Source organism: Pongo pygmaeus, chromosome 16 (genome assembly GCF_028885625.2).
Source record: "Pongo pygmaeus isolate AG05252 chromosome 16, NHGRI_mPonPyg2-v2.0_pri, whole genome shotgun sequence".
Taxonomy (NCBI): domain Eukaryota; kingdom Metazoa; phylum Chordata; class Mammalia; order Primates; family Hominidae; genus Pongo; species Pongo pygmaeus.
Window position 1 is genome coordinate 45,327,366 of NC_072389.2, and position 142,204 is coordinate 45,469,569.

At 45.8% G+C, this 142,204-nt stretch overlaps 4 protein-coding genes across 13 annotated transcripts in view; 2 read left to right on the forward strand and 2 right to left on the reverse strand.

Annotated features, from left to right (window-relative positions):
- Positions 1–15,286: 15,286 nt before the first annotated feature.
- On the forward strand, positions 15,287–74,496 carry BUB1B (BUB1 mitotic checkpoint serine/threonine kinase B). 5 transcript variants are annotated; one of them, XM_054450695.2, is made up of 23 exons: positions 15,287–15,572; positions 19,416–19,559; positions 24,396–24,455; positions 24,866–25,010; positions 29,603–29,799; positions 36,860–37,029; positions 38,305–38,519; positions 38,691–38,782; positions 49,662–49,891; positions 52,731–52,843; positions 53,361–53,476; positions 54,048–54,097; positions 55,507–55,582; positions 55,702–55,807; positions 59,439–59,713; positions 61,893–62,026; positions 62,914–63,054; positions 63,389–63,489; positions 65,880–66,029; positions 66,713–66,855; positions 70,874–71,045; positions 71,836–71,942; positions 73,953–74,496. In XM_054450695.2, the coding sequence occupies exons 1-23, from the start codon at positions 15,538–15,540 to the stop codon at positions 74,146–74,148; spliced, it is 3,168 nt and encodes a 1,055-aa protein (XP_054306670.1). In that variant the 5' UTR covers positions 15,287–15,537; the 3' UTR covers positions 74,149–74,496. The 5 variants fall into 5 exon arrangements, with proteins under 5 accessions (XP_054306670.1, XP_054306671.1, XP_063508652.1 ...); XM_054450696.2 differs by having other exon boundaries at positions 15,301–15,572; positions 55,522–55,582; XM_063652582.1 differs by lacking the exon at positions 15,287–15,572 and adding an exon at positions 15,711–15,899.
- Positions 74,497–98,063: 23,567 nt separating this feature from the next.
- On the forward strand, positions 98,064–136,939 carry PAK6 (p21 (RAC1) activated kinase 6). Of its 6 annotated transcripts, none has more exons than XM_054450699.1 (11): positions 98,064–98,803; positions 99,588–99,670; positions 112,171–112,282; positions 124,268–124,476; positions 125,313–125,966; positions 131,703–132,200; positions 132,345–132,478; positions 132,823–132,949; positions 133,028–133,153; positions 133,619–133,753; positions 135,375–136,939. In XM_054450699.1, the coding sequence occupies exons 4-11, from the start codon at positions 124,273–124,275 to the stop codon at positions 135,540–135,542; spliced, it is 2,046 nt and encodes a 681-aa protein (XP_054306674.1). In that variant the 5' UTR covers positions 98,064–98,803; positions 99,588–99,670; positions 112,171–112,282; positions 124,268–124,272; the 3' UTR covers positions 135,543–136,939. The 6 variants fall into 6 exon arrangements, with proteins under 6 accessions (XP_054306674.1, XP_054306675.1, XP_054306679.1 ...); XM_054450700.1 differs by having other exon boundaries at positions 98,084–98,136; XM_054450704.2 differs by lacking the exon at positions 98,064–98,803 and adding an exon at positions 98,863–99,096.
- On the reverse strand, positions 109,660–112,160 carry LOC129013939 (putative uncharacterized protein PAK6-AS1). The gene is made up of 2 exons (XM_054450706.1): positions 111,651–112,160; positions 109,660–111,532 (listed from the first exon to the last, which is right to left on the reverse strand). Exons 1-2 carry the CDS (start codon positions 112,140–112,142, stop codon positions 111,332–111,334), a joined length of 693 nt encoding a protein of 230 aa, XP_054306681.1. The 5' UTR covers positions 112,143–112,160; the 3' UTR covers positions 109,660–111,331.
- An 878-nt stretch (positions 136,940–137,817) lies between the features above and the next one.
- The window catches only part of ANKRD63 (ankyrin repeat domain 63), a 4,713-nt gene continuing 326 nt past the window's right edge, over positions 137,818–142,204 (reverse strand). Inside the window, exon 1 of the mRNA XM_054451348.1 lies at positions 137,818–142,204. This exon is cut by the window's right edge and continues 326 nt beyond it. Within this exon, the coding sequence (XP_054307323.1) occupies positions 140,904–142,052 (1,149 nt within the window). The 5' untranslated portion in view covers positions 142,053–142,204 and the 3' untranslated portion in view covers positions 137,818–140,903.

Genomic DNA, 142,204 nt, shown 5'->3' on the forward strand with positions numbered 1-142,204 from the left:
CCTAGCTACTCGGGAGGCTGAGGCAGGAGCATCACCTGAGTTTGGGAGGTAGAGGTTGCAGTGAGCCATGATCATGCCACTGCACTCCAGCCTGGGCAAAAGAGCAAGACCCTGTCTCCAACAAAACAAAACAAAAACAAAAAACCCCACAAATGCTCAATAAGGATTTGTTGACTGAGCAACTGATTGACTAAATAAAGGAATAGGAGTTGGGTTGTGCTGCCTATCCTAATACGCTGGGTGACCTTGGGCAAATAACTTTTCTGAACCTGGGTACTTCATCTGTCAATTGGGAGAGTTGCACTAGAACATCTCCAAGACCCCTTCTCGCTCTGACATTTGGTGATTTTTAACTCCCACCGTGAACCACAGAACTCCCATTTCTGGAGTTATTTCGTTTGAGGCGTTAGCTATCCAGATATTCTCTGTTAAATTGTATATGCACCATATGAGGAAGTTATCCAAATAAGAATTCCATCAGCATCACTGAGGAAAAATCTCTGGTGTTATGATTAGCAGGTCTTAGAGTGAAGTGTCTTGAGGGAGCGAAGCGTCGAGAGAGAAGCTTTCATGTGGATAGGAAAGTCTGAAGTGAGATATACCGTCCAGTTATTTTGGGACTCGTTGAGATTCTGCAAGAGGAGACAGGGAGCCTGAGTAACTGGAATGTAGGTGACATAAGGACAGTGGGGAGTTATGGGGGCACAGAAAGGTGCCAAAGAAAGTGCCATTCATTTGTTCATGCCTGTCTAGCAGAATAGCTGAACATGAACGAGCCACGCTGTGTGTTGCAGAGGGGCATTGGGGCAGGGATGGAGCAAAAAATGATGCTTTGCTCCAATCAGGGTGGCCAGAGGACCTGATGGGAGACTCCTCTGGCCAGGTTGTCAGTGTGTGGCCTGCGGCCATCTGTCTTCCACACTGATACCCCACGGGACAGACCTTATGGTCCCTGCATGGCTGAAATGGAACGAAAGAGGGAAGAGCCTGTCACTTTTTCATTCAGCCTGTACCTTCCAGACCCTCCCTCCGCCACGGCATGCACGGGACACAGTCACACACAAGGTGAGTGGCATTCTTCCCAAGGTGCATATTTTGCCTTTTTGCATAACCTGTCATGTGCTCTCCCGTCATTGATATTTCTGCCATGAATAGAATGGTATTAATTCATTACTGGTCATCATCATGAGTAATTCACTTTTTTGTAAAGCTCAGGTATGTTGGATGAACCACAGTCTTTGTTCTATAATCCTCTCTTTTTACTGATCCAGGCCTGGCCCATCTTTCTGCTTCTTTGTGTTTAATTATTTATTTATTTCAAAATAATATAAGAAACACTCACAATCTACCACCCAGGGCTAGAACTAAAATATGAAGCAGACCCACATGTACCTATGTGCTCCTCATCCATTCTATCCCTCTATCTGTTATCCTGATGCCCCACATAGATTATTATTATTTTATTTATTTGTTTATTTTGAGACAAGGTCTCACTCTGTCGCCCAGGCTGGAGTGCAGTGGTGTGATCTCAGCTCACTGCAGCCTCGACCTCCCGGGTTCCAGTGGTCCTCCCACCTCAGTCTCCTGGGCAGCTGGGACTACAGGTGCACGCCATCATCTCCAGATATTTTTTTAGTTTTTGTAAAGATGGGATTTCGCCATATTGCCCAGGCTGGTCTTGACCTCCTGGACACAAGCCATCCACCTGCCTCAACTTCCCAAAGTGCTGGAATTACAGGCATGAGCCACCACACCCAGCCTAGATTTTTTTTTTTTTTTTTTTTTTTTGAGGCAGAGTCTTGCTCTGTTGACGAAGCAGGAGTGCACTGGCCTGATTTCTGCTCACTGCAACCTCTGCTGAATCCTCCACCTCCTGGCTGGGTTCAAGTGATTCTCCTGCCTCAGCCTCCCAAGTAACTGGGACTACAGGCACGTGCCACCATGCCTGGCTAATTGTTGTTGTTGTGTTTTGTTTTTGGTTTTTTCTTTAGACGGAGTTTCGCTCTTGTTGCCCAGGCTGGAGTGCAATGGTGTGACCTGGGCTCAGCGCAACCTCCACCTCCCAGGTTCAAGTGATTTTCCTGCCTCAGCCTCCCTGGTAGCTGGGATTACAGGCATGAGCTGCCACCACACCCAACTAATTTTGTATTTTTTTGTAGAGACAGGGTTTCTCCATGTTGGTCAGGCTGGTCTTGAACTCCCAACATCAGGTGATCCACCTGCCTCAGCCTCCCAAAGTGCTGGGATTGCAGGCCTGAGCCACCGCGCCATGCCAATTTTTGTATTTTTTGTATTTTTTTTTTTTTTTTTAGAGGGAGTCTCACTCTGTCGCCCGGGCTGGAGTGTAGTGGCGCCATCTCAGCTCACTGCAAGCTCTGCCTCCTGGGTTCTCGCCATTCTCCTCCCTCAGCCTCCCGAGTTGCTGGGACCACAGGCGCCCGCCACCATGCCTGGCTAATTTTTTGTATTTTTAGTAGAGACGGGGTTTCACCATGTTAGCCAGGATGGTCTCGATCTCCTGACCTCATGATCCGCCTGCCTTGGCCTCCTAAAGTGCTGGGATTACAGGCGTGAGCCCCCGCGCCTGGCCCAATTTTTGTATTTTTAATAGAGATGGGGTTTCACCATGTTGACCAGCCTGGTCTCAAACTCCGGAGCTCAAGTGATCCACCTGCCTCGGCATCCCATCCCGTGCTGGGATTACAGGCGTGAGCCACTGAGCCTGACCATCAGCCTAGATTATTTAAAAATTTTGATCTCTTAAACTGTGTGAGCTATGAGACCATGAGCCGGTGTGAGGCTTGTGAAGGATCACACCTACTACCACAGTTTATTCACCAGGACCTGAGCCAGTGCTTCTAAGTCCTAACTGGCTGAATTTGTTTATGCCTAGAGGGACCAGAACCTCAGTCAATGACACATGTTCACAGCCTTGTGGCTGGAGTCTCCAACTTGCAGTGAAGTAAGATTGTCCACAAATATATTTCACATTGTTTTGAAATTTCACCTAAGCTAGGGTGTCTCAATTTCGGCATTACTGACACATTGGGCTGGGGAATTCTTTGTTGTGAGGGGCTGCCCTGACCCTTGTAGAATGTTTAACAGAATAACTGGCCTCTACCCAGTAGATGCCAGTAGCACTCCCAGTTCAACCAATTCTACAGATAAAGTTTCCCCAAAATACAATGCCCCTCCATAAAAGAAAATACAAGCACATTTGTATTGTGGGGCCTAGCTACATAACCTCTGGGCCCCAAACTAGCAGCCTGAAGGATGCCTGGAAGCTCATGAGAAATGGAGACTCTCAGGCCCCACTCAGACCTAGAAATCAGGATCTGCCTTTCAACAAGATCCCCAGGTGATTCATCTACACAATCAAGTTTGAGACATTCCTACAGTTTATACAAACTGCACATCTGTGTGTGACTAAAGTGGGCCCAGCTGTGTTTCTCAAGGGTTGGCGAGGGATTACTGCCATTTTGGGTGGGACAATGTGTTGTTGTGTGGCATTGTCCCATGCTTTGTAGGACAGACTATCCCAACCCCATTAAATGTTCACAATGCTCCCCAGTGCCCAAGACAACTAGACATTCCCTCTAAGACTCTTGATGGAGTACAGTTGCCCTGGGGTGTGAACTCCAGAAGAGGAGAGTCCCTCCACTCTTAAGACCTTGGATGAATGCAATTTGCCTGACAATAGGCCTGCCTGTCCGCAGATAGGTCTGGGAGGAAAGGAGAGATGCAGAAGTTAAAACATCACAGTGCTCTTCATCACGGCTTCAAGGGGTTAGGGGCTTGCTAGGAAGTGCCAGGTGATAAGTACTGGCCAAAGGGGAGCCAGGGCCATGAGCCTGGCATATCCCAGGCAATGTCCAAGCTAGCAGCATTGAGGAGTGGAACAGAGGAGATATAGGAGCCCTCCGGGAGAAGCAGGAATTACAAAGTGCTGCCCAACCAGTCAGACCAGCTGGGCCGGTTCCCCCTGAGTCCTGGCAGCCTTAACGGGCTCGTTGGAGTAAAGCAAATGATTGAAAACACTTTGGCATCCCAGAGCTGTGCCCGGGCTGAGGAAGGAAATGCATACAGGTGGGTGAGGTGTCCATTTGGTAGGAGTAACATCACAGCTGGGGTGTACACCCCCTGTGATATTGGGAGTAATATCATCCTCTCCCAAGGTGGATATTGGGAACAATATCACAGGGGCCTGTACACTTCCTCGATATTGGTAGTAATATCATCCTCTCCCCCTTGCATATAAGAAACAGTATGCCAGGAGGGGTGGCCCCCCCCCCCACGATATGGGGAGTAATATCACCCCCCTCTCCCTCCCTGGATACTATGATCCACAGTGGACACACAGTGTGTTTACGATATTGTGAGTAATATCATCTCCACCTCTAGAAATTATGAACAATATCACAGACGGGTGTACAGCCTCTCCAACATCAGGAGTAATATCATCCTCTCCCCCCGGGATATTAGAAACAATATCAGAGGAGTGTTTCCATCAGAGGAGTGTCTACCCCCTGGATATTAGGATCAATATCACAGGGTGGGTGTACACCTACTGCCATATTGAAAGTAATATCATGCTCTCCCTCCCTGGATATTAGGAACTCTATCACAGGTGGCTGTACACCCACTGTGGTATTAGGAGGAATATGATTACTAATCACTAATAATTTATAATCAATATTAATTACTAAGAACATTAACATTAATATTAATTTCTAATATTATATGAACAAATAATTGTTAGCATTATTAGACTATTAATATTAATAATTATTATTAGTAACTAATAATCTTATTTTATACATATTTGTGTGTATATAAGATCGGTATTATTAACATCAGTCATTATTAATAATTAATATCAATAAATTTTGTTATTAATATAAATGGTTAATTTTAATCGTCATTATTGTCATTATTGATTTTAATAATTATATTAATTATCGTTTATTAATAATTATTAATATTATTCCTGCTATCTAGGGGGTCGAGGATGACATCGCTTCCTAGCTTCCTATATCGCAGAACATGTAAACTCCCCTGTGATGTTGTTCCTAATAACCAGGGGGTAGAGGATGACGTTCCTCCAAATATCACAGTGGGTGTACATCCCTTCTGCGATCTTGTTGCTAATATCCAGGCGGGGAGAGGACGATATTAATCCCAATACTGCAGAAGGTGTAGGCCTCCCCTGTGATATTGTTCCTAATATCCAAAGGTGGAGAGGATGATATATCTCCCAATTTCGCAGGGTGTGGACACCAACCCTGTGATATTGTTCTTAATGTCCAGGGGTAGAGAACATGATGTGACTCACAATATCGCAGGTGGTATGCACCCCACGCCCGTGATATTCTTTCTAATATCCAGGTGGGGGGAGGATGATATTACTCAGAATATCGCAAGTGCTGTCCACCCTTTCTGTGATATTTTTCCCACTATTTCTTGGGGGGAAAGGATGACCTTATTCCCAGTATCGAAAAGAGCGACCACGCCCCTGTAATATTCATCCCAATGCCCTGGTTAAAAGCGGATGACATAACACACAATATCGCAGGGTGGGGTGTACACTCCGTCTGTGATATTATTTCTAATACGCAGGAAAAGAGAAAATAATATTGCATCCAAGAGCGCAGAGGGTGTACACACACTAATATTTTTCCTAATATCCAGGGAAGGAGAGGATGACATTACTGGGCATAAGGCAGGAGGTGTGCGCCCTTCTGTGATATAGCTCCTAATAATCAACGGAAAGAGGATAATATTAATTCCAATATCGCAGGGGATGTACAGCTCCCCTATGACATAGGTCCCAAAATAAGGTAAAAGACAACAGAATTACTGCCAATATCGCAAAGCGTGTAAACACCCCTTGTAAATTGTTCCAAACATGCAGCGGGGTACGCATTAATAATACCCCCAATATGGAAAGCAGACCCCCCCCGCGATGCGGGGAGTAATGTCCCCCGCCTCTCCCCGCCGGACATTACGATCCACATCGCAGGGGGAAGTGCCAGGTGATAAGTACTGGCCAAAGGGGAGCCAGGGCCATGAGGCTGGCATATCCCAGCCAATGTCCAAGCTAGGAGCATCGAGGAGTGGAACAGAGGAGATATAGGAGCCCTCCGGGAGAAGCAGGAATTTTAAAGTGCTGCCCAACCAGTCAGACCAGCTGGGCCGGTTCTCCCTGAGTCCTGGCAGCCTTAATGGGCTAGTTAGAATAAAGCCAATGATTGAAAACAGTTTGGCATCCTAGAGCGGTGTCTGGGGAGAGGAAGGAAATGCATACAGGTGGGTGAGGTGCCCATTCTGTACCCCACCCCCTTCTCACCTGCAGGCCCTTCCCAGAAGTGGGAGGAATAGGTGGCGCCACAGCTGGGAAACTTGAGAGCTCAGTGGGATAAGCCCCTGCTTTGAGAATGCAGCTGGACACCCGCCCTGGGCTCAAAACTGAAGGGGCTGGGTTTGCTCCCCACCTGCTGCTTGTCAGGCACAGCGAGCCAGGGTCTCCTTTCAGGTCCTCACAACTCCCCTAGGCTCCTGCCATTGTAACCACCTGCACTTCCCCAGATGCCGAATGCATTCTCACTCTCCTGCCTCCCAGTCCCTCCTGTGCTATTCTCTCCACCTGGAAAGCCCCTTCTCTCCTTTTAGTAACTCCTACTCATTTTTTAAGACCCCTCTTGGCAGCACTCCCAACCTCCCTTTCTCTTGTTCTCTTAGCCCCCATGCTTGGGTGTGGAAGGGCCCCCATCCTCTTTCAAGTTCCCCTAACTCCAGGCTCCAGCTGGGGCTACAGCTCATAAGCTGTTATATCATAGATTGTTTTGTTTTTCTTGAGCATAGCACTGGTGCTTTTTTCATATTTATATCCCTGGTGTCTGGCACAGCACCCGACACAAAATATTCAAGAAATGTTTGTCAAATGAATGGTGGACATCCTAGAGTGCTTGGTCTAACAAGGTCATGTGCTAGCTATTCTCTTTTGTTCATTACTGTCAATCAGTCAGTTAACCAGTATTGATTGAGTACCTGCCTCATGCCAGGTCCTAGGGATGAAGAGTTAGAACCCATATTCTCATAGCTTTTCTACACCAGTGAAGAAAACAAGGCTAACTGGAGCCTTTGACTGCTAGAAAGAGGTCAACTTGTCCAATATCTTTGTTTACCACTGAGGAGGAAGGTGCAGCCTGTGGGTAGAGGGATGGGCCTCTCTCATGCTTGCGTGTGGTCTGTGTAGTGGGGTCTTCCTCATGTCAGCTGCCATAGGTAACTCATATTCATTGTTGGGAGTCTGTTCGAGGCACACATCCCACAGCTGGCAGTAGTCAGCCTCTCAAATGCCACATCTTCCTCACTGACAACAAAGGGAACCAGAGCTAGCAAAAAAAAAAAAAAAAAAAGGCCTTTTCTCTTGGAATGCCTACTGCCTTCTATAGCTGTGTTAGGCCGTTTTTGCATTGCTCTCAAGAAATACCTGAGGCTGGGTAATTTATAAAGAAAAGAGGTTTAATTGGCTAGAGATGCCGCAGGCTGCACAGGAAGCATGGCCTCCTGGTGAGGCCACAAGGAGCTTTTACTTCTGATGAAAGATGAAGAAGGAGCAAGAGAGAGGGGGCGTGCCACGTGCTTTTAACGACCAGATCTCAGGTGAACTCAGAATGAGAACTTACCCATCAACAAGGGGATGGTGCTAAGACATTCATAAGGGATCTGTCCCATGATCCAAACACCTTCCACCAGGCCCCATCTCCAACAATGGAGAAGCCTCTTTCTACATGAGATCTGGAGAGGACAAACACCCAAACCATATCAATAGCTCCTTACAAAGGGGTTGGATGGAAAACTAGAAATAGGCTCAGATAGATCCAGAGAGGTTTGCAGCCCTCCATGCCATCTTTGGCTGTTGGGAGATGATGTTTCTAACTCTGCTTGTCTGGATTCTGTTCTCCCTGCTTTAGCTTGGGAGCCCGTGTTGGAAGAAAGGCACTGAAATGCCTCAGAGCAGCAAGTGTCGAAGACCTACATGGAGAAGGGAAGCTTGTGGTTCTGTCTTGGCTCAAGAGGCTAGGGTTGGCCAGGCACGATAGCTCACGCCTGTAATCCCTGCACTTTGGGAGGCTGAGGCAGGCAGATCACCTGAGGTCAGGAGTTCAAGTCCAGCCTGGCCAACATGGTGAAACCCAGTCTCTACTAAAAATACAAAAATTAGCCAGGCACCTATAGTCCTAGCTACATGGGAGGCTGAGGCAGGAAGATCGCTTGAACCTGGGAGGTGGAGGTTGCAGTGAGCAGAGGTTGCGCCACTGCACTTCAGCCTAGGTGAGAGAGTGAGACTCCATCTCAAAAAAGAGGGTGGGGTTCTCATCTTTGGTATGTTCAATCATCCCAGAGGTGAGACTGAAATTCTGAAACATAAAGAGTTCCTCCAAAGTTGCTCTTGGTGGGTCCCAAATTCAAGTTTCCCACTGGCCCTCAGTCTCCTAAGGTTGTTTTAAAGGGAGAATGTTGGCCAATTCTGACTGGGACCCACACCTCCAGGTAAAACTTTAAAAGGACAGCCTTTAGAGAAGAAGGCAGAGATGGGAAAGAGGCAAAACAGCTGTCACCTCTCTTAATTCTAACAATCTTCTTGCACCTAGCTGTAGCCAACTTAGTTCGCACGTGGATTCAGCCAAATTAAGTTGTTTACAATCATTTGGCCCCTCCCAGCCTGGGGGCCTCTGACCTCTGGCCTTTCTTTGGAAAAGCAATGCAGAGCCCAGATCTGCAGGAGTAGCTCCCAGCTGGGCCCCCGAGAAGGGAAGAAGCAAACTTTCCACAGTTTGCACCAAGCCCCAGGAGGCAATGTCAGAGAGGAAGTGAGGAAGCCTGCCTGGCAGAAAAGCAATGGAGGCTCAGACATATCCACCCACAGACACTCTATTCTCCTGCAAGTGTCCCCACAATGGATTGGCTCTGCCAGGAGCCATCCCTACCCCCATTCAGCTATCTTAGAATTGTCACCTCCTCAAATAAGGACAGAACATTATGTAACCCATTCCTCAGGCCTCAGAGCTATGGAGTCACATGCACTAGTCAGGAGAATCCCACTGGCTCTTCCATAGGCCCCTAGGGCCGCTGCACACAGGGCTTTGTGTGAATTAGAGAGAGGAGGCCCCTCTGGGCACTTTTGAAGGTGCCTTCTCTGAGTAGACAAAGCAGAAAAATGTCCCCATTTGCGTGACAGGCACTCTTGGATGCAGCAATATTTATGCAACTGTATGTGTGGCCCTGAATGAGTCCCTCCTTTTGAAGCCTTCCCTAGGTGGTCTGGGTGTTTTCAGAGCATCTGCCATGTTCTTCCTGTCCTGCTCAAGCTCTCTCTGGTTGATCGCCTCTGTCTCCAAGGCTACTGGAGGACATCTTGCTTCTGCTGGTGTCCACTGTGGGGTGCTGATGTCTGGCTCCAGGGAGGGCCTCCCTGTGCTCTCAGAATGGCCAAGTGAGGCTGTGCCCTCGGCGCCTGGGCATGAAGGCAGTGCTGTTGGAGGCTGGCATCACACAGAACCAGGTTTTTTTTTTTTCCTTTTTTGAGACAGTCTCACTCTGTTGCCCAGGCTGGAGTGCAGTGGCATGATCTCAGCTCACTGCAACCCCCGCCTCCCGGGTTCAAGCGATTCTCCTGCCTCAGCCTCCAGAGTAGCTGGGATTACAGGCATGCACCACCACACCCAGCTACTTTTTGTATTTTTAGTAGGATGAGGTTTCGCCATGTTGGCCAGGCTAGTCTTGAACTCCTGACCTTAAGTGATCCGCCCACCTCAGCCTTCCAAAGTACATAAAACCAGCTCTTATGGCCACTGCCTCAGGCCCGCACTCCACAAAACCATAAGTCCTTGGGACCAGGCCAAGAAAGGGTCACGATCCAAGGTGGATATCCTGTGCCCCACTCACTCCAGTTCCCCCCAAGCCCACAGACAAACCCTGCTGCTTTCAGCATTCCTCTTCCTCAAAGGCAAAACTTGCCTGCTGGGAGGTCCACCCATCAGTTCATGGGACATCCCTTATATATGGGAGTGAGTGGAAGCCCCCACTACCTATGGTACTGAGAGACCCTGAATTCGCTTCTCCCTCAGAATGTGGTGCCCAGAAGGTGAAGTTTATTAAATGTCAGAACTGGTCAAATCTCTTAAATTAGAGTTGAGGTTTCTGGCACCCAGAGTTTGAAGTAAGAAGCTGGCAGCATTTAGATCCTACTCTGCTCTTCCTCCATGGGCAACTCAACTCCTCTTTGCTTCTTAGAGTTTGGATCACCTCGTGTATAAAATGAGCGCAATCACGAATACTTGGGAACTCTAAGATTCTCCAAGACCTTCCTGGAACAGAAAATTCCTGTCAGAATAATGCCAGGGCAAAACAGCCTAATATTGCACTTCCTATTAGCTACATAGCTTATTTACTCCACATCTTTCCTTGTTTCTTTTTTCTTTTTTTTTTAGATGGAGTTTCACTCTTGTCACCCAGCTGGCGTGCAATGGTGCGATCTCGGCTCACTACAACCTCCACCTCTCAGGTTCAAGTGATTCTCCTGCCTCAGCCTCCTGAGTAGCTGCGATTACAGGCGCCCGCCATCACGCCCAGCTAACTTTTATATTTTTAATAGAGATGGTGTTTCACCATGTTGGCCAGGCTGGTCTCAAACTTCTGACCTCAGGTGATCCACCTGCCTCGGCCTCCCTAAGTGCTGGGATTACAGACGCGAGCCACCGTGTCTGGCCCTTTCCTTGTTTCTTAACAGCCCTACCATATGACTGCTTCTATTCTGAGTTTGTGGTCCCTTCTGACCTTTTGCTTCTTTTTTGCCAGATGCAGAACAGTTGATACCTGGTATCTCTCCATTCATTGCATATATCAGTGTGGAAATTCTCGGTTAGGCAATTTCCAATGTTTTGAGAAGACCATGCAAAGTAGGGTACTTCTACCTAAAAGCAGAAGCATAGCCCAGAAAGGAGTTTTCATGGAACTGAAGAGAGAAACTCTGCTCCTTGGAGAGTTCCCTAGAACCCCGTTAGCAACAGCTACTGTGAGATGCAACTGAGCAGCAGCTGGCAGCCGCCAGCCTTGGGCCGATGCATCTTTTCACCTTTCGTCTCCCTTCCTCCTGGCAACACAAATTGGTTTGGCTTATTGTGCCCCCTTCTCATTGGTTCTTCTACCTCAAGTCACCTAATCACTGGTAAATTGAAGATGCAGTTGCTGTTGATTGGCAGATCTGTTAACCACTAGGGTAAAAGACCAGCATGGTGACGTTGCTTTCCCAGATGTGGCATATTTCTGTCCCTGAACACCACCCTTCTCCTTCAATTCTGTCCCCTATGACCCTCCTCCCACCCCAGATAGTCCCTCCTTCCTTCTGTGGTTGCACAGTAAACAAGCAGTCAGCCCAAGGGTTCCCTGGAGACCCAGAGATTTTCATCTTTGGAGTGTTTGGCCCGCTAAAGCTGTATTTTGTATTATCTATGAAGGCAAGGCAAAGTTGAGGAAATCAGCCTTCACACAATTAAGAACACTCATATATCCACAAGCCCAGGCAAGAGATCATAGACTTTTGGACAACTAAATCCATCTAGAAACCACTGATGAAGGTAGGGTTGGTTTTGATGTAAAGTAAATACATAAATTGAGGAGCTTCCTAGAACAGTCCCATAGTGCTACCAGCTGCCAGTGTGCCTGAAATTCCACCATTAAGATTTATTCCTGGCCGGGAGTGATGACTCACTCTTGTAGTCCCAGCACTTTGGGAGGCCGAGGAAGGCAGATCACTTGAGCCCACAAGTTCAAGACAAGCCTGTGCAACATGGTGAAACCCCATCTCTACAAAAGATACAAAAATTAGCTGGGCATGGTGGCACGCACCTGTAGTCCCAGCCACTCAAGAGGCTGAGGTGGGAGGATCTCTTCAGCCTGGAAGGCAGAGGCTGCAGAGCTGAGATTGCACCACTGCACTCCAGCCTGAGTGGTAGAGTGAGACCTTGTCTTGGAAAAAAAGAAAAAAGAAAAAGAAAAAAAAAAAGATTTATTCCTTCATAAATTTTCTTCTCCTGGAGCCTCCTGTTAAAATACAAGGAGCCCTGGAGGGGCAACATATTGAGTAGCATGTCCCAAAAATCTGTTCTGAAAGAAGGAGTGTGGAAAGGAAAGGTTTCTTTATGGTCAAGTAAGTTTAGAGATGCAAATATATTTTAGTACCCCCTGTGGTAGGCAGAATAACGGCCCTCAAAGATGTCTGTGTCCTAATGCACAGAACCTGTGAAGATGTTACTTTATGTGGCAAAAGGTATCCAGCAGATGTGATTAAGGTTCAAGACCTTAAGATGGAAAGCGTAGCTTGGATCATCCAGGTGAGCCCAATTTCATCACACGAGCAGAGAAATGTTCCTAATGGTTCTCAGAGAGAGATGTGGCAATGGAAACCAGGTGAGAGAGATGCTGTATTTCTAGCTTTGAAGATGGATGAAAGCAACCATGAGTTAAGGAGTGCCAGTATATGCCTCTAGAAACTGGAAAAAACGAAACAAATTCTCCCAAAGAGACTCCTGATAGAAACTTGGCCCTGCCAATATTTTATTTAGCCCAGTGAGACCCATGTCAAATTTCTGACCTATCAAACTGTAAGATAATAATAAATGTGTATTGTTTTAAGCTATTAAGTTTGTGGTAATACATTACAATATCATTAGGAAACAAACACACCCCCATCCTTGGAGATTCAGGTGCACTTTGGCATATTAAGGGCTCCAAGAAGCTTTTCATTTAACCCAGCACTTTAGAAACTTAATTGAACACCAAACTCTTAATCCCCTGTAACATATATTAGCATCTGAGAACATGATGTGAAAAATACTGCATCTCAGCATTAACTATTTTTAACATCTGAGTGTGATTTAGTTCCTATGTTTGTAATGTGATAAGTGAAAGAATGGGACACAGGACAGGTAAGTTTTGATGGCCCAGGATGGAGGTCTAAAGAGGCGAGGCCAGGGTTGGAAAACTCATGGGAGAGCAGTGAATAGATAGGTGGGCACACGCTATAGATAAACTTTGGCTGCTACACAACTTGTGTTGTTGTGCTCAATAGTTTGTGCCAAGGCCTCCTTGCCCTTCAGGTTGACCATCATCTCCAGGATATTTCCCCTGACCTCTTCTCCCCAGGACTAGGTTGAAAGCCTCTCTCATATGCTTCCATAGCCTCCTGAGTTTATTTATCTCTGGCTGTGGCAACAATGTACTGAAATTGCCTGTTTGTTTGTCTCTCCTACTGGCCTGAAGTTCCTACAGGGCAAGTTCACTGTTCTCATCTTCTGTGTCCCATCCTGGTTCAGCACATTGGGGTGAGCCTTTGTCTCATCCTCATTAGACCATAAATGTGTACGAGCTTAATCCTGGCTTTCTTAGAATTGGCAGGTGCAGTTAAAGCCTATCTCCACCCAGGCCCTATGTTGGCTGCCCACATACAGTCCAGCCTAAAAACTCATTTTCCAAATTAAACCACAGAGCACCTTCTGTCATACATTTTGGAGTTTTGTTTTACCTACCTCCTTCTTTTCCCGTAGTGAAACAAGCAAGGGGTTTAGCCTGAATGCGTTCTACATCGTACCAGAGTTTATGGGGAATCCTACTAGGTTATAGGAAAGACTGAGATCAAAAGACCAAACGCTATGTTTCCAAGATCGTTTGTAGGAAATGGTCAAAATTGAGAAGCTGTAGATATGAACAGGACACCCTGTTGAAAGAAAATGAAGTGCTAGGCCAGTACTGGCATAAGGTAAGAGATAAAATGAGCCAGTGAGAGAATCCCATGCACCACAACTCATATGATCCAGGAAAGCTTCCTGGATGTGGAGGACTTCAATGTAAAGAGTAACCAAAATTTCCTGTGAGGAATCACCCCTTCCCCTCTCTCAGTCCCAAGGTGAAACACATGACTTGGTTCTGAACAATCAAAGCCCTGAATCCACTATCCCCAGTGACTGTTTGGGAGGAAGAGGTTAAGCAGGGTGACTCGTAAGTCTGAATTTGAACCTGTAAGGATAAAGTCGTGAATCTGTTACCCAATGGAGAATGACAATAAGCCAACAAGAGTAGAGGCAAGAAATGGAGAGAGGCCCAGTCCACATGAGTCCTGGGTTAAGCTTTCTCTGAAGTCTTTTATATATAAAAGACAGTAAATTCCCTTTTCCGAATAGGCCGATTTAAGTTGGATTTCTATTTCTTTGGAATCAAGAGTCCTGATGATTCAGAGGAAAGAAGGACTTATATAACATGAACAAAGACAGAAAGCTGGAAACTAAGAACCAGAGGGTAGTGGACAGTATCCTCAGCACCTGCCTCTGGGAAGTGCCACCTCTCTGACCATCCCCACAGTCGTAAAGGAGAAATCCCCTGTACCTGGGCTTTCTTAAATGACCCTGTTCCTGCCTCAAGGTGGCTAATGCCTGTAATCGCAGCTACTGGGGAGGCTGAGGTGGGAGGATCACTTGACCCCGGGAGTTGGAGGCTGGAGTGAGCCATGATGGGGCTACTGCACTCCAGCCTGGGCAACAGAGCAAGAAGAAGACCCTGTCTCTAAAACAAAACCAACCAACCAACCAACCAAAAAGACTCTACTCCCCTGGTCACATCTGAGCTATCACAATTTCTTCCTCAGAAAATTGAAATTGCGACGAACAGTTTAATGTCAGTCAAGGCTAGTCTCCTGAAGGGGAAAAGAGGTAACACCTTGGGAACCATAGCACGGCTGTGTTTACTGCTTGTGGACTGAGCAGAAGAGAAAGCAAGACAGTATCATCACTTTATAGATGAGGAAAACTGACGGTCAGAAAGATTATGTAGCTTGCCTAAGGTTGCACATTTGGTATGATTTTACAGAACTAGAATCCAGCTTTTTGAATTCAAGAGTGGGGCAGGAAACAGCTAGGTCAGTGGCCTAAGAATTCTGGATGGGTGAGATTTGGGGCAGACAGCAGGGGTAGTCACCCTACAAGAGTCAGCCAAGTGCAAGCACTCAGAGACATCTCCCAACACTCAAAACAGCAAAGAAGTTCTGGTGCTTTAAGTGTTCCTCGTTCGGCTCAGAGACTCGCCTTCGAGCCGCGACTCAAGACAGCACCTGCAGGGAATTCGTTTTGCCTAAGCCTGCTGCACTTCCACGGCCATTGAATCCCGGAAACTACAATTCCCATTATGCACCGCGAGGTCGCGGACTAAACCGGCCTAAACTACAAGCCCCAGAATGCCTTGGGCGAGACGCGAGAACAAGGAGGAGAGGAGGGGCGTGGCCACGTCGACCGCGCGGGACCGTTAAATTTGAAACTTGGCGGCTAGGTGTGTGGGCTTGAGGCGGCGGGTTTGTAAGGGAGTCGAGTGCGTTCCTTGGTCGCTTCTGTAGTTCCGAGGGCAGGTTGCGGAAGAAAGCCCAGGCGGTCTGTGGCCCAGAGGAAAGGCCTGCAGCAGGACGAGGACCTGAGCCAGGAATGCAGGATGGCGGCGGTGAAGAAGGAAGGGGGTGCTCTGAGGTAGGTACGGGAGAAAGCTGCTGGGGGCTGGGCCTGAGAGGACACGAAGGTGCCTGGTAGGTAATAGAAGGCTCCGCTCGGAGCAGTCGAGGGGGAGATCGGCACGGTCAGAACAGGCCCCACCGGAGCCTCCTTCCTTTTGGAGTAGAATGCCAGAGGTGGAGGTGAAAACGCAGTGGACTGAGGGCACGTGCGAATCCTGCCGCATCCAGCTTCAAAGCGAAGAAGGCTGCGGGACCCCAGCGGAACAAAGAGTTTGGAAGTTGTAATGTGGTCTGTTTGTAACTCAGCTCAGCCACCTGCTAGTTGTTTGACCTTGGGCAAATCGTATGTATGGAAAATGCTGATGTTAGTGCTGCCTTACGTGGTTCTGGGGGAATTCAAAGTATTTGTTAAGTAACTGCTTCCAAATAAGCGCTCAACAAATGGCAGGTGCTATGCCAATAGCACAGAGATCTAAAAGCCTTTAGCTAGTATCATGGAGATCTGAATTATGCCAATAACATAGACATCTAAAAAGCCTTTCTCTGCATGTTTGCGGCTTTTCCTTGTATTAAAAAAAAAATTATATTGCAGTTCTAGGTTGGAAATCTGTATGTATTTTCGCTATGGTGCCCACAATACCTAGATAAGTGCTATGTCATGGGCTCTTTCATTCATGTAACAAGTATTTTTTTGGCTAAGCTCTGAGTGCAGCAAATATACAGACAGAAAAATCTCAACCCTCATGAAGCTTAAGTTCTGGGATGGGATGAAGGTGGGGGAGTCAGACAATAAAGACAAACTTAGGTGGAGATGGTGGTCAGTACTGAAAAAAAATAAAGCAAGTGGGTGTAGGGAATATTGGGGGTGGGGATTGGTGCCATTTTAGCATGAACACTGGAGCCTCACTGAGGAGATGTCATTTTGGTCAAGACTTGAGGGAATCTCAAAAGCTAGAGGTTCTATATCTGAGAGGAGTACAAAGGCTGAGGGTGAGAGCTGGGGGAGGAAGTTGCACCTGGCATGTCCAAGGCCATTGTCACTGGACCAGAATTAACTAGAAGAGTAAAAGGATATTATGTAAAAATGGTGAAGATGCAGATTGTAAGGACTTAGCTTTTACTCTAGTTGTAATCAAAAGTCATTGGAAGGTTTTGAGCATAGGAAAGACATAATCTGACTTGGGTTTAAATCGGGTCACTTTGGCTGTAGTGTTGAATACACTAAAGGCAGCAAAGGATGGAAGCAAGGGACACCAGTTAAGAGGTTATTGAAATAATTCAGCCTGAAATAATTCAGCTCAAAAGTGAGTTGAGCCAGGTGGAAAACAGTGGAGATGATGAGAAGTGGTTGATTTATGTATATATTTTGAAGGTAGAACCAGTAGGACTTGCTGACTGAGGGGTATGAGAAGGGCATCAAAGTTGGCACTAAGATTTTTGGCTTGGGTAACTGAAGAATGGGATTGCCATTTATTTGAGAAAGAGGAAGACTGTGGGAGGAGCAGGTCTGGGAGGAAGTGGGGGCAGTCTTAGCTCAATTTGGGATATTTAACTGAGATAGTGTAATTCACTATTTTTAAGAGCAAGAGAAGAAAGTTCAGATGAATTCAACAAACAGGGCATAATAGTGTTATATCTTGTATTGGATCGTGGGCATGCAAAAATAAATGGCATAGCCCTTACCTTTACAGAGTTCACACAATATAGAGCAGGTCCTGGTATAACGTCGTTTCGTTATAATGTTGATGAGAAAAAAAATCAATTCATTGCAGGGCTGCTGTGTATGTGGAGTTTGCATGTTTTCTGCATGTGTGCATGGGTTTCCTTAGGTACTCCAGTTTCCTTCTACATCCCAAAGATGTGCCTGTTAATTGGCATGTCTAAATGATCCCAGTCTGAATGGGTGTGAATGTGAGTGCTCCCTGTGATGGAATGGTGTCCTGTCCAGGGTTGGTTCCTCTCTGAGTTGCTGAGATGGGCTCTGGCCACTCTCAACCCCGAACTAGAATAAGTGAGTTGGAAAATGAATGAAGGAATGAATACAAATTACTGTAAAATAAAAATCTGTAAAGGCTGGGAGCAGTGGCTCACACCTGTAATCCCAGCACTTCAGGAGGCTGAGGCAACAGGATTGCTTGAGCTCAGCGGTTCAAGACCAGCCTGGGCAACGTAGTAAGACCTGTCTCTATTTAAAAAGTTTATATAAAGTGTGTATGATAATCATACAAATGCATGACAATAAACAATGCCTTATGAAAGTGCCCAGCATGCCCACTATAATGTTACTATTTGTTTTTTGAACTTTGTGGTGGGAGGTACTTCTTGAAATTTTCACTCTCAAACATTTATTCCTTGAGTTAACCCACCAACACTATGACTGCAGTCACTCACTGATTCACCAAAAATTGGGCAAATGATTATTTTTTGTTTTCATTAATTGTTCTTAAGTGTATGGATAGCTCACATTTATTTCAATGTTTAATATTAAAAACGTTTGTTTTGAGTCTTTATTCAGAAGTTTGGTGATGTTTTTGTGACCAGAAATACGCCATAGGAACTTAACTCTTGTTTATGTTGATCAGCCTGTGGCAAAATTGGTTTTGTTACATGTCATTTTCATTAAAGTCATAGTTTCCAAGAAGCTGTCTCCAACGAGTTTTCAGCGCTCATCTAGACTGAAGTCCCATATAACTTTCACTCTATTTCAAAGATTAGTGCCAATGTGCCTCTCTTTTTGTTTTAAGTCCAGAGGTAATGTCTCTTAGAAGTAGTCTTCTATCTAACCATTGCAGGGCTCTGAGTTGCAGAATACGTAATGGTAATTACCTCCAAAATGTTTCGGGGATTTTCTCAGTAGGCTTGATAGAATTGGGTGTGAGGATGCAGGGAATTGTGACTAGTAAACTGTGTTTGTTTGCTTCTGCTTTTGGCTACCTATATGTACAAACTTCAGTTTTGAGTCATCATTGAAACATGGGACATTAGTCTCACCCACACTTTGCTAATTTTAATGTTTTTTTTTTGAGACACGGTCTTGCTCTGTTGCCCAGGCTGCAGTGCAGTGGTGTGATTATGGCTCACTGCATCTTCAACCTCCTGAACCCAAGCAATGCTCCCACCTCAGTCTTCTAAGTAGCCATGACCACAGGCATGTACCGCCACGACCACAGGCGTGTACCACCACGCCTGGCTAATTTTTCACTTTTTGTAGAGATGGGGGTCTTCCTATGTTGCCCAGGGTGGTGTTGAACTCCTGGGCTCAAGCAATCCTCCTGTCTCAGCCTCCCAAAGTGGTAGGATTATAGGCATGAGCTACCACGTCTGGCACTTATTTTAAATTAAACTAGATGATGCATTCAATGGTAAGCATAGAATTACTTGTTGCCTTTTTGTCTACTTTGCCAAATGTATAACACTTTGGTTCCCTTCTTTTCTTTCTGCCCTAAGCCCTATTCATTTTTCTTTTCTTTTCTTTTTTTTTTTTTTAAAGAAAGAGGCGGGGTCTTGCTATGTTGCCCAGGCTGGTATCAAACTCCTGGCTCAAGAAATCCTCCCACTTCGGCCTCACAAAGTGGTGGGATTACAGGTGTGAGCCACCGCACATGGCCATGCCCTATTCTTATAGTACTGTCTACAATATCCTTGCCAAGTTGTCTTCCATCAGGCAATACTGTAGCCATAAACTTGAAAAACAGCTAACAAAGCAGCTTAGGCATATAATAATAATAATAATTCTGTGTCAGTCCACTATATTCAACCCAAGACCATGAATAATCACCTATCGGAAGACATTTACAATAATCTAGTGCTGTAATAGTCAATGTTGGTATGAGATTTACATTTGTTTCCTTCTTCACAGTGAAGCCATGTCCCTGGAGGGAGATGAATGGGAACTGAGTAAAGAAAATGTACAACCTTTAAGGCAAGGGCGGATCATGTCCACACTTCAGGGAGCACTGGCACAAGAATCTGCCTGTAACAATACTCTTCAGCAGCAGAAACGGTGTGTAGAATGGCTGAGTCTCAACGTGTCATCATTCATCCCAAATGTTGTAGATAACGTGGGTGTGGATCCATGAGGGATGGCATAATGAGTACTTTTCAAAAATTGGTAGTATGAGAATCTGTTCTCTACCTGCTTTCGTATCACATGACAGCTATCTGAAGATGTCCTCAGGTATAATTAAGAACAAGGGCTACAGGATTTCATTTCACTGTGGTGCAGCCAAACTCTTTTTATCAATAGAAATACATTTTATACAGGGGGCAGTGATAAGCATAGTAAAGCAAGTATTACATTGCAATGCTTCCCAAAAGTATTATGTTAGGAAGTTATTTTTGAGAGTATGACAAAAAAAGAAGTGGTCTCCAAAGACATGTAAACCTCAGAACAATTGAATTTATACCAGAAAGTTCTCAATAATGATTTAACAAACTCTGGATAAATAAAAGCTGAAAAATACTCTTAATGTTATTCAAATGGATCTGTGGATCTCCTTTAACTAATACATGTTTTGATAAATATGCTTTTTAAAAAAAAAGGTAAATCAGAATATCAGCTTCTACCTTCAATCTCCGACAAAAGGAAATACTGCCATTACAGGCAAAATATCATAATTTGGGATTATAATGTAATGACTATTCTTATTCATCTGTTTGGATTTTTTTTTTTTTTAAATATGACAGGGTCTCCCTATATCACCCAGGTTGGAGTACAGTGGCCTGATCTCAGCTCACTGCAACCTCTGCCTCCCAGTTTCAAGTGATTCTCCCACCTCAGCCTCCCAAATAGCTGGGATTACAGGTGTGTGCCACCACGCCCGGGTAATTTTTATATTTTTACTAGAGATGGGTCCTTGCCATGTTGGCTGTGCTGGTCTTGAACTCCTGAGCGCAAGTGATCCGCCCACCTTGGCATCCCAAAGTGCTGGGATTACAGGCGTGAGCTATCGCAGCCAGCTTCATTCATCATATTTTTTCATGTTACATGCATCAGTAGATTGCTCTTTTTATTGCTGAATAGCATTTCATTTATTTATTCACCAATTGATGAATATTTAGATTCTTCCAGTTTTGTGCTTTATGAATAATGTTGCTATGGACATTCTTGAACAAGGCTTTTTGTAGACATAATTTTCTCTCTCTCTCTGTTTTTTTTTTTTTTAAGAGACGGAGTGTCGCTCTTTTGGCCAGGCTGGAGTGCAGTGGCACGATCTTGGGTAACTGGAAGCTCTGCCTCCTGGGTTCATGCCAATCTCCTGCCTCAGCCTCCTGAGTAGCTGGGACTACAGGCGCCTGCCACCACGCCCGGCTAATTTTTTGTATTTTTAGTAGAGATGGGGTTTCACCATGTTAGCCAGGATGGTCTCGATCTCCTGACCTTGTGATCCACCCGCCTCAGCCTCCCAAAGTGCTGGGATTACAGGCCTGAGCCACTGCGCCCGGCAGTAGACATAATTTTCATTTCCCTTGGAATGGAATTGTTGGACCATAGAATAGATGTATGTTTAACTGTTGAAGAAACTGGTTTACCAAAGAGGTTGTAACATTTTACATTTCTACCAGCAACTCATGAGAGTTCATTTGTACCAAATCCACTCCAGTATTTGGCGTGGTCGGTCTTTTTCATTTTAGCCATTCTAGTTTTGTGGAGTTGTGTCTCATTACTTTGCATTTCCCTGGTGACTAATAATGGTGAACGTTTTTTCACATGCTTTTTGGCCTTTTGTATGTCTTCTTTTGTGGTGTATCTTTTTAGATATTTTGCCCAGTTTTCAAATTGTGTTGTAGGGGTTCTTTATTTACTTTTCCCAGGAGTATAGATTCAAGTTTCCCTGATTCAAGTTTCAGGAGCATAGATTCAAGATTCCCTGAATCTATGCTCCCCAGTAGGGGTTCTTTATATAGTCTCTATACTAGTCTTTTATCAAATATATATGTTGCAAATTTTTTTTCCCTCACCCATGGCTGTTTATTTTCTGGGTTTTTTTTTTTTTTTTTAACTGCTAAGTTTTAAATTTTGATGAAGTTCAATTAATTAGTGTTTTTCTTTTATGGTTAGTACTTTTTGTGTCCTCTTCAGGAGACTTTTGCCTATCCCAAGTCACAAAGATACTCTCTTATGTTTTCTTTTACTAGCTTCATTATTTTAGCTTTTTTTTGAGACGGAGTTTTGCTCTTGTTGCCCAGGCTGGAGTGCAATCTCGGCTCACTGCAACCTCTGCCTCCCGGGTTCAAGTGATTCTCCTGCCTCAGCCTCCCGAGTAGCTGGGATTACAGGCGCGCACCACCACGCCCGGCTAATTTTTTGTATTTTTAGTAGAGACGGGGTTTCACCATGGCCAGGCTGGTCTTGAATTTCTGACCTCAGGTGATCCGCCTGCCTCGGCCTCCTAGAGTGCTGGGATTACAGGCATGAGCCACTGTGCCCAGCCAAGCATTATTTTAGCTTTTATGTTTAGGTGTATGATTTTTCTTAAATTTATCCTTGTATATGGTGTGGGGTTGGAGTAAACAAGTTTTTTTCCTCCCGTATGGATTGTCTTTCTAGTTGTTCTGCCTCCATTTGTTAGATTTTTTTTTTCCTTTCTTCAATGAATTGTGTTGGGGCCCTTTTCAAAATCATTTGACCACGTATGTGTGGGTTATTTCTGGACTCTATATTCTGTTCCATTGATCAAATTGTCTATCCTTTCACCAATAAAATACACTGTCTTGATTAGTTTTACATAGCAAGTCCAGCAGAGTGAGTTCTACAGCTTTTGTTCTTTTCAAAATTGCTTTAGTTATTCTTGGTCCTTTGCCTTTGCAAACACATTTTGAAATCATCTTGTCAATTTCTAGAAAAGAGCCTACTGAAAAGGAAAAAAAAAAGGCTGGGCACGGTGGCTCAAGCCTGTAATCCCAGCACTTTAGGAGGCCGAGGCGGGCGGATCACCTGAGGTGAGGAGTTTGAGACCAGCCTGACCAACATGGAGAAACCCTGTCTCAACTAAAAATACAAAATTAGCCGGGCGTGGTGACGCATGCCTGTAATCCCAGCTATTCGGGAGGCTGAGGCAGGAGAATCACTTGAACCTAAGAGGTGGAGGTTGCAGTGAGCCGAGATTGCGCCATTGCACTCTAGCCTGGGCAGCAAGAGCAAAATTCCGTCTCAAAAGAAAAAAGAAAAGAGCCTACTGGGATTTTGATTACATTGGTTTGAATCTATAGATCAATTGGTAGGATTGCTGATTTTTATCAGTAGTGCCTTAGATTTTATTGTTTCACCATTTTTGCAGATAATCTCATTATTTCACACATTAATTGCCATATTAGCCTCATAACTGTGGTCCCTTCTTCTAATGCCTGGCTATCCTTATAAAGTTGCTTGATTAATCTTTCTGAAATCTTATATTTAAGATGCCCTCCAATTAAAGAACCAGTAGTGGCTGGAGTAGATGGAATCCAAAGTCTTTAAATTTACATTTAAAGCATGTGCTTCTTGCTTCTCCAGGGGTCTCCGTTTGCTCTCGGTACTGACTTTATGTTATAGCTTAGGGTCCACTCACCTTCCTTTGGATGAGCTCTTCCACCTTCGTAATTTTATTCAATATTAGTTTCCCTCTGTCTTGAAAAAACTGTTTTTCTTTCAAATTCCATGGTTCCTTCAGAGTCTCACCTTCTGAGGCTGCTTCTGTGATACCTCCGTTTGACTTCTTAAAGCCTTTACTATCCATTCTTGGCAACTGTAATTTAGTATCTTGCTTTGTATCACTAGTTCATTTTTCATTTGTGTACTTTGTTTTTCTTATTAGAATAAATTCCCATGTGTCAGGGACTAATTTATTATTTTTAGATCAAACATAACTGCTTATCCAATTTTTATTAATCATTTATCCAAATTCTGGCTTATTACCTGCTTCTTCCCCTCTATTCTAACTGGTCAGTCTTAATTTGGTCTTAACCCTCTGCCTTTCTCAGCTTTTTATAGTCATATTTTACCCTTTTTTTGAGGTATTCTCCAAATTATTTATGGTATTATTCTTCTCTGACCAATGTTACCCATGGAAGTTTTTTTTGAACTTTAAAATTCTTATTGATAAATTTGTTCATGTGTGTAAACCCTTTACATTTAAGACTAGTCAACCTAATAAGAAAGTACTATTATTATCCCCATTTTACAAATGAGGAAACTGAAAACAGTTTTAAGGAGCTTGTCCATGTTACTCAGCTTGTAATTGGTGGAGCTGAATTTGAATGTAGGTTGTCTTGTTCCAGAGTTCTTAACTGCTGTGTAATAATAATACTACTCTTCTGTATGTTGTCTTGAAATTTGTTTCTCTAATTTCTGTATATTTTCTCTCTCTTCTTATGTTAAGTAGAATCTTAATTATTTCTATTCTTTTTTTTTTTTTTTTTTTTTTTTTTGAGATAGAGTCTCGCTCTGTTGTCCAGGCTGGAGTGCAGTGCTGCAATCTCTGCTCACTGCAGCCTCTACTTCTGGGTTCAAGTGCTCCTCCCACCTCAGCCTCCCGAGTAGCTGGGATTACAGGTGCTTGGCACCACACCCAGCTAATTTTTGTGTTTTTAGTAGAGTTGGGGTTTCACCATGTTACCCAGGCTGGTCTCAAACTCCTGACCTCAAGTGATCCACCCCACTTGGCCTCCCAAAGTGTTGGGATTACAGGCATCAGCCACCACGCCTGGCCTTTTTCTATTCTTTAACAAACCCATAAACTCTAGTGCAGTAATTTAGATCAATATTACCTACTTATTACGTGAATAAAAATGGAAGTGATACTTGTTCATTGGCTGTTGTCACTATCGCATACGCTAACTTTGTCTGTTTAAATTTCAGGGCATTTGAATATGAAATTCGATTTTACACTGGAAATGACCCTCTGGATGTTTGGGATAGGTGGGTCTTTTTATTTCACAAGGACAATAGAAACATTAACAGATAAGTCCTTATGGCCATGTTTCTCAAATTGGGGTATATGGAGTGTGTGTCAGAGTAGACAGTGGTGTCCTGGGGGCACAGAGATCCAGAATAATCATAATGTATCTTCCTGAGGTGTTTAAGATTCAAGAAATTTTGAGTTTATGATGTACGACTTTGAACTACATCCTTCTATCCCTATCCTCAGTTTTCCCCAGAAGCATGTACTAGAGATACTTTGGAGAAGTTTGAGGGATACAGGCTTAGGGTATGTCATTGAGGACCTCAAAAGAAACATACTTCTGCTAAAATCCAGAATGGGTCTTGGAGCAAGAACAAAAGTACATGTTCAATTTAAAATGTGTTCTTATCTTTTTCTTCTCATTTAGGTATATCAGCTGGACAGAGCAGAACTATCCTCAAGGTGGGAAGGAGAGTAATATGTCAACGTTATTAGAAAGAGCTGTAGAAGCACTACAAGGAGAAAAACGATATTATAGTGATCCTCGATTTCTCAATCTCTGGCTTAAATTAGTAAGTGTTTCTCAAGTGCCATCTGAGTTTTAAATATTAAACTAAGAGATTTTCTCTAGAGGTATCTGGTATACCAAAAAAAAGTAAAACAGCCATTTTGAACCATTTAGTAGATTGGAAACATTTAATAAATATGCAATACTTCTTAAATTGGTTCTACTTAAAGATGGACTTAAATATAGTATAATAAGGTATTTTCGCCCTTTTAAGATTGATCGCAAAGTCTGTAGATCTCTCAATGAGTATGGATTAATAATTTATTTTATGTTTTGAAACAAGGTCTCACTCTGTCACCCAGGCTGGAGTGCAGTGGCTCCATCATGGCTCACTGCAGTCTAAACCTCCTGGGCTCAAGCAATCCTCTTGCCTCAGCCTCGTGAGTAGCTGGGACTACAGGTGCTGTGCCATTACATTCAGCTAATTTTTTAATTTTTAATAGAGATGACATCTCTCTCTGTTGTCCAGGCTGGTCTTGAACTCCTGAGCTCAAGCCATCCTCCCACCTTGACCTCCCAAAGTGCTGGGATTATAGGCGTGAGCCAACACCCCTAGTCCGGATTACTTATTTATTTATTCTAAAGATAACTAAAGTCTGTAGTCCCAACACTTTGGGAGGCTGAGGTGGGCTGATCGCTTCAGCCCAGGAGTTCAAGACTAGTCAGGGCAAAATTGGTGAAACCCCATCTCTACAAAAAGTACAGAAATTAACCAGGTGTGGTGGCACAGCACCTGTAGTCCCAGCTACTCAGGAGGCTGAGGTGGGAGGGTCGCTTGAGCCCGGGAAGTCCAGACTACAGTGAGCCGAGATTGCACCACTGTACGCCAGCCCAAGTGACAGAGCAAGATCCCGTCTCAAAAAAACAACCAAAACAGAAAAACATAATTGGGCCATTCAACTGTACTGGAAGAGGAGGTGCAGGAGCTAACATTTGGCAGCAGTGTGGTTGTTTGGGGAAAATCTTCCCTCTGTGATTCTGGTATCCCTTTCACCCCTTTATGAAAGTCATCAACATAAAGAAGTGATATTTTAGTTTTTTATTGGTCTTTGGACTTTTTTCACCTAGTATATTGCTACAGCCAAAAATGTCTGCCTCAGCTGGGCATGGTGGCTCATGCCTGTAATCCCAGTACTACTTTGTACTCACTTGACATGTAGGAAAAACATATTTTTTATTAAAAAAATGACCACCGTTTCTTAGACATTAATATTACTGCTTTTGTTCTAAAATAAATTTAAAAAATAAACAATAAATATTTGGAATTATTTACAACCACTGCAATATGATGAAATATTGACATTAAAACTGATAAGGTTTCTTACTAAAATAAATCTCTTGACATTAAAACTGATAAGATTTCTTACTGAAATAAAGTAAGAAATAAATTTCTTACTAAAATAAAGTAATAAAATAAGAAATAAATTTCTTACTAAAATAAAGTAATAAAGTAAGAAAGAAATTTCTTACTAAAGTCAGTCTTGGGGAGGACTGATTTTAAACTTCCAATACAGTTGACCCTTGAACAACACAGGGCTTAGGTGTGCCCACCCCTTACCCAGTTGAAAGTCTGCATGTAACTTTTGGCCCCCAAAATTATTAATAGCCTACTGTTGACCAGACGCCTTACCAATAACATAAAGTTGATGAACACATAGTTTGTATGCTATATGTATTATATCTTTTTTTTTTTTTACAACAATGTTAGCTAGAGAAAAGAAAATGTTATTAAGAAAATTATAAGGAAGAGAACGTATATTTAATAGTCATTAAGTGGATCATTATAAAGATCTTCATCCTCGTCTTCACATTGAGTAGGCTGAGGAGGAAGAAAATGGGTTCGTCTTGCTGTCTCACGGGTGGCAGAGATGGAAGAAAATCTGTGCATATGTGAACCTATGCAGTTCAGACCTGTGTTGTTCAAGGGTCAACTGTAGTTACAAGTATAGAAAATTAGGTAAATCCTGAAGGCATAAGGTATCTTGATTTCCTCAGGACATTCGACAAATATTTTTACATCCTTAGTGAAAGGTTGGAGAAATTACCTTATGGATATTAGTTACAGAAACTTATAATGAAGAATGACACCCAAAGAATGCTAAACAGATTTGTTAGCCTGGAGTCTGTGGACCCTGGTGGTGTAACAATGGATTTTGTCCTTCATTTGTCACTAGCCTAAATAATATCTTTACATGTAATTTATTAAAAGATTGGAGACTGGGTGCGGTGGCTCTCACCTGTAATCCCAGCACTTTGGGAGGCCAAGGTAGGTGTATCATCTGAGGATAGGAGTTCGAGACCAACCTGGCCAACATGGTGAAACCTCATCTCTACTAAAAATACAAAAAATACAAAAATTAGCCACACGTGGTGGTGCGCACATGTAATCCCAGTTACTCAGGAGGCTGAGGCAGGAGAATCGCTTGAACCCGGGAGACAGAGGTTGCATGAACTGAGATCATGCCACTGCACTCCAGCCTGGGCGACAGAGCGAGACTCAGTCTCAGAAAAAAAGATAATAATTAAAAAAAAAAAAATTGGACTAGCTGCACCTCTAAAGTGACTTTTAATCCCAGGATTCTATGATTATATTTCATTGGAGTTGTTAAAAGTAACAACTAATTAGAATAATTTATCTGTTTATTTTTGATAACCTGGTGCTTGTACTGAAGAAGAATAATATCATGAAGTAAAAAGCATAATCTAGATCAGTGCTACTGAAAGAAGGGTTTGCATAGTGTTTGAGATAAGTACAAAAATTGAAAGTACAAAAATTGAAACTTTGGTAACAATTTGATATTGCCAGGACATCCAAGTACATCATCATTCTTCGAGTAACTTCTGTTTTTATTTTACTTTATATCAGTCCAAATGGAACACACACATACACACAATAAAACTGGCCCCTTTGCCACAGATTATTTGAGAAGCACTGGTATAAACAACCATCAAATTCAAATGATCAGCACTAGAATGATCAGCAATAATCTGAACTTTGTATGTGGCTAATGAGGTACATATTAAACTATTGCTTTTTCTTTGTGGGTCTGGTCAAGAGGAGTAACAGATGAATTCTTCACACTACTTTCTTTTGCTTTGCAGAAGGATTTCTCCAGTCAGTTATTTTATGTGACTCCTACAGTCTAGCTAAGGAAAAAATTGTTTCTGGAAAACATCTGGTATTTTTATTTAAAGGTATAAAATTATTTTAGTTTGGCAATTTAAGGGTTACCAAAAAAAAAAAAGGTTTATTTAACTTTTAGATCTATTAATCTAACCATATAGTCCTTTTATTTATGTTATTTCTTAAGTGATCTTATTCAGCACTCTGAATAACCTGATCTTTATTGGCTGTCCCATGCACAAGAACACCAGAACCATTCAGAAAGCTCTCAAAGTAGTGAAATCAATGTTAATCTATATTTATGTAGTGACAGATATCAAAAGACTGGATCTTGTGCTGGTAGCACATTCAGAGTTATAACTTTTGAAACACCACCACATATGAGAAAACATCACTAATTTAAATAAGCAAGAAAAATCCATTTACTGAATTACTGCAAAATTAAACTATAAAATACTAATTATTTTTGTTAAAGATATAAATAAAACATTTCATTTATTTAGCATTTGTTGTACTAGACCATGATTAAGGGCCGGCATATAATAGCAATGTCTTCTGAGCTTGTAGAGCTTAGTTAATCTGAAAGACAAATGTGAAGCCATTAATTGTAACTGTAACAAAGAGAAAATTACGAGTTCTATAGGAACACATACAAGAAGGACTTAACCTGGGCTAGACAATTAGGAACAGATAAATAGCAGATATTTGGTAAAGTAACAATGGTAGCTTGATAATCACAATTGATTAGCTTGATATTCAAGACCTATCACAGCCTTTTTCTCCAGACTACTATCTTGCCTGGACCCCTACATAACTTTTAATTTTCTGTATCTTTGCCTATGATATTTTCTCTGGCTGAAATACCCTTCCCTTCCCATTTTCCACCTGATGAAAGTCCTTTTCTCCTTCAGGGCTAAGCTCAAATGTTAACCCCTTCCTCCCCCTTTTTTTTCCTTTTCTTTAGAGACAGGGTGTCTCTCTGTCACCCAGGCTAGAATGCAGTGGCACCATCATAGTTCACTGCAGCCTCAAACTCTTGGGCTCAAGTGATTCTCCTGCCCCAGCCTCCTGGGTAGCTAGGACTACAGGCGCCTTCCACCATGCCCAGCTAAATTTTTAAATTTTGTTGTAGAGACAAGGTCTTGTTATGTTGCCCAGGCTTGTCTCAAACTCCTAACCTCAAGCGATCCTCCTCCTCCTACCTCGGCCTCCCAAAGTGCTGTAATTACAGGCATAAGCGACTGCACCTGGCTTATTACTCCTTCTTGAAGCCTTTACTCTCCAACTCTTCGTACAAATCGCTCAATTTTGTCTCTTTTTTAGGTCCTCCCAGTATGGTCCTTATCACATTGTAATAATAGATTTTTTTTCAATACAGGAATTGCATGTAGTATCTCCAGTGATTGTTTGGCAACTAATAGGCATTCAATACGTGAGTAGAAATTGGTTAACTGTTAACACTTCTGTTACAGGGGCGTTTATGCAATGAGCCTTTGGATATGTACAGTTACTTGCACAACCAAGGGATTGGTGTTTCACTTGCTCAGTTCTATATCTCATGGGCAGAAGAATATGAAGCTAGAGAAAACTTTAGGAAAGCAGATGCGATATTTCAGGAAGGGATTCAACAGAAGGCTGAACCACTAGAAAGACTACAGTCCCAACACCGGTAAACTTTCTTTAGAGCTTGTCTTAACTCTAAAAATAATAAAAATAAATTATCTCTTTTTTGCATCTGAATAAAGTGCTTTCTGGTGGATTGGCATGTTAAGTTTACTTAGTTACTATTCAATTTTTTTAAAGATATATTTAAAAAATTTTATTTATCATAGAGTAAAATCCACTCTTTGGTATATAGTACTATGAGTAAAAAGACTTGTGATCATCATCATTACCAAGATACAGAATAATTTCACACCCCCTAAAAGAATTCCCTTTGTAATTAGTACCTATGCTGAACCCAAACCCCTGGCAAACACTGGTTTATTCTCCATCCTATGGTTTTGCCTTTTCCAGGGTGCCATATAAATGGAATCGTATAATATATAGCCTTTTGAGTCTGGCCTGTTTGATTTAGCATAATGCATTTGAGTTGTAAAAGTTCTTTATAGATTGTAAATATAAGCCTTTGTCAGATATGTGATTTGAAAATATTTTCTCTCAGCTTAAGCCTGGTCTGTTCGTTTTCTTAACTGTCTTTTTTAGAACAGAAGTTTTTAATTTTAAAGTCTAATTTACAAGTTTTTCTTGTATGGATCGTGCTTTTGATGTTGTGTCTGAGAATTTTTTGTCTAGCCAAAGGTGGTTACAGAGATTTTCATCTTCAAGTTTTCATCTTCAAGTTTTATAATTTCACTTTTTACATCTAGATCTCTGATCCATTTTGAGTTAATTTTTGTAAAGGATAGAGGTTAAGGTTCTTTTTTAGCATATTAATGTTCATTTGTTCCAGTGCCAATTGTTGAAAAGACTAACCTTTCTCCATTGAATTGCCTTTATACCTTGATTTTAAAAAAATCAGTTGATCATATTTATGTAGGTTTATTTCTGTTATTCTATTTTTTCTACCGATGTATGTGTCTATCCATTAGTGTTTACCATGCTATCTAGATTACTGTACCTTTTATAGTAAGTCTAGAAATCAGATAAAATGAGTCCTCTAACTTTGTTCTTATATTTAACTCTGGTAGTTCATTTGACTTTCTATATAAGTTTTAGAATCAGCTTTCTGGGATTTTGATTAGGATTATACAGGAATATGGTACAATTCTCCATTTATTTAGGGTTGTTTTTTTTAAGTAAACTTTGGTAGATTTTTGTCTTTCAAGGAATTGATCCATTCATCCAAGTTAATGAGTTTGTGGGCATAGAGTTGTTCATAATATTCCCTTATTATGCTTTTAATGTCTGTAGGTTATGTAGTGATTCTCCCTCTTTCTCCTGATACTGGTAATTTGTGTCTTCTCAGTCTGGCTAGGATATCAATTTTACTGATTGTTTTAGAAAACCAGCTTTTGGGTTCATTTCATTGATTTTTTTTTTCTCTTAATGATTTTCTGTTCTTAATTTTATTTCTGCACTTTATTTCTTCCCACTTGCTTTGGATATAACTTGCTCTTCTTTTTGTAGTTTAAGGTGAAAGCCTAGATCACTGATTCTAGACCTTTCTCTTTTTCTAATAGAAGCATTTAATGATCTAAACTCCCTTCTAAGCACTGCTTTAGTTGTATCCCACAAGTTGTGATATACTGTATTTTCATTTTAATTTAGTTCAGAATATTTTCTAACTTACCCCATGTCTTCCTTTTGACCCATGAGTTACTTAGAAGTGTATTACTTCAGTTAGGAAGTGTTTTTGGATTTTTCAGATATCTCTGTTATTGATATCTAGTTTAATTCCATAGTGGTCAGAGAACATAAGGTATATGGTTTCAAGTCTTAAATTTGTTAAGGTTTGTTTTATCACCCAGATTATGGTTTATCCTGGTGAATGTTTCATGTACACTTGAAAAATATGTATATTCTGTTTTTTAGAGTGTAATACTCTGTAAATATAATTTAGGGCAAGTTGACTGGTAGTCTGTTCTGCTCTTCTGTATCATTGATGACTTTCTGTCTACTTGTTATATCAATTACTAAGAAGGGCTTTGAAGCCTCTTTGTGATTTTGTCTATTTCTTTTAGTCCCATCAGTTTTGCCTAATATATTTTGGAGTTCTTTTAGATGCATAAACATTTAGAATTGACCCCTGTATCATTATATAATGTCTCCCTTTATCCCTGATAATACTCCTTATTCAGAAGTCTACCTGGTCTGATATTAGTACAGCTATTCCAGATTCCTTTTTGTTTGCATGATACATCTTTTCCCTTTCTTTACTTTTTAAAAACCACATTAAAAAAAAAAAAAAACACTCTTAGAGTTGTATAATCATCATTACAATCTAATTTTAGAACATTTTTAACACCCTAAAATGAACCCCATGCCCACTAGCAGTCACTCCCCATTCCTACTTACCTCGTTCCTAGGCAACCACTACTCTGCTTTTTGTCTCTATGGATTTGCTTATTCTGGACATTTCAGTTAAATGGAATCCTACAATACACGGTCTTTTGTGATTGGCTTCTTTCACTTAGCATACTATTTCTTTTTTTTTTTTTCCAGGGAGGGGAGGGTGGAACAGGGATTTTCAGCATACTATTTTCAAGGTTCATTATAAATGAACATAGTTGTGACATGTATCAGTACTTTATTCCTGTTTATTGCCGAATGATATTCCATCATATGAATATTATTTATCCATTCATCAGTTAGTGAACATTTAGGTTGTTTGCACCTTTTGGCTATTACAAAATAATATTGTTATGAATATTTGTGTAACAGGTTTTTGTGTCATTTTCTTTTTACCTTTTTGTTAAGCTAGTCGAATTTAGCAGTGGAGGATTATATACCAACTTTAGTGACACTTATGTTAATTAGCTTCTTTAACTTTTAACCTATGTCTTTATATTTTTTAAGTGGGTTTCTTATACACAGCAAATAGTTGGGTCTTGTTTTTTCCGTGAACTCTAACAATATCTTTTTTGTTATGTTGAGACCATTTAATAGAATTTTTAATATTGTTGGGTTTAGGTCTACTATTTTATTATTTGTTCCATGCCTTTTGTTCCTCTTCGGCCTCTTTCTTACCTTCTTTTGGATTATCTGAGTGTTTTTTAGTATTTCATTTTAATTTGTGTTATTGGCTTTTTGCCTGTTAAAACTTTTTAAGTGGTTGCTATAAGGTATATAATATACCTAAACTTTCACATTCTACTTAGAGTTAATGTTTTACCATTTAAAGTAAAATACAGAAGCTTTATAACCATAAAGGTTCCTTTATATTCCCTACCCTTTTGGTATAGTTGCCGTATGTATTACATCTATATGCATTGAAAACCCCACCAGATAATATTTTGTTTTGCTTTCAAAAGCCATATATATATCTCTCTCTTAAATAACTTAGGAAAATAGTCTCTTGTGTTTACCCTGTTTTTTGTTGTTCTTTCTTCATTCCTGAAGCTCCAAGTTCCCTTCTAGTATCATTTCCCTTCAGTCTGAAGAACTTCTTTTAGCCATTTTCTTTTAGAGCAGGTCTGTTGTCAATTAATTCTCCTAGTTTTTCTTCATCTGAGAATGTCTTCATTTCATCTTCTTTCCTGACAAATATTTTTACTGGATATAGAATTCTGGGTCAACGTTTCATTTCTTTTTTTTTTTTTTTTTCTTTTTTTTGAGGTGGAGTCTCGCTCTGTCACCCAGGCTGGAGTGCAACGGATGGCACGATTTCAGCTCACTGCAACCTCCACCTCCCAGGCTCAAGTGATTCTCTTGCCTCAGCCTCCCGAGTAGCTGAGTAGCTGGGACTATAGGCATGCGCCACCACACCAGGCTAATTTTTGTATTTTTAGAAGAGATGGGGTTTCATCACATTGGCCAGGCTGGTCTCAAACTCCTGACCTCAAATGATCTGCCCACCTTGGCCTCCCAAAGTGCTGGGATTACAGGCATGAGCCACCGTGCCCAGCCAACATTTCTTTTCTTTCACCACTTTAATGATGTTATCCCACTGTCTTCTGGCCTCCGTGGTTTCTTTTTTCTTTTTCTTTTTTTTTTTTTTTTTAGACGGAGTCTCGCTCTGTCGTCCAGGCTAGAGTGCAGTGGCGCAATCTCGGCTCACTGCAAGCTCTGCCTCCTGGGATCACGCCATTCTCCTGCCTCAGCCTCCTGAGTAGCTGGGACTACAGGTACCTGCCACCATGCCTGGCTAATTTTTGTATTTTTAGTAGAGACGGGGTTTCACCGTGTTAGCCAGGATAGTCTCGATCTCCTGATCTCGTGATCCACCTGCCTCGGCCTCCCAAAGTGCTGGGATTACAGGCATGAGCCTCTGCGCCTGGCCCTCCGTGGTTTCTAATAAGAAATCTGTAGTCATTTAATAGTTCCTGACCTATACATAATGTGTTGATTTTCCTCTGGCCTTGTCCAGGATTTTTTCTTGTTTAGCTTTGGTTTTCAGAAGTTTGATTGTGATATGTCTAGATGTGATTTTTTGGGTTTTTTTTTTTGTTTTTTTTGTTTTTTTTGTTTTTTGAGACAGAGTCTAGCTCTGTTGTCCAGGCTGGAGTGCAGTGGCACGATCTCATCTCACAGCAACCTCCACCTCCCGGGTTCAAGCGATTCTCCTGCCTCAGCCTCCTGAGTAGCTGGGATTACAGGCATGTGCCACCACGCCCAGCTAATTTTCTGTTTTTAGTAGAGCTGGGGTTTCTCCATGTTGGTCAGGCTGGTCTCGAACTCCCGATCTCAGGTGATCCACCCGCCTCAGCCTCCCAAAGTGCTGGGATTACAGGCGTGAGCCACCACGCCTGGCCTAGATGTGATTTTCTTTACATTTAATCTGGGCTTCACTGGGCCTTTTGAATTTGTAAATGTATGCCTTTCACAAAATTTGACAAGTTTTCAGCCATTATTTTTAAAATGATTTTTTATACCTATATTTCTTCTTTCTCTCTCTGAGACTTCAGTTGCACAAATTTTAGACCATTTCTTCCGACTCTGCTACCAATAATCTGTCCAAATTAAACCTTTTGATATCATTCCATAGGTCCCTGAAGCTCTGTTTAACCATTTTTCTTTTTGTTTTTCAGAATGGCCCATTTTTATTGCTCTGTCTTCAGGTTCACTTATTCTTTTCTCTTCCGTCTCCATCCTGCTATTGAAACCATTCAACATAAATTTTTTGTTTCAGATACTGTATTTTTCAATTCTAAAATTTGTTTCATTCTTTTTTATAATTTCTGTTTCTCTGTTGAGAATTTCTGTCTTTCCATTCATTTCAAATGTTTTTACCTTTATCTCATGGAACATAGTTATATTAGGTATTTTAAAATCTCCAGGCTGGGCACAGTGGCTCACACCTGTAATCCCAACACGCTGGGAGGCTGAGGCGGGTGAATCACTTGAGGGTCAGGAGTTTGAGACCAGCCTGGCCAATATGGTGAAACCCTGTCTCTACTAAAAATACAAAAATTAGCTGGGTGTGGTTGTGGGTGCCTGTAATCTCAGCTACTCAGGAGGCTGAAGCAGGAGAATCGCTTGAACCTGGGAGGCAGAGTTTGTAGTGAGCCGAGATTACACCACTGTACTCCAGCTTGGGTGACAGAATGAGACTCTGTCTCAAAAAAATAAAATCTCCATCTGAAAACTATACCATCTGGGTCATTTTATGTTTGCATTTGCTTACTGTTTTTTCCTTTGAAAGTTGGTCACATTTTTCTAGTTCTTTGTGTGTCAAGTAATTCTTGTACCCTGGACATTTATCCTGACCCTATGTTATAGGACTCTGATCCTGTTGGCTAGTATTCTCTGGAGAATATCTATGTTTTTGTCTTAGTAGACAACCACACTTCAGATATTACAAGTTCTTTGTCGTCTTGTGTGGCTGTTGGTTCCACTGTCAATTCAGTTTTCAAGACCTTTGTTGTGTTGCTTTGGGTCTGTCCCATGCACGTCCTGCTTAAGGGTTAATATGGGGCTTGGGCAGTGGTTTATATCATAGTTCAGTTCTCAAAGCCTTTTCTGTGCTGCTTTGAATCTACCCTGTGCATGCATAGCTCAAGAGGGTACCTAAGATGTGTGCCAATTCACATACAGAATTAGGAGATCCTCTCATTCAGCTCATTCCTTTGCAGTTCTCCTCCCATATATTCTTTGGCCTTCAGAGTCCTCTCTTCCCAGTCCTCAGGCCAGAAAGATGGGGTTTCTCTAGGAGTTTTACATTCACACACCACCACTGCAACAGTTCAAAACCACAAGAGAAAATAGAAGAATAAAAAAACAGGAAACAATCCTGCATGGGTTGTTTCTTCAAGTTTTGACCCCTCTCCACAGTCTGCTTGCTTTTGTTGACTTTTCAGAGCCCTCAGTTAGTTGCTTTTTCTGTATATTGTCTACAGTTTTTAATTCCTATCAGTGAGAGAGAGAGAAAAGGTATAGTGGGCATACTCCATCTTGGCCAACACCTGCAATTTATTCTGGGTTTTTTGGGGTTTTTTTTACCCTTATGATAATACTTTTTAAGGCTAGTTAAATGAAGCAGTGGTAGGAATGGAGAATCTCTTCTGATAATACTTAAAACTGTGGCAGCAGCACAGGAAGTTTACTTTTCAAACTTCTGCCAGCTTTGCTAAAGTACAATGTCATGTCATATGCAACTTCATTTCATATAGGTCAGGAGAAACTGTATATGTGTGTGTGCGTGCATGTGCGCGCATGCATGTGTATAGAAAAAGAGACCCACAGTGATAAAATAGATGTGGCACAGTGTTAACAATCGGTGGGTCAAGTTTTCTAATAAAAAGTTAGTGGGGAAACTCTAATCTTAATAAATTCTGACCTTAGTCTTAATAACCCTAACCTGATCCTCAGATCAACTTAATGGTGATTTTCAGAATAATTTAAATTGGTCAAACTTGGGCATTTAAAGGGAGAGTTAAATAATTCTAGCCAAAACTTTTCATGCTCTTAAGGTGACTGTCTTTACTTCTGAGAGAATAAACATGTTCTTTGGTATATTTCTGCATTCTTCCCCCAGCCTGTTCTTCTAATTTGTTTACTTTAACAAATTGGAAATTTTGAGTCTGATAAAGTGGTCACCTCACTAAAAGTTGTGCATTCTGCTACTTTAGACAATTCCAAGCTCGAGTGTCTCGACAAACTCTGTTGGCACTTGAGAAAGAAGAAGAGGAGGAAGTTTTTGAGTCTTCTGTACCACAACGAAGCACACTAGCTGAACTAAAGAGCAAAGGGAAAAAGACAGCAAGAGCTCCAATCATCCGTGTAGGAGGTGCTCTCAAGGGTAAGTTTGTTAAACGTTGTTTTGGAAAACTGTTAGTTTCTAGTGGTAAAATCATGTAAGAAGATAATACATAAATATACCTGTGGACACTGTTCTGGTTTGCTGAATACTGAGTAGCACAAAGAAGGAAGTCAAAAGACAGCTAATATTACAGTGTGCAGTAAAATCAAAATGCATCAGTAATTTTGTGTCTTAATTAAGAAAGACATTTAGGAAGCATCAAGATTTTCTGAGTTTGAGTTGTTAGTTGAAAGAAGATATGTAGTAACATAGCAGGTGTTGTTAAAGTGAAGCTTACATACACCAAAGCCTCAGAGAATGATACTAATATGGTTAAGAACCCTGCCTTCAGAGCCCTTTGGGACCAGAAATTAGACTCTCTATATACCCAAAGATCAGCAATAATTTTTTTTTAATTAACACGGACTTTTTTTTTAAGAGATAGGTTCTTGCTCTGTTGCTTGAAACGTGGTGGTGCAATCATAGCTCACCGCAGCTTCAAACTCCTAGGCGCAAGCAGTCCTCTTGCCTCAGCCTCCCAAGTAGCTAGGATTATAGGTGTGGGCCACTGCATCTGGACAACACTGACTATTTTTTAGAGCAGTTTTAGGTTCATAGCAAAATTGAGCAGAAGGTACAGAGAATAATAAGCTTTTATTTACTAAATTTATAGCAGTTAGACATGTAAACCAGACTGTTTTTTTAATCTCTTATTTCTTTCCTGGTATCAATTTATCAATAATCAGAATGTTGCTTGGTGGTTCTAGAATTAGGATATAGGGAGTGTATGGTCCCAAAGGCTATTTCATCCAGATCATGATGAAGCTTGGTTAATAACCAGCCCCACAACAGAAAAAACCCCTAATAAATGGGTTAATTTTGTATTCTCTAGTTCCAGTATATCCCTGCTGATTTCCATTGAGAGAAAATTTAAAACTGAAGAATAAAACTTAGGTTAGTTTCTGATAAAACTACATAATGTTTTAATGATGACTGAAGGAAGATGCAGAATGTCTTTTTTGGAAATCTGTGAATAAAAGATGTGGAGTGACTGGAGGAGGGAAAAGAAGGCAGAATATAAGTAACAAAGAATGGATAAAATGATTCTATTTTTGATTTATTAATTTTTTTTAACGATTATTTTTAAAATTTCTTTTTTTTTTCTGTTGTAGTGGAAATACTGTCCTTGAGTTGAGGAAGAATAGGTATACTTTATCTGGCGTCTAAGTTAATAATGAAACATTTTACACGAGGTTTTAATATTTTTGCTCCTAGCTCCAAGCCAGAACAGAGGACTCCAAAATCCATTTCCTCAACAGATGCAAAGTAATAGCAGAATTACTGTTTTTGATGAAAATGCTGATGAGGCTTCTACAGCAGAGTTGTCTAAGCCTACAGTCCAGCCATGGATAGCACCCCCCGTGCCCAGGGCCAAAGAGAATGAGCTGCAAGCAGGCCCTTGGAACACAGGCAGGTCCTTGGAACACAGGGTAAGGACTCTTAGATCCAGTGCTTTGCTGACACAACAAAGACTTCACATTTAGAGTAGAGAAGTATTTTTACCATCTCTTTTAATTCCTCTTGAATATTTAGCCATGGTCTATATATGCTGTCTGAGAACATAAAACTATGGTAATTTTAGTTTTCTTCTTCATCTCCAGCCTCGTGGCAATACAGCTTCACTGATAGCTGTACCCGCTGTGCTTCCCAGTTTTACTCCATATGTGGAAGAGACTGCACAACAGCCAGTTATGTGAGTGTGGTTTTTGGATATTTTGAAGTGGGAATTATTAAGGGTGGGCAGAGGCACCTATTCTACTTCCCAAAGGCAGTTTCTTCTTTATGAAGATGAAAGTAACCAGGCCAGGTGCAGTAGCTCACACCTGTAATCCCAGCACAGGCTGAGGCAGGAGGATCCCTTGAGCCTAGGTGTTCAAGACCAGCCTGGGCAGCCTAGTGAGATGCTGTCTCTATTTATTAAAAAAAAAAGTAACCAGACAAAGTTTTGTATATCCTTTATGTTTGTATTCCTTTGAGTATGTTAGGGTTAAAAGACCATTTGTTAATATTTAAGGAATAAACATTAATTAGGTTTATCTTTTCATTACTGAACATTGCTTTAGGAAAATTAATGGTGGCTATTCTGGAAGATGGATTGAACATAGATAAATAAGCTATTGGAGTAGTTCAGGCAAGGATATGAAGGGGCGGTATTTGGGCAGGGTAGTGGTAACGAAAGGAGAAGGGAGCATGGATGGGAGAGGCTTCAGCAGTAAAGTTAGAAGATTTGTCTGATGGGATAATGGGGATGTAGGGAAAAGATAATGTGATTTAAATGAGACGTTCTTATTTTGTCATTGATAGTAATGAGAAATTATGGTAGTTTTCCCTCTTATCCTGCTTTTTCCTTCTGGACATATTTTTTGTCTTTCTTCCTAATCCTTAGCATTTCTGTTTTTAAGAAAAAGTATAGTAGCTGGTGGTTAAATAAACAAGCCAGCCTGAGATTTAGTCTAACGCTTAACATTGCCTAGTTCTTTTTTTTTTTTTTTTTGAGATGGAGTCTCGCTCTGTCGCCCAGGCTGGAGTGCAGTGGTGCGATCTGGGCTCACTGCAAGCTCTGCCTCCCAGGTTCACGCCATTCTCCTACTTCAGCCTCCCAAGTAGCTGGGACTAGAGGCGTCCGCCACCACGCCCGGCTAATTTTTTTTTTTTTCAGTAGACGCGGGGTTTCACCGTGTTAGTCAGGATGTTCTCGATCTCCTGACCTAGTGATCCGCACTCCTTGGCCTCCCAAAGTGCTGGAATTACAGGCGTGAGCCACCGCGCCCAGCCCTAGTCCTAATACTAGGTTGAATTCTGTCCCAGTGCAAGAGTTACCTCATAACTAATTTTTAACTCCCACTACATGCTAGGAATGCAAAAATAATAATTAAGATTTTGAGCAAAAATTCTGCCTAAGTGCGCAGGACAAGGGAAAGGCTATTTTTTTTTCTTTTTAAACAGAGTCTTGCTCTGTTGCCCAGCAGGCTGAAGTGCAGTGGCACCATCTCAGCTCACTGCAACCTCGACCTCCTGGTTCAATGGGCATGGCAGCCCACGTTTGCCATCCCAGCACTTTGGGAGGCCAAAGTAGGAGAATCACTCCAGGCCAGGAGTTCGAGACCAGCCTGGGCAACATAGCAAAAACCTGACCCTACAAAACAATTTTTTTTTTTTTTTTTTTTTTTTGGGAGACGGAGTCTTGCTCTGTTGCCCAGGCTGGAGTGCAGTGGCGTGATCTCAGCTCACTGCAAGCTCTGCCTCCCAGGTTTACGCCATTCTCCTGCCTCAGCCTCCCGAGTAGCTGGGACTACAGGCGCCTGCCACCACGCCTGGCTAATTTTTTCTATTTTTTGGTAGAGACGGGATTTCACCGTGTTAGCCAGGATGGTCTCGATCTCCTGACCTCGTGATCTGCCCACCTCAGCCTCCCAAAGTGCTGGGATTACAGGTGTGAGCCACTGCACCCGGCCAACAATTTTTTTTTTAATTAGGTGGGTATGGTGGTGGGTGCCTGTAGTCCTAACTACTCGAGTGGCTGAAGCAGGAGGATCACTTGAGCCCAAGAGTTTGAAGCTACAGTGAGCTATGATCATGCCACAGCACTCCAGCCTGGGCAACAGGGCGAGAACCTATCTCTAAAAAATAAATCAATTATAATAATAAAGAAAAATCAGCCTGGCATCATGGCTCATGCCTGTAATTTCAGCACTTTGGGAGGCTGAGGTGCAAGGATCGCTTGAGCCCAGGAGTTCAAGACCAGCCTGGGTAACACAGGGAGACCCTGTCTCCACAAAAAATTTAAAAATTTGCCAAGTGCGGTGGCTTGCACCTATGGTCCCAGCTACTTGGGAGGCTAGGGATCACTTGAGCCCAGGAGTTTGAGGCCACGGTGAGCTGTGACTGCACCACTGCACTCCAGCCTGAGTACAGAGTGAGACCTTGTCTCAAAAATAAATAACGAAAATAAAAAAGAAAATCCTATGAGCCTTTATAGAAATCGATAACATACATTTGTAGATGTCTGGTTTTTCTAATGTTTCAAGTCATTTTGTAGAAACATGACTTATGTTAAAATTAATATGGTACAGGAAATATTAAACTTATTATTTTTGAGACGGAGTCTCACTCTGTTGCCCAGGCTGGAGTGCAGTGGTGCAATCTTGGCTCACTGCAACCTCCACCTCCTGAGTTCAAGCAATTCTCCTGCCTCAGCCTCCTGAGTAGCTGGGATTACAGGTTCAGGCCACCACACCTGGCTGATTTTTATATTTTTAGTAGAGACAGGGTTTCACCATGTTGGTCAGGCTGGTCTCGAACTGACTTCGTGATCTGCCTGCCTTGGCCTCCCAAAGTGCTGGGATTACAGGCATAAGCCACCGTGCCCGACCTAAACTTATTTTTATTTTAAATTATTTTCCATGGATGTTTTATTTGACCTCTCCACACATTTTTCTTTAGGTTGCATTTTGCTTAATGATGTGTAGAAGCTCTTCATAGATGAAGAAAATCAGCTAAAAATCTATAATACGAGTTGCAAATATTTTCCCCCTACTTTGTCCTTGTCTTTTGGCTTCATGTAGCAGTAACCATTATGCTTTTAATTATCATACAGTCAAATTTAAGTTTTCTTTTTTTTTTCCCGAGACAGAGTCTTGCTCTGTCACCCAGGCTGGAGTACAGTGGCACCATCTTAGCTCACTGTAACCTCCGCCTCCCGGGTTCAAGCAATTCTCCTGCCTCAGCCACCTGAGTAGCTGGCATTATAGACGCCCGCCACCACACCCAGCTAATTTTTGTATTTTTAGCAGAGCCATAGTTTCACCATGTTGGCCAGGCTGGTCTCGAACTCCTGACCGCGAGATCTGCCCGCCTTAGCCTCCCAAAGTGCCGGGATTACAGGCATGAGCCACTGCACCCAGCCTTTTAAAGCTTTTTTTTTTTTTTTTTAAACTTCATGGAAATATAATTCCGTGGCTTTTAGTATGTTCACAGAGTTGTACAACCCTTACCACAATCAATTTTAGAGCATTTTCATCACTCCAGAAAGAACCTTGTACCCATACCTATAAGACTCAATTCCCCACCATTACCCCAATCCCCACCCTAGCAACCAAACTGTTTTTGTCTCTATAGATAATTTACCAATTCTAGACACCTCATGTAAATAATATAATATGTGTTCTTTGTTTTTTTTTTGTTTGTTTTTTGTTTTTTAGACAGAGTCTTGCTCTGTCGCCCAGGCTGGAGTACATTGGTGCAATCTCTGCTCACTGCAATCTTCACCTCTCCAGTTCAAGCATTTCTCCTGTCTCAGCCTCCTGAGTATCTGGGACTACAGGCATGTGCCACCACTCCAGGCTAACTTTTGTATTTTCAGTAAAGACAGGCTTTCACCATGTTGGCCAGGCTGGTCTCAAACTCCTGACCTCAAGTGGTCTGTCCACCTTGGCTTCCCAGACTGCTGGGATTATAGGCGTGAGCCACTGCGTCCAGGCAGTGTATGGTCTTTTCTAACTGGTTTCTTTCACTTAGGGTAATGTTTTCAAGGTTCATCCACGTTGTTACATGTATCAGTACTTCATTATTTTTTATTGCCAAGTAATATTCCATCCTGTGGCTCCACAACATTTTATTTAACCATTCATCAGTTGATACAAATTTTAATTGTTTTCATTTTTTGGCTATTATGGATAATGCTGCTGTGAATACCATGTATACATTTTTGTGTGGACATGTGTTTTCATTTTTCTTGGCTGTATACCTAGGAGAGGAATTGTTGGATCATGTGATAACTCCATGTTTAATATTTTGAGGAACTGTCAAATTGTTTTCCAAAGAAGCTGCACCATTTTACCTTCTCACATTCCTCTAATGTACGAGTACTCCAATTCCTTCCCAACACTTGTTATTATGCTTTTTTGGTTATTGTCATTCTAACAGAGATGTGAAGTGGTATTTCCCTGGTTTTGATTTGCATTTTCCTAGTGACTAATGATGTTGAGCCTATTTTCATAGGTTTATTCGCCTTTTGTATATCTTCTTTGGAGAAATGACTGTTTAAATCCTTGGCCTGTTTTTCCTTTGGATTACAGTAGTCCCTCCTTATCTGTAGGGGATATGTTCCAAGACTCCAGTGGATGCCCGAAACTTGATAGTACCAAACCATTTATATACTATGTTTTATCTTATACATGCACTGTGGCCATAACTTTGGCAGTTTGAGGTATGACAGCAAAACTAACTTTTTTTTCCTTCTTCACAATTTCACCGATAGAAGATTCATTCTTACTGTAAATCTTATCAACTTCAGCATGTGATTTTTTTTTTTTTTTTTTTTTTTTTTTTTTTTAGTGAAAGTTGAGGCTGGGCGTGGTGGCTGATGCCTGTAATCTCAGCAGTTTGGCTTTGGGAGGCTGGGGCAGGAAGATTGCTTGAGACCAGGAGTTCAAGACCAGCCTGAGCAATATAGTGAGACCCCATCTCTACTAAAAATAAAAATAAACTGGCTGGGCATAGTGGCACATGCCTATGGTTTCCATTACTATGGAGGCTGAGGTGGGAGGATTGTTTGTGCCCAGGAGTCTACGGCTGCAGTGAGCCAGGGTTACGCCATTATACTCCAGCCTAGGTAACAGATTCAGATCCTGTCTCTAAAAATAAAATAAAATAATAAAATAAAAGTTAAGAACTTTTACTTTTGGCATATCCAAATCACCAGCATCACTACTCTTGTGCTTTGGGGCCATTATTAAGTATAATAAGGGTTACTTGAACACAAGAACTGCAATGCTGGGACAGCTGATCTGATAAGAGTCAGCTGCTAAGTGACTAATATGTGGATGCTGAACAAAAGGATGATTCACATCCTAGGTGGAACAAAATGGGAATATATGGGATTTCATCAGGATAGTCAGAACGCCTTGGAATTTTTTTTTTTTTTTTTTTTTTTTTTGAGACCGAGTCTCACTCTGTTGCCCAGGCTGGGGTGCAGTGGTGCCATCGTGGCTCACTGCAACCTCAGCCTCCTGGGTTCAACCGATTCTTGTACCTCAGCCTCCCAAGTAGCTGAGATTACAGGCTTGTGCCATCATACCCAGGTAATTTTTGTGTTTTTAGTAGAGACGGGGTTTCGCCATATTGCCCAGGCTGGTCTCGAACTCTTAGGCTCAAGTGATCCACCTGACTCAGCATCCCAAAATGCTGGGATTACAGGCATGAGCCACTGCGCCTGGCCAGAATGACTTGTAATTTAAAGCTGATGAATTATTTCTGGAATTTTTCACTTAATATTTTTGGACCACCATTGACCATAGATAACTGAAACTGCTGAAAGTGAAACCATGAGTAAGGGGAAACTACTCTATTTGGTTTTTTATTGTTGAGTTTAAGAGTCCTTTATGTATTCTAGATACAACTTCTTATCAGATATATGATTTGCAAATATTTTCTCCCATTCTGGGTTGTCATTTTATTTTCTCAATTATCTCTTTTGAAGACCAAAAGTTATTTAAAATTTTGATGAAATGCAATTTATCTGTTTTTTAAAATTTTGTCCCTGAGCTTTCAGTGTCATATCTAAGAAGGCTCTGACTAATCCAAAGTCATGAAGATTTGCTTCTATACATTTTCTTCTAGGAGTTTTATAGTTTTAGCTCTTATATTTAGGTCTGTGATCCATTCTTAGCTAATTTTTGTGTATGGTGTAAGGAAGGAGTCCAAATTCATTTTTCTTCATGTGGATATCCAGTGGTCCCAGCACCACTTGTTGAAGACTACTCTTTTGCCATTGAATGGTCTTGGCACTCTTGTTGAAATATCAGTTGACCAAAATGTATGAATTTATTTCTAGACTCTTAATGATCTATTTGTCTATCCTTATGTCAATACCACACAATCTTTTTTTTTTCCCCTACACAATCTCAATTACTGCAGATTTGTAGTAACTTTTGAAATTGAGAAGGATGAATCCAACTTTGTTCCTCTTTTTAAAGATTGTTTTGACTATTCTGATTCCCTTGTAATTCCTTATACATTTTAAGATTAGCCTGTCAATTTCTGCAGAAAAGCCAGCTGGAATTTTTATAGGGATTCTGTTGAATCTGTAGGTTACTTTAATGAATATTGACATCTTAAAAATATTAAGTCTTCTGGTCCATGAACATGGGATGTCTTTCCAGTTATGTATATCTTTAAATTCTTTCAGTGTATTGTAGGTTTCAGCATACAAGTTTTGCACTTCTTTTTCTTTAATTAATAGACTTTATTTTTTAGGGCAGTGTTAGGTTTGCAGAAAAATGGAGTAGAAAGTACAGAGAGTTCCCACATACTCCCTCCCCCACCCCTCAACCCTGTGCACAGTTTTTCCTGTTACTAACATCATGCATGAGTATGGTACATTTGTTATAATTGATGAACCAATATTGATACATTATTATTGGTTAAAGTTCTTTGTTTACATTAAGATTCACTCTAATGTGTTTTACAGTTCTGTGGGTTTTAACAAATACATAATATTATATATCCGTCTTTACGGTGTCATTCAGAATAGTTTCATTGTCCCAGAAATCCCCTGTGCTCCATTTGTTCATCCCTTTCTCTCTCTCCCAAAATCCCCTGTAACTGTTGATCTTTTCATTGTCTTTATAGTTCTGCCCTTTCCAGAAAATCATGTAGCTGGAATCATAGTATATGTAGCCTTCTCAATCTGTCGTCTTCCACTTAACAATAAGGTTCCTCTGCATCTTCTTCTGGCACAATACCTCATTTATAGTGCTGAATGATATCCCGTTGTATAGATGTGCCACGATTTGTTTATCCATCCGCCCACAGGAGGTCATTTTGGTGACTTACAAGTTTTAACAATTATGAATAAGGTTGCTGTAGACATTCATGTGCAGGTTTGTTTGTTTGTTTGTTTGTTTTAAATAGTCTTGTTCTTTCACCTACGCTGGAGTACAGTAGCATGATCCTGGCTCACTGCAGTCCTGACTCCTGGACTCAAGTGATCCTCCCACCTCATCCTCCCTAGTAGCTGGGACTACAGGTGCATGCCACCATGGCTGGCTTATTTTTTTTTTTTTTTTAAGATGGGGTCTCACTGTGTTGCCCAGCCTGGTCTTGAACTCCTGGGATCAAGTGATCTTCCTGCCTCAGCCTCCGAAAGCACTGGGATTACAGGCATGAGTCACCACACCCAGCCAGGTTTTGGTGCAGACATAAGTTTTCAACTCATTTGGCTGGATTGTATAATAAGACTAATTTTAGCTTTGTAGGAAAGTGCCAAGTTATTTTTCAAAGTAGCTATACTGTTTTGCATTCCTACCACCAATCAATGAGAGCTTCTATTCCACATCTTTGGCAGCATTCAGTGTTGTCAATATTTTAGATTTTAACCATTCTAATAGGTGTGCAGCAGTATCTTATTGTTTTAATTTACAATTCCTTAATGACATCTGGGAAGCATCTTTTCATATGCTTATTACCATCTTTTTTTTTATATGCTTATTACTTTTTTTTTTTTTTTTTTTTCCCCTTAGAGACAGTATCTCACTCTATTGCCCAGGCTGGGCTCAAGCAATCCTCCTGCCTTATCCACCCTGGTAGTTGGGACTACAGGTGCATGCCTCCACGCCTGGCTAATTTTTTTTTTTTTTTTTTTAAAGACAGTGTCTCAGCTGGGCATGGTGGCTCATGCCTGTAATTCCAGTACTTTGGAAGGTGAGGCAGGTGGATCATGAGGTCAGGAGTTCGCCAACGTGGCAAAACCCCATCTCTACTAAAAATACAAAAATTAGCTGGGCATGGTGGCAGGTGCCTGTAATCCCAGCTACTCAGGAGGCAGAGGCAGGAGAATCACTTGAACCTGAGAGGTGGAGGTTGCAGTGAGCTGTGATCGTGCCATTGCACTCCAGCCTGGGTGACAAGAGCAAGATTCTGTCTAAAAAAAAAAAAAAAAACAAAACAGGGCCTCACTGTATTGCCCAGGCTGGTCTTGAACTCCTGGCCTCACGTGATCCTCCTGCCTCAGCCTCCCGAAGTGCTGGAATTACAGGCCACTGTGTCCAACTTCCATCTATATGTTTTCTCTCATTTCCTTATTTTAAATTTATTGTGAAGTATTTTACTATTTTTGAAGCTATAGTAAATAGAATTGTTTTCTTAATTTCATTTTTTCCCTTTTTTTACATGCTGCCTTGAGATGAGATTAATTTTATTTTCAGATTGTTCATTGCAAATGGATAAAATACATTGATTTTGTATACTGATCTTGTATTCTTTGACTTTAATGAACTCATTTGTTATCTAAGACCATATCTTCTGCAAAAAGAGATAGTTTTGCTTCTTCCTTTCCCATCTGGACTCCTTTTATTTGTTTCTCTTGCCTAATAGCCTTGGCTAGAATTTCTAGTACAATGTTGTATAGAAGTGACGAGAATGGACATCCTTGTCTTCTTCCTGATCTTAGAGGGAAAGCATCTAGCCTTTTACCATGAAGTATGATGTTAGTGTGGGTTTTTCACAGATGTCCTCTAGCAGGTTGAACAAGTTGGGGAACTTTTTAAGCATGTAAATGCTTGGACCCTACCATTGCAGTTTTTGATTCACTAAGTCTGGGAAGGACTGGTATCTTTAGTTGTACAAAGGTATATAAGAAAATAAAAGGTATATAAGTTATTCTGATCCACAGGGTTGAAAATATCTGCTGTATCATTGTTGAAGTATCTTATACTTCATTCTTTGAAAATCTATGCTGCCACTCTGATTCTTCCCCCTCAACTGAGCACCTTGGACTTAATATTATTAGGTTCCTAATGTTACATTCTTAACTCTAATTCTTTTGGATATTAAACCATGAAAAATGGATTGTATTGCATAGGTTAACTTCTTTTTATATACTGGTTATGATTAGGATATGGTATTAAGATTTGTTTTCACCTATAAGTAATATAAGCTACTTGATTATCCCACTTATGGCTAATTTCCTTCCTTATCATAGTAGAGGTGGTACTCAGAACATAATTTTATTTTCCTTTTTTTTAAATGTCAATAGGTTTTGGGGAACAGGTGGTGTTTGGTTACACAAATAAGTTACTTAGCGGTAATTTCTGAAATTTTGGTGCACCCGTCACCCGAGCAGTGTACACTGTACCCGATGTGTAGTCTTTTAACCCTTACTCCCCCCATCCTTTCCCCCAAATCCCCAAAGTCCATTGTATCATTTTTATGCCTTTGTGTCCTTATAGCTTAGCTCCCACTTATAAGTGAGAACATACGATGTTTGGTTTTCCATTCCTCAGTTATGTTACTTAGAATAATGGCCTCCAATTCCATCCAGGTTGCTTCAAATGCCATTATTTTGTTCCTTTTTGTGGCTGAGTAGTATTTCATGGTAGATATATACCACATTTTCTTTATCCACGCATTGATTGATGGGCATTTGGGCTGGTTCCATATTTTTGCAGTTGTGAATTATGCTGCTAAAACATGCATGTGCAAGTATCTTTTTCATATAATGACTTTTTTTCCTCTGGGTAGATACCCGGGAGTGGGATTGCTGGATCAAATGGTGGATCTACTTTTAGTTCCTTAAGGAATCTCCACACTGTTTTCCATAGTGGTTGTACGAGTTTACATTCCCCCTAACAGTGTAAACATGTTCCCGTTTCACCGCATCCATGCCAGTATCTATTATTTTTTGATTTTTTTATTATGGCCATTCTCACAGGAGTAAGGGGGTATCGCATTGTGGTTTTGATTTGCATTTCCCTGATAATTAGTGATGCTGAACATTTTTTCATATGCTTGTTGGCCATTTGTATATCTTTTGAAAATTGTCTATTCATGTCCTTAGCCCACTTTTTGATGGGATTGTTTGTTTTTTTCTTGCTGATTTGTTTGAGTTCCTTGTAGATTCTGGATATTAGTCCTTTGTTGGATGCATAGATTGTGAAGATTTTCTCCCACTCTGTGGGTTGTCTGTTTACTCTGCTGATTATTCCTTTTGCTGTGCAGAAGCTTTTTAGTTTAGTTTAGTCCCATCTAATTATCTTTGTTTTTGTTGCGTTTGCTTTTGGGTTCTTGGTCATGAAATCTTTACCTAAGCCAGTGTCTAGGAGGGTTTTTCCAATGTTATCGTCTAGAATTTTTATGGTTTCAGATCTTAGATTTAATTAAGTCTTTGATCCACCTTGAGTTGATTTTTTGTATAGGTGAGAGAGGAGGATCTAGTTTCATTCTCCTATATGTGACTTTCCAATTATCCCAGCACCATTTGTTAAATAGAGTATCTTTCCCCACTTTATGCTTTTGTTTGCTTTGTCAAAGATCAGTTGACTGTGAGTATTTGGCTTTATTTCTGGGCTCTCTATTCTGTTCCATTGGTCTATATGCCTGTTTTCATACCAGTATTATGCTGTTTTGGTGACTATGGCCTTACAGTATAGTTTGAAGTCAGGTAATGTAAGACCTCCCGATTTGCAGAACATAATTATTGATGGTCTTTGTAAATTATTTTTAGCTTCTTTTATCAATCTTATTGATTTTTTTTATTTTGACCCATATGAATAATAGTAATTTTGCTTCTTTAGGACACCATGTAAAATTGAACCTAGTATAAACCACATCCTAAGCACCAGAAAGCCTGGAAAGGAAGAAGGAGATCCTCTACAAAGGGTTCAGAGCCATCAGCAAGCATCTGAGGAGAAGAAAGAGAAGATGATGTATTGTAAGGAGAAGATTTATGCAGGAGTAGGGGAATTCTCCTTTGAAGAAATTCGGGCTGAAGTTTTCCGGAAGAAATTAAAAGAACAAAGGGAAGGTGTGTGTAATTCAAGTTTGTGAAAAGGACTTAACTTAGTTGTGTGACGGTTGAGCTGATCTATTAAGTCTGAAGAAAACTAACCTTATAGTTTGTACCTTTATATGATGTTTCTATGGTAGTACTGTTTCTTTCTGTGTATCAGCCAAAATGCCATTGCTGCCTTCTATGGTTATACTGTTTCTGTGTATCAGCCAAACTCCCATTGCTGCCTTCCATGAAAACTCCTTGGGGTGTGGGGGCACTGAGTATGTTTAGAAGTAAAGGAAGAAGTTCTGAACTGTATGAACAATTTATATTCCCCAATACAATAAGCAAGCAGCTATGATCCCTGACATGCATATATGTGCATTCCATGCATCCCTATTAAGTACTTTTCCTAATGTTATTGCTTGAAATATTTCACTTTACCTTTGATACTTTGTCTGCAATTTCTCCAAGGGCTTATTTAGATTAACATACTAGGTCATACTGCAATGATTTAGATTATAGATATTCATATTGTTTTTTAAAGACATTATATTTCTAAATTAAAGGAAAAGGTTTAAAAATTGAGATATGTGGAATTTTTGGGAAACAGGAAGCAGTTCTGATTCTGGAGCCTGGAGTACTTGAAGGCAAGAGGTAGGGCAGAATGGGCTGGAAAGTAGAGAAGTAAGGCATATGGGGCTTAAGGCATGAGAAGGTGAAGGAGAATAAAGAAGGGTACAGAAAATGAGGTAGGGGAGGGTCCACTTCCATTTAGACATTTTTTATTAGGATCTGTAAGGAGAAAGTAATGTTTCTTTTATACATGCATATCCAGAATAACCTACTAATATAGCTCAGCTCTCTTAACAGGATGTGGTGTTTGTGGGGTTAGCTGGGAAAGTTAACCATCACTTATACTTTGAGGAGCAATCTTTTCTGAGTTCCAGGTGACAACCTGGAAGCAAACTTTGGTAAAGCAGACTGTTCGTAAGTTTGGAATTGCCTTCATTTGTTACACTAATTAGTGTCATCCAAAATTGTCAAAAGTGCTCTGGGTTCAAATGGAACTTGTGTGCCTAGGTAGGAGAGACAGATGGTTGCAAAGCAAGGTGTTGAGTAAGGCTTTTAAAAAAGGAGAACCACTCCAGCAAAGAAATAGGCTAGGAGGGTGGCCAAATATGAACCAGAAAAGGAACTAGGTATCTAGATAAAAACTATTTCCTAAGGGAAAAGCTTAGTCTGTACCAGATATATAGAAGGAAAATGAAAGTCCATTTTAGGGCCAGGCACAGTGGCTCACACCTGTGATGCCAGCACTTTGGGGGAAAAAAAACCAGCCTGGGCAACATGGTGAATTCTCATCTCTATGGGAAAAAGAAAAGGTATATTTTGATTTCAACTAGCCAAAGGACCTACTCTAGATTAGATGGGATTTAATTAGGAATAAGAAGGCATTGACCTCTGAGAATTTTTTAATACTCATTTCTATTGTGTTTTTTTTTTTTAAATAGAGAGATGGGGTCTACCTGTGTTGCCCAGGCTGATCTCAAACTCCTGGGCTCAAGCTATCCTTCCCACCTCGGCCTTTCAAAGTGCTGGGATTATAGGCATGAGCCACCATGCAGACCTTAATACTCATTTCTAAGCTGGTCTCTGAATCTATTTCATGAACTTGTATAAATTCCCATCTTTGTATAAGTTTGTACCCGTATATAAATCCTCATTTCAATAAATGTGGTTTCTAGTTACTGTCAAAAACTTGCTTCAAAGGCTTGCTAACTACTTACTCTCAGGGAAGAATACAAGAAAAGAGGAAGCCACAATCAGGGCCTACACAAAGGTTGTTTTTTCTTTGTGTTGCACTTCCAAATCATTTTTTCCCTCTTCTTTCAAAAACTCTAGCTTCTTTCAGATTTCTGTCCTCTAATTCTTTTCTATCTCCTGAGCCTCCTTAGTGTACTCACCTCAGACTTTTCAGTCACACCCCATCATTCATTAATTGACTAATAAGCACATGGCTCACTATCTATGCCTCTTTACCCTAACCTGCAAAACCCTGCATGGCCAAGCATGGTAGCATGTGCCTGTAGTCCCAGCTACTCAGGAGGGTGAGGCAGAAGGATTGAGCCCACAAGTTTGAGACCAGCCTGGGCAATATAGCAAGACCTCATCTCCAAAAACAAACAAAACTCCATGTGGCTTAGCCTTTGCCTACCTCTCCAACCCCATCTTTTTCTATCACCCTCTTACTATGCTGCAACTACACTGGACTTCCTTTGGATTCTTACACACAGTGGTCTTTTCCTGCATTAGGGCCTTTGTGCCACCTAGTTTGTTAGCCTAGAATCTTTCCCCAGAACTTTGGCCCCTTATCATTTAAGTTACAGCTTAATAATGTCACTTTATCAGAATGATCTTCCCTGATCACTGGTCTTAAGTAGCCCTCCCTTGGCCTCCATCTCCCTACCCAGTCAAACATTCTCACGTCACCTATTTTATTCTTTTTCCTAAACTGATTTTCTTGTGTGTGTGTTTCCCCCAAATTTGAATGTTAGCATCACATAACCAAGGACTTTGTATTATGTACCACTGAAACCTAAGTACTCAGAGTTGTGCTTGGCACATAGTAGGTATTCAATGTTTTTTTCCTTTTAGTAGAAACCTGTGTTGTTCAAAGGTATTCTATTTTTTTATTGAATGGATAAAGAAAAGAATAGAGGCCTAGACCACAAGTTGAGGACCTTGTTCCACTTAAATCATTTTCATCTGTATTAGTAACATATATGTTGAGAAGATGAGCTCCAAAGGCAGTTTTTCACAGAACGAGTTACTATGAGGAATAATACCTCAGCAACTTTACTGTTTCTAGCCGAGCTATTGACCAGTGCAGAAAAGAGAGCAGAAATGCAGAAACAGATTGAAGAGATGGAGAAGAAGCTAAAAGAAATCCAAACTACTCAGCAAGAAAGAACAGGTGATCAGGTAATTTTTCTTTTTTCAATACACAAAACTAAAATTTATTGAAACAAACTTACACATTATAAAAATATAGAAGGTTAAAGTCCTCCCAACCCCCATTTAGAGTTTCTGGTAGTTTCTTAGCTGTTAGTAGCAGGAAAGTTGAGCGGGAAAGTAATTTAACAGGTGACTTCAAATGGAATTTGTGGCATGTGAAATAACTGGTGCCGTTTATTGACTTCTTAGTTATACTCCAAATCATTATGTTGTTAATTCTGGCTTAAGCTTTTTATTCTAGCTATGTTCCATTAAAATGGGATTGCCTAAAGAAATTTAGTATATGCCTGGCACTGCTCAGTTGAGTACAACAGTACCGGTTTAGAGTAGGAATAAAAATTATTGGAAATGACTTTTGTGGTATACTCATTTCGTACTGTTAGTGGATGTCTAGGGAAAGAGTACAGTAAAGCTAATGTTAGAGCTAGAAAATGGCATTTTCTGGATGGGAGGGACATTGATTTTGTTTATTTAATGCAAACAGCAAGAAGAGACGATGCCTACAAAGGAGACAACTAAACTGCGAATTGCTTCCGGGTCTCAGAAAATACCAGGAATGACTCTATCCAGTTCTGTTTGTCAAGTAAACTCTTGTGCCAGGTAAGACTACATTGGTGGAAGGGACAATGCGTATAGGAGGGCATTTAGAACCAACTTTTGACTCTCTAGTGCCTTGAAGTCTCTTTGACTTTTACAGTATCGAGACATGGTTTTTATAAGTCTCTGTCACAACATAAGCTTTGATGCTGATGAGGGAGGACGGAGCATTGACTATTTTCCACGGAAGAAACATGTTTCTTATAGAAACAAATACATATAATGTTTTTAAAAAACAAAATCACCCATTTCTACCACTAAGAGATGACTACCGTTAACACTGTTCTGTCTCTCCTTTTGTGTTGCATTTTTGTTTTGTTTTATAAAAATGGCAGCTTCCCATTTTGTAATCTGCTTATACTATTAATGCAACTTGACATCTATTATCAAATATATTTCTGCAACATTTTTGATAACCAAAGCTTCCATCTTCTTTAAGAGAATTTGAATTGACAGTAATAATTTATCTTAGAGTAAATACTATATTTAATGGAAAAGCCTCTTGGACTTTTAAAAATTAAACAGTTCTTTCTGTGGGTATTGAGCACATGATTTAAAACAAGTTTCTTCACAGAGAAACTTCACTTGTGGAGAACATTTGGCAGGAACAACCTCATTCAAAAGGTGAGTTGTATTTGACAGCCTTGAGAAGAACTTGCTTATAACAAATGTATTATGTAATAAATGGTAAATATTTTTAATTATGATAAAGGGATTGAAAGACAGGGGGACTAGGATACTAGGAATTTAGTATAAGCATATGCTTTATGATAGGAAAGACATTTGAAAGAGTATTTTTTTAAAGATTCCTCAGTGCTTCAAAATATTTGGTTTAATTGTAATTTTAAATTTACACTAACCACCAAATCTTATACTTTAGTTACTGTACACTAAACAGCAAAGACACTAAGGAAAGTGTTTCTTTTCAGGGAAAAAAAATGTAAAGCTATTTTATATTCAAATTGGTTTTCTTTTCTTCGAAACGTGTTAAAAGTGGTGAAACATGAATATCTACTTGTAAATGGTTTGGCAAAAATAAAAATAAAAAACATTAAAATCTAATTAAACCTCTGTTTCTAACCGACAATTTATTGGAAATATAAAGCATGGAGGAACGTTGTTAAACAACACAGAGGGATAGAATTGGCAAAATCCAGCATTATGGGGCTAGCAACCCAGTTTGTTCAACAAAAATTCCCCCCAAAACTCTACAGAATAAAAGAGATTTAAGAGGCATTTCAACAGTCACAGTATACAGATCTTAACTCTGCATTCCCAATTCAAATAAACTTTAAAAAAAAATTTTTTTATTTATTTATATTTTTTTGAGACTGAGTCTTGCTCTGTCGCCCAGGCTGGAGTGCAGTGGCGCGATCTCAGCTCACTGCAAGCTCTGCCTCCTGGGTTCACGCCATTCTCCTGCCTTAGCCTCCCAACTAGCTGGGACTACAGGCGCCCACCACCACGCCCGGCTAATTTTTTTTTTGTATTTTTAGTAGAGACGGGGTTTCATCATGTTAGCCAGGATGGTCTCGATCTCCTGACCTCGTGATCCGTCCACCTCGGCCTCCCAAAGTGCTGGGATTACAGGTGTGAGCCACTACACCCAGCCAAAACATTTTTTTAATTGGTAAAATATAAAACTTCTCACTGGACATTTGATATTATATATATATTCATAAATTGTTCATTTTATAGGTAGGTATCATGTTTTGGGATTGGGATTTTTAAAAAGCCTCTTTTAGAAATATGTACTGAAATATTTGCAGATAAAATGACATGTCTGGAATTTGCTTTAAAATAATCCTGTTGGGTTGGGTTTGGGGAGTAGTGACAGTGGTAGAGAATCTAAATGGATCAAGATCATCTATGTTTAGGTAATTGGTAAATTGTTTAATGACCTTTTATATGTTTGAAGTTTTTTGTTATTAAAAAAACAGATTGCCTTCCTGCTTTCAAACAACACAAAATATTGATTAATTTATCTGGTTGTCTTGAAGAGTAAAGCATTTACTCCTAGAGTATGTATCTAGTCTCTCTTTCTCTAGGTCCCAGTATACCTTTCTCCATTTTTGATGAGTTTCTTCTTTCAGAAAAGAAGAATAAAAGGTACGTTGTTTTTTTGTTTTGTTTTGTTTTACTTAAGAATTTTCTGTTATTATAAGTGAGGATAAATTAGGGGTTACTGTTATGAAAAAAATTGCTAAGTGAGGTATGTCTTTTTCCAGTCCTCCTGCAGATCCCCCACAAGTTTTAGCTCAACGAAGACCCCTTGCAGTTCTCAAAACCTCAGAAAGCATCACCTCAAATGAAGATGTGTCTCCAGATGTTTGTGTAAGGAGCAGTATCCTTAAGTTAATGTAAATGGGCTAGTGGATTGCTTATTCAAATCCACAAAAGCTTAAGGTTAAAATTGAAAACACCGACTTGAATTAAGCACATGAAAAGATGCTCAGCATTATTACTCAACAGGGAAATGCAAATCAAAACCACAGTGAGATACTACTTTATATCCTCTAGGATAGCTATAATAAAAAATTACGCACAGTAACAAGTGTTGGCAAAGTTGTGGAGAAATTAGAACATACATTACTGGTGGGAATGTAAAATGGTGTAGCCACTTTGGAAAACAGTTTGGCAGCTTTTTAAAATGTTAAACACAGTTACCATATGATCCTGCAGATCTCTGCCAAGGTATATACTCAAAATAATTGAAAACACATGTTCACACAAAAAATTTGTACACAAATGTTCATAGCCGTATTACTCATGATAGTGGAAACAACCCCAAATGTCCATCAACTGATGAATGGATAAACAACATGTTATGTATCCATACCATGAAATATTATTTGGCAATAAAAAGGAATGAAGTACTAATACCTGTCACAACATAGATGAACCTTGAAAACGTTATGTCAAGTGAATGAAGCCAGATACAAAGACCACATATTATATGATCTCATTTTCATGAAATATCCAGAATAGGCAAAGGTGTTATGGATTGAGGTTTTCCAGGGGATTAGGGAGAGGGTGGTGGAGAGTGACTGCTAATGGGTATAGGGTTTCTTTTTGGAGTGATGAAAGTATTCTGGAATTAGATAGTGATGATGGTTGTACAACCTTGTGAATTTACTAAAAACCACTGAAATATACTCTAAAAGGGTCAATTTTATGGTATATGAATTATATCTCAATTTTTATAAGTGGGGAAAAATCACTAATTTTAAAGCCTTTTGTACTTTTAATTTTTTAACCAACATAGCAAAAGACTTTTGTTCTTTTTTATATAAAATACCTTTTGTGGCAATGCAAAAGTTGTGTGAGCCAATCATTTTTCTTCAGTAATGTTCTATATTAACTGCTATAGACTAATGACATAATACTTAAGATAAAAAGACCCTGTGTAGACATTTAAGTAAAAATAAATAACCTTTATCATTGGCATTTTATTAAAGTTTTAAGGAGGAAAAATCATTCTCTTCAAACCAGCCTCTGGAAGCTTGTCATGAGACTAAAAAGAATTGAGTATGTTTAATCTGAAGACTTTTAAGGGGTGATGTGAGCAGTAGCTTTAGTAACTTAAAGCAGTGTTTTCCACATCCTAGGGAATCATTTGGAGGAAGTTTTTTTAAAAACACTTTTTCATTTTAGTTTCTTCTCTGTTGATGTGTATTTTATATCCAGTAAACTGCACAAATATTGTACAGCTAGATGAATTTTTCCATGCAATTTTTTCCCATATCAAGATACAGAATATTTCCATCAACTCAGAAGAGACTAGGGAGTCTTTTGTGACTAACGGTGCCTAAGGCCCCGTTCCATCTAGGTGCCACTGGAATTTCCAGGGAAGAAGTCCAAGCACGTATTTTTGTCTTTTTAAAAATACTTTCTCAAAAAATTCTGATACAGTTAGTCTACTGACTGCTATGAAAAGACAGTGATGTAAGAGTAATTAATTACATACTGTGTTCTGGAGTAAACCACCAGAGAACATGATGAACAGGCTAGATTTGGATGCAGTGGTTCTAGATTCAGCTGTTCAAGGATACGCTTAATTGTTAAAGGAGTCCGACTTCATCTACCTTTTTTTTTTTTTAACCAGTCTTTTACTTGAATTTTGTTAATAAGTACCTACCAGAATTTTCATCCCCTAAAAAGATCATATTTAAAATGTCTAAGCTAATACGGCCATAAGTAGTATTCGCATAAAAAGTTTAGATTATAAACATCTATTTTACTTTAATCACATATAAATACATATATATGTGTATATATATATGTATATATATATTTTTTTCTTTTTCTTTTTTAGACAGGGTCTCACTCTGTCACCCAGGCTGGAGTACAGTGGCATGATCTCAGCTCACTGCAGCCTCTGCCTCCTGGACTCAAGCATTCCTCCCACCTCAGCCTCCCAATTAGCTGGGACTACAGGTGTGAGCCACCATGCCTGGCTAATTTTTTATTTTTTGGAGAGACAGGGTTTCGCCGTGTTGCCCAAGCTGGTCTCAAACTCCTGGGCTCAAGTGATCTTCCCACCTCAGCCTGCCTCCCAAAGTGTTGGGATTACAGGTGTGAGCCAACGTACCTGGCCAAATCTTTTTTTTTTTTTTTTTTGAGACTGAGTTTCACACTCTTTCGCTGCATGAGACCAGTCTGGCCAACATGGTGAAACTCCGTCTCTACTAAAAATATAAAAATAAGCCAGGCATGATGGTGTGCACCTGTAGTCCCAGCTACTTGGGAGGCTGAGGCAGGAGAATCGCTTGAACCCGGGAGGCAGAGGTTGCAGTGAGCTAAGATAGTGCCTCCGCCTCCTGGGTTCAAGCAATTCTCCTGCCTCAGCCTCTCGAGTAGCTGGGATTACAGGCACCTGCCACCATGCCCAGCTAATTTTTGTATTTTTAGTAGGGACAGAGTTTTGCCATGTTGGCCAGGCTGGTCTCGAGCACCTGACCTCAGGTGATCCACCCATCTCAGCCTCCCAAAGTGCTGGGATTACAGGCGTAAGCCACTGCACCCGGCCTATAATTTTTTTTTTAACTATACTTTGTTTCTTCCAGATGTACCTCCCACCTTTAGTTACTAAGTCAGAAATTCAAAGTATGTGTCAAATTGGTAATGATCTAGAAAATTAATCTCTGGTATCCATATGGGTTAAATTAAATAGGCACTATTTGTATACTACAGGTAAATATGTAAAGTGGTATAATCTGTCTGAGGACAGCTAAGTAATAGATAAGGAACTTTAGTGTTTATAACCTTTTGACCGTACAATTCTACTTTTAGGAATTAATCCTAAGAAAATTAAAGTGTTTATAAAGATTTATGTATAAGGATAAAGTAGTTTTAAACTAGTAAAAAACAGAATAACCTGAAAGTTGGTTAATTTCTTATAGACCCACAATGTGGCCATTATGTTTTTAAAGAATTTTTAATAGCATAGGAAGGAAGAAATACAAAACGTATGAGAAAGAGCAATACAGAGTATCATGAATGCTACAGTTTCACTGGTTTTAAAACTCCTTTTTAAATGCATAGAATATGCTATGCATATATCCTACCAGACATACATGAATTATCTTTAAGAAATAAATAAAAATTAGGTATGTAGCATAGAGGAAGAAGACCTAAAAACTAGGAGGATAGCAAATTATTAGAATATTTACTAAGTGAAAGCCAGAAGAAAAATAGTATTTGTGCTTTAGTTCATAGGTGAAATTTGTTGAGGGACAAAACCATTGCCCAATATTTTTCTTTGTATGGAGAATCTTCCTGGTACATTTTTTGGATAAAGTATAGTTTACTGTGTTCATGATATAAAAACCTTTTTATATTTGCCTAGATATTCTGATATGCTATTTCTGTACCCTATGTCACTGAGCTAATGTGTCTCTCTCGGTAAAAAAGTTCTTCATGTATTGAAATATTTTAGCTAAACTTTATATGGTCTTTATTTCAGGATGAATTTACAGGAATTGAACCCTTGAGCGAGGATGCCATTATCACAGGCTTCAGAAATGTAACAATTTGTCCTAACCCAGAAGACACTTGTGACTTTGCCAGAGCAGCTCGTTTTGTATCCACTCCTTTTCATGAGATAATGTCCTTGAAGGATCTCCCTTCTGATCCTGAGAGACTGTTACCAGAAGAGGATCTGGATGTAAAGACCTCTGAGGACCAGCAGACAGCTTGTGGCACTATCTACAGTCAGACTCTCAGCATCAAGAAGCTGAGGTGATTGGGGATTTACAGGTTTTACAAACCAGATTGTTTACTCTCTTATTCTGCATGTGCTTGTCAGTTATAGTAATCAGTTATCAAGTTCTTACTAACTGCCAGGTACTGTGCTAAGTGCTTTACATGAGAGTAGGGCTGCCTCAGATGAAGTGTCAATGGGATCTAGTGATTGATTTGGATGTGAGGGTTAAAAGTAAATTTTGATGGTAAAGAAATTAAGTGGTCCGAGAGGAGTATAGTACCATTGAGGAAACTTTGCAAAGTGCACATGACTGACAAAAAGGAGGCATTTAGTTTTTCTTTAATATTGAGTTTAAAATAGTGGTAGGATAGCTTTTGTTAATTTTATTTATTTATTTATTTATTTATTTATTTATTTATTTATTGAAATGGAGTCTCACTCTGTCGCCGAGGCTGGAGTGCAGTGGCACTATCTTAGCTCACTGCAACCTCTGCCTCCCGGGTTCAAGCGATTCTCCTGCCTCAGCCTCCCAAGTAGCTGGGACTACAGGTGCACACCATCATGCCTGGCTTATTTTTATATTTTTAGTAGAGACAGAGTTTCGCCATGTTGGCCAGGCTGGTCTCAAACTCCTGACCTCAGGTGATCCACCCACCTCGGCCTCTCAAAGTGCTGCGATTACAGGAGTGAGCCACTGTGCCCGGCCAGCTTATGTGAATTTTAAATAGGCAACTAGAGATGTGTTTTTTAAAAACCTATCTTTTGATAGAGAGGTGGAAATGAACTATGGAATAGATATGAGGGAATGGCTTACAGCCAGGGTCTGACCCTTGTTTTAGGTCAGCTAATTTAACTAATTCCAGTTTTAGGAATACTTTTTAATTGGCCAATTTTTGCTTTTAAAGCTACATTTTGAGAGGCCAGATGCAGTGGCTCACCTCTGTAATCCTGGCACTTTGGGAGGCTGAGAGAGGCGGATCACTTGAGGCCAGGAGTTGAAGACCAGCCTGGTCAACATGGCTGTACTCAAAAAAAAACTTTTTTTTGAAACTTTCTCCCTACAGGCTTTTAAGCACATTTGCTAGCATGTATTCACATTGCATGATTTGGGTTTCTCTTTTCTTTGCCTAACCTTTTCTTCTTGAAGGAAAAAAAAGTCCAGAGAAAGGATAAAGAGGAAGAAAGTGTCAATGTTAGTGTTTCTCAATATTATGGAATATAGAGTAGATATTTACTATAGGTAAATAAAGCATAAATCCAGAAATGTATGCTGGACATGGCTTATTCACCAGGTTTAGGGGAGGTTACCTAGATTCTGATTTGGGGAAATAATGGACTTGAAAAATGAGACTATTGCTGAGTGCATTGGCTCTTGCCTGTAATCCCAGCACTTTGGGAGGCTAAGGTAGGAGGATCACTTGAGACCAGGAGTTTAAGACCAGCCTGGAGAACAGTGATGCCTTGTGTCTAATAAAAATAAAAAAAAATAGCTAGGCATGGTAGCACTCACCCAGCTATCATTTCCTGGGCTCAAGTGATTCTCCCACCTCAGCCTCCCAAGTAGTCCCAGATATTAGCTTTTTTGTTTTACAACCTTTCAGCTACTTGGGAGGCTGAGGTGGGAGTATCCCTTGAGCCCAGGAAATCAAGGCTGCAGTGAGCCATGATCGCACCACTGCCCTCCAGCCTGGGTGGCAGAATGAGATCCTGTCTCAAAAATAAAATGAAAAGTAAAAAAAAAATGAGACTATCAAATAAATTGATAACAAATTATAAATTATTTAAACCTAAATTTTATTGTGTTAAAAAATAAAAGTATAACATAAAATTATAAAATTTGTACATTAAGGCGGGGTGCAGTGGCTCACGTCTATAATCCCAGCACTTTAGGAGGCTGAGACGGGTGGATCACCTGAAGTCAGGAGTTCAAGACCAGTCTGGCTAACATGGTCTCTACTAAAAATACAAAAATTAGCTGGGCACAGTGGTGCCTGTAATCCCAGCTACTCAGGAGGCTGAGACAGGAGAATCACTTGAACCCAGGAGGCAGAGGTTGCAGTGAGCCAAGATTGTGCAGTTGTGCTCCAGCCTGGGTGACAAGAGCAAAACTCCATCTCAAAAAAAGAAAAATGTATGCATTAAGAATTTATGAAATTATAACAGAGTTGATATATATTATTCCTATAAGAATTAACTTATTTTTGATTCTTTTAGCCCAATTATTGAAGACAGTCGTGAAGCCACACACTCCTCTGGCTTCTCTGGTTCTTCTGCCTCGGTTGCAAGCACCTCCTCCATCAAATGTCTTCAAATTCCTGAGAAACTAGAACTTACTAATGAGACTTCAGGTAGGATTATACATACCACTATATCCATGCCTAGTGAAAACTTATCTCAGCAAACTGAGCTGTATGTTTTTCTTTTTTTGAGACAGGGTCTCACTCTGTCACCCAGGATGGAGTGCAGTGGCACAGTCACAGCTCACTGCAGCCTCAAACTCACTGGGCTCAGGTGATCCTCCTACCTCAGCCTCCCCAGTAGCTGGGACCACAACTGCGCCACCACCAATCTTTGTATTTTTTGTAGAGGCGGGGTTTTGCCATGTTGCCCAGGCTGGTCTCAAACTCCTGGCCTCAAAGGATCCTCCCACCTCAGCCTCCCACTCCCTGGGATTATAGGTGTGAGCCACCATGCCCAGTCTATGTGTTTTTCTTTGTTAAAGAAATTGCCAGCCGGGTGCGGTGGCTCACGCCTGAAATCCCAGCACTTTGGGAGGCCGAGGCGGGTGGATCACGAGGTCAGGAGATCGAGACCATCCTGGCTAACATAGTGAAACCCCATCTCTACTAAAAATACAAAAAATTAGCCAGGCGTGGTGGCAGGTGCCTGTAGTCCCAGCTGCTCTGAAGGCTGAGGCAGGAGAATGGCGTGAACCCGGGAGGCGGAGCTTGCAGCAGTGAGCCAAGATGGCGCCACTGCACTCCAGCCTGGGCGACAGAGCGACACTCCGACTCAAAGAAGTTGCCATAAATTGTGAAATTTCTAGAATAGATTAGTACGAAGTGAACACAGTTTCATAAACACCTGAGACAGGTGAGTATAGTTAAATTAACAGTGCTGACTGTGTAATCTTGATTTTTTTTCTTCTACTCTGTTATAATATCCATTTTAAGCATTAGGTTTTTTTTGGTGATATCTTTTCTGATATCTTTTCACCTTTCCCTCTCACTGGCAGAAAACCCTACTCAGTCACCATGGTGTTCACAGTATCGCAGACAGCTACTGAAGTCCCTACCAGAGTTAAGTGCCTCTGCAGAGTTGTGTATAGAAGACAGACCAATGCCTAAGTTGGAAATTGAGAAGGAAATTGAATTAGGTAAGTACCATTGAACGCATGTCCTCTGGTGCATGACAGTATACAAATAAGTGATTATTTGTACTTAAGCTTGATGCTTGAGCACTGTAAATATTCCTAGATTGTATTTTTTAAAAAAGCAATATAGAGGATGACACATCAGTAACTTCATGTCCTAATAATAGGAATTATGTCTTCTCCTCTTACAATTTTTAACAAATTATTTTTAAAAGTATTCTACATACTACTAACTGGCAAATACACCAGTGCCTCTATCCCTTAAACCAGGAAGTAAAAGCTACAGGGCTGTGTATGTTCACAGTGATTTTTAAATGGAATCAAACTTTCTCAACAGGTAATGAGGATTACTGCATTAAACGAGAATACCTAATATGTGAAGATTACAAGTTATTCTGGGTGGCGCCAAGAAACTCTGCAGAATTAACCGTAATAAAGGTGGGACTGATTCTTTGTAATTTCAGTTACTTTGTAAATAATATGGGTTGAAGCAATAACTGTCCTCATGTTACCATCAAATCTTTCTAATAATCTCTCTCAATATGTCCAAATATATTAAGTATCCTTTCAGTTTCATTTTTTTTAGGAAATCTCTGCTGATACTTTCTGGCCTGCTCCAGTCTGGCAAGTTATACATTAGCTTTCACACAATCACCACCCACAATCACCTTGGAATTTCCATTTATTATCATCCTAGGTATTCACATTACCTTTTTCTTATATTGGATACCTAGTTTCTTTTTATCTTTGTTTTGTTTTTATTTTTTAAAGGACATGGTCTCTGTCATCCAGGCTGGAGTGCAGTAGCATGATCACGGTTCACTTGCAGCCTCAACCTCTTGAGCTCAAGCAATCCTCCCACCTCAGCCTCTGGAATAGCTGGGACCGTAGGTGCATGCCACCACTCCCAGCTAATTATTTTTTGTAGAGACGGGGGCCTCTCTGTGTTGCCTAGGCTGGTCTTGAATTCATGGCTCAAGCAATCCTCCCACCTTGGCCTCCCAAAGAACTGGATTACGGGCATCTAACTTTGCTTTTAAGTTTTTTTGCCATTCTGAGTCTCAAAGCTTTGTGTGAAGTTATTTTTCCCTCTTTCTGGATCCTTATAGGATCTTATTCTTGTCCCCACTATTCTGAAATGTCACAATTACATGCCTTTTCATAAGTTTATTGTCACTTATGTGCTACGTACTCAATGGCCATTTCAATCTGTTAATTCCCTCGGTTCTGAGAAATTTTCTTCAATGGGAAAATTATTTTTTCCCCTCTGTTTTCTCTGTTCGATTATTCTCTAATTCCTTTTGTTAGAGGTGCATATGGCATCTTTTGGACAGAACCTCTAAAAATTTAACTTTTTTTCTCCTATATTCTCTCTGTCTTTTTACTTTACTTTCTGAGTATATTATCAGCTTAATATTTTTGGTCTTTTTACTAGGTTTTTATTTCTATATTTAATTTTCAAGAGCTCTTTTTTTTATTCTCAGAATTTTCTTTGTAGCATTCTAATCTTCATTTCAAAGATAGAATATTCCTTATCTTTCTGAAGATACTAATGATACTTTAAAATTTTTTTCCCCCTGTCATCTGTTTCTTCTTGGTTTTTTTTTTTGTCTGTTTTGATCTCTTTCACACTACAGGCTTTCTTCAAGTCTTTGGCTCTCTATTCATATTTAAGTATGGGACATTGAAAGCTCTGCATATATGGAAAGACCTTGACAGCTGTGGACGTCAATGTAGGATGATCTAGCTTGGCCATTTTATTGGAAAACCGTCCAATCTTTAGATCTTTTCTCTTGAGCTGATCAGAGAAGTCTTCTCCCTCAGAGAAGACTTCTAATTTTCTGCCTGGAGCATATAAGCCTGGCTGCTAGCTTTCTGAAATCTGAGTGAGGAAATTGGTCTGAAGAATGGAAGAGCAGGGAGGTGCATCTTAACATCTTAACTGCTGCATATATAACATCTGATATATATACTTTTTCCTGTTTTCCATGTTATTTCTACCCCCCCTCAGTGGTGCCTAGTGCCCTCTAGTCCAGAGCCCTTCTGTTTTATACTCACTACGTAATAAACTTCTGGACTTCAAGAATAGGGGAGAGGTAGTTGCTGGGCTGGGCTATGGGAGCAGAGGAGGGAAGCTGGGGTCTACCTTCCTCTTTTTTTTTTTTTTTCTTTCCTCGAGACGGAGTTTTGCTCTTGTCGCCCCGGCTGGAGTGCAATGGCACGATCTTGGCTCACCGCAACCTCTGCCTCCCAGGGTCAAGCGATTCTCCTGCCTCAGCCTCCCGCGTAGCTGGGATTATAGGCACCCGCCACCAAAAGCCTAGCTAAGTTTTTGTATTTTTAGTAGAGACGGGGTTTCACCATGTTGGTCAGGCTGGTCTTGAACCCCTGATGTCAGGTGTGATCCACACGCCTCGGCCTCCCAGAGTGCTGGGATTACAGGCATGAGCCACTGCACTAGGCCTACCTTCCTCTTAAATGGCTTTCAATCACTCCTGTCTTAGCTCCACCCTCAGCCTCACTTCCATGGGTAATCGGTGCTGCCAGTTACATAATATAGGAAAATAGCCTTGTAGTGTAAATGTAGCTCAGCTTTCTCCTCTGCCAAAATCAGTTTTTATTCTAATTGGATTGTTACCTCCTGTTCTCTTTCCAGCTTATCCTCTTTCCAGAATTTGTTGTTATTGTGTCTTTTATAGTAGATTTATGCCTTTAAAAATATCTCTTTATGATTTCTCTATCAGGAGGGCTGGAAGGAATGTGTTTCAACCTGCCAGCCATAACCATAGACTTAATTGAACTTATTTTTAAAATACAATGTCTTACAGGTATCTTCTCAACCTGTCCCATGGGACTTTTATATCAACCTCAAGTTAAAGGAACGTTTAAATGAAGCCTTTGATCATTTGTGCAGCTGTTATCAATATCAAGATGGCTGTATTGTTTGGCACCAATATATAAACTGCTTCACCCTTCAGGTCTGTAATACTAAAAACATAATTTAAAGTCCTCAAGTAGAGAGATTTGTGCTCCATTTAGCAAAGGAATTTAGTACAAAATTCCTGTCAATCTTCTAGAAATAGACCAATTCAAGTATAAGTTAAAAGCATTGATAATTTTCTCAAGTTATTTTGACCAAAGATCTCTTTGGTATTTTTTTAACTTTTTTTGGTCAATTGTCAAGCATAAATAAAAGTAGAATTGTACAATGAACTCCCATGAACTAGTCATCTATGATAATCTTAGCTCATGGCCACTCTTGTTTTAGCTATACTACCCCCACTGGATAGTTTTTAAAACCCAGACACAATATGTCGTTTTACTCTTCGGTTTGTTCTTAAGAAGGTTTGCTACGGATTTTGATGATAATATGAATTCTCAAAAATGGCTGAAATGAGGGTATTTTAAAACATTTATTAAGTACCTATTTTGGGCCAGGCTCACGCTTGATGCCGTTCGTCATTATGTCATTAAATCCTTACAAACAGTCTTATGGGAGATCGCAGTATTATTAAAACTGGGACATAGACTCAGTCTACAGAGGTGCCTACGTTTCAGTAGAGAACAAGGAAGACAAAAACCATCAGTTTTCAAGGTATTGAGTATAACTACAATCTGCCAAACTTGAGAAATAGTGAGTTTTCTGTCCTTCAATTTCCAGGATCTTCTCCAACACAGTGAATATATCACCCATGAAATAACAGTGTTGATTATTTATAACCTTTTGACAATAGTGGAGAAGCTACACAAAGCAGAAATAGTCCATGGTGACTTGAGTCCAAGGAGTCTGATTCTGAGAAACAGGTTGGTCCTTTTCATTCTTATAATTCTATCAGCTTTCTCTTAAAACATGGATAGTTGCCACTTTTTTTTTTCCTTTTTGAGGCGAGGGTCTCACTCTGTCACCTAGGTTGGAGTACAGTGGCATGATCTTGGCTCACTGCAGCCTCCACCTCCCAGGTTCAAACGATTCACCCATCTTAACCTCGCTAGTAGCTGGGACCACAGGCGTGCACCACCACACCCGGCTAATTTTTTGTATTTTTTGGTAGAGATGAGGTTTTGCCATGTTGCCCAGGCTGGTCTCACACTCCTGGCCTCAAGTGATCTGCCCACCTCAGCCTCCCAAAGTGCTGGGATTATAGGTGTGAGCCACTGCACCCGGCCAACTTGCCAATTTTTAAAGCCTTTTGATAAATGCCATATCGAGGAACATAATTATGTTAAGAGAGTATTTACCTAAAAGTCAAAAATCATTAAGAATAGTTTAAAATAATTCAAAGAAATAAACACATTGAGGAAATAGGTTAAATCAGATAAAAGAATTAATCACTGAGTATTGTGATGATATATGTCAAGATGAGATATAAAATATGAATATTTTGAGGAATATAAAGTGGATTGTTTAGTCATTCTTTGAGTGGGACCAGTGCCAATCTAGTGAGGATGCCAGCAAAATCAAGGCACTACTCAGTTTGATAGACCAAAGCTTAAGTCAGGCCTAACTGACCTGTTAGCCAAGAGAAGTGGGTAAAACCAGAGTTCAAATACAAACTATGCCAAGGAATGGGGCTTAGTGTTCAAATTAAACCCAGTGTGTCCATCAGGTTCAAGGGGTGAACACAGAGCAGGAAATAATAAATGAATACTAAGTACTGAGAAAATATAGATCACATTCAGGCATTAACTAGGCAAAAACAGTCCAACGTTTTTGCTTTGTGAAAAGGACTAGAGGACTACTACGTTCTTTTAGTGATCATTGGTGTTATAGTATTTGAGTAGAAGCAGCCTGGTTTAAAGATGCTCTGTCTGCCCAACCCTATGTCTTGGGTGAGGTGTTAACTTTGTTTCTGAGGCCACTGGTATACACTAATAGCTGGACTTACTCTTTACATTTCTTCTGAATACTTAATCTTCAGAAGAGATTGAATTAGACTCTAAATTATAGTTAACATGGAAATTAAAAGAACCCTCAGTGTGTTCCTGTGATTGTAACCAAAAGAACTAGAGAATCCCACCTTCTCCCCTGAGATAGCAGAGTCAAAGGCTTTCCCAGACATAATGTAGCAGCATTTCTCATCCAGGGCACCATAGGTATTTCGGATGAGACAATTCTTTGTGCAGGTATGTTCCAAGCAATGCAGGATGTTTTATATTCCTATTCCCCCCACCCACCCAATTAAGTGCAAGTAACAATCCCCTAAGCCGTTGTGACCACCAAAAATCCCCCCAAATTTCCAAATATGAGAACTCCTGGTATATTTTCACTCTACTTAACATTAAAATGACAGTGCTGAAATTCCCAGGGCTATGGAAATTGGAAGCAGAGGTTTTTTCTAAGCCTTTTAGAATTGGGCATTTGTGGTCTAATGAAGTACGATAACCCTTCTCTCAGCCACCAGAGGCTCTAGGAAAGTCCATAGTATTAAAGAGGCATTGCTTTTTACTTTGTCACTACTTATCAAATTTAATCAGAAATTTCACATAGATTCATAAGGAATTAAAAGCCAGAAAGGGGCCGAGCACGGTGGCTCATGCCTATAATCCCAGCACTTTTGGAGGCCGAGGCGGGCAGATCACCTGAGGTTGGAAGCTCAAGACCAGCCTGACCAACATGGAGAAACCCCATCTCTACTAGAAATACACAATTAGCCAGGTGTGGTGGTGCATGCCTGTAATCCCAGCTACTTGGGAGGCTGAGGCAGGAGAATTGCTTGAACCCAGGAGGCAGAGGTTGTGGTGAACCGAGATCGCACCATTGCACTCCAGCCTGGGCAACAAGAGCAAAACTCTATCTCCAAAAAAAGCCAGAGGCCAGGCGCGGTGGCTCACGCCTGTAATCCCAGCACTTTGGGAGGCCGAGGCGGGCGGATCATGAGGTCAGGAGATCGAGACCATCCTGGCTAACACAGTGAAACCGTGTCTCTACTAAAAATACAAAAAGTTAGCCAGCCATGGTGGCAGGTGCCTGTAGTCCCAGCTACTCAGGAGGCTGAGGCAGGAGAATGGCGTGAACCCGGGAGGCGGAGCTTGCAGTGAGCCGAGATCGAGCCACTGTACTCCAGCGTGGGTGACAGAGCGAGACTCCGTCTCAAAACAAAACAACAACAAAAGCCAGAAAGGGCTGGATGCAGTGGTTCACATCTGCAATCCCAGCACTTTGGGAGGCAAAAGCAGGAAGATCTCTTGAGGCCAGGAGTTCAAGACCAGCCTGGTCAACATAGCAAGACCCTGTCTCTACAAAAATAAAATAAAAGCCAGAAAGAACCTTTTGAAATTGCTTAGTTTAGTTGCTTACTTTAGTTTCTGCATATTTTTTGTGAGGAAAATGAGATCCAAAAAAATGGAATGTCCTACCCAAAGTAACAGTGAGTGAGTAGCTGATTAGAGGGCTAGGACACCTTCATGCATGCTTCTTTTTATTAATCTATGAAACATTTTTTCCTATGCCTCCAAAGTTATATAAATATTTTACAATTACACTGGGCATGGTGACTCACATCTGTAATCCAGCAATTTGGGAGACCAAGGCAGAGGATCACTTGAGCCTAGGAGTTCAAGACCAGTCTGGGCAATATAATGAGACCTCATCTCTACAAAAAATTAAGAAATTAGCCAGGCGTGGTGGCACACACCAGTAGTCCCAGCTACTCAGGAGGCTGAGATGGGAGGATCGCTTGAACCTAGGAGGCAGAGACTGCACTGAGCTGAGATTGCACCACTGTACTCCAGCCTCAGTGACAAGAGTGTAGACCTTGTCTAAGAAACCAAACAAAACACACACATGCACACACATGTAATATATATATATAAAATACATATGTATATTTTATATGTATCAGAATCCACGATCCCTATGATTGTAACAATATATATATACTATATATATATATATATTTTTTTTTTTTAATTATAGTATAGTTTTATGGTGGCCAAAAAAGGTTGGTTCTTGTGCCAAGGAAAAATGGGAGCAATTATCAATTTTAAAGGAAAATACATAGATCATTCTGTGCTGTGGAGGTATGTAATTGGAGTAGTTAAAGACTATTTAGGGATATTGCACCAATATCAGGAGTTTGAGGGAATTAATTGAGAAAAACAGACAAAAGGAACACATGAAAACCCACTCTTTTCATTTATAAACAGTTCCTATGTCTCCTTGGAGAATAGCATTATTGCATAGGATAGATAAACCCAAGGAAAACAAAATTAATTGATAATTAATTAGTATTATAAAGGTTTTTTTAGTAAATAAGAACTGGAATTACAAATAAGAGTAAGATAAAATATGGTGTTTTACAAGAAATTTTACAATATATAGATAGGACTTTATAAAACAGACTTGCATTGTTTTCCATTAAACTCTGGAAGGAAGAATCTAAACAATACTTAGAAAGCCTATCTGGAATAGTAAACAAGAAAGGCTATGACACCTGTAAAATTTTAATTTCCTCCATCATAATTCCTGTCAGTGTATAAATCATTGCAATTGTATGTGTTAATGTGTAAGTACAGGGAAGAAGCCTGTGCTCTGCTTCCATACTTACTTTATATAATATGGAAGCTTGATAAATGTTTAATGGTGGCCATGCACCATGATTGAAATATACTTTGTGTCACCAAACTGGTGACATTCCTTCCACATTGGGTGGACACTGCCACTGCTGAGTCTTACAGGTGCATTTTCAAAATTAACCACTGGAGGGAGTTGTTGGCATAGCTAAGATGTACCCAAGATACCTTTTTTTTTTAAAAAAGACCAGCTATGCAGCTTCTTTCATGGCCTATTTTTATTATCTCCTTCTCTTAAATCTGGGCTCAGAATCCACGATCCCTATGATTGTAACAAGAACAATCAAGCTTTGAAGATAGTGGACTTTTCCTACAGTGTTGACCTTAGGGTGCAGCTGGATGTTTTTACCCTCAGCGGCTTTCGGACTGTACAGATCCTGGAAGGACAAAAGATCCTGGCTAACTGTTCTTCTCCCTACCAGGTAAGTGTAAAACAAGCCTGAGCAAATACGGAGAGGGTTTCTTAATCTCTTTATTATCTAGATAAGCTATAAAAGCTAGTGTTTACTGATACTGACTCTCCTAGAATAGATGACCTAGTTTTCAAATATCACCAAGTCAAGTAAAATGTAACATTTTTGTGTTACAGCATTGAAGAATACACACATACACGTGCAAACACATGACTAACTCTGTAACCCAGTGCCAGGGCCACTCCTACTGCCTACCACCCATGTAATCTTTTATAAGTCATTTTCTGTGATCTTCTCTGTAAAATAGGGATAACAGTCTCTGCTATGTGTTTATCAGAATTGTTATGAGGAGTAAATGAAGTAATGTATATAAAAAGAACATTAGCACAAATGTAAAGTCTTTTGTATGGTGGCATTATATGCAGAAATTCCTTCTAACTCAGCTTTAGACATAAGACATTTGCTGATTGAATATGTAGCACGAACCTGAACTAATCATGTGGACCCCATTTAGATCACAGCTAGAGTTCATGCAAACTCAGTAGGTCTACAGATTTGAATGTGGTAGTCCAAATATTTCATCTTTTGTTCTTAAGGATAATTCCTAGCGTCGGCTCTATTGATCACTTCTTTGGAGAGCTCCTCCCTTTACTGTAAGGGTGAGGAACAGTCTACTAAAATGTATGTCATAAAATAAACTTAGTTAAGCACTGTAATACCTTTCAACTTCCTACCAAAATAAGCTGCTGTGGTAGAGGCAGAGAATTATTTTAGCTGATGGTGCTTTTTGTGATTTCAGGTAGACCTGTTTGGTATAGCAGATTTAGCGCATTTACTATTGTTCAAGGAACACCTACAGGTCTTCTGGGATGGGTCCTTCTGGAAACTTAGCCAAAATATTTCTGAGTAAGTATTGATGAATGTCAGGGTCTCTGCCTGTCCCAATAATTTTGTGTTTCTCTTGGGTGCTATCTCTGTCTTGGCAGCCTTAGTTTTTTAATCCAAATGCCATGATTCCAGTAGTTTCAGCCAGTTTTCATTAGAGTATCAGCAGAGCAGCTAGTGCAGGAAAAAGGAACTGCTCACTAAAAATAAGATTCAAAACTCTTCAGACTTCAGGACGTCATTCTGAATCTAGTTGTATCTTCCAGACTATGGCTATAGTATGGAAGCTTCCCTGTTTAGATATGTGAAAAGAAACATTTCATGAGAATAATTTTCTAACCAATTGGTATTAGCCTTAAATTCCTTTCTATTTATTTATTTATTTTTTGAGACGGAGTCTCACTCTGTCGCCCAGGCTGGAGTGCAGTGGCACGATCTTGGCTCACTGCAACCTCTGCCTCCCAGGTTCAAGCAATTCTCCTGCCTCAGCCTCCTGAGTAGCTGGGATTACAGGTGCACGCCACCATGCCTGGCTCATTTTTGTATTTTTAGTAGAGATGGGGTTTCACTGTGCTGGTCAGGCTGATCTCGAACTCCCGACCTCGTGATCCGCCCGCTTCGGCCTCCCAAAGTGCTAGGATTACAGGTGTGAGCCACCGTGTCTGGCCTAAATTCCTTTTTAATAGCGATTATTACCAAAGTTAATAAGCATCCTTTGAAAAGACTTACATTTCTAAACTATATGCTAATTTTAGGCTATTATTTATTTAATAAGTGGATAGAACCAAACCAGATAACTGAATCTCCTGGAGAAGAAGTAAGTGGTCTCTTAATAAGCACTGCTTGGTCTCAGAACCTTAGTACTCCCTCAAGCCTGCTCATAAAACTTACTAAGTCAGCCGGGCATGGTGGCTCACACCTGTAATCACAGCACTTTGGGAGGCCGAGGCAGATCACCTGAGGTCAGGAGTTTGCAAGCAGCCTGGGCAACATGGCGAAACCTTGTCTCTACTCAAAATACAAGAAAATTAGCCGGGTGTGGTGGCACATGCCTGTAATCCTAGCTACTTGGGAAGCTGAGGCATGAGAATCACTTGAACCCGGGAGGCAGAGGTTGCAGTGAGCTGAGATCGCGCCACTGCACTCCACCCAGGGCAACAGAGTGAGACTCTGTCTCAAAAAAAAACTTAAGTATCTATGTTCCACTTTAGCTTATCTTAGCAAATAAGTTCCCAGCCTAAGTTTGCCAGTCTGTCACCTATTGTTATATTCTTTGGTTAAAAAAAAAATGAATGTTGAAGATTTAATGCCCCTTCTCTATTTTCATCTTTGAATAATTGAATTGTACTTTTCATTTAATTCAGAACTTGGCCAGTGTTGTCTCTTACATGTACTTTTAAAAATAGGCCTGAAATACAATGTAAAACATATAGGATGGATATAGGCATGTCCACTTGGCTATGGTCCAGGCAGGTCTGTCTAACACAAGCAGAAACAAGTGGGGTCGGTTGGGGTTTCCTAACAGCCCTGACTTATTAGATAAGGGAAGTTTCTCTGATCAAAAGAAAATAATAGTAAGCAAAGGTACAAACATATTAAGCAGTAGTTACTTTAGTCAAGCTTACGATTATCAGAGAATTGTAAAGATGATCCACTACTGGGGTAGGAGAAAGGAGCTGTAGTCTTTTTAATGACCTAGACTCTGGGAAAGTTAGAGGAAATAAAATTCCTTTTTCTTCTATTTGTAGAAGAAAAGTGCTGTGTCTTAGTACACAGAGGAAATTTATAGATTTAGATGAGAGATCTTCTTTCCGTTTATGTGCATTGTATCTTGGCTTTTCCCACTGTGGTAGCCCTTTTTTGTAGTTCTTCCCTGGGCTTTCAAAGGAGTATTTGAATGATCTCTAACCCTAGAGTTCTAGGTATTACCTTACACCATTTTGGTGCATAAATGTACCACTGAGTTAAACTAAAAGGAATTATAATTTTCATATGCCTAATCTTGATGGAAATGGTTTTATATATTTTTAGGCTAAAAGATGGTGAATTGTGGAATAAATTCTTTGCGCGGATTCTGAATGCCAATGATGAGGCCACAGTGTCTGTTCTTGGGGAGCTTGCAGCAGAAATGAATGGGGTTTTTGACACTACATTCCAAAGTCACCTGAACAAAGCCTTATGGAAGGTAGGGAAGTTAACTAGTCCTGGGGCTTTGCTCTTTCAGTGAGCTAGGCAATCAAGTCTCACAGATTCCTGCCTCAGAGCAATGGTTGTATTGTGGAACACTGAAACTGTATATGCTGTAATTTAATTTAGGACACATTTAGATGCACTACCGTTGCTGTTCTACTTTTTGGTAGAGGTATATTTCGACGTAACTGACAGTTTTTACTTATGGCCTTGTCTAACTTGTATGAAGAACTATTTTATTCTAAACAGGCTCATTACAAATGGTTACCTTGTTATTTAACCCATTTGTCTCTACTTTTCCCTGTACTTTTCCCATTTGTAATTTGTAAAATGTTCTCTTATGATCACCATGTATTTTGTAAATAATAAAATAGTATCTGTTAAATTTGTGCTTCTAACATGTCATGTAGTTTTTGCAAACTAAAATAACATATGGCTTAATTTTGCAGAGAGGAGCTATTTTGCCATGGAAATTTATATATCCTAGACTTAGAATTGTTACAATAGGGTTGTGATGAGACAGAGTAGCCAACTATTTCTTTAGGTGGGTCTGACCTTCCAATAAGTGGTCTAGACTGAAAAGTAGGTAAGATGATATGCATAAGACCAAATATCCTTCAATTTCAAGTGGCATGATTGTATATGTGGTTTATGTTTTAATGTTTTCACTTTTTTGGAGACAGGGTGTCCTCTGTTGCCCAGGCTATAGCCTTGATTTCCCAGGCTCTGGCAATTTTCCCACCTCAGCCTCCCAAGTAGTTGGGAGCACAGGCGCACACCACCACATCTGGCTAATTTTTTGTATTTTTGTAGAGATGGGGTTTTGCCACATTGCCCAGGCTGGTCTCGAACTCCTGGGCTCAAGTGATCTGCCCATCTCGGCCGCCCAAAGTGCTGAGATTACAGGCGTGAGCCACCATGCCCGGCCCTAATGCTTTCACTTTTATCCACCAAGCTCCTTGGTCTATTTATATAATCTAGTGGCACTGCTGCTGGGGTCTTTTGATTAGGAATGTGACTGTTAGAAAGTAAAAGCAAATGTGTTAAACAGGGTTTAGCAACCTTTCAGAAATGGAATAATCACCATTCTATTACATGCAGAATGACTTGGAGGGGGCAAGGGTCAGTGAAGGAATAAAAGGAATTTTGCTTGAAAGATTTGAGGAAGCAGGAGGTCAGAATAAAACGATAACTTTGAAGTATGAAATAGTTTGGAAGAGAATAGGCCTAGATAAAGTATTGGACTCCCAAAGGGAAGCGTGAATTACACCTGGCCTCAGGGATAGGGAAGAAAATTGGTAGAAAAAGGCAATGAAAATTATCCAACTATCAGCCGGGCACCATGACTCATGCCTGTAATCCCAGCACTTTGGGAGGCCAAGGAGGGAGATTCACGTGAGGCCAGGAGTTTGAGAGCTGCCTGGGCAACAAAGTGAGCCCCATCTCTACAAAAAATAAAAATAAACATAAATTAGTTGGGTGCAGTGGCACATGCCTATGGTCCTAGCTGCTTGGGAAGCTGAAGCGAAAGGATTGCTTGAGCCTGGGAGTTCAAGGTTTAGTGAGCATGATTGCGCCATTGCACTCTTGCTCTGGGCGAGAGAACAAGACCCTGCCTCTAACAAAAAAAGGAAAGAAAATTATCTAATTATCTATTTCATATCTAAGTACCAAAATTATCTAATGTTCCTCCATGCTAGTGCCTTATTTTTTTTTACTCTAGTTGTCACTGTTAACTGCTCTAAGATTGCTGGAAAGCAGAAAATCCTACGTATGTCTCAACTAAAAATATTTAAGCATATATAGTTGAAGCACTGCAACATGACTTGGATCTGAAAGATAATCAACTTAGAAATATTTGCTCTTAACCAAAATACAGCTTTCCAAACATTCTCACATTTGCTTCTCATTACTGATGATGTAAAATGATATATCTGTATCTTTTACATAATCAAGCCCCTCTCCTCTCTGCTCTCCTCATTTCTCAGTTCACTGTGTTGACACATGAAGTTATTACTCTGAGACTGGACAGAAAATTTAGATTTATTCTTAATATAGGCTTAGCAACTATGTAGTGAATTCTTTAGCAATCTTGACAGCAGGCTGCTGTGAAGTAAAGCTTTGTTTCTGAAAGTAGGCTGTGAGGAAAGGGAGGGGAATCTGAGGAAGCTACTTTGTTAGAGAACTTGCATCTGTTTTGCCATCCCTCCCTTCCATTCCAATCTCTTCCAACCCCAGCCCTTCTTTGTAGAGAGGAGAAAAGGGTACCTGACCATTTAGGACTTACAATGTCTTAGGTTTTCAGTTTGCCTAAGCATAAAACCACAAAGTGAGATCCTTTACATTTCCCTTATATTTTATGCTTATTTGTCTTGGGAGAAAGAAGCCTTTCCTTTTTGGCAGAAGTTTCAAATGGTTCTTATTTCTTGTCTCACTAAGGCAGTAATAGTGTAGTGATGGACCTGGTTGGGTAGTGGGGGACAGCTGAAAACACAGGAGTTTTACTTTTGTTTGAAAAGAGACCATATAACGTATAGCATCTCACCATTCACAAAGTGTGTGTACATCCACCGATACTACTCCACTGTTAGAGCCTTCGTCCTCCTATGGCAGTAGTATAAGAAACCTTCCACCAAGTCAGAGTGCTGTAACTGATGCCAAACCTGAACCTGGAAATAAAGATTTTCCTGGAGCAGTAAGACTTCAGACTGTTGGTTCAGCTATTATATCAAGGTAGATAAGAAAGCCTTTCAGAAGGTGAGCACAAGGTTCTTTGAAATAACTCATCAGTGTCTTTAAGCTGAAGCCTTTAAGCAAAGACAGCAAAGAAGTTGCATCTGAAAATGAGGAATTCTTCCAACTGCACCAGTTATTTCTAATGAGCCAAAATTAGCTTCTAATTTGGCTCCTAAAATTAAGGTTTCCCTAGTGAGGAGAATGCATTTAAAAAAAATTTTTTTGTAATATGGCAAAACTTCTACCTTAACAGGGTCCTTGGTTCTACCAGAGACATAAGAAGCTATGAATATTTAATAGGACAAAGATGGCATTTTAAGTCAGTATGTGAAAAGATTATTTAATCACTGGTGTTAAAACAATGGATTAGGCTGGGTGCGGTGGCTCACACCTGTAATCCCAACACTTTGGGAGGCTGAGGCGGGTGGATTACCTGAGGTCAGGAGTTCGTGACCAGCCTGGCCAACGTGGTGAAACCCCGTCTCTGCTAAAAATACAAAATTAGCTATGTGTGGTGGTGCATGCCTATAATCCCAGCTATTTGGGAGGCTGAGGCAGGAGAATCGCTTGAACCCAGGAGGTGGAGGTTGCAGTTAGCCAAGATCATGCCATTGTACTCCAGCCTGGGCAACAAGAGTGAAACTCTGTCTCAAAAAAACACAAAAACCCACAATGGATTAAAGCTTGAACTCTATCTTCGTTGCCACTACTAGTTCATATAGCACCTTTGTGCAAATTAGAAAAGGCCCCTTCCTCTAATGGATTCAGTACCTCCCAATGCACCATAGCTTGACTGAATTTCAGTCCCCACTTACCCCCTCAGCCTGGTACCCTTGTGCAGCAAATACATTGTGCAGTCTTATGCATTGATCTTTCCTGTTTCACTGCTTTTCCCCAAAATAATTTTGGAGAAATCAGAAATTTTAATCAAAATACAATGTAATAGATGGTTTTGCAATCTTTTGCCTGTGTGACATAAAAGCAAGATATGAACAAGAAGATTGCTGTTACTATAGTAGATAAAAAATTAAATATAGCATGGCCACCTATCCTCCCCTCCAAAAAAATTAAAACCATAAATTCAAACTAGGAACATTTACTGGCAACAAATATTTACATCTTTTTTTTTGCCTCGACTCAGGGATCTTGCTCTGTCACCCAGGCTGCAATGCAGTGGTAAGATCAACTCCTGGTTTCAGGCCTCCCAAGTAGCTGGGAGTCTCGGTGCACGCCACCACACCTGGCTAATTTTTTTAATCTTTAGTAGAGACAAAGTCTCGCTGTGTCGTCCAGGCTTGCATCCACTTTCATCTGGTCTCATGACTCTGTTGTTCCTACCCACCTCCAGCCAAATCAGAACCCTCCAAAGATTTTACCGTGGCATAGAAGACCCTACCCTATCTGACCCCACTCTCTCTGACCTCCTCCCGGACTCCCCTCTTCCTCACCCACACTGCTGTAGACGGCCTCCTTGCTGCTTCTCAAATGTGCCAACTAATTTCCCTCTCCCTCTCTGTAAAGCCTTTTGGCTTTAAAGGCCAGATGTTTTTTGGCCTTGTTTTCCTTGATCTTCATGTAAATTACTCCCTTTCTTCCTTTCAGGTAGGTGTCTTCTCAAATCTCCACTGTATCAGAGAGGCTGTCCCTGACCATTCTGTACACTGTACAGAATAGCATCCCATCCCACACACACTGCTATCACTTTCTATCCCTTTTTACCCTCCTTTATTTTTTTTTCTATAGCACCTGTCACCGCCTCGTGTGTGTGTCTGTGTTGTGTGTGTGCGTGTATACATACTTTTTTTTCTTTATCTCTCTACTAGAATTTAAACTCCTTAAGGGTGGGGATTTTCTTTGTTTCCTGTTTGACTGCACTGTCTAGAACAGTGCCTGAATGAATAAAACTGTTTTATCTAAAGTACAAAAAACTCTTAAAAATAAAAAATTGATAAACCGAAAGAAACAGGCAAAGGACATGAACAATCCACTAAAACATTTTAATGGCTCATATACATGAGATGTTCATTCTAATTAAATAAAATGCAAAATAAATGAGAAATTGTCATACACTCCAAATGGTTAAAAATTGTATTTGTAAGGATGATAAGAAACAGGCACTCATGGGGGAGGAGCCAAGATGGCCGAATAGGAACAGCTCCGGTCTACAGCTCCCAGCGCGAGCGACGCAGAAGACGGGTGATTTCTGCATTTCCATCTGAGGTACCGTGTTCATCTCACTAGGGAGTGCCAGACAGTGGGCGCAGGTCAGTGGGTGAGCGCACCGTGCGCCAGCCGAAGCAGGGGCGAGGCATTGCCTCACTCGGGAAGCGCAAGGGGTCAGGGAGTTCCCCTTCCAGGGGTGACAGACGGCACCTGGAAAATCGGGCCACTCCCACCCGAATACTGTGCTTTTCCGACGGGCTTAGGAAACGGTGCCCCAGGAGAGTATAGCCCGCACCTGGCTCAGAGGGTCCTACGCCCACGGAGTCTCCCTGATTGCTAGCACAGCAGTCTGAGATCAAACAGCAAGTCGGAAGCGAGGCTGGGGGAGGGGTGCCCGCCATTGCCCAGGCTCGCTTAGGTAAACAAAGAAGCCTGGAAGCTTGAACTGGGTGGAGCCCACCACAGCTCAAGGAGGCCTGCTGCCTCTGTAGGCTCCACCTCTGGGGGCAGGACACAGACAAACAAAAAGACAGCAGTAACCTCTGCAGACTTAAATGTCCCTGTCTGACAGCTGTGAGGAGAGCAGTGGTTCTCCCAGCACGCAGCTGGAGATCTGAGAACGGGCTGACTGCCTCCTCAAGTGGGTCCCTGACCCCTGACCCCCGAGCAGCCTAACTGGGAGGCACCCCCCAGCAGGGGCAGACTGCCACCTCACACAGCCGGCCAGGTACTCCAACAGACCTGCAGCTGAGGGTTCTGTCTGTTAGAAGGAAAACTAACAGAAAGGACATCCACACCAAAAACCCATCTGTACATCACCATCATCAAAGACCAAAAGTAGATAAAACCACAAAGATGGGGAAAAAACAGAGCAGAAAAACTGGAAACTCTAAAAACCAGAGTACCTCTCCTCCTCCAAAGGAACGCAGTTCCTCACCAGCAACGGAACAAAGCTGGACGGAGAATGACTTTGACGAGCTGAGAGAAGAAGGCTTCAGACGATCAAATTACTCCGAGCTACGGGAGGATATTCAAACCAAAGGCAAAGAAGTTGAAAACTTTGAAAAAAATTTAGAAGAATGTATAACTAGAATAACCAATACAGAGAAGTGCTTAAAGGAGCTGATGGAGCTGAAAACCAAGGCTCGAGAACTACGTGAAGAATGCAGAAGCCTCAGGAGCCGATGCGATCAAATGGAAGAAAGGGTATCAGCCCTGGAAGATGAAATGAATGAAATGAAGCGAGAAGGGAAGTTTAGAGAAAAAAGAATAAAAAGAAATGAGCAAAGCCTCCAAGAAATGTGGGACTATGTGAAAAGACCAAATCTACGTCTGATTGGTGTACCTGAAAGTGATGGGGAGAATGGAAACAAGTTGGAAAACACTCTGCAGGATATTATCCAGGAGAACTTCCCCAATCTAGCAAGGCAGGCCAACATTCAGATTCAGGAAATACAGAGAACGCCACAAAGATACTCCTCGAGAAGAGCAACTCCAAGACACATAATTGTCAGATTCACCAAAGTTGAAATGAAGGAAAAAATGTTAAGGGCAGCCAGAGAGAAAGGTCGGGTTACCATCAAAGGGAAGCCCATCAGACTAACAGCGGATCTCTCGGCAGAAACCCTACAAGCCAGAAGAGAGTGGGGGCCAATATTCAACATTCTTAAAGAAAAGAATTTTCAACCCAGAATTTCATATCCTGCCAAACTAAGCTTCATAAGTGAAGGAGAAATAAAATACTTTACAGACAAGCAAATGCTGAGAGATTTTGTCACCACCAGGCCTGCCCTAAAAGAGCTCCTGAAGGAAGCGCTAAACATGGAAAGGCACAACCGGTACCAGCCACTGCAAAATCATACCGAAATGTAAAGACCATCAAGACTAGGAAGAGACTGCATCAACTAACGAGCAAAATATCCAGCTAACATCATAATGACAGGATCAAATTCACACATAACAATATTAACTTTAAATGTAAATGGACTAAATGCTCCAATTAAAAGACACAGACTGGCAAACTGGATAAAGACTCAAGACCCATCAGTGTGCTGTATTCAGGAAACCCATCTCACGTGCAGAGACACACATAGGCTCAAAATAAAAGGATGGAGGAAGATCTACCAAGCAAATGGAAAACAAAAAAAGGCAGGGGTTGCAATCCTAGTCTCTGATAAAACAGACTTTAAACCAACAAAGATCAAAAGAGACAAAGAAGGCCATTACATAATGGTAAAGGGATTAATTCAACAAGAAGAGCTAACTATCCTAAATATATATGCACCCAATACAGGAGCACCCAGATTCATAAAGCAAGTCCTGAGTGACCTACAAAGAGACTTAGACTCCCACACATTAATAATGGGAGACTTTAATACCCCACTATCAACATTAGACAGATCAACGAGACAGAAAGTCAACAAGGATACCCAGGAATTGAACTCAGCTCTGCACCAAGCGGACCTAATAGACATCTACAGAACTCTCCACCCCAAATCAACAGAATATACATTTTTTTCAGCACCACACCACACCTATTCCAAAATTGACCATATACTTGGAAGTAAAGCTCTCCTCAATAAATGTAAAAGAACAGAAATTGTAACAAACTGTCTCTCAGATCACAGTGCAATCAAGCTAGAACTCAGGATTAAGAATCTCACTCAAAACCGCTCAACTACGTGGAAACTGAACAACCTGCTCCTGAATGACTACTGGGTACATAACGAAATGAAGGCAGAAATAAAGATGTTCTTTGAAACCAACGAGAACCAAGACACAACATACCAGAATCTCTGGGATGCATTCAAAGCAGTGTGTAGAGGGAAATTTATAGCACTAAATGCCCACAAGAGAAAGCAGGAAAGATCCAAAATTGACACCCTAACATCACAATTAAAAGAACTAGAAAAGCAAGAGCAAACACATTCAAAAGCTAGCAGAAGGCAAGAAATAACTAAAATCAGAGCAGAACTGAAGGAAATAGAGACACAAAAAACCCTTCAAAAAATAAATGAATCCAGGAGCTGGTTTTTTGAAAGGATCAACAAAATTGATAGACCGCTAGCAAGATTAATAAAGAAAAAAAGAGAGAAGAATCAAATAGATGCAATAAAAAATGATAAAGGGGATATCACCACCGATCCCACAGAAATACAAACTACCATCAGAGAATATTACAAACACCTCTACGCAAATAAACTAGAAAATCTAGAAGAAATGGATAAATTCCTCAACACATACACCCTCCCAAGACTAAACCAGGAAGAAGTTGAATCTCTGAATAGACCAATAACAGGAGCTGAAATTGTGGCAATAATCAATAGCTTACCAACCAAAAAAAGTCCAGGACCAGATGGATTCACAGCCGAATTCTACCAGAGGTACAAGGAGGAACTGGTACCATTCCTTCTGAAACTATTCCAATCAATAGAAAAAGAGGGAATCCTCCCTAACTCATTTTATGAGGCCAGCATCATCCTGATACCAAAGCCTGGCAGAGACACAACAAAAAAAGAGAATTTTAGACCAATATCCTTGATGAACATTGATGCAAAAATCCTCAATAAAATACTGGCAAACAGAATCCAGCAGCACATCAAAAAGCTTATCCACCATGATCAAGTGGGCTTCATCCCTGGGATGCAAGGCTGGTTCAATATACGCAAATCAATAAATGTAATCCAGCATATAAACAGAACGAAAGACAAAAACCACATGATTATCTCAATAGATGCAGAAAAGGCCTTTGACAAAATTCAACAACCCTTCATGCTAAAAACTCTCAATAAATTAGGAATTGATGGGACGTATCTCAAAATAATAAGAGCTATTTATGACAAACCCACAGCCAATATCATACTGAATGGGCAAAAACTGGAAGCATTCCCTTTGAAAACTGGCACAAGACAGGGATGCCCTCTCTCACCACTTCTATTCAACATAGTGTTGGAAGTTCTGGCCAGGGCAATTAGGCAGGAGAAGGAAATCAAGGGTATTCAATTAGGAAAAGAGGAAGTCAAATTGTCCCTGTTTGCAGATGACATGATAGTATATCTAGAAAACCCCATTGTCTCAGCCCAAAATCTCCTTAAGCTGATAAGCAACTTCAGCAAAGTCTCAGGATACAAAATCAATGTGCAAAAATCACAAGCATTCTTATACATCAATAACAGACAAACAGAGAGCCAAATCATGAGTGAACTCCCATTCACAATTGCTTCAAAGAAAATAAAATACCTAGGAATCCAACTTACAAGGGATGTGAAAGACCTCTTCAAGGAGAACTACAAACCACTGCTCAGGGAAATAAAAGAGGATACAAACAAATGGAAGAACATTCCATGCTCATGGGTAGGAAGAATCAATATCATGAAAATGGCCATCCTTCCCAAGGTAATTTACAGATTCAATGCCATCCCCATCAAGCTACCAATGACTTTCTTCACAGAATTGGAAAAAACTACTTTAAAGTTCATATGGAACCAAAAAAGAGCCCGCATCGCCAAGTCAATCCTAAGCCAAAAGAACAAAGCTGGAGGCATCACACTACCTGACTTCAAACTATACTACAAGGCTACAGTAACCAAAACAGCATGGTACTGGTACCAAAACAGAGATATAGATCAATGGAACAGAACAGAGCCGTCAGAAATAATGCCACATATCTACAAGTATCTGATCTTTGACAAACCTGACAAAAACAAGAAATGGGGAAAGGATTCCCTATTTAATAAATGGTGCTGGGAAAACTGGCTAGCCATATGTAGAAAGCTGAAACTGGATCCCTTCCTTACACCTTATACAAAAATCAATTCAAGATGGATTAAAGACTTAAATGTTAGACCTAAAACCATAAAAACCCTAGAAGAAAACCTAGGCATTACCATTCAGGACATAGGCATGGGCAAGGACTTCATGTCTAAAACACCAAAAGCAATGGCAACAAAAGCCAAAATTGACAAATGGGATCTAATTAAACTCAAGAGCTTCTGCACAGCAAAAGAAACTACCATCAGAGTGAACAGGCAACCTACAAAATGGGAGAAAATTTTCGCAACCTACTCATCTGACAAAGGGCTAATATCCAGAATCTACAATGAACTCCAACAAATTTACAAGAAAAAAACAAACAACCCCATCAAAAAGTGGGCGAAGGACATGAACAGACACTTCTCAAAAGAAGACATTTATGCAGCCAAAAAACACATGAAAAAATGCTCACCATCACTGGCCATCAGAGAAATGCAAATCAAAACCACAATGAGATACCATCTCACACCAGTTAGAATGGCAATCATTAAAAAGTCGGGAAACAACAGGTGCTGGAGAGGATGTGGAGAAATAGGAACACTTTTACACTGTTGGTGGGACTGTAAACTAGTTCAACCCTTGTGGAAGTCAGTGTGGCGATTCCTCAGGGATCTAGAACTAGAAATTCCATTCGACCCAGCCATCCCATTACTGGGTATATACCCAAAGGACTATAAATCATGCTGCTATAAAGACACATGCACACGTATGTTTATTGCGGCATTATTCACAATAGCAAAGACTTGGAACCAACCCAAATGTCCAACAATGATAGACTGGATTAAGAAAATGTGGCACATATACACCATGGAATACTATGCAGCCATAAAAAATGATGAGTTCACGTCCTTTGTAGGGACATGGATGAAATTGGAAATCATCATTCTCAGTAAACTATCGCAAGAACAAAAAACCAAACACCGCATATTCTCACTCATAGGTGGGAATTAAACAATGAGAACACATGGACACAGGAAGGGGAACATCACACTCTGGGGTCTGTTGTGGGGTGGGGGGAGGGGGGAGGGATAGCACTGGGAGATATACCTAATGCTAGATGACGAGTTGGTGGGTGCAGCGCACCAGCATGGCACATGTATACATATGTAACTTACCTGCACATTGTGCACATGTACCATAAAACCTAAAGTATAATCATAATAATAATAAAAGAAAAAAAACAACAACAACAACAACAAAAAAAAAAAAAAAAAAAAAAAAAAAAAAAAAAAAAAAAAAAAGAAACAGGCACTCATATATTATTAATTGGGATGCAAATTGGTACATTATTAGAAGTTGATTTGGCAAAATTCTCTTAAATATTCCCTTTAGCTGAGAAATTTTTCTAAGAATTTATCTCACAAAAGCATTGACACAGGAGCTCAGAGAAAGCACTGTTTCTAACACTTGCCTGTCTGCTTCCAAGACTTGACAGTCCCCAGAGGGATAATCCACGTGACAGACCCCAGGAAGGTAGTGCTGGCACTAGTGCAGAGGCGCTGGCAGGCCATCTCTGTAGGCTTCAGGGTGCCTCGCCATTGGCAGGGAACGCCCTTCCAATTTGCCACGAGCCCTTGTAGATGGCAGAACCTGAGATAGGCAGACATTTTCAGCCTATGTAGGGAAAAAAGCCGTGGGGAAAAAGTGATTGCTTTTGGTAGGGAGAGTGTATGGGAGTGGAGAGAGGAAAGAATGAAGGCTCTTACTTTTCAATTTGTACATTTATAAGCATTTTGAATTTTCTGACCATGTACATGAATTGCTTTTTTAAAAAATGTACTGGGTTAATCTAGGCTAAGAAATTATAGGCCATGTTTTTGTCATTTTTTCCCTCCTCTATGTTGTGAAAAATACGCCTTGTAAGTGTTCGTTTTTTAAAAAACTGGGACTTTGGAAAGCTTTATTATCTAAACATGAAAGCAAGGTTGATATGGAATTCAAATGAAAGCAAAAATAATTTTAAATCATTGAAGATAATATATCTGAGCTTTTATTTTTAGTATATGAAAATTCATGTTTAAATGTTTTATACTGTTCTATTAGAGATATGCTTTGTAAAATTACCATCTTCCTACTATTACAACTTCCTATGTCTGTGAACAAGGTATCAAATTATATAAAATCCAACTATTTTCAACACAAAATACATTTTTTATGGCTTTCATATAAAAACTTGAGTTTTCACAAAGTGATGTATGTTTAAGAAAAGAACAAACAGTGGTGAACTTAGGCTAAACTTCTACAGACATGTGCTTTTTTTCCATCAAAGCATATTACTTCCAATAATCTTGCTCCTTAGAGGCTTGTGTGGCAAACCTTTGACTTATGAGTAGTATTGTCCTGTAAATTCATGTTAGCCTTTCCATAGGAAATTGTGGTTGTCCCGTCAAACTGCTAGTTTTTAAGCCCCTTGTGAGCAGGGAACTATGTGTCTATTAATTTTATATACTCCCAGAAATGAGCACATGGTTCTTAAAAATAAGTAGTGAATTAAAATACTGGAAAAGAGCAGCCACAAGTTCAGAAAGTAGTTACATTGGCGCCTTGGTGAGAGGGAAAAATATCTGAGTGAGGCTCTAGATGTAGCTGAAAGTGTAATCTCACTTTCATTTTTAGTATGCCACTTTATACATGTTTCTTTAACATGTAATAATTGACTGCTGACCTTACATTGCAATACACTTTACCGTCCTGTTTACACCTTTTTCAATTAAATGTTTTCACAAGTATATTCCACTGAAATGTGTACTGTATTTCCTATTAAATTGCATCAGTCTTGAAATTAAAGTGAGGATGGCATTTCATAAAAACAAATACCAGTTAAAATCTGTAGACAAAAAGATATGCATTTTATTTTCTTTTTTAAAACTTTTTTTTTTTCGGCCATTTTAAAGCCTAGCTGTCTCCCCACCCCCCCGCACCCCCCGACCAAGAGATGGGGTTTCACCATGTTGCCCAGGCTGGTCTCAAACTCCTGAGCTCAAGCAGCTTGCCCACCTTGGCCTCCCAAAATGCTGGGACTACAGGCATGAGCCACTATGCCTGGCCCTTGTTTGTTTCCTTTTGCATTTTAAACAATATTGAAAAATCTGATAACTCTAGAACAAAGTGATAACACAATTTAAAAAGATGACATGCATGAAGCTTCAGTGATATTGTCTCATTCAAGGAAATGATAGCTAAGGGTGAATGAGTGTGCAGTGAGTCCAGAGTCCCAGCGAGTCCAGGGGGTCAGGCTGGCAGAAATATGAGTGAGGCGGAGTAGACGAAAGCTAACTAGCGTGGCCAGGAGGGACCTTTTCAGACCAAGTGTACCTCATCACTGAACAGGTATAAAAGCCATTGCTTAGGACTCAGACAGGGATGTCCAATATCCTAGCATATGCACTAGTGGTCGAGGTTCCATGGTATAGGCTGTTGGGGGCAGCTGCATAGCTCCTCCCTGTACCATTCCTCTGCGACATTTTATTATGAATTGCCTTGGACTTGTCTATATGTATGGCCTTACCTCTCCAACTCATATGAGTTTGTTGGGGGCAAGTTCTCTCTTTTTTTTTTTGAGATGGAGTTTCACTCTCGTTGCCCAGGCTGGAGTGCAATGGCGCAATCTCAGCTCACTGCAACCTCCGCCTTCTGGGTTCAAGCGATTCTGCCTCAGCCTCCTGAGTAGCTATAGGCGTCCACCACCATGCCCAGCTAATTTTGTATTTTTAGTAGAGGCGGGGTTTCTCCACGTTGGTCAGGCTGGTCTTGAACTCCCGACCTCAAGTGATCCACCCCCGTCAGCCTCCCAAAGTGCTGGGATTACAGGCGTGAGCCACCACGCCCGGCCAGCAAGTTCTCTTTTTATGCCTTGGTTAGTACTTCAGTATAGTGCTCACATTATAAGGGGCCCAAGGTCTGTTTACAACCTTCTCAGCATTGAGATGGCTCTGTGCCTATGGTACCAAACCAAACACTAGCATGGTGGCTAGAAATTCTGCCTTTAGCCAGAATATCTGGACTTGAATCCTAGCTGTGTAGCACTGAACAAGTTACTTAACCTCTCTGAGCCAGTGTCATCTATAAAATGAGGATAACTGAAGTGCCTACTTTACGGAGTATTGAGAACTGAGGCTTTAAGTACACATACTTGTAGATGTTTGTATTGATTTAGTTCTAATGTTTAATGGTCTGAGGTTCTCTGGAAACCTCTCAAGTAATTTGAGATCTCAGCTGGTTGATCGGAGCCTTACTATCTTTTGACTTAATGTACACAGTATAGCTAAACCTGTAACATGATAAAGGTAAGTGAAACAAATGTAGTATTCTGTAATTTAAAGATAAGGGAAAATTAGTTGTTTCTATCAGGATAAGTTTCAGGGAACCAAATATTTGTACTTAAAGAGATAGTCCTTAAGATCAGCCAAATACCAGGGTATCAGGAAAGTCCATCCAGTCCCCATTCTCATTCCACAAGGCCGTTTCAGCCCAAAGGACCTCTGGATTGCAGCTGGGCTGCTTCTGTGCCATGTTTAGAGTGCAGAGATCTTTAAAAGGCTGACTTGGGTCCTGTTTGCTCCGAGGTACCAGGCAGGGCCTTGCTGCCCACCAGCCACTTACAGGTGCATCTCAGTCTTCCTCTCTCCAACCCGGAGAAATGGCTTTCTAGCTTAGGGGCATGGCCTACTGATCCCATTTAAGGCATCTAGTCCTTTCCTGAGACTCTCTTGTTGCTAGAGCATCTAGCCACACAACAATGTTGCAGTCAACAGTGAACCTCATATCTGACTGTGGTCTCATAAGATATAATACCAAAAATTTACTGTACCTTTTCTATGTTTAAATATGTTTACTTTTTATTTTTATTATTTTTTGAGACAGGGTCTCACTCTGTTGCAGGCTGGAGTGTGGTTGACATAATCAGAGGTCACTTCAGCTCCATCTTCTAGGCTTAAGCGATTCTCCCACCAAAGCCTCCCAAGTAGCTGGGACTACAGGTGTGTGCTACCGCACCTGGCTAACTTTCTTTTTTTTAAATTAGAGACAGTGTCTCACAATGCTGCCTAGGCTGGTCTCAAACTCCTGAACTCAAGGGATCCTCCCACCTCGGCCTCCCAAAGTGCTGGTATTACAGGTGTGAGCAACTGCCTGCAGCCTGAATATGTTTAGATACACAAATGCGTACCTTTGTGTCACAACTGCCTACAGTATTCAGTACAGTAACATGCTGTGCAGGTTTGTAGCCTGGGGGCAATAGGCTACACCATATAGTCTAAGTGTGTGGTAGGTTTAGACCATCTAAGTTTGTGTAACTACACTCTGTTTGCACAATGAAACTACCTAACAACGCATTTCTCAGAATGTATCTCTGTCATTAAGCTAGTATCTGTCATTAAGTAATGCATGACTGTATTTCTATTTTATGCTCTGCTACATCCCTCACCTGAGCCAATGAATAAAAGGTGATCACTTGCTTAATAGGAAAAAGGAAAGGGGAAAATAATAGGAAGCCCTGTGAACTCAATTCAGGAACTGGAAAACCTGGGCTCAAAAGCTGCTTGATCTGATTAGGTCACTGCCTTTGCTTGCCCATCTAAACTAGTCCTGATGGCTCCTACCCCAAAGGGTTCTTATGACAATGAACACAAGACAGTAGGTGAGCATGGAAGTTCCTTGGCTTAGAACAAGCAGTGACTCGTGTCTGCTTCCCCAGCATCCAGCCCAGGGCAAGGCACATGGGAGGCAGTAGGAGCTGGTGCAAACCACTGGTGAATCTAAGCCACTGTTGAGAGAGATGCCTGACATTCCTATTCACTCAGGCCTGCAGCTGCAACCTGTTGACTCCTGTTTTACTCTTTGTTGAACACAGAAATGTGTTCATTTTTGCCCTCCAGGGCAGCAAATACTAACTTGGAATGTGGCAAAAAAGATAAGCCCCTATATATTAAGTTTCATTGTGGCCTCCACAGTGATGATGGGTACCACAAAGAATATAACAAAATGTAAGGCATGCTCACTCCCTTCAGAGAGCTTATAATTTGGAGAAACAGGCCACAACACTTAAAAGCCAAGATAATATATGAGAGAAATAAGTCAGTCAAAAACAGACATCTCGAGGGAAGCCATGAGCAGGAGCTAATGGAGTGGAGCAGTGTATATGTTAGACTGAAGTAAGGGCTAGTGTGGCATGATAGGGGCTGGAGCTGGCTTATATTGGGTAGTTTTCAGCTGCAAAAAAAGCCAGAAGAACAACCAAAACATCTTAAGTGGTAAGAATATCTGTTATTTCACATAACAGCAAACCTGGAGCTCAGAAGTTCATGCGGGGCCCAAGTTGTTTCTACCTGCCTATTCCTCCGTCCTCAGCATGCTGGCTTTTGTCCTCGAGCTGGTTCCCTTGTGGATCTCAGTTGGCTACCACAGTTCCAAGTTCCTCAACAACTTGGAGCAACGTAAGAAAACTTTCTCCCAAAACCCTCCCAGCTGGCTTCCTTACATGTCTCTTGGCCAGATTGTCACATATCTGAGCCTATACCAATCCCTGGCAAAGGGAAGGGCGTTACCAAGATTGGTTTAAACTTAAGATTCACCCCTAAGGGCTGGGGCTGGGGAGGGGCCTTTTGCTGGGTACACAGTTAGGAGAGGAGTGTACATTCTAATAAATTGGGTTTCTTCCAGCAAGAGAGGTGAGATGGATTTAGAAAGGCAACCAAGCTGGGCATGGTGGCTCACACCCATAATCCCAGCTACTCAGGAGGCTGAGGTGGGAGGATCAGTTGATCCCAGGAGTTTGAGGTTACTGTGAGCTACGATGGCACCAATACACTCCAGCCTGTATGACAGAGAAAGACCTCATTTTATTTTATTTTTTCTTAAAAAGCAAACAAGTGTCTGCTATATAGGTAATGTTGTTGGGAAGAAAAAAGGAAGGATTTGGTAACACAATAGCATCCTAGACTCTGACACAGATCGCCTGGGTTCAAACCCATGTCCTGTCATTTAATGACCTGAGTAAGTTAACACCACAATGCCTTAGTTGCATCATCTCTGAAATGGGATTATAATGGTTCCTTCCCAGACTATAAATTTCATGGGGACAGGGTCTCATCTTGCTCACTGAGTTCTCCCCAGCACCTAGCAGAAAGCATTGTACCTAGCAGGTACTCAGTAGATATTTGTTGAATGGGTTAATTGTATTGTGAGGATTAAATGAGGTAGTGTATGGCAAGGGTTCAGCATAGCACATAATCTAAAGTATGTGCTCAAAAAAATAGTGTTTCACTGCAGGCTTTGTAGAGACCTTTGGAACCCTCTTTCAGCGGTCCCCAACCTTTTTGGCACCAGGGACCAGTCTCATGAAAGACAGTTTTTCCACAGATGGGGGATGGTGGGGGATGGTTTCGGGGTGAAACTAAATTCTCAACCTAGATCCTTGCATGCAGAGTTCACAATAGGGTTCGCATGCCTGTGAAAATCTAATGCCCCTCGCAGGAGGCAGAGCTCAGGCAGTAATGCATGCTTGCCTGCTGCTCACCTCCTACTGTGCAGCCCAGTTCCTATCAGGCCACAGACCGGTACCAGTCCATGGCCCAGGGGTTGGGGACCCCTGGTGTGTCTTCTGGCTCCTTTGCACCACCTACGCTGCCAGGCTTAGCAGCAGCCCTAGAAACAGGTGTGTCAAGAAGACTCTGCTCCTGATGGGCTGGGGCTGAGATGGCAGAGGCCCATCCCATCATATGCCAGAAAGAGGACACACTTGTGAGTCCGGGACTTGGGACTCTACAGTTTGCAGCTCTGCTTGGACTGGCTTCTGGGCAGCTCCTCACTTTGCCATTAACTCCTCAGAGTCAAGCCCCAGACGCCCCTTGGACCAGCCCCACTCCTAAGGTCATCTGGTCAGGGTCTGCAGGGGTGACGCTTTCACTGGAAAAGGCTTTTATTTTTGGTCCTATCCCTAGTGAAGTCCCAGCCAGTCTTTGGTAGTCACCCACTTTTCCTGCTCTGACAGAGATGGGCCAGCCCCTCCCATAGGGGCTGCTCCCGGGAAAGGCTCATCCACAGGCTAGGCCTCTGCTGGGCCTGCTGCCAGCCACTGAGCCTTTGGCAATTGAGAGCTGACGCCCCACTGAGGTGTAGGCCTCCGTCCAGCCAGCACAGAGGGAGGCACATCCCTTGCAGCAGTACCCACAGCCCCTGTCACGGCAGGCTGTGGCCAGACCCTGATTGAGTGGCTCCCTCTCAGCCATCTGTTCAGTCACCCAGAAACAAGTCAAGTCAAAGCTCCCAGTGAGTTCCTGCCTCAGCCATTTGGTGTCACGAGGAAAGCCAGGGCGTTGCCACTTCCTGATTTGGGACAAGATGTGTAAATGCATTGAGCCTCAGACTCCTTATCTGTAGAACTTGGGGTAATGATAACTACTTCATGGTGTTTTAAGGATTCCATGGAATCACAGATGGAAAGAGCCTAGATGTACTATGCCTGACTCGTTGGAGACTTCACATAAAAGGGTTTTCAGCTGCTGCTACCCCCATCTTTTAAGTATTTTCACAATTCCATACACCTGGTCCTGGCAAAAAGAATTTCATTCGCTGTTCACTTACTTGAAAACCCCTCTTCTTTTTTTTCGAGAGAGAGGGTCTCACTGTTGCCCAGGCCAGAGTGCAATGGCCAAATCTCAGCTCACTGCAGCCTCAACCTCCCAAGCAGATGGGACTACAGATGTCCACCACCATGCCTGGCTAATTTTATTTTTTGTGAGACGAGGTCTCACTGTTGCCCAGGCTGGTCTCAAATTCCTGGACTCGAGCAATCCTCCGGCCTTGGCCTCCCAAAGTGCCAGGATTAAGGCAGGAGCCACCACGCCCAGCCTGAAAACCCTTTTTCCTGAGGGAAAACTGTTCTGGAAGTCAACAGCAGAGTCCCTTGCCAGGGCTACTTCTAATACTGATAAGATTCTGGCCTGTGCTCCCCTCCCTCATATCTTGTGTAGCATTGTGACTAGAGATTGGGTAAAAAGGGAAGACCTTGCCAAATGTTGCCCACCTGCTATCCTCTCCGGCTGTCTGCTGACGTTGGCCACTTGAGTCTCTTGTCACTGACTGTGCCCACCCTTGGCCCCTGCCAGCATCCTCCACACACCTTGCCCACAGGAGGACAGCGGGAGCAGGGCCACAGAGGGGGTATGCAAGGGACCTATCCAACAAGGCCCTGAAACTTCCTTCCCACTGAGGACCCCAGGACTTGACCTAGTCATCCCCCACTTTGCTGCCAATACTTTGGGAGCAGGCAGATGTCCAGGAAGCGTCTGTTCCTCTGTACCCTCCCTGCCAAGGAAGGAGCTTGAGAAAAATCTCTTGAAGGTAAAGCCCCTGCTTCTGGCCTAGCTCTCCTGGAGGCGCGGGGTTGACGAGTGCTGCCAAGGTAAGGCCAGCTCTGGAGTGTGGGATATACAGGCCTTCAGTGGCAACACCTGCTCATTAATCAGCCCTTCCTTTCCGGAACCTGCCCTGGTTTGGGATGGTGGGAAGGAAGGACAGAATCTGTTCCTCCCTTCCTGTCCCTGCGGTGAGAGGTGCTGACTAGTGTAGGTGGGTGGAGACAGGCCCATCAGAAGGCCTGAGTGAGGCACCCTCTGTACATGAAGCACAAGCGGGTGTGGAGTGTGGGGAAGAATCTAAAGATCTAGAAAAATTTGGCAGCAAAGGAATTTTACCCACACACTGGAGCCCTAGGCTTTGTTTCTAAAAGTTTTTATTATTCTTTAGGAAAACTTGGGAAGCACTGGTTGATGAAAATTTTTAGAACTTCATTGCTACATGGCCTTTCCAAACACATCCCCAGATGGTTTCTTTAAAACCATGCAGTGGGACAAGGTTGATATAAACAGTTGTTCCAGCTGAAGCCAACTCACCAAAATGGTGCAGGTGAGGCAAATTACTTTTGAGACTGCAAGTACTGTAAATGTCCATTAACAAAAACACAGTAAAAGACTTTAAGAAATTGTAAGGACACTGGCTTGACTGATTCATGCTGCTGCAAATCCCTGGGAGCCAAGATTCAAAGGCAGAAATGTCTGTGGTGACAGCACCACCCACTGCCTTTGACCAAATTACAGATCTGTCACACTCAGAGCTTGCTGCTAGCATGGGGCTGCCATTGGCAGCAAAGGGAACTCCATGGGTCTGTGAGGAGGAACAGCTGAGTTCCTGACTGCCTTTAATTTTCTCTGAGGCTTTGCTGAGTCACCTAATCTCTTGGGGCTGTGGTTTTCTCACCTGTAGGAGGGACAGGGCTGCTATCCCTAGAGTGCCTTTCAGCTCTGGGATTCACGCATTCTAAGGAGGGTGGCTAGAGCACAGAACCTCTAAAGATGTTCATTCATTCCTTCAACAAAGTTTACATGAGCACCTGCCATGTGCTAAGCACCAGGGCCCACCACAGGCCCAGAAACACAAGCATCTGCTGGCCTGCCCACTGCAGCAGCAGCCATACCTTTGCAGGCTGGTGGAGCCCCCCTTTCTACAGCCTGTGGAAAAAATGGTTCTAAATTTGCAGATCCTCTCATCAAATCAGGAAGTCATGAAACATGATAGAATAGAGGAACCGGTCTCAGTTTGCACAGGCCATCAGTTTCACAAGACAGGAATCAAATGTCAACAATGGCTGATTATCACACTCAGGAACTGAAAATAATTAGAAAAAGAGGCAAAGATGCTGTGGCAACCATTGGCTGGTCCCCTTTGGTCTCCAGCACCCATTCCCCTTTGGTTTAGTAACAGCACCCTAACTTTCCTCCCTATATCGTGTGATGATAACAGAAGCACTGTCTCCAGGATACCCTCCCTGAGAGACAGGCATATGACCTGAGCCAGCCAATCAGACTCCTTCCCTGCAAGGATGCATTAGGTGGACGGCATGGTGTGAGCACCTCTCATCCAGGCAGGGGTGATCTGTGGGACTGCAGTCAGTCCTGACGCTTAGAGACCCCAGGACTGCCATAGCTTCTGTCCTGGACTTGATTCTCCAGGCTAACAGAGAACCTGACTGATGCAGATTCAGGGAAGCTGGTTTGTTTAGTTCTCAGTTCCTTTCATGAAATGGCTATTATCTCTGCTAGCTACTATAGCAGAAATCTGGAAAACATGATTTTTCTTGATTTATGAAATTGTTGATGTTTCTTCAGGAATTTCCACCTGCTTCTCATAAACTGGCAGAAACTTAGAAATGTTACATTTCTTAAAGAGAGTCATTGTAATTATTATCTGAATAAGATGATAGAGTTTTGAATTTAACACAATAAACTCTATCTCCTGCCTTAGTGCCTTCACATCTTCATGTTGCCCCTCCCTCTAACAACATTTCTGAAAATTTGAAAGACATGAAGGAAGAAAAAGTGTTTTCCATATCCCCACATTGCCTTAAAGTGGAATTTGCAGAGGAAAATGTTCAAGTATACAAGTTTTAGGTACTCTCCATAGCTCTTGGTTTTCTATTATTAGGGTTTGTTTGTTTGTTTGTTTTGAGACTGAGTCTCGCTCTGTTGCCCAGGCTGGAATGCAATGGCGCAATCTGCTCACTGCAATCTCCACCTCCCGGGTTCGAGCGATTCTCCCTGCCTCAGCCTCCTGAGTAGCTGAGATTACAGGTGCCCACCACCACGCCCGGCTAATTTTTGTATTAGTAGAGACGGGGTTTCGCCATGTTGGCCAGGCTGGTCTCGAACTCCTGACCTCAGGTGATCCACCCGCCTCGACCTCCCAAAGTGATGAGATTACAAGCGTGTGCCACTGCATCTGGCCTATTATTAGTTTTAAAAACATACGTTCCTTTATTTTTACTTTTGTATTGTTTAAATACAACAATACATGTTCACTGAAACAATGCAAGAGTGTAAAAAGTCCAAAGTGAAAGACCCCTCTCACCACCACCCCTATTTCCAAGGACAACCACATTGACAGTTTGCGGTTTAAACATACAGATATAGAAATATCTTTAAATAAAAAAACTTATATGAGATTATGCCATCTCATTTTCAAGTTAACATTGATCAACCTGGTCTTTTCGCTCAACTATCGTGGTCATCCTTCCTCACACATACATATGTACATACATAACGGTACACACATAGCTGGTACATACATACCGACTGACCAAACTCATTCATTTTAAGGCTGCAGATATTTCATTGCATGGGGATGTACCATCCTGTATAGATCTGTCACCCAATTAATCTGCCCAATTGATGCACATTTTGGTGGCTTCAAATTCTTTGCAGTTACAAACAGTGCTACCGTGAATATTCTTATACAAATATCTTCAGGCCAATGTGCAACTATTTCTTAACTTGGATTCCTGGAAGTGCATTTGCTGGATCAAGTACATACACATTTTGAAATTTTGGTCAAGACTGTAAAATTGCCCTCCAAGAAGACTGTACCAATTCACCCTCCCACCTGCCATTTTTTTTCACTGTATAATGACAGGGAGTGGTATATCCCTTTTGTTTTAGTTTGCATTTCCTGGATCATTCGTTAATGAGACAGAGCAGAAGTGGATTATTTATAAGTTTACACACAAAATTACACTGAGATACAAAAAGAAGAAAAATACAGAGTTCCTCTCCAAAAGGAACTGGTAACCTAGTTAAAGGGAAAATGTTTCATATTGACCACAGATTGAAATTTTTTTTTTCTTTTGAGACAGAGTCTCACTCTGTCACCAGGCTGGAGTGCAGTGGCACAATCTTGGCTCACTGCAACCTCCGCCTCCCGGGTTCAAGCAATTCTCCTGCCTCAGCCTCCCAAGTAGCTGGGATTACAGGCACGTGCCACCATGCCCAGCTAATTTTTGTATTTTTAGTAGAACGGGGTTTCACCATGTTGGCCAGGCTGGTCTCGATCTCTTGACCTCATGGTCCACCCGCCTCAGCCTCCCAAAGTGCTGGGATTACAGGCGTGAGCCACCGTGCCTGGCCACAAATTGAAATTCTTATGTTTAATGCCATGACATCTAACACTGCGTTCAATCAAAATGTCTACGCATGCAGCTTGAGACCTTTGCACAGAAGGTGCCTAGGGTCATGGTTTGGGAAGATTAATCTGCCACCAGTGGAGGGGTGGATAAAAACTAATGTTTATTGGGATCAAGATGAGCAGTCTCTGTGCCAGAAACTTTATTCATTTAATTTCCACAGCCCTGTGAGGCAGGTAAAATCATCCCCATTTTATGGATGAGGAAATTGAAGTTCAATTGGTTCAATAACATGCCAAAGGTCACTCAACTGATGAACAGTGGAGCTGAGATGCGGAAGACTGAAAACTCAGAGCCTGGGCTTTTAACCAAACACAACATGGCTTTGCTACAGAAGAAAGTTAGAAAGAGTTTTCAAAAATAAAATGTAGAGCCAAGTGCCACCTTGGATATAAGGGACTGGGAGACGGGAAGAGTCAAGAACTCCCAGGCTTCCCTCTGGCTGTCAATAGCCAGTGGGTCCTGGCAGTGGGAGCTGGGCCTTCAGAGGTGGCGCCTGAAGTGGGGCAGGCACAAAATGGGTTTTGGGGCAAGCATTTGCCCAGGTAATGGTCAAAGCCACAGAAAAAAGGTGTTTTGACGGAGTGGTGGCTGGGTGTGGGGAGAGATCAGCAGGGGACCAAGCCTGGAGCTTGCGCAGCCCATGATTGGACACTCGGAGAAGAAAAGGAGCCAGTGGAGGAGACACTGAGGCTAGGGATGGGGAGGGCACTGTGGAAGGCTGGGCTCCACCTGGCGCTCCGGGGAGCTGGCAGGGGGGCACATCAAGGAGCTCAAGCTGCCTCACCAGCAAATGCCTCTGTTTCTGACCAGGGGCAGTGAAATAAAGGGACCCAGTTGAGTAACTGGTTTCTGGTCCCTGCCAGCCCAGGAAGCCAGCACCCACCCTGCCTTACATCCCATGTGCCACTCTCAGCCTTCGAAGCAAAACCAGCTGAGACCAGCACCTGCCAGGTCTGAATGCGCAGCTCCAAGTTCTAGGGGATGGGGGTGGGGGTGAGCCAAGGAGGTCTGGCTTCTCTAGGGCAAGGGTAGAAAGGACAGCAGGGAGGCTCACCCTGAGCCCGGCAGGCAGCCCTTCCTCCTCCTCCCCTTCAGCAAGAAAGGCAGAGAAAAACGTGTTTTTATAAATAGCTCCAGCCCCAGCTGATTTGTAAATTCAGTGGGATTTTTGTGTCAATGACATCACCTTCCTCCCCATGGCAACCCCCGACGATATCAAAATTGCCAAGCAACGTTGGAGCAGCTCGGCGCCCCAAACGAGCAGGTCGATGCCTGAGGATTTAATGGAGAAATCCCAAAGTGAGCCGGGGCGCACGGTGGAGGAGGGGCGCGCCGCCGCCGGGGCCGCTGGGCCCTGATGGGCGGGAGCGGGGTGGAGCGGCCTCGCCTGCCAGGCAGCCCTGGGCGCTGGGCTCCAGGGCCACACTCTGGAGACAGCCACGGTCCAGGCAGGTGGGGGAGGGCGCTGCTCCCGTCCTGATGTGCTAGGAGCCGCCAGCAGCCATCCAGGTGACTAAGCCCGCCCACTAGCACTGAGTCACCGCCCGCCTCGAGCTGTTCTTGCTTCTCCTTTGCATCTGATTATTTTGGGAGCTGGAAACTTGGAGCTGCACCTGAGTCCCGCCCCTTCTAGCTCTCCCTTCCCTACCTTGGGCTCCAGGAAGATGGGACTTGCTGTGAGTCTGCTGCCACCCCCTAAAGATATGGAAGACGCTGTGGGGGCCAGAGGTGCCCAGGGGGCTGTGGCAGCAGGCAGAGTGCAATAGCAGATGTGGTGGTCAGGCTGCCCGTGTGTGTCCTCTGGAGGTGTTGGGACAGAAGGGCAGTCTTGTCCGAGCTGACTGGAGTCCTCCCGGGCTGGCTCTGAACTCATCTCCCACGGGGATGTTTCTGTAAAGGAGTGGCTTCTGGGGTCGGAGTGGCATTTGGAGAGCGAGGCTGGATTGGCTTAGGCTGGCCTGGGCAGGTAGGTGGCTCTGTGCTGGGCGTGGACCCACGTGTGTGTGAGTGCGAGAGTGTGTAAGCCAGTGTGTGTGCCGTCCCCCTGCTGGGGACAGCAGCTGGGTCCAGCAGAGAGCTGGCTGGGGGCTTGACAGGAGTTTATCCTAATTGATGCTGGGTGGGCGCAGGCCCTGAGATGGGCATCAGAGAGAGGGGACGCCAGACACACGGCCTGAGCCGGGTGAGGAGCAGCTGCCAGCCCCGGCAGGCCCAGGCCCTGTCTGGGTGCACAGGACAGAGACACAGCAAGACGCCCAGGTAGGAAGCCGTCCGGAGGGGCTGGCCAGGGTGACAGCCCATCACTGGGGGGCTGGACAGCTCATCAGCTGCCCCTTCATTCTGGCAGGCCTGGGTACCAAGGAAACAGCTTCCTACCAAGAACCTTGTCACTCTCTTATGCAGGGCCAGTCAGCACCCATGTGCGTCTCTGCTGAGCTCACAGGGACACATTCAGTGAGAAGGGTGCTGGCCAGGGCATGGCTTCCCCATGAGCAGGACCCAGCAGTCCTGTCCTGGTCCCCACAGGGCATGCCCCAGTGTGTGTCAGGAGGAGGGGGGAGGTCCCTTCTCCCCCACACAGCTGGCAGCTTTGCGGGCACCAGTGAGTAAGCTGCCAGAGGGAGGGAGGCTGTGTGCCCACAGTGGCAGGACAACACCAACTAGGAGCCTTCAAGAGAAGAGGCTGGGTGAGAAAAGCACTGAGGTTTTCTTTTCCCTTTTTTTTTTTTTTTTTTCTATTTTGCCTGAAGGGAGTGCCGCTTCCTGGGCTAGAGACAAGCACCAGCCTGCAGTGAAGAACGCAGGGCCCCGCTGCCCAGAAGGAGCAGCCACGGTAAGGTCCCCACTGCCGCTGCGTGCTCCGGATTCCTGGGCTAGGGACGGGGGTGCCAAGGTGTCCAGGCTGCCTCCCACCTGGGACAGGGAGGCTAACTCCACAGCTGTGGGTTCCTGGGTCAAGGGGCTCCACTCCCCACCCGACCTGCCACCTTCTTTCCAGATTGATTGTGAAACAGTCCAATCCCAGCTAGACTCTGGCTCCCTAGCTAGAGGGAGAGGTGCTTGTTTCTGCTCTTCCAGCATGTACTTCCTGCCCCTGCTGGGCCAAGCCAGTGCCACCAGGACAACCCTATCCAAGGCCCCTCTCACTTTACCACCTCTGGGACATTTCCCTTGTGTATTCATTCCACAAATATTTAGGGAGCACTGCTGGGTCCCAGGCTCCAAGTCACACCCTTTGGCTGGGTTTGACCTGGCACAGATTCTGACTCTGAAACTCAGCATCACGGCAGGTTCAGGGAGCTGCCTGGCTGAGCACGGTTACTCCTCACAGGCCTTGGTCTCCCCACCCCTGCTGCAGGGTGGATGACCTGGTCAGCTTCGGGGACATCGGGCCCAGTGAGCTCGGGTTTATAAAGCACTGGGCCCCACCGGGAAGCAAGGCTAATGTCCTGCGGTCTCCAGTTGTCCTTTCCCTGGCATTGTACACCAAGAGGTTTGTGCCATTCTGCTTGGGGTCTTCCTGAGGCTGGTTCTGGTGGGAACTGGGCTGCAGCAGGAGAGGATGAGCTTAGGAGCCATGTGGCCCCTGGGCCTGGTGGGCCTGGGACTCAGCCCCACAGGAGCTCATCTAGCTGGGGTTGAAGCCTTTGGGGCAAGCAAGGAGTCCCCTCTGCAGGCAGGCTTCCCTGGCGGTTGTCCTGGCCCAGGCTTGGAGGTGGCACCTGGGAGCCCTAGTGACAGAGCGCCTGGTCAGGGAAGGGTCAGCACCAGAGGCAAGCCCTTCTGGGAGCAGCTGATTTGGATGGCAGCTCCGTGCATCTGAGAGGGGGAGTGTGGGGACTGCACGGCCTGTCCAGTGCCCTGAGGACAAACTGATGCTTTGTGAGTGCTCTGGGCCCTCCCGGACTTGCCAGACACAGGGAGGGTGCAGTGGGTGGGGTCTCCAGCCAAGGAAAGCCCGCTCTGGGCACAACTCCTGAGGATGACCAAAAAGTCCCCTGCCCTGGAGGAGCACATGTGCTCAGAGTCAGGAGGAACCCATAAGTGTCTCTCATGCCAGTGAATTCCCACACCTGGCTCCTGAATGAGGAGAATGACCCAGCTGTGGGGGTATCTCCTGCTGCCTCACAAAAGGTGACTCTGTGCCTAGGAGTCTTCCATGCATGCAGAGCTGAGCAGGGGCTGCTTCCCAGTTGGGGTCAGAGGGGCCGAGGCTGTCGAACACTAGGCAGACAGCAGGCCAGCAGCGGGCAGCAGGTTGGGCCAGGAAGGAGCAGAGAGTAGGGGCCAGGGCAGGCTGAGCAGGAAAGGAAAAGGCTGCCTGGGGTCCTGAGGGCTCAGGGAGGACTCCAGACAGCTGGCCTTCTTATGCCAGCCCGCTTCTGTGGGAGACACCCTCTGCATAGGTGACTGGGCAGGGAAGAGGCTAAGACACTGAAAGATTGAATTCTTCACCTAAATGGCCCAGAGATGCCCACCGCACACAGTGTCCTGGGTGCAGAAGGCAGGAAGGACTCATGGGAGGCTGTCCTGTGGACTGAAGCAGAAAGTCCTTCCCGTAAGATGCCCTCATCGCCCTGAGCAGGAAGGCCCAGGCTGCGGAAGCAGTGCCTGAGACCTGAGCAGCAGGAAAGATGCCAGTAAAGCTCATCAGGAGGCATCTGGCCACCTGCACCTACCAGGCCTCAAGGAGAGAGCTTATTTCTGGGAGCCTCCTTGGTAGAAAGAGGTGGACTAGCCAGCAGGTTGGGGAGGAGCATTGCAAATGGAAGCTTCTGAGGGCAGAATGAGTTCTCAACTCGCTGAAGCCAAGGCTGGCCCTCCTGCCCAGGGCGAGCAGTCTGCCTGGGCCTGGGAAGCTGTCCCCTTCTGAGGAGGCGCCCTCCACCCCACCAGAGCTCAGCCCTAGGGCCCAGGAAGGGCTAAGACGAGAAGAGTGAGATGTGAGATAAAGGGGACCGTGTCTCTTCCTGGCAGGGTGTGGGGTCCAGGCAGCACCTTGTTCTGGCGCACAGTCTGCCAAGCAGATGACAGCCATGGCCTGACTACTAGGTGCAAGCACTGGTGGCAGGAAGAGGGGGTGGACAAAGCAGGACAGAGCTCTTGCCCTGGGGATGCTCATAGCCCTGCAGCAGAGCAGTGGAGAGGAAAGCTGAGCTGAGCATGGGGCCAACCGCGCCAGAAACAAGCGGAGCCACAAAGCCGCCATCAGCCCCAGCGTGGCTTCGTCCTTTTGCCCACTCTGGGTCCGACTCATTGCTGAAGTTGGCAGCCATGACCCATCCAGCCCAGATAATTTATAAATTTACACCAATACTGGGCAATGGTTCTTAACATAGAACTTTATAAAGATGGACAAAAAAGATAAGTTGAGAATGACAAACAAAGGAAGAAGCAGCTTCTATCTGCAGTTGCAGGAGGAGGTGAAGGCTTGGGAAGATAGACCAGGGCAGGAAGAGGCAGGATGGTGATTGGTTAACATGAAGTCAGCAGCGTGAGCCTCAGGCCCAGTGCTGCCTCTTCCTGGTGACTCGGGCAAGTTGCTTCATGTCTCTGGGTCTCAATTTCCTCTCCTGTCCAACAGAGATAATTATAATACCTATGAGTTAGGGTTGTTGAGAGGATTAAATAAGATAATAAGTGAATGCTCTGAATGGCATGACTGGCACGTTTGTACATGTTCAGCAAGAGATAACTATTATCACCGTGATGATAACTGGTGTCAGAGGAACAAAGTGCCAGGAGAGACCATACCTTGTTCGGGGGAATCAGGAAAGGCTTCAGGGAGGAGGTGACTTTGAAAGAACCCTCCTCTGAGGAGAAACGAAAGCTGTCAGAATGCCCAGGAAAGCTGGGAAGAAACAATAATGCCAGGTCTATTTTTTCCCCAAATAGCACATTGTTTGTCCACTGAGGCTTTCTAAGGAATAACTTGAGACTCCTCCTTCTGGGGTCTAGACTTGGAGGTCTTGAGGACTTGAAGTGGGCTGCCCCTACTGAAGGGATCGAGAGCTGGGCTGTGGCCCTGACCCTACTCCTTTTGGGGCCTGGAAGCTTTTATCACACGCTGGTCCTAACTGCATGAGGAACTGTGTTCTGCTGAGCCCCATCTAAAGCATACACTTGGCGATGTGGCAGGCAGAGGGGCCAGAAGGGGCCACAGCAGGCTCCTGGACCACTCTGGCAAGTGGCTTAGAAATGCCTAGTAATCGTGGGCAAGGTGCAGTGGCTCACACCTGTAATCCCAGCACTTTGGGAGGCCAAGGTGGGCAGATCACGAGATCACGAGATCGAGACCATCCTGGCCAACATGGTGAAACCCCGTCTCTACTAAAAAATACAAAAAATTAGCAGGACGTGGTGGCGCGTGCCTGTAGTCCCAGCTACCCGGGAGGCTGAGGCAGGGGAATCGCCTGAACCCAGGAGGCGGAGGTTGTAGTGAGCTGGGATCGTGCCACTGCACTCCAGCCTGGCCACAGAGCAAGACTCTGTCTCAAAAAATAAAAATAAAAAATGCCAGTAATCATGAGGCTCCATCTCAGAGACTTTTGTTTTTTCTTTTTCTTCTCTTTTTTTCTTTTTTTTTTTTTTTGAGACAGAGTTTTGCTCTTGTTGCCCAGTCTGGAGTGCAGTGGCGTGATCTTGGCTCTCTGCAACCTCCACCTCCCTGGTTCAAGCGATTCTCCTGCCTCAGCCTCCCAAGTAGGTGGGATTACAAGCACCCACCACCATGCCCGGCTAATTTTTGTATTTTTAGTAGAGACAGGGTTTCACCATGTTGGCCAGGCTAGTCTCGAACTCCTGACCTCAGGTGATCCACTCACCTCAGCCTCCCAAAGTGCTGGGATTACAGATGTGAGCCACCACACCCAGCCTGTTTTTTCTACAAAGGATTACCTGTTCTATGAATTTAGGAAAAGTAATCCTAAAGCTTATTCACCTAAGAAAAACAAGGCAACCCCAGAGCATGACAGGCCTTCTTGGGCTGGGGGAACTCACATGTGAAAAAACAGGTTCCCTCATAACTACATGAGAGGCCGCAACTGCCTCGGCCCCAGCAAAGGGACACCTCTGCTGGCCAGCATTTCCTACAAAACCTCATCACGACACATCAGGCAGGGCAGAGACCCAAGTATTCACAGAGGGCCAGTGATGACTTTTTTTGCACACCTGTGGATTCTCCGTGGCAACCTATTCCCCAAAAGTGCTGCCTCGGTCAGCAAATCCCAGTGTCTCTCTGCCCAGGCAACAATCTCTTGTGCTCTGGTCTGCCCACAGCCTCCATGCACTCACTTCCTTGGGCCTCTTGCTAAGGGGCTGGAAGCAGAGCTGTGTCCTTCAGGCTGTCAAGGACCTGGTGAGGGATCCTCTGGGTGTCCAGGGAAGCAGGTTCAGAAAGCTCAGTTCAGCTAGTGCTGTGTTTTGATCTCTGATCCCAGCGCAGCAGGGACCAGCCCACTCAACTCAGTGCAGATAGCAACAAACCAGTCACCTTGCCCAAGGCCTCCTGCTGCCTGCCTGCCTGGTGACCAGGACTCTTAAAGGCTGCAGCAGCAGCAGCAGAGTTAAAACTTTAAAACCGGGAGGACTGGTTCTGTGGCTCAGCTTCCTGGCCTGGAGAGGCTCCAGCCTCCATTTTCTTTCTTTCAGCTTATGGAATTGTGCAAGAAAGCACAGAGGGTGGAGGGAGCGAGGGGACCAGTTATGCCACAGCCTCCTGCACCACCAGAGCACAGTCCCAGTTCAGCAAAGAGGAGCTCTGAGGAGGAAAAGGCTGCCCCAGGAAAGAGCTGGCCATCTCAGATTGCTGTAGCACATTCAAGCCAAAGGGAGTCCCTGGAGGATGTGTCATCCAGCCCCCATAATTTTAGAGCGGGAAACAGGTCCAGAGAAGGAAAGTGGGTCCTGAGGCCACACAGCTAATTAATGGCAGAGTCAGTTTCCAGCCCAGGGATCCCCAGCTGCCTGCCCAGCACTCTTGCTACCCAGGCTGAACCCCCACCCCCATGCTACCAAGGGGCCCGTGCAAGAGCAGGCAGCAGCCACTGGGTAACTTGATGGCTTGGAAGAGGCGGCCTGGCCTGACACATTGGGAGGCTGGGCAGGTCCCCCCTTTGCTCCTGTTGTGCTATTTGGGTGCCTCCTGCCATCCCCCTGCATTCTGCTAGACCTGAAACCACAGCCCAGCCCACGCTTGTCAGTCAAGTGCTTCCCGAGGATAAACTTTGCACACGGCACCCAGGCCACTCTTGGGGACCAGGCCACTCTCTGATGAAGAGATCTAACTAGTCTATAAATTGATTGATTGAAGTTCTTTAGTTCTTTTTGTCCCAGGTAACTTCATGTCTTAAGCCAAAGAAGGGAGTCATGATGAGTGTCAGAGATGAAACAGATTCTGGGGCAGAGGGTAGGGGAGGCACCTGGGAGGCCCTGTTCTTCAGGTGATCTTCTTATCAGTGTAGACTTTTGACCCCAGGTGGGCATTTACATGTCCAATAGCCACCATCAGAGGTCAGTTCCCAGAAGCAGGAGGCCTGTCACTTGTCGCCGGTCACCAGGCCCAAGCTAGACAAGAAGACTTTTTCTGTTCCACTAGAGTGGATCTTGCTGATGATGTGTCTGGGATCCAGAAAGGTGGGGAGAGGTAGAGGTCTCAGATCCTGGGGAGGGATGGGGCCGGCCCCAGGGGGAAGAATGCAAGACCGCCAGTGAGCAGGCATTCCGGGCTCCTGTCGAGGAGAGGGTGGTCAGGACAGGAGGAGGGGCTGCCTCATGGATGATGAGGTCCATCATCCTAGCAGAGGCTGTTGTACCAGCCACTGACGAGGCTGTGGCAGTGGTGTTACCAGAACCCTGCTATGTCAGCATTCAAATAAATGTCCCAGCAGGCCAACCACCCCTGCAGCTGTCAAGGGGTTCTGTCTGGTGTGTGCCAGAATGCTGGAGAAGGGAGGACCCTGAGAAGGATGGCAGCATGGCACAGACACGCCGTGTGGCAGTTAGACAGGTCATGCCTTCTGACCTAGGGTACATGCAGAGGTCCACAGACTCTGAGGCCAGCTAGTTAGTTTTGTGCATCTGGAGTTTTGTACATCTGGAGCTAAGGTGTTCTGCCCAAAGTGCTGGAGGTGGGCCTCAGGCAACAAATACCCTGCTTCCTCACACCCCCTTTTCTTCCTTGGAGCTTGGGCCTGGGCCCTCACCTAGTCAGGCACAGGCCTCCACTCCCCCACACTCACCTGTCCTTCCTGAAAGTCAGCCACTGGGCTCCACGCAGGGGTGTCACAGTCAGAGCCCTTCTCCAGCCTCAGACCTGGGGCAGTCACTGGAAGCTCAGAAGAGAGAAGACAAGACAATGAAAGTTTCCCATTCAAGGAGGCATCCAGCTGTTAGTTCTGCCAGCAAAAATGCCAGCCAGAGAGCTAAACTGCCAGCAAAAGATATTTGGATGGAACTTTGGAGGCCATTAAGAGCAGGCACTGCAAAGAAATTGTAGCGAGAAGATATTAAATGAATCCATCATGTCTCTAAAATGAGTGTCCTTACCACAGATCTGGCTCTTGCTATTCCCCAGCCCTTCCCAGGGTAGCCCAGGATGTACCTGGGACGGGCGCCACAGCCTGCAATGGTCCCTGCATCTGAGGAGCTCCTCCCAGGTCACCAGGCCCTTTTGGGACTGTCAAGCAGGTTTAGCCCCCAGTGTCAGCTTGTGTTTGGGGAGGATGGTTTTATATATTCTTGTTGGCACGGGAAGCCTAGTACAGATGCAGAACCTGAGGGAAAGGCAGGCAGCCAGAGAGAGGCTCGAGGTTCTGCTGAGGCCCAGGGTATCAGCAGGACACATCTGTCCAGCAGCTGGGCGGGGACCCATGGACTTTTCCAAAACAGCTAACCAGGCCCCAGACAGTGCTACTCCCTGGCGCTGGGCTCTCTTTCCAGAACCTGGGGTGAACAGACCTGTTGGGTTGATTTAGTAGCAAGTGGTAGCCTTGTTTTCTGGACGAATCCTGGGATTCTACTCGATGGCACATCAAATCAAGCTCCAGTGTGCATGCCCAGAGTCGGGGAGGGGAGCTTTCTCCTTGGTCCCTTCTGCAGCTGTGAGGGCTGAGGGTTAAGAACCTCTCACCCCATTTGGGGGTGCTGCTCCTCCATAGCCCTGTACCCCAGTGCTCTAGACCTCATTATTCCATCACCTTCCCCAGGGAGGGAGGTACTCTTTCCATTACATGCATCAGGAAACTGAGGCCAGAAACATGCTGTAAGTCTTGAGAAGCAAGAGGGCTCCCATCCGCAGGACTCCATGGCTCTGCAGCTAGACTCTGTCAACTTCCCTCCCGCCTGGGGACCCCAAGGGCCTGGCAGTGTCAGCTCCCTCGGCTCACACTTCCAGATGCTCGGAGGTTCAGAGGTTTGCACCTCCCTCTTGGTCCCATCAGCAGAGACAGATGGGTGGTCCCATCAGGGTGAGGAGCAGGAAGAAGCAGGTGCTGGGCAGCCTGGAGGAGAGGGGGAGGAAGGGATTTTCTCCCAAGAGTGCCTCTCTCCCAGGCTTCGGGCTCCAGGGTGAGTGGGCAGCGACCCCTCTAGGAGCCCCGGCTCCGCAGGGCTCCTCCTGCCAAGCATCCAGCCCACGTGCCCCCACCTCCCCGGCAGGTCCTGCTTGAGGGCCTGAGGCGACTGGGCCATCTGGGTCTGTGAAGGGCAGATGTGGGATGCAGGAACTTCAGGCAGGGTGCTGGCTTGTGGCCAGGAAAGCCTAGCACCTGATTCCTAGCAGGGAACTCAGTGACAGAGTGGGGGAACCTGAGGACCCCTCTGCCCCTCACACCCGGTGCCGTGTGGGGGTCCTCATGTGTTACACAGAAATAGGAAGGGACAGTCCTCCTACCCCCGCCCCCAGCCCTCTTGTGTCTCGTGTGACAGCCTGCCTGGGCAGTGATTTTTTTTAAATACAAATGCCTTATATTAAGGTCTGAGTTGGTCTCTCCCCACTGCCTGTTCAAACATTCCATGGCACCAGCAGCCTCTAAGCAGCAGAGTTGAGAGAACCACCTTTGGGGTCAGATACGCTTCCGTTCAAATTCCAGCTCCTCCACTCAGTAACTGGCTTACTTAGTCTTTCTGGACTGGATAACAAAATACTATGGACTGGTGGCTTATAAACAACAGAAATTTATTTCTCACAGTTCTGGAAGCTGAGAAGCCCAAGAGCAAGGTGCTGGCAGATCTGGTGTCTGGTGAGGGCCTGCTTCCAGGTTCAGAGCTGGCTGTCTTTTTGCTATAACCTCACATGATGGAAAGGGCCAGGGATCTCTCCGGGGGCCTCTTTCATAAAGGCATGAATCCCATTCATGAGGGCTCTGCTTTCGTGACTTAATCACCTGCCAACAACCCCGCCTCCTAATACCCTCGTATTAGTGATTAGGTTTCAACAGATGAATCTTGGGGGGGACATAGGTTTCAACAGATGAATCTTGGGGGGACACAAACATTCAGTCTCTAGCAGTAATTATGAGACCTTCATCTGTTCTTTAACCACTCCGAGCCTCAGTTTCCTCATTTGTAAAATGCGAACAATAATTGTACAGGACTTCCATCCCAGGGTTCCTGTGAAGACTAAGGGAGGTAGCACCGGTACATAGCTTTGTACGGGGCCTGGCCCACGGGAAGCATGCCATCATTGGCAGCCATTACTATTTCTATTATTAGGGGAGGGCTGAGTTGCCCAGAGGAAGGAGTCTGAACGGAGTAAAAGAGCTTGTTAGTCGCCTTCCTCATCCTCAGGAAACTTTTCAAGTCATGGAGCAGAAAGATGCAGGGAAGGGATAATGTGTTTGTCTTTCTAAACCACAAGCTGATCCCTATCTTTCCTCTTTGGCCCTAGCCCGAGCACTCAGCCCTGGCTGTTGGCACTCAGATGTTACAACAGGCCCCGACAGCCACAGGCTGAGGGATAACCAGGAAGTGCCTGCCCCACCCGATGTGCCCACCTTGCTGCCCTCCCAGACCATACTGGCCTGCCAATGCCTCTGAGATGGCACCACTCCAAGAGTCGTCCCCTGGCGAACTGTCTGTTTTGGGTGTCTCTTTCAGAGATCCTACCCAATTTGTAGAATGGGAGTGCCTGGGCAATTCCTTCAACCAGAAGGTCTGTGCCAGCAGCCAAGGCTCCTCAAAGGAGGATGTGCCTGGAGCCCCCTGTGCTCAGCATGGCAACCTGGGAACAAGGCCAAAGGGTGGCACATGGATGCTGCAGGAGACACTGTCCCCAGACTGCTCCTGACACTTCCTGTGCTGTTGCTCTGCCCCTTCCTCATGGGCAGGGCTGAGCTGGGCATGGATCAGAGGAGAATAGAGAAGGGGGAGAGTCACACACAGGAATTAATCACTCAGGACCTACCCTGAATGGATGATTCAGTGTGTATCCCCAGCTGTCTCAATGTGTGGGGAAGGGGGTGGCAACGGGGCGGATCATGCAACCCAGTGCAGCTGAACCTCGTGTAGACGAGACTGGAAGTGCAGAAAACTGGCGTTGTGAGGGACCTGAGGGATTCCCTAGTCTAGTCTTGTATCCAGTTCTCTGGCCTACCCAACTGACAGTTATTCTTGAATACCTCCAGTGATGGGGGACTCATTACCTCCTTGGTCAGTCTGACCCTCTGCCTCTCTCTCAAGGCCCCAAACCCACTGTAGCTCCCAAGGGGTGGGAGGAACCCAGGGTTTCCTAGAGTTATTCTCTATAGGGTGAGGATGGGACTTGGCTAGTCGCCATTCTAGGGTACCTAAGCCTGGATTCAAACCAAATTAAATACCAGTTCATTTCTGGTAATAATCTAACATTCATACTTTATTGTAGTTCTGTTCAAAAGTACTGCTTGGATCTGTGATTTAGGTATATAAGGCATTTGTAGTAAAAGAAAATAATTCACATGTGCATTCACGAATCAGTAAAAATAATTTAGGGTGTCGATTCTAGGTTAGACAATATAATGCGTTTCATTCTAGCTTTGGTTCATGGTTCATTTCAAATCCTCAGCAACCAATCTCTCCCACCTCCACACAGCACTTTCTGCTTCTGCAGCCAGCATTCGACCAGTGTACCCATGTCCTTGGGTAATGAATCTGTGGGGGGAGCCATTCTGGTATCACCTGGTCCCCCTCCCACTGCCCCCTCATCCGAGGCCTAGCAGTCAGCTTCCTGGGTGACCACAGGAGGTCAGAGTTTGTCTAAGCGGGTCAGGCCTACAGTATTGTCCAGTCAGAGGAAAGAGAAAGAATCCGCGTGGGAAAGACACAAAGAGGAGGAGGAGGAGGAGACGACAGAGTAAGGGGAGGAGAACAGAAACTAAAAATAAATATGTGTTGGGGATGTTGGGGATGGCAGCAGGGTATGGTTAGCTGGCTGGCTCCCACACCACTGTCCCACAGCACACAGGGCCAGCATCTGCACCTGGCACCATGCTTTCCCTGGGAAAGCTGAGGGCATTGGGCTTGTGGTGCAGCCACACAGGGTACAGACCTGTTTGGGACTGGCAGGTTCCCACGGGTTGCCTGAGCTCTATTTGGTGGGCGCCTTAGAGTAAATTGTGTGAAACCAATACAGCCTGTAATGCAAAAGATTGAGCCGTGAGTAGATTGATGCGTCTAAAGAATCAGTGAACAAAAATAAGTGGCCATAGTGACCTCAGTTAATCATTGAAGTCTGAGGTGCCCAACAATGATTTTTAAAATCCCTGCACTGTCCTTGGTCCCTGCTCTCTGACACTGGCAGTCACCCAGCCACCACTTGACGGCAGCCATTTGGGGTCCACATGTACTGAGTTTCCAAGCCAGAACCTCCTCAGCACTCAGCCAGCACACAGCCTCTCTCTGGGGGCCCAAGACAAGGAGAGCAAAGGTCTTCTCACTTCTTTATCTGGGGAAGAGACAGGTGATCCCTGTCCCTTCCCCCAGTATAGAAAACACCCTGTACCCCAAAAGAAACATGGCACAGGGGCAGCCAGGAGTGAGCCCCTTGGAATGGCCATTCGGATCTTAGGCAGGGACTGCTGAGGACAAGCAGAGGATGCCGACTCTGGAACAAAATCACCCGCGGAGGGGCTCCGGAACAGGCCCTAGCCGCTCTGGGGGTGCGGGTCTAGAACTCTCAGGCTAGAAAGTCCTCAGGACTCAGGACTGCGCAAGGTCCGACAAGGGAACTGGAATCCCTTAAATCCCGCTTTCCTGCCTGCGCAAGGGGCTACCCCAGCACAGTCTTGGGGCCCTGTCCACATGGGACAGATCATCCAAGGTGACAGGTTTTCCGACTCCCGCGTGGGCTCTCCAGGATGTGTGGGTGGGCACACGCGGCCCCGCTCAGGTCGGGGAGAGTCGGCCCGCGGCTCTGGAGCGTGCATCTGCGATGCCAGTGAACGAGGTGATTACACACAGCCGGCGCGCGGCTGGTTCTCCAAGTCGGGTCTCCGCGAGGCGGCCACTGGGCCGTGGAGCCTCAGGCAGGTCCCCGCGGCTGTGGCCAGGCCAGGGCCCGGAGGCGAAGGGCGGGCGGGAGCTGGGGCCAAGCAGGTGTAGAGAAAGAGTTGAGCAGCAGGGCGCCCCTCGGGAAGAGGGGCTCCTGGCCAAGGCCCCAGGGACCCTTGGCAACTTCTCCCGCGCTCTGGGTTCGCCGCCGCGTCCTACCTGAGGCCACACCCTGAAATCAAAATCGCGGTCAGGTGAAGCCGGCGCTGCACCAACGTGTAAGCGCGGCCCCTCCTCGGCGTTCCCGCGCCGAGGTCCCTCCCGCGGAGGGCGGGCCCGGCTCCCACGACCTCTTCGAGCGTTCCTGGGCTTCCCGCTCCGCAGGTGGGTTCCCCGGCTGCCCTGGAGGGTCGCGGCGAGAGGACGGGCCTCCCAACACGCGCGGCCCCCTTCCTGGGTGCCCATGTCCCGAAGTTCGGGACCAGCCGGCGCCAGGCGAGGGGCCTTGGGCGCAGGCATCTGGAGCTCCGCGCCCCTGGAGCGAGACCTCCCTCCGCGGGCGCCCGCCCGGCGCGGGGCATTCGCGTCCCCGAGAGGGCGCAGCAGTGGGGCCTGCGAGCTGGGGCCGGGTGGCTGCGCCGGGTCGGAGTGCGGCTGGAGAGGGGCCGCCCCGGAAGCGGTGCTGCGCCCAACGTCCCCTTCTCCCCGTAAGCCCCGCAAGGAGCCTGCCGCCTCTTGCACCTGAGCCAGGAGTTCAGTCGGGAGGCGGGCGCGGGGCGGTTCCCAGCGCCTGGACGCCAGCCAGTCGCAACACCCGCGGGAACACTTGCTACATTTGCCATAATGCATTTCTGATCTGTTTCCGCGCAGGCCTGCGGAGGACTGGCCCAGCAAGGTCCCAGGTCTTCCCTCTCCTCAGCGCCTAAGAGAGCGGCCCAGTGCGGGTGAGGAGTCGCAAGGAAGAGGCGGAAGGCGCCGGAAGGTGAGTGAGCGAGCGGCCCCCGGCCCTAGAGCCTTCTAAACCCATTTCGAAGAGCAGGCAGGGAGGGACAGTGGGCAGGCAGGTGGCCCTCCTGGGCTGGCTCCTCCTTGGTACCGCAAGGCAGCGGAGGTGGTCCCTTCCAGGTGCTGTCTCTCGATCCTTAGTGGGTGCATGTTAAGTCACTTACACCACTTTGCCCCATGGCCCCACGGTAGGCTGGTAGACGTCAAGACCTCAAATGGCCCGCCCTGCCCCCGGGCCCATCTTCAGGTCTGATGCCTGTCCTGGGTGAGGGTGTCACCGTGGCAGAGTGCAGGGAATTCATGCCGGGGAAGAGGTTCCCAAACAGGAAGGGTGGTGGCAGGCCCAGTGGCTGTGCAGGATAGGGTGGGAGGCAGCCGCGGGAGACTCCTGCAGGAGTCACAGGTGAAGCTGCCGCTCCACACATCCCAGCCCACCGCTCATTCCCCAGATCTCCAGACCTGCTCAGGTGGCATCCGATCTGGAGTGTAGGTGCTGCTAGGAGCACTGGAGGCTAAGCTATGAAGAGCTCCCAGGGTGTAGGTTGCATTTTCTGTATCTTGCCCCATTCTGGTGGTTTTTTGGGGGCTTTTCTGACTTGTTTTTCTGGGTGAAGGGGGCAGAGGGGCTCAGGTCTTTGTCCATGCTCGTTTTTGGTGGCCAGTGTGGCACAGGTTGCCACACTGGGTAAAAAAACGCCTGGTTCCATGCAAGGTGAGGTTCAGCCTGCAATGCCGTGAATTCTCCTCCATAGTATATAGGACAGTGGCCGAAGACACATTTGGAACCGAAGAGAGTGGGGTTTGAATCCATCCAGACTTTGCCTTTGACTCCTTAGACAAGTTGCTTCACTTCTCTACAAACTTATAAATGGCCTCATCTGTAAAATGGGAATGCGAATGCCTTCCTCTTCATAAGGCGGTTGTGGGGAGTAACTGCCTCATCAGCCTCCAGCTGCTATGTTGGGAAGGGCTAAACCACTCCAAGTTCTCCCATCCTGGAGAGCTTTGAGGGCAGTCTGGCTGTTTGGCAAGCTATTGTCAGAGGGTATTAGAGCAAAGCAATAGGAATAAAGTAAAGGTAGGGGTCCTTGGAGGGCGAGTAGTGAGAGACCCTAATTCAGGGTCTCTGGACCTCATGGTGACCCAGGGAAGGGGCCATTTCTGGAAGAGGATCTGGCTTGGGCATCAGAAACAGCAGCGCCCCCTGCACATCACACATGTTCATGTGTTCATGGGTGACCCTGGAACTTCAAATGTTGCCTGGAACAGAGGGAGCCTCTGGCTTGAGCTTCCAGTCCCATCTCTGCTCTGCATAGCTGTGTGATCCAGGGCAGGTCATTTGACTTCTCTGGGCACTGGGCATTGTGGATGAGCCTGGAGTTTGGAGTCGGAGAGATCTGACTTTGAATCCCAGCTCCACACTTACTGTCTTGGACAATTACTTCTCTCTGAGCCTCAGTTTCTTCATCTGTAAAACAGAGCTCACAGTAGCTACAATTAGCCATTAGATGCACTAATAAAAAGCACCTAGCACAGTCTCTCCATGTGGTAGGCACTTTATAAGCATACCTTTCTTTTCTTACCTCCTCCTCCTCTCTCCAGCTCCCTGCTGTCTTTAAAATGGGCCCAGCAAAGCAGGTTCAGCCCAACTCACAGTGGTGTTGTGAGTGTAAAGTAAGGAGGTGAAATAGAGGTCTGGAAAGTTAAGAGCTGTAGAAAAAAAGGCAATCTTGTGATTAGGGATGCCAGAGGTTCCTTCTAGCTAGGCATTGAGGACCCTATGCTAAGGACTCAGACCTCTGTGTGCAGAGGCTGTTGAGAATCTAGGGTAGGCCGGGCGCGGTGGCTCACGCCTGTAATCCCAGCACTTTGGGAGGCCAAGGTGGGCGGATCACGAGGTCAGGAGATCAAGACCACGGTGAAACCCCATCTCTACTAAAAATACAAAAAAAATTAGCCGGGCACGGTGGTAGTCCCAGCTACTCGTGAGGCTGAGGCAGGAGAATGGTGTGAACCCGGGAGGCGGAGCTTGCAGTGAGCCGAGATCGTGCCACTGCACTCCAGCCTGGGCGACAGAGCAAGACTCCGTCTCAAAAAAAAAAAAAAAAAAAAAAGAATCTAGGGTAGTGAGAGGGTCCCTGGCTTGCAGCCCTCCCAGGAAGCCATTCTTCAGGTCTTGCCTTAGAAATAACCGCACGCCTAGGAAAGCCCAGTGCTGTGCAGCAGGAGAGGATAGGCAAGGGTTGGGATTCAAGGTACAGTAAACGGAGGTCAGAGGGCTGGTATAGCCTGAGCTGCTGCTGGACCGCAGCACTGTCCATGCAGGCTGAAACTGGGCCCAGGAGGAGGGCCTGAGTCAATATTGACCTTCCTTGGCTGGCCGGCCTGCTCTTCAGCCTCTCATTCAGCTGGAGTGTTGACACAAGTGACTGAACGAGCTGTATTATTGTATTCTTTTAAACAGCAGCCCATTATCTCTCCCCTGGGGATTCACTGGGGCCAGTGGTATGGGAATGGTGACAAAGGCAGGGAGCCCAAACATTTTGCCAGGTCGCATGTCATGCTGTCTGCCCTGGCCCACGCTGCATCTCTCTGGGTCCCTCAAGTGGGACAGCAGAGCTTCAGGGTCCTGCTCATCCTCCTGGGGCCGCTCCACACTTCAGCACACTGACCCTGAGCAGGTTGTCTGAATCTTGTAGGTATCCACATGAGGGCCACAACCTGCATCTAGGACCCTCCTCCCCTGCAGGTGACAGCTGAGCAGAAAAGCAGATGAAATTTCCTTCCCCCATGTATTTTGGGGGCCAGGATAGGGTGCTGGGGTGCCGCCTCTCCTGACTCTCGAGTCACGTGAAGAGGAGCAGGTGGCAGACTCAGACCCCAGTAGAGGCTGAGGTGAGACAGAGTTCAGCTCCACACAAGGATCAGCGAGGGGACAGAGGGGACAGAAGGCAGGGGCTGCAGGGGGAGCTTTTCATCGCTGAATGAGTTCTAGCAGAGTGCGGGCAGCCTCCTGTTGGGAATGCCAGAGGGACTGAAATTTGGGCCAAGGGGAAGGTCAGACCCCGTCAGGAGTCCCACAGATCTTGCATTACCATCTCTTCTGGCTGCAGAAGGATGGCCTAGAGCAACACCTGTTTGGAAGAAGCAAACTAAACCACACAGGAGCGAGGATTTCCTCTCGTTTACCATGGTCCCCAGAGCCTGGAGTAGAGTAGGTCCATAATAGTTACTTTCTGAATAAAGGAATAGTATAATTTCCCAGCTGGGCACGGTGGTATGCTCCTCTAGTCCTAACCACTCAAGTGACTGAGGTGGGAGGGTGGGTTGACGCCAGAAGTTCGAGGCTGCAGTAAGCTCTGATCGCGCCACTGCATTTCAGCCTGGGCGACTGAGCGAGACTCTGTCTCTAAAAAAAATTTTTTTTTTGAAACAAACTTCTGAAAGTAAAGTTTGAGAAAAATCCTTCTGGCCAATGAGAATATTCCAGTGAAAGGCTGTCTTCTGTTCACGGTAATTCTCAGCCAAGGGGTCAGGTGAGGCCTGTCACCTGTCAGAATGTGTGTGGGATGACAGTTCCCAAAGGGGGTTACAAAGAAGTCAAGAAACCCTGCTGCAGGTCTCAGCACATCAGGGCCCAGCCCTGGAGGTGACAGGGTCGTCTGGAGGCCACTCTGACAGGTTGGTGATGGTAGTAGAGTAGTTTCCTAAGTTTTGTAGCACTCAGGGGGCTCACCTCTGTCTTGGGGCTGTGATTCTAGGATAGGCCCTTCCCCAAAGTGTCTCGGGTGGGCCTGAGAATAACAGAGGGTGGTGGCAGGAGCAGACGGCCACTGCAGCCAAGTTCACATCAGGTCCTGGGTCAGACTCATGTCTGCCCCTTCTTTGCCTCTCGGCTTGTACGAGTCACTTAGTCTCTCCTTCTCTGCATAATGGAGACAGTACTAGTGCTACCTCACAGGCTTATGGCAAGGAGATCACATGTGTGAAATGCTCAGCCCGGAGCCTGCTACTTAGGACTTACGCTAGGCTCTTCCTGAGCGACGACCATGAGAACTATCCAAAGCTCCTCCGTGAGCAGGAACAGATGCTCCCCCTCACTGTGCCTGGAGAAGCTGGCAGAGGTGAATTAATCCATCCCTTGTCACCTACAAAAATGCCGAGGCCTACAGAAGGCGAGTAGGCCAAGGTCACAAGCCGGGACTTAGGAACACCAAGCCCAAGGTCCACGCTGAGCCAGCGCTCGGCCTTGTGGCCCAGGACTTGAGCCCTGATAAGCAGACCCTGAGCCTCTCTGTGAGAAGCCTGGGCATGCCACCCCCCTCTCACTCCCTGGCACCTCGAGCAACCCAGGAGCTGGCCCACTAGGCAGCGGCCTCCTCTCTTCCCAGTCACCCGGAAATGGCAGGGAATTCCACTAGCTTCATTTCTAACAGCTTCCCAGCAATCCCAGCGCTTACACAACCAACCCCATGCTGACCCCTCCAGGTGGCTGCAAACCCCTTTAGACTCACTTTCTGGAAGCCAGCTTCCCAGCCTCACAAACTCCTTTAGACTCACTTTCTGGAAGCCAGCTTCCCAGCCTCAGCGCGTTCTTGTGAATCCCTTCGCTGGCCTGTGTCCTTTCCTTGAAAGGGACTCAATATGTGCAAACAGCCCAAACTCACTCTAGGCCAGGTCTGGAGGTTCAGGTGGGTGACCACGTGGGATACCACCACTTCTGGTGAAAAGCGGGGTGACGGGTTAGGAGGACAGCTGAGGTGGGCTCACAACGGCCCCAAAGGCAGTTCCCAAAGAGAAGTTCTGGAAATACCAGAGCATGTTTGAAACAGGCAGGTACATTCCCAAGGGGTCTGCCTCGCACAGCAACGCTCATTTGAATGCCCCTGCTCTGGCTTGAGGTTTAAAGGCAGACTCATCCTCTATAGTGCCACCCTGCATTTGTGGGGCCCTGATGACTCTGGTGGCCCTGGCATCCCAGGGCCCGGCCCATGGATGTCTCCTCTCCAGGGAGGAGACGTTGTTGGGGAGGGTGGCCCACCCACAGTGCAGCTGCTTTTCTCAGCTGTGGACACTAGACCAGCCAAGCCTCAGAGCCATGCTCTGGGAATCCCCTTGTCTCTGTGGAACAGTAGCACCCGACACAAAACTTACACACCCCCTCCTCAAGCCAAGCCTGTGGGTTGCCTGGCTTCAGGCTGAGCCCCTACAGAGCGGCTGTGGACGCATCCTGTGCTGGACAGAACACACACCTGCTGTTTCTGTGGCTTTTCCTAGATGCCAGGCCCTGACCATCACAGCCCCCACCATGACCTCTTGGAAACATTTTACTCACCCCTTGCTGGGTAGAAAAACACCTGGTTCCTTGCAAGGTAAGGGTCAGCCGGCAAGTTAGGACAGCCCCAGGCCCCCTGGCCTCTGACTCACAGGTCAGCCCAGGAAAGAATTTAGCAGGCTTCTTCCCTGGAGGGGCCAGCCCTGTCCTACACACCTCACGCATATCTCGCCCGTTTCTGTTCATAAAGACCTCCAGGGAGGGAGAAGAACCACAGCCGACTCAGTCCGGGGTAAGCATGGTGGATGGAGCAGGGGCTCTGGAATCAGATCTGGGTTCAAACCTCAACTCAGTCATTTCCTGGTTCTGCGGCCTCAGGCAAGCTATTTGAGCCTCATCTGGATTTGTGGATAACAATTCCTTCTCTCAGGGTTGCTGTGAGGGTTAAATGAGCTAACCCTCGGAAGGGGCTTAGCACATAATAGGTGCTCAAGAAAAGTTTCTTCTCTTTCTGTGTCTGAGACTGCTGCTCCTCCAACACCACTGTCCCACTCCTCAGTGACCCCAGGTACATAGCTCCCTCAACTGTCCACCAGCTCTGCCCTCAGGTTTACTGGGGGTAGCAGTATTTCCTCCAGAAAGCCTGTGCCAGGAACTGTCGGCCCCTACTGGCCAGGCTCCGGCTGGAGGAAGCCCCACAGCAGGGGAGCTTCCTTCTTGAACTGGTTTGGGCTGGACCCTTCCCTTCCAGGCCTAGGGCATCCCCTCTGATGCAGTCATGGGTCAGCCAGCAGGAAGATGTCTGCAGACATCCAGAAGAGAAAAGTTCAAAGCAGTCCTCACACACGGCAGTGCCTTTCCAGCCTGAGGTGGAATCTTCAGTGTGGCCTCCCTCCCCTGTGTTAAGGCGAAGTGTCAGCCAGGAGGGGCTGGAGCTGTGCCCGAGCTGGCCAGCCCGTTCTGCTTGTTTCCACTTCAGGGTCTTAGGCTCACATCACTTCTTTCAAGCTAGGCAGGAGAAATGGCAGGGTCTGGCTCTCTGAGGGGGAGTCCCACTCCTTCCTCCTTCTGGTGTCTTCTTGGAGGAAAGCTCCTCTTCTAGATGAATTACGCGCAGATGGAGATGCTAGAGTGGCGACAGTAACAGCTGGCATGGCCTGTTTGACTTAACCTTGGGGCCCCATGGCTGGTGCAGCACCCACCTCCCTCAGCCCAGTGGCCTTGGAGACATGGATGGGAAAAGGAGCCCTGGAAATGGCAAGCGGAGGCCCTGGCTGACCGGGTGGGCATGCTCTGAGGACACAGCCTGATGCTGGGGCGAGGCAGGGCACGTTTTGTCCTGGGTGATTCACTCGCGATGACCAGGGCAACACTGGTCCCATTCAGGTGGGCGAATGTCTCAGGCACTCAGTCTCCATGGATCACTCTTCTCTGTATTTAAAAATATTTTGGTTTTGGCCAGACGCGGTGGCTCACGCCTGTAATCCCAGCACTTTGGGAGGCTGAAGGTGGGTGGATCACCTGAGGTCAGGAGTTCAAGACCAGCCCAGCCAACATGGTGAAACCCTATCTCTACTAAAAATACAAAAATTGGCCGGACGTGGTGGTGCACACCTGTAGTCTCAGCTACTTGGGAGGCTGAGGCAGGAGAATCACTTGAACCTGGAAGGCAGAGGTTGCAGTGAGCCAAGATCGCACCACTGTACTCCAGCCTGGGCAACAGAGTGAAACTCTGTCTCAAAAAAAAAAAAATTGTTTTTTTTTTAGAGAAGCAATCCGTCGTCTTTAAGGAAAACTTAGAAAAAGAATAGAAAGCTAGAATAGAAGGAGATCACCTGTAGCCCCACCAGGTAAATGGGTCAACTAATATTTTGATGTATTTCCTTCAAATAGCCATTGTATTCACACTGCATTGACAAATTACCATAGGCAAAATCTTTAAAAATCCCCTACCCCTAATCTATATCATCAAGAATTCCACTTTGGGCAAAGTAAGCCTTGATAGTTTAATTTGTGTCTGGGACCCATGAGTGTGGACAGGTTTAGGCCCCAGCAGGTCATGGGATCCAGGAGAGCCCACCAAACCGGGCCCCTCATAATGACCACACTGGACCTGAGGGAGGTGACAGCCAGGCTACGGGTGCCTGCCGTCACTCCCACCAGCTTTATTATTTTACCTTTCACATTGAGGTCTGTGATCTGTCTGCATAATTTTGGAGTATGATATGAGCTCATTCTTCTGGGTTCATTTTTTTTCCATGCAGATATCAAATTACTTCAGCTACATTTATTAAAAACATCATCCATTCCCCCAGCATGTCGCAGGGTCACCTTTGTCATTAATCAAACGACCTCATAAGAGTGGGTCTATTTTTGGATTCTCTCTTCTGTTCCATTGGTCTATTTGTCAATCTTTTTGCCAATTCCATACTAAATTAATTATTGTAGCTTTCTAATAAATCTTAATATCTATTTAGTATAATCCTCCAACTTCGTTCATTAAGATTGTCTTGGCTATTCCTGGTTCTTTATGTTTCTGTATACATTTTAGAATCAGTTCATCAATTTCTACCAAAGGAAATATGCTGGGATTTTGTTTGAGATTTAAATAAATCTGCAGGTTAACTTGGGAATAATTGACATCTTTACAGTATTGAACCTTCTCATCTATGAACATTCTTTAATATCTTTAATAATGTTTTGTATTTTCCAATATAAGGACTTTGTACATCTTTTTGTTAGATTTATTCTAGATATTTTGTATTTTTAATGTAAAATGATACCTTTTAAAAAATTTCATTTTTTTTTTTTTTGAGACAGAGTCTCGCTGTGTCGCCCAGGCTGGAGTGCAGTGGCCCGATCTCGGCTCACTGCAAGCTCCGCCTCCCAGGTTCACGGCAATCTCCTGCCTCAGCCTCCTGAGTAGCTGGGACTACAGGTGTCTGCCACCATGCCCGGCTAATGTTTTGTATTTTTAGTAGAGTCGGGGTTTCACCGTGTCAGCCAGGATGATCTCTATCTCCTGACCTCGTGATCCGCCCGCCTCGGCCTCCCAAAGTGCTGGGATTACAGGCGTGAGCCACCGTGCCCGGCCCTTTTTAAAAATTTCATGTTGTTACTGGTATGTAGAAATCCAGTTGATTTTTTAAAATATTGACCTTGAGCCTGGGCACGGTGGCTCATGCCTGTAATCCCAGCACGTTGGGAGGCTGAGGCGGGTGGATCACAAAGTCAAGAGATCGAGACCATCCTGGCCAACATGGTGAAACCCCATCTCTACTAAAAATACAAAAATTAGCTGGGCGTGATGGCGCGCGCCTGTAGTCCCAGCTACTCGGGATGCTAAGGCAGGAGAATCACTTGAACCCGGGAGGCGGAGATTGCAGTGAGCTGAGATCACACCACTGCACTCCAGCCTGGGCAAGATAGCGAGACTCCATCTCAAAAAAAAAATATATATATATATATATATATATATTGACCTTGAATCAGGGACCTTTTAAATTCACTCCCTTAATCCCAGTTTTATGTAGATTCTCCCACATTTTCTACTTACACAGTCATGTTGTCCCACGCAGTGTTGGCCTCACCAAATTTCAGATGAGTCCTAGCTGCCTCCCTTTAGGTGGTTGATTGGTTGATTTTCCAGAGCTAAGTAATGGCCTCTGGTTTCTAAAGCTCTACTCCCTTGCCCCCAAAGCCTGAGCTCAGCTGATTGCTTCTGCAAACTCCCACCCTCACCATCACCACTCCTGGCCCTGAGACACCCTCTGGGCTGTCCTTCTTTCTTCTCCAGCCTCCCTGCTGCCTCTGGGAAGAACTTGTTCCAGAATGGCTCACTATTAGAATGGACTCAGGAGAGGCTCCCAGAGTCAGAGACCATTTGCTAAAGATGCTCTCCCCGTGCATCCCCACAGCAAAAGCTGAGCGCTTGGGTGGAGCAGGGGAGTTGGGGAGAGGGGTGTTCTGGGGTGGGTGGTGGGGGGCGGATTCACCAGCTCTTCTTCAGCTGCAGTCTGCGTCCCTGCACCTCCAGAAGACTTCACAGAGCTAGGGAGGAGGGCAAAACAGGCAGCTCAACTAATCCAGGGATAGCAGGTCTATCCAAGGGACTGGGGGAATAGACCTGCTGAATAAAGACTCTTCTGTAGCAAAAGGCAAAGGCTGTAATCCCAGCACTTTGGGAGACCAAGGCAGGTGGATCATTTGAAGTCAGAAGTTCGAGACCAGCCTGGCCAACGTGGTGAAATCCCATCTCTACTAAAAATACAAAAATTAGCCGGGTATGTTGGTGGATGCCTGTAATCTCAGCTATTCAGGAGGCTGAGGCAAGAGAATCACTTGAACCCAGGAGGTGGAGGTTGCAGTGAGCCCAGATGGTGCCACTACACTCCAGTCTGGGCGACAGGGCGGCAAGACTCCTTCTCAAAAAAAAAAAAAGGCAAAGGCCAAAAGGGAGGAGGACAAATTTTACCAAACTATGATGTATATATGGCGAGGTCCCCAGGTCCCAGACCCCTGACATCAGGCATGACCCCTTTGACCGGTAAGTCTGAGCAGAAAGTGGTTTGGTGTTACTCCCAGACTTGTATCTGCCCAAGTGCCAGTGTCTGGAGGGCCTGAGCTTCAAGACAGGGATTCAAAGAGAGGTGACATCACAAGAGAAACAGCCATCATGTATGGGGACTCTGCTTACTTCACACACCCTAAACCCTATGAGCTGTCTTTCATTAACCCCCCTGGCTCAGATCATTTCAGTTACTTGTTCAAAATCTCTCCAAATTAGTGGGAGACTCCCTACAACTCATCTGCAACTCACACAGGTTATTTTATTCCAAAGGGCTTGGTCTGTAAGGGTCCCGCACATGTGGCTCTGCCTCTAGGGAGTGTTTGGTGGACTCCCGAACCTCAAGACCCAGCAGCATGGCTGATATTGAGATGTGACGTGGGCTCTGATATTGGAGTCATGCATGGTGAATTCCTAGTGGGGAACCACTGGCTGTCCAGGGTCCCTGCCTTTCTGCCAGCTGCCTCCCAGATCTGCGACCTCCTTCAGAACCTGCCAAAATGACTAGGAAAATGCTGTTTCCAGAGCAAGAGCCAAAAGAGAACACGACGGCCCTGCACTCCAGATCTTCGGGTGGATGAGTAATCCAAGCTTTCAGTTCAAGAATTATGTTTCAGTTTGTTTCTTGAAGCCTGGAAGTGACCTTTTCAGATACATAAGAACCCAGTGAGCTGTTCTGAGCCTCTTCAGCTCCAAAAGCATTCAAGCGGCAGCCCTGGCCCTGTCTGCCATCAACATGTGATCCCAGGTCCCAGGCTCCCCTGAAGGCAAAACTAGAGCAAACCTTTGGAAGTGTCCCTCCCCTTCCCAGGCCCCCAGTTCCCCCCCCTCAGATCTACCCATGCTATCCATTGCAAGCCTGTGTCACTTCTGTGGATGCAGCTCGGCACGACCTTAGGCAAAGCCAGAATCAGCAAGGCACAGGACACAGGCTTCATTGCAGGTTAAGTGTTTTATTGTTTGTTTGTTTTTTGAGACAGTCTCTCACTCTGTTGCCCAGGCTGGAGTGCAGTGGTGCAATCTCGGCTCACTGCAGCCTCAGCCTCCTGGGTTCAAGCGATTCTCCTCCCTCAACCCCACGGGTATCCGGGACTACAGGCACGTGCCACCAGGCCCGGCTAATTTCTTTGTATTTTTAGTCAAGACAGGTTTTCACCATGTTGGCCAAGCTGGTCTCAAACTCCTAACCTCAGGTGATCCACCCGCCTCGGCCTCCCAGAGTGCTAGGATTACAGGCATGAACCACCATGCCCGGCCCAGGTGACGTTTTACATAGAGCTCCAACACCAGAGAGAAGAGTGTCAAAGGGAGGTGGTGCTCTCTGCCTTCTCTGGAGAGCTTTACCCCTAAGTTAGCTGCCCCTCACCCACCCCAGGCTATCCTCTTGGCTCAGGGCCTTTCTGGAATTGAGGTAAAGCGCGTGGTAACCATGAAGGCCCTTTGGGGGCTCCCTGATACATAATAGTCCCAGACTGGGTGGCATGTCTGTGGTCAGCTGGTTGGCTTTTTATTAATGTATCATATTAACAGGTTCAACCATCCTGGGACAAAGCTGAGTTGTAATAAAAAAAAAAGCCAACAAAAAAATAACTTTAATATACTGTTGGATTCAATTCGATAGTTTTAAGATTTTCATAATTATGTTCCTAAATGATATTGAGTCAAATTTTCCTTTTCTTGTACTCTCCTTATCTGGTTTTAAGAATCAAGGTCATACTCGTTTCATAAAACAAGCTTGCTAACTTTCCTCCCTCTTTCCCCATTTTTAAAATTCGTTGACAGACAGTGGAATGATACTTGTAATGGGCTTTGGATTTTATAAAAACACACCCCCACAGTCTGCCTGCTCCGCAGGGGACTTGGCACAGACAAGAAGACACCTCTTTTCCTTGTTTATAGTCTGCATTGGCTTATTTATGGCACGTTTGTTGTTTCTGGGACTGTCCTGCTGGGAGCCAGCCATTTCCCTGAGGAAACAGAGATGGAGGTGGAGGGAAGCCCTAGGCTTCTAGGGGAGCTGTGCTGGGGGAGGGGAGGGAGCCCTGAACCTGGTGCCCCAGCCCCTGCTGCAGCCATCCCTCTTTCCCGGGCAGGAGCTCAACCTGACTCTGCCCTTACAGGGACCATGTTCCGCAAGAAAAAGAAGAAACGCCCTGAGATCTCAGCGCCACAGAACTTCCAGCACCGTGTCCACACCTCCTTCGACCCCAAAGAAGGCAAGTTTGTGGGCCTCCCCCCACAATGGCAGAACATCCTGGACACACTGCGGCGCCCCAAGCCCGTGGTGGACCCTTCGCGAATCACACGGGTGCAGCTCCAGCCCATGAAGGTAAGGGGGCAGGCAGGGGTGAGGTTCAGCCTCTCCCAGTACTCAGACAACCATGCCTGGCTAAACCTCAGAAAGGCCCCTGGAGGAACCACCTACTTCACAGCTATCAGTTAACCAGCTGTTTTAACTCCCTGCATGTCAGCCTGCCATTCTCTCCCTGGGTAAGCCAGGGCGAAGGAGGTTAGGGAGACCCTCTCTGCAGGGTGGTGGGGTTGCCAGATTCAGCACATGAAAATGTAAGATGCTCTATTGCATTTGTATTTCAGATGACAACGAATAGTCTTTTAGGACATGTCCCATTCAATATTTGGACCTGCAGCCCCATAGGGACTGAGGACTCTCCCAGACCAGGAGAATTTTAGTTGTGAGGGTCAGGACTAGTAGACCCAAGAGCCTGGTAGAAGTTGGGGTCAGGGTCCCTATCAGGGTTTGGAGGCTGCGAAGCCAGTGTGTGTGGAGGAGCCCCCTGGCCTGATCTCTTTTCCTCAGAGGGCTGGGCACATCTCTCCCAGCCACCCGTGGAGCTAGAGAATGGAGCCCCGCCCCCTGAGCTCCAGCTCCCTGGCCCAGCCGACCACAACCCTGGGCATGCTGGATGCAGCCCCATGGCACTCGCCATCTGCTCTGCTGATGCTGGGCCTTCTCCCCGCATCCCTGCATCCAGCACAGGCGGGACCCACGGTGGGCCCTGATAAATTATGGAAAAATTAATGGGTGGATGACACAGCAGGGAAGGTCCTTAGGTGGTCCTCCCCAGGGAGGACCCTGATCTCCCGGCCGCCCCTCCCTGCCACAATCAGGCAGCTCCCACACACTCTTTTCTCTTCCCCCTACAGACAGTGGTGCGGGGCAGCACGATGCCCATGGATGGCTATATCTCGGGGCTGCTCAACGACATCCAGAAGTTGTCAGTCATCAGCTCCAACACCCTGCGTGGCCGCAGCCCCACCAGCCGGCGGCGGGCACAGTCCCTGGGGCTGCTGGGGGATGAGCACTGGGCCACCGACCCAGACATGTACCTCCAGAGCCCCCAGTCTGAGCGCACTGACCCCCATGGCCTCTACCTCAGCTGCAACGGGGGCACACCAGCAGGCCACAAGCAGATGCCGTGGCCCGAGCCACAGAGCCCACGGGTCCTGCCCAATGGGCTGGCTGCAAAGGCACAGTCCCTGGGCCCCGCCGAGTTTCAGGGTGCCTCGCAGCGCTGTCTGCAGCTGGGTGCCTGCCTGCAGAGCTCCCCACCAGGAGCCTCGCCCCCCACGGGCACCAATAGGCGTGGAATGAAGGCTGCCAAGCATGGCTCTGAGGAGGCCCGGCCACAGTCCTGCCTGGTGGGCTCAGCCACAGGCAGGCCAGGTGGGGAAGGCAGCCCTAGCCCTAAGACCCGGGAGAGCAGCCTGAAGCGCAGGCTATTCCGAAGCATGTTCCTGTCCACTGCTGCCACGGCGCCTCCAAGCAGCAGCAAGCCAGGCCCTCCACCACAGAGCAAGGTAAGTCAGGAGCCTGGCCTTCAGGTGTCCACTGGGGAGTGGGTGTAGGGACCCAGGCCTTGCCTAGCCTTCCCCTTGGAGGACTTGCAAAGAGGCTCCCTGGACTGCTTCCACCTAAGGCGGCAGAAATGTGCACCGTAACCTCTTCTCTAAGGAGAGTGGCTCGCCTCCTCCTTCCCTCCCTTCCTTTCCTTCTTTTCTCTGTGGCTGTTGTGTTGTTTCCCATTTCTGTCATTATTTGTTCCCGAGTGTGTGGCCATAGGAAAAGCTGGATTTGCCTAGTCCAGGGGCAGCAGGAGGCCGACTTGTGGCATATGTGACTGCTTCAGACGCACATTTTTCTTGTGAGAAAGGAAAGGGTGAAGGGAGCCCCCGTGGTGACATTTCTTGGCAGGCAGAGTGGAGCACCTTTTTGCTTCTTCCAGGCCCTCCAGCATCCTGTCGATAGTGACAGTAACCTCTTGTCCCGTTTGGCAGAGGAGGAGACTGACAGAGAGAGGGTGAGACACCCCCAGGCATGATGGAGAGTGAGTCAGAGAAGGAAGGTGGGGAGTGCTCTGGGGCTGCCTGTCCGGCCCGGGCCCTCTTGGCTCATGACTCTTGCGTATGAAGGCTTTACAAGCACAGCAGCCACTTGTTCTTTAGCTCCTTCCTGGGAGGGTCAAAGGCAGGCCTAAGAAACGGCTGCTGACAGTGGCATGGGTAATGGAGCCTCCCCTCCCTCCTGGGAGGGCTTTAAGACAAGCTTGGGTACTCCCCTGTCATCAGTGGGGTGAGTGTGGCCCAGCCTGCACAGGGTGTGGGTTTGGGGATGACCTGGACTACAACCTCTCTGGGTCACTGCCTGCCAGCTGAGGTACTCAGAGAAAGTTCTGGGCGGCCGCACACGGTGGCGCACGCCTGTAATCCCAGCACTTTGGGAGGCCGAGGTGGACGGATCACGAGGTCAGGAGATTGAGACCATCCTGGCTAACACGGTGAAACCCTGTCTCTACTAAAAATACAAAAAAAATTAGCCGGGCGCGGTGGCGGGTGCCTGTAGTCCCAGCTACTCAGGAGGCTGAGGCAGGAGAATGGTGTAAACCCGGGAGGCGGAGTTTGCAGTGAGCTGAGATCACGCCACTGCACTCCAGCCTGGGCAACAGACAGAGTGAGACTCCGTCTCAAAAAAAAAAAAAAAAAAAAAGAGAAAGTTCTGGGCTTTGTGCACTCCAGTCCCCTACTAGGTTAAAGGACAGTGGGTTGGGATCCCCACGGGTTGTGGCTTCATGTATCTGTGAGAGGAACATGAGCATGTGTGAGCTGCAGGGTGTCTGGAAGGCTGTGCCCCTGGGGAGACTCAGCCAGAAAACCAATGTAAGATCAGGACAATGCACCCTGCTGGGAAGGTGAGAATCGGAGCCTGACCTCCCTCTGTCTCTCAGGAGTCCTGCTGGGAGGCCTCAGGGATTTGGAGAAAGGGATTGTCAACATTGGGCTGGGCACTCGTTTGCATCTTTCTGGGCTCCTGCCAGCACCCCACAGCAGGGGGAGAGGCCTGTCCATCCCTGCACAATGTACTGAGTACTCACTATGGGCCACTGCTGCTGGGTATGATGGTATGCCCCCATACTTGTGGGAGCAGGCGGTAGTTATCTTGAGTTCAGCAACACCATACTTCCAAATCCAGGGGAGTGGTTTCCTTCTGGACAACTCAGACACATCTTTCAAGATTTCTACTCTGAAGCCAAGCCTCTCGATGGCAAGCTGAGACCCCCCGAGCTGCTCCGGGCCGGGGCTTCTCAGCGTCCTCACTGCAGACGCTCAGGTCAGTCCAACCTTTGTGGTGGGCTCTCCTTGCACTGTAGCAGCCTCCCTGGCCTCTACTCACTAGAAGCTGGTGGTACCCCCGGTTGGAATAACCAAAAATGCCTCCAGACATTGCCAAATGTCACTTGAGCACCCCCATTAAGAAACACTGCCTTAAGCAAATTCAATAACAGATGGGGAGCATCAGCCTTCCTCCTCCTCCTCCACCACCTACCCCAGGAGCTCCCAGATCAAGCCAGCAGCCCTTGGCACTGGGGCTGACTCTGGACACTCGCAGCAGCTTCCATAACAGCAGTTAGGCCACAGACGCCATGCACTGTGCCAGGCATGGCTGCAGGAGGGTCCGAGTATAGACTCCAGGGCTCCTGTACCTAGCCCCAGGCAGTAAGGCCTGGAGTCACTCTAGCTAAAGAGCACAGGAAGACAGGGCGTGGGGTCACAGAGGCCAAAGAGGCAAGACAGTTTGTCAGGAGCTTGCAGGGATTAGACATGTTCCACTTAGAGTCAGAAGGGCAAACACTGGTTAAGCACCTACCGTGTACTCCGATATATGTCAAGGATACATGGCACCAGCGGGATTGCAGCATGGGAGTCAGCAGCCACGGGCGTCCTGCGGGTTCCAGTGCCTACAGGACAACCAAACAACCCACAGGGTTACGAGGATTACATGAGATAGTACATTGAAAACACTTGTCAAAGTGATAGGCCCTCAATAAATGGTTTTATTAGTAGTATTTGAGATGGCGTCTCCCTCTGTCGCCCAGGCTGGAGTGCAATGGCACAATCTTGGCTCACTGCAACCTCCACCTCCTGGGTTCAAGTGATCCTCCCACCTCAGCCTCCCAAGTAGCTGGGATTACAGGGGCGTTCCACCATACCCAGCTAATTTTTATATTTTTAGAAGAGATGGGGTTTCACCATGTTGGCCAGACTGGTCTCGAACTCCTGACCTCAAGTGATCCACCTGCCTTGGCCTCCCAAAGTGCTGGGATTACAGGTGCCTGAGCCACCATGCCAGGCCGGCTTTATTATTTTTAAAAATATTATGCCATGGCCTCTCCCCTTTAGGATACTTAAGGTACAGCCCCCTAAGCCCACAGCTGGGGAGCCATGGCTCAGGGTGGGAAATGAGGCATTGCTGTAAATGTATGCATGACTCTTCTAGTAGCTTTCTTCCCAAGAGGTCTATCACATGAGTAACTTCAGTATTAATCCAGAGCCCGTAACAATTAATTAATTCCATTGTCGTGTCCCCCTTTCCCTTTCTTGTGTGGCCTCACAAGTTTCATCTGGTCCTTGCTCGTGATTACATTGATAAAAGCTCCCTCCCTGTGGAGACAGGCAGTGAAGCCAACGAAAGGATGCTAGGGACCAGACCTTGCCAGGCTGAAGACCAAGCCAGCTCCCCAGCCTCCCCAGCCTGTGTCCCAGACTCTGCTTGTGCTGGGCTCCTGGCTGGGCCATCCCTCCCCCAGCCTCCAGACGCAGGCTCCACCCTGAGCCCAGCCAGCACCTGCAGCAGCAGCAGCAGCACAGGGACCTGGCCCATGGAGACAGGGAAGAAACCCCTACCTCAGCCTGTCCACGTGGTACCCACACATCCTCAGAGAAGAGCTGGCCCATGCAGAAGCCCTGGAGGCCAGGAGGGGAATGATCTCATTTTACAGCCTTTCTTAGGAGCTTCAGGATGAGAGGTCATCAGAGCCACCTCAAGAGGAGCTTTAGGTGGTCCCCAAGCTTCTGCCCCGACCCACATGGACGGGTGCCTGGAGAGCATGTTTTCTGAGTTAAGTCCACACTGAGGCCAGCAGGCAGCCTCCTTAGAGCTCCGAGCCTTTCTACAGGTTGACTGTGTGATGCAGCGAGCCCTGCCCCACTTCCCTCCCTGTCCCTGCCTGGTGACGTTTCATGGACCCTCTGTTCCCAGGACCTGGCATCACAGCCTCAGTCATGGCCATGCTCCCTCCACCCCCTCACAGCCCTCCCAGAGGCTCCCTGAGGCCATAAGATCATACTGCCCACTCATGCAGAGCTTCTCAAAGTATGTTCCATGGGCCTCCTAGGACCCAGGGACCTTGTTCAAATGCAGAGTCTCTGCTCTAGGCTCCCACCGAATCAGGCTCTGAGGCGGGAAGTCTGCAGTTTATCTAGCTCCCCAGATCACCGCGCACGTCCCTGCATTGTAGTGGAGACTGGGGCTCAGAGAAGATGACTTGCCTAAGGCTCATCACAGGGCAGAGCAGACCAGGGCTGGGCCCCAGGTCCTGACAGCCCAGTCCAGGAGTCCCACTGCTCCACTACACAGTGGATGGTGACAGTGTCACAGTGTCACAGTGGATGGTGACAGTCAGGTGCTGGCGAGGACATGGGAGAATGTTTACTGTCCAAATGCACTCATCAGGGATGGGGTGAGTCCAGGCAGTCCTGGGAGGATTTCTAGCTTCTTTCTTGTGAAGGTCGAGCACACACTCGGGTGGGCAGGCTGGTGTGGGGGTGGCAGAAGTCTGCCCCAGTGTGGCTGTCGGCCAGCAGGAGTGCCTATTCCACCCTAAGCAGGCCAGGGACTTGGCTAGAGAGTGGAAGCCCTGAAGCTGCGGGGGGTAGGGGAAAGAAGGGAGTGGGGGTTGCTAAAGACACTGAAAAGACTCTGGTGGGGCCGAAGGCCCAGATTTGGGGTTTGGGGTCCCTGAGCAAGCATCCCAGCCCAAACTTACTGCTTGAGATTTCCTGTAAGTTGTTTCAGCTATGGGATCAGGACCAGGACCCACTAGGCACCTAAGACAATGGCTTACATGATGGGTTTGGAGAAGTTCCTAGAAGGCTTTTTCTGCAGTTCCTGAAGCATCCCTCTCCAGGTGCCCTTTAAAAACACGTAATCCCCGGGAGGGGTCATGGTGCATATCACTGCTCCTTGGGGAGAACCCAAAGATGGGCGGGCACCTTTCCTGTCAGAAAGAGCAGGAGGGCTTGGGCTCGGAAAAGCAAGAAGCCTCGCAGGCTTCCAGGGCTGGGCCTGAGCAGGGCTCACCGGGGGCCCAGGCTGCCCCTCAGCTCCACCTTCCCTCCCTCCCTCCCCGCCAGAGCCAATGAGGATAGGCCCCCTACCTTCTCCTCCCTCCCGGGGGCTCCTTAGCCAGGAGTTTCATGCCAGGGAGGAAGTGGAAGGACTCCTTTAGGGGGTCCTTAAGACATCTCCCCATCGCTGGCCTCAAGGCTTGGGTTTGGCTGGACCTACCCTCCTAACTCCAGATCTCTCTGGCACCAGATTCCCAGCCCAGGGGAGACACCTGAGAACCCCTCAGATGGTGACATACCTCTGTGGTCCTCTGTCAGGGACATAACCTCCCAGCACAGATTCGCAAACTCCCTGCTGCAGGCACAAGCAGGGCTATCGGGCCCCAGGTGTGGCTCCCCTGCCTTGGTTCAGGGAGTGGAGACACAGTTGCCCACTGCTCCCCACCCCACTGCCAGGCCTCTTCTGCCCCCATGGGTCCTGGGGTGGGGGAGCCTTGGGAGTGAAGAATGCCTCTGACCCAGATTCTTCAAGCAGCCTCTGAGCTCAGAGGAAGAATCTGCCTTATGGCAGCCTCCCTGGGGTCTGGCTGCCAATCGCCCAGGAAGAAATACCCAGCGCAGGACCCGGCGGGGAGTTGGCCTTCTCTGTCTTCCCAGGTGCAGCAGAGCAAGTGTAAGGAGCTGTCTTGGGCCTGCCCAGCTTGGCGCCCTGCGGGGGGCTGCTGGCACAGGACTGTGGCTGGGCTTCAGCTCTGTCTGAAAATCTTTGCTCAGAGCACCTCCCTAGTTTGATCTGATACCCCGCCTGACCCTGCCAGAGTCCAGAGGTCACGGCGGCCAGCCCCTGCCTCCGGGAAGGTTATTCCAAATGCTCCCACAGCCCTGCCCCTTCCTTTTGCTTTGTCCCTGCAGCCCAACTCCTCTTTCCGACCGCCGCAGAAAGACAACCCCCCAAGCCTGGTGGCCAAGGCCCAGTCCTTGCCCTCGGACCAGCCGGTGGGGACCTTCAGCCCTCTGACCACTTCAGATACCAGCAGCCCCCAGAAGTCCCTCCGCACAGCCCCGGCCACAGGCCAGCTTCCAGGCCGGTCTTCCCCAGCGGGTTCCCCCCGCACCTGGCACGCCCAGATCAGCACCAGCAACCTGTACCTGCCCCAGGACCCCACGGTTGCCAAGGGCGCCCTGGCTGGTGAGGACACAGGTGTTGTGACACATGAGCAATTCAAGGCTGCGCTCAGGATGGTGGTGGACCAGGGTGACCCCCGGCTGCTGCTGGACAGCTACGTGAAGATTGGCGAGGGCTCCACCGGCATCGTCTGCTTGGCCCGAGAGAAGCACTCGGGCCGCCAGGTGGCCGTCAAGATGATGGACCTCAGGAAGCAGCAGCGCAGGGAGCTGCTCTTCAACGAGGTGGGAGGACAGGGTGGGACACAGACGGGGGCGTCGGGGATGGGCAGTGAGCAGCCAGCCAGGCTGGACATCTGTGAGCAGGGGCAGTGGGTGGCCATGCGTCTGGGCACTGTGCCTGGCACTCAGGCCCCCGCCTGCCCCCAGGTGGTGATCATGCGGGACTACCAGCACTTCAACGTGGTGGAGATGTACAAGAGCTACCTGGTGGGTGAGGAGCTGTGGGTGCTCATGGAGTTCCTGCAGGGAGGAGCCCTCACAGACATCGTCTCCCAAGTCAGGTGGGCAGCTGGGAGGGCTGGGCCCTGAGTGCAGGCTGCCCTCACCATGGCCCTGCCAGGGCAATGTGGTCTTCTGCCTGTGGCCCAGAAGACTTGGGATGCCTGGGCTCCCCTGCCTGCTGGGGTAACTGAGACCCAGGGTTCTTGGGAGTCGAGAAGAGAAGGATGGCTTCTAGCCAAGGCTCAGGCCCCAGTTTTCACCAGGGCTATGGCCTGACTGCGCTGCCAAACATTGCCTGGGAGCCGTGGGGCCTAGCACCAGGGACTCCTACTCTGCTCAGCCACCCCACGACCTGCCAGAGCTAACGTTCTCTTCCATCGGCTGGCCCCACCTTCCTGTCCAGGCTGAATGAGGAGCAGATCGCCACTGTGTGTGAGGCTGTGCTGCAGGCTCTGGCCTACCTGCATGCTCAGGGTGTCATCCACCGGGACATCAAGAGTGACTCCATCCTGCTGACCCTCGATGGCAGGGTAGGTCCCATCCTGTCCCTGGCACAGCCACGCTCCCACTTCCTCCTGGTCCACCACTCACTCCCCTTTCAACCGCAGGTGAAGCTCTCAGACTTCGGATTCTGTGCTCAGATCAGCAAAGACGTCCCTAAGAGGAAGTCCCTGGTGGGAACCCCCTACTGGATGGCTCCTGAAGTGATCTCCAGGTCTTTGTATGCCACCGAGGTAACCGTTCCCTCCACCCCCCAGACGTCCCAAAAGCAATTTGGCAACTGGCAGCTCTTCTGCTGTGGCCCCTTCAGTGATCTTACCAAAAGCAGCCCTGGTTTTCAGAGTCCCACCTAGTCAACACCCTTCCCCCTTTCGATGGGGCTGCTCTCACCCAATGACTTTGCTGCCAGGAACGAGTCCTGCAAGTGCTTTCCTCAGCTCAAGGGCAGAATGGGGTATGTCCGGGCCTCCCATGGATGATGGCCTTTCTCTGAGTGACTGACAGCTGTGTCCCTATAGGCAGTGGTCACTCATGCAGGCAGTAACTGGCCACAGGGCAGGTGACCAGGGGAGGAAGGAGACAGACCCACCAAGGAGAGCTGGGGCCAGCTGTCCCCCCTCCACCGCTGCCGCCACCAGAACGCGGCTACTAAGGGGCCAGGGTCTGGCCATGGGGTCAGGGACGTTTTCCTCCTGCAGGTGGATATCTGGTCTCTGGGCATCATGGTGATTGAGATGGTGGATGGGGAGCCACCGTACTTCAGTGACTCCCCAGTGCAAGCCATGAAGAGGCTCCGGGACAGCCCCCCACCCAAGCTGAAAAACTCTCACAAGGTCAGTTGGCACACAAGGGTGCGACTTCGCAGACCCCATTCCTCCTGAGGCAAGGGGACCAGAACTTGGGCTCCCAGCATCTCCCTTCCACTGAAGCCACTTGGTCTGGGCTCCTGGAAAAGGCTCCTCTTTCTCCACACAAAACCTGCACCTGGGTGTGGAGCCGCATCTACACACAAGTTCGCATGTGCGCTCCAACAAGTCGCCTCCCACGGCTGTGGCAGGAGGGTTGCTGCTTGGCAGGCACGGGTCGGAAGCCCAGTGGGGCCCGTGAGCAGGGAAAGCCAGGACACCAGCAATCCCTGCTGTCCAGGGAGGGATCCGGAGAAGCTTCACTGAGCACAAACCCTTCTAACCCGTGTCGGGAGATCCATACCATGATTCGATGTCCCTGTCTATCACGGCGAGTCGGCTCATGCTCCATCGTTGCACACCCCGACACAGCTAAGCCACAGCGTTCCCCTTAAAGCCAGTATAAGTGCATGGAAGTGTATACATGTAACCCTTTTTGCCAAATCCGCCCCAACCCCGCAGGCCTTGCTGTGGACGCCCCCTGCTGACAGGTCAGCACCGGACTGCTAAGTGGCACCGCCATCTGGTGGCCAAAGCAAGAAATGCCTCAGAGGGCTGAAGCCTCGCCTCTAAAATAGCCAAAAAAAAAAAGAGTTCTGTTGGCCCCAGCACAAAGCTGGATGGCAGGACCAACAGGAAACATCTTCCAAGACAACTGGTCCTTGGAGCCCGCACCGCTAACCCCAAAATTAGCATATAAAGATCTCCAGTTGGCTAATTCCTCAGAGGATGTAGCCTTTTGCCCAAGACTCAGCCTCATCCCAGGATACTGGCTCAAAATGAACCAAGATAAGCCCTTGCCTTAGACTCTAAGGCCTAGAGCAACAAAGAAATCTTCCTTTTCAGGTCTCACTTTATTTTCTGTTTTTCAGAGCACATCCTCATCCTTGACCTGTTTGTTTCTGTTGTTTTTTGTTTTTTTTTTTTTGAGATGGAGTCTCTCTCTGTTGCTCAGGCTGGAATGCAGTGGTGCGATCTCAGCTCACTGCAACTCCGCCTCCTGGGTTCAAGCAATTCTCCTGCCTCAGCCTCCTGAGTAGCTGGGATTACAGGCACGTGCCACCATGCCCAGCTAATTTTTGTATTTTTAGTAGAGATGGGGTTTTGCCATGTTGGTCAGGCTGGTCTACGAACTCCTGACCTCGTAATCTGCCCAACTTGGACTCCCAAAGTGCTGGGATTACAGGCGTGAGCCACCGTGCCCGGCGACCTGTTTTTAAAATCTCGAAAGCCCCATGTGGCAGACAGGGCAAGCATACTTTATCACTAGTCCATTTTACAGATGAGAAAACTGAGGCCTAGAGAAAACTGTGACTTGCCTGAGATCAGGGATAGAGCCAGGCCTGGATCACTGATGCCAATTATCTGCCCCTTCCACAGAGCTATAGCATCTGAATGCTGAGAGCCTTGGGGGGTGGGGAGGGACAAGGGGACAGGAAGTTAAAAAACCAGGGAATTCAAGACTTTCAAACAATGATAAGGCCAGGCAATCAGGTCACCCCAAAGTGAATGCAAATTGTGGCTTCATCTCACTGCCCTGTCTGTATAGGTCTCCCCAGTGCTGCGAGACTTCCTGGAGCGGATGCTGGTGCGGGACCCCCAAGAGAGAGCCACAGCCCAGGAGCTCCTAGATCACCCCTTCCTGCTGCAGACAGGGCTACCTGAGTGCCTGGTGCCCCTGATCCAGCTCTACCGAAAGCAGACCTCCACCTGCTGAGCCCACCCCTAGTATGCCTGCCACCTATGCCCACAAGCAGGGCACACTGGGCAGCCAGCCTGCCGGCAGGACTTGCCTGCCTCCTCCTCTCAGTATTCTCTCCAAAGATTGAAATGTGAAGCCCCAGCCCCACCCTCTGCCCTTCAGCCTACTGGGCCAGGCCGGACCTGCCCCCTCAGTGTCTCTCCTTCCCGAGTCCCCAGATGGAGACCCCTTCTACAGGATGACCCCTTGATATTTGCACAGGGATATTTCTAAGAAACGCAGAGACCAGCGTTCCTGGCCTCTGCAGCCAACACAGTAGAAAAGGCTGCTGCAGTTTTTTAAAGGTAGTTGTCCACTAACGTCCTAGGCCACTGCAGAGGGCAGACTGCTGGTCTCCACAGATACTTGCTGTTCTCAGCTCCAGCTTCAAACCTCGGGGGTCTCGAGAGGGCCACGGCGTGGTTTTTATGACCGGAATCCCGCCTCCTCCCTCATGTCTGATGTCCTGAAGGTGCAGTCCCACCTGTACGGCCCCTCCCCTCCCAGAACTGTGAATGGCCTGCTCCAGGCCATGGCTGGGGGCAGGGAGTGAGGGGACAATTTCTGAGTGAAAGAGGAAGAATGGGGTCGGTGGTGAAGGTGCTCTCACTTTACAGAATGGAGAGAACATCGTGTGTGTGTGTGTGTGTGTGTGTGTGTGTGTGTGTGTAAGGGGAGGAAAGCCACCTTGACAGCCCAGGTCCCTCCAGGTCACCCACAGCCAGCTTCAGGAAGGCTGCCCCATCCTCTCTCCCACTAAGTTCTGGCCTGAAGGGACCTGCTTTCTTGGCCTGGCTTCCATCTCTCCGCTCCTGTGTCTGCCTGGCCAGTGGAGTGGTCCATGCTAAGTCTAACACATCCTGGGGGCGCAGGAGGCTTCTGAGCTTCTCCTGTACTGTGCAGCGTGAGGGCCAGAGACAGGAATGTAAGGAATGGCAACTGTGTTACCTTTCAAGTTTATCTCAATAACCAGGTCATCAGGGACCCATTGTTCTCTTCAGAACCCTATCTGGGAGAGAAGGCGAACCACCTCCGGGTTTCCATCATGTCAAGGTCACAGGCATCCATATGTGCAAACCATCTGCCCCGGCTGCCTCCACAGACAGCTGTCTCCTTGTCTTCCTCGGCCCTGCCCCACTTCAGGGCTGCTGTGAGATGGAATTCCAGGAAAGAACTTCAGGTGTCTGGACCCTTTCTATCTAGATAATATTTTTAGATTCTTCTGCTCCCTAGTGACCTAACTGGGGGCAAAGAAATTGCAAGGACTTTTTTTTAAGGGTCAGAGTTTTCGAAACAAAAGCATCTTCCCTAGAAATTTTTGTGAATTGTTTGCACTTGTGCCTGTTTTAAATTAAATTGAGTGTTCAAAGCCATTGGGCTTCCTGTGTCTCTGGGAGCGGAGACTGGCCCCCTTGGAGGTGGGGGTCTCCTGTGGTGGGTGAATCTGAGGGTGGGTGTAGCCTCCCCTCCTCCCCACGTGAGCTCTCCAGCAGCCACGCCACAGAACACCCAACTTCCCTGGGTGGCCTGTGGACCCGAAAGGAGGGCAGAGAGGAAGGGAAATAGGAAGTGAAAGGCCCTTGGGAATGAAGGTGATGAAAAATAGATGGGGCTACTTCCCCAGGGGAGAAGAGCCCACAAGGAAAGCCAGGGCCCTGTGCTGTGTTTGCTGGGGGTGGCCACAGTGGCTGACGACCACCCTACGTGTCAGCTTCTCCCGTCCTCTGTGCGCTCCTCACCCCCACCCCGGACCTCCAGCTGTCCATAGGAAGTGGTCTGAAACTGCTTCCAGTGGGAGAGCAGTCCCTGCCTCACTCCTCAGGACTCAGGGAGATGGTGTGGAGTTCAGAAAGAACGGAGCAGAGCCTGGGCTCTCGTCCTGGGGGTGGGGAGGTGGATGAAATTATCTTGCAACTTCCAGCTCCCACACGGATTCCCGCACTTCCTTCCTGAGATCTCCCACTGCCGAGGGTTCAGGAGCAAGCCAGGAGCAAGGAACCATGCAGCCTTTCTTTCACTCCCCAGTGCATTCACACCCTGACAGGTGTCCTGGTGCTGCAGCTGGCCTGGCCCGTCCCCCCAGCTCAGCAGAAGCAGCACCTGTGACTTACCTTCAGGAGCCAGCACAGTGGGACAGGCAGGGCAGAGGCTCACTAAGGCAGGGGCCTCCACAGGAGGCAAGGGCTCTGTCCATCTCTCCAAAGGGAGCCGAGGGTCAGGAGTGATTGATAAGGCAAAGAGAGGCCAGTTCTCGCAACGGAATAATACTGGATTTATTAACTATTCTTTGAGTTCTAACAGTCTTTCCACCACACAATATCACTCTGAAAGGGTGTGCGTATGTCCCACAGCTCACACACAGACTGCTTCTGATCTTAGGGTACCGAGCGCCAGCATCCTGGGTGACTCTTCACAATGACAAAAGCAACAAGAATTGGAAAAGCAAAATATTTAGAAAAGTCTCTTCTGAAGGTAGAGATTGCTAGAGAGGACCCAGCCTCAACACCCTGGGGTTGACAAAGGGAGTTCAGGGGAGAAAAATGTGGTAAAACATGGAAGTTCTGCACGGAGCCGGGCCTGGGAAGGCGTCTGTATGTATGGACAGCAAGGCAGTCAGACACACGATGCAGTTCAGACAGGAAAGAGCCGCTGCAGTTGTTTAGAAACATCGCTTTCTACCACCAAGCTCTTGGCAGCTCCACAGAGAAGAGCCCTCATGGTTGTTTATCCAGTCAAGAGGGCCCAGGGTGACATTCAACCAGAAAGTCGCATATCAGAGATACTGGAAAGATTACAGCACCTCTGATACAATGTGCAACCCAGACTTCATGCTGTTAAGCCAAAATACTTGCATTCCTACACCACTAAAAACGTCATTAAAATTCAACACACTTGAAAAGGGAGTACACGAGCAAGCAAGGGTCAGAAAGCAGCAGTTTGCACTTGAGGTGTCCAGTGGTCCCCACCCTACCCCAGACCCTCTCCCTCAGGCTTTTCAGGCACTTGGTATTGTGCACCCACCACCCAGACAGGGGGACTGAGGAGAGGCAGATGTTTTGGGAGAAGAGGGGAAGGAGAGGGCAGAATACCTCAGAAACCAAAGCAAATATCAGAAGAAAACTGCATAATCGGCAGGTCCCAAGGGAAGGGTTGGCAGCTCCAGCTTTTCGGAAGAGAGCACTAGCTCTCAGGACACGCAGCCTGAACTTGGAAGATTCAACATGGGGTCCTTAGTGAAGGGTCTGGGCTCCTGCTACTCTCAATGCGAGTTTTTTGTTCATTGTCCCTCACTTCACTGCTGTGAAGTGACTTCAAGTATCCGGATTTAATATTCTACAAGAGGAAGAGGATTCCACGATAAATGCACATGGAGGAAGAAGTACACAGGGGTGATCCCAAAGAAAACCAAGTGTCTGAGGTCCGAGCCGGGGCGCAGCGGCGAGGGCCCAGCGCTGCCACCAGGGGGCACCAGAGATCACGTCCAGTGCGCCGGCCTGCGTGGCCTAGCGGATCGGGGCAGTGGGGGGCAAGGACTGGATAGGTGTCCTGACACCTGCACGAGGCCCACTCCTGGCCGCCCACCCCTCACCGCCAGGCCCAGCAGTATCTCGGCACAGTCATTCTCGCTCTGGGCAGTTCCCTGGGAGTTGCTGGCGAGAAACCTCCCGTACTGCAAAGGCAAACAGATCGACGTCTTGCAAAGACCTTACTGCAGGCAGGTGAAAGGCTTCAAGTTCCACCCTCAGGGTTCACAAAAGAGCCCCACCTGCCGCCTCCCCGCGGGCCAGGCGCACTGACACAGTGCTAGCGCTTCCGCAGGGTCCTAGCGCACGCGTCCCGCCGGACCCCCGCCCCCAACCCCGCCGCCTCGCTAGGCCAGCACAAGGCAGGAGGGTGGGGGCGAGCAGGCAGGGGACAAAGGACAATGTCAGGAAAGGGCCTCTGACCACCTCTCTGCGGTTGCCTCTGACTCACTCATCTACCCGGTAATAAAACTGGGCCGGGCCTGCGTCCCACGCGGTAGGACCAAGGCAGGAGTCCCAGGTCTCGACCTCTAGCATCCATCGTCCGCCCTGCCCTCCATTAACTGCCCAGCGAGAAGCAGGAGCCGTTTAACAGGCTTCTTCCAGCTCTCGCCCCAGTTTGATATAATTTAAACCTGGACCTGCGGTTCGTGTGGGCTCCCGACTCCCGCGCGCCGCCGTTTCACGTCGCAAACACTTCAGTCAATTATCCCCCTCGCGGAGCTTCTATTTAAAGAGATATTGTCAAGCTCTTAAGCCTCGGAATCAGACCCGCTGCTTTCTGCCTCATATACAAAGGCTTAAAACACGAGTTCTTTGAGGATTGGAAGAAATACAATTAAGCACAGCCTTCGCAACCGTTCCACCCCGCGGGAGCACCCACGTGCGGGACGGGGGAGCTGGGAGGCGTGGAGGCGGGGAAGCGCTCAGTCCTTTCCATTTCAGGCCTCTGTGAGCCAGCGGAAATAGGGCTTGGGCCTCCAGGGGTGAGGTGTTGAACCTCGATGATGGAATTCAAATACATCTGAGCTGAAGAGCGGGCTGGCTCAGGAGCCCGGAGTTGGCCTGGGTAGGGGTTGTGTGGAGCAGTGACCCCACATTATCAATGAAGCTGAATCCTGGGGCAGAGAGAGAGGGAGCTGGAGTTACCCAGGAGCTGATTCAAGGGACAACTGGTGTTCAACACTAGGGACTCTCCCACTCCCAAAATATGCTTTCATTGTCTTGAGACACGAGTTTCTACCCTGGAAAAACATAACAGCCAGACCCCTTCCTCCTCAGCCCTCCAGTCCTGAAAGGCTCTAGGGCCCCCTCGGTCCTTTCCTTCTCCCACACTTCGAGGGAAAGGAGACTTTGGTACTTTGTGGGATTATTGTCAGCATCAGTAGGCAGAAAGTGGGGAGGCTGGGTCCTTATTCTCCAAGGTGTACCCTTCTATTTGCCTGGCTGCCCAGTTGTTGGGAAACCCAGCGAGGGGAGGGGAGGGGGGCCGGACAGGAGCGACAGGTGGCTAGACCGACCCAGGACTGAGCCTGAGGGCTGGGGAGGGGGAACCCACCTTCCTGTCTCTAGCCTACGGAACCAGTCAATCGACACCTCTAGACCTAGGCAGGGAATACCGAGGAGCACAAAAAAGATGGAGGTCCCTTATTTCTGGTGGAGGGCTGGTGGAGGTCTCGCCTTGGCAGGGAGGCAGGTTCCAAAATGGACTGCGGGGGGCGGCTGCCGAAAAGGTGAGGGACCTAGAAGGGAGAAATACCAGTGGAGTAGAAACGGGAGGGTGGGGGAAGCAGGCCTCGGGCCTTGGCGCCGTTTACCGCTGAGCACGCAGCACCACAGCCTCGGTGCCCGCCTGCCAAGGGTTCGGCCCAGGCACCGAGACAGGCAGAGCGTTGGCCTCTAACTCCGGGCCACTCTCGGGCCCTGGCGCCTCCCCGACCAGGCTGGGGATATCTGGGGCTGTGGAGCGTCGGCGCAAACCCAGGCGGCCAGAGCCGGGGCCGCCCTCCGGGTGGGGACTGAGGCCAATGGGAGCTTGCACTAAGGTTGGGTGCGCTCCCTCCAGCACCTCCTGCGAGCGCCACCGCCCAGTCCCCGAAGACTGGGGCGAGTTTGGTAGGGCCATCAGGGCCCCAGCCCGCAGGCGGGCCGCCTCCTCCTCGGTTACCGCACCCAGAGCCAAGCTCATGCTCCGACCCAGCTCGGGCCGTTCGCTGCCCTGCGCCCGGTGCCGGCCCGAATTCTTGCCCACTGAGCCAGCCTCGCCGCCGTGGCCGTGGCCGCCCGCCGCTCGCGCAAAGCGCGCCAAGAGAGGCCGCGGGAGGCGGCGGGGGCTGGGTCGTCGACGCTCGGGGCTGGCCGCGGGGGCCGGGTGGCCAGGGGGACTATCGGAGTTGGAGCCCCGGGCCGCAGCAGCGGCGGCGGCGCGGCCCCAGGGCCCGGTGAGGGCCTGCACACAGGTCCCGTGGCCGCGGGCGGCAGCCAGTTGCAGCGCGGTGAGCCCCGCACGGTTGGTGCGGTCGAGGCGCAGGCCTAGGCGGCGGAAGGACCGCACCAGGAACTCGAGCACCGCCCCATGGCCGCAGGCCGCCGCCCACATCACCGGGCTGTTGCCCGCAGAGTCGGCCGCCTCGGGGTCACCGCTGAACTGCACCAGCAGCTGCACGGCGTCCAGGTGGCCTCGCTCGCACGCCAGGCTGAGTGCGGTGCGGCCGCGCTCGTCCCGCAGGTTCACGGCAGCACCCTGCTCGAGCAGCAGCCGCACGAAGCGCGCGCGCAGCGCGGGGTCCGGCAGCCCCACGGCCACCATGAGCGGCGTACGGCCCTGCTCCGCGCGGCAGTCGATGATGCTGCGGTCCAGCGCATCCAACACAAAGCGGGCCAAGTGCACTTTGCCCGCCTGCATGGCCTCCAGGAAGGTGCGCGTCCCCGCTCGGGGGCACAGGTCCTTGGGTTTGAGCATGGCCCCGGCCGCCGCGCCCGGGCAGCCTGGCAGTTCCGCACGGGGGCGCCCCTGTTCTCGCGCCCCGCGGGGCTGCGGCCTCCGCCCGCGCTCTGATACCTCTCCCTCCGCGCGTGGGCGGCTGCAGCCGACGGTCCCGAGGTTCCTATTCC

What these genes read in the sequence shown, in the direction of transcription:
- BUB1B (XM_063652582.1), top strand. Translation starts at nt 15,841, where the DNA reads ATGTGGTCTGTTTGTAACTCAGCTCAGCCACCTGCTAGTTGTTTGACC. An exon ending in GGAACAACCTCATTCAAAAG is followed by an intron (nt 54,098 to 55,506) that starts GTGAGTTGTATT and finishes GTATGTATCTAG; the next exon opens with TCTCTCTTTCTCTAGGTCCC. An exon ending in CTTAGCCAAAATATTTCTGA is followed by an intron (nt 71,943 to 73,952) that starts GTAAGTATTGAT and finishes ATATATTTTTAG; the next exon opens with GCTAAAAGATGGTGAATTGT.
- LOC129013939 (XM_054450706.1), bottom strand. Translation starts at nt 112,142, where the DNA reads ATGGCAAATGTAGCAAGTGTTCCCGCGGGTGTTGCGACTGGCTGGCGT. An exon ending in GCCCAGGAACGCTCGAAGAG is followed by an intron (nt 111,533 to 111,650) that starts GTCGTGGGAGCC and finishes TTTTGATTTCAG; the next exon opens with GGTGTGGCCTCAGGTAGGAC.
- PAK6 (XM_054450699.1), top strand. Translation starts at nt 124,273, where the DNA reads ATGTTCCGCAAGAAAAAGAAGAAACGCCCTGAGATCTCAGCGCCACAG. An exon ending in GCCCTCCACCACAGAGCAAG is followed by an intron (nt 125,967 to 131,702) that starts GTAAGTCAGGAG and finishes TTGTCCCTGCAG; the next exon opens with CCCAACTCCTCTTTCCGACC. An exon ending in GACATCGTCTCCCAAGTCAG is followed by an intron (nt 132,479 to 132,822) that starts GTGGGCAGCTGG and finishes CTTCCTGTCCAG; the next exon opens with GCTGAATGAGGAGCAGATCG.